Genomic DNA, 144,179 nt, shown 5'->3' on the forward strand with positions numbered 1-144,179 from the left:
TTTGTTTGCTTGCCTCTCTGTCTGCATAGCTGGCGTCGGTCTCAAGGAGATCCTCCTTCTCTTTCCTGGTCGCTTTTTGTGGGCAGAGCTGGCAGACACCAGCAGATTTTCCTCCCTGAATAGCTGTTTTTTATCTCTTTCTACCTCCTTCTGTCACACAGCCCCGTCCTCCCTCTATCTCTCTGACTGAATGGCTGTCTGGACTGAGTAAAAGCAATTTTTGGGGCTACAGAGACCAGATGTTGAGATATTTTGGTATGAACCAGAGTAAAAAAATCTCCCTGCCTGCATTGGTGTTCATTTCGAGGCTACTGCGCGCTGCAACTAACAACTATGGTTGCAATATCAAAGTTTATGGACGTTGGTTTGTTCTTGCAGATACGGGCCTCGAGCCCAGCAGGGTGGGGGATGCTAAAGGGTCTCTCGGCTCGCGTATGCAACCGCGACAGGCAGACAGACGGGGGCAGGGAGGGCTTTGTGCACCAGCCCTTTCCCACACTCCCTTTCACCTTTTGTTGTATGGCAGCACCAGGACTCTGTGACATGACGAATCGCTCTGCCTGCTTAGCTGAGATGGTGACGGCAGGAAAGTAAGAGCGAAGAGGAGTGAAGAGGATATGTGTGTATGCACATTTATGTGTGTCCTTTAATCTCGGTACCTGAAGCTGCCTCTGCTTTCCACACAACCCCCCGCCCCCCTACCCCCCCATCCTGCAATTCTCTGCTAGTTTGTCACCGGTCTGGAGCAGAAAACTCGCTCAAGTGCTTCGAGCGCTAGATGAGCAGATTCCTCAGCGGATGAGCCAGACCCGGCCACACACCCTAGTGCACATGCTCATATGAACACACATGCCTCTGCCTGAAAGCCAGCACCAAGCTGTTGCCCATAAAGCGTTCAGGATGTCACAATGGAGACATTACCACATGAGTGAGCGGCTTTCAATGGGGCTAAGGGTGTGTGTGTGTGTATATAGAGTGTGGTGACTGAGGGGGGAGTTCCTGGCAAGGCAGACGACCCTGTCATCACCTCTGCCCCTTGTCAAACAGGCGATCGCCATCAATGGCACATGCATGCAAGACACACTTGCGCACACTCCCGCTGGGTTGCCTGGTGTGCTCATCCAAGTTTGTAACTGTGCTCCATTTTTTTTTTTCAAGAGAAGTTCTGACGGTGAAAATGCGCAAATTTGTTTGTAAGTGGACAACAACGAGGAATAAGTTGGCCGGTCAGCAGACCACTACAAAGAATGGGTGACCCAGCCAGGCCAAAGCAGGGTGAGGGGTGAGAATCTCGAGGTCAGAGGAGGAGGAAAAATGGATGAAAGAAGGCATCCCTTCAAAATAAATTAGAAAAAACACTGGGGCTAAAATAGGCTGCTGATAAATCAGCACTTCCGTGTGGAAATACGTGTGGAAGCGCAGTCAGGAAAGCGTACAATGTGCCAGAAGACAGTGACAGATGCAGATAGAGGTCATAAGGAAACACATTTCAGACGTCTGTTAGGCTACTGTCGCTCAGCTGTGGGCTGCATGTGTTTGTGTTTGTGTGTATGTAGCCTTGAAATGTCATTATGCAAAACTAGACTCTTCCACGAGGCGTGCAGGATGTGTGTGTGTGTCAGCGTGCATGCATGTGTGTGGTGGAGGGATTGACAAGGGTTTAAGGGGCCGTGTCACTCCGCCGCTGCCGGAATGCTGCAGAAATGTTTTGTCAGTGCATGGATGAATGCAGCGTCATGGCAGCAGAAGAACGAGGAGGAGAAGAAGAAGAATGTGGAAGGAGTGAGCGGAAGGAGGGGAAGAAAAAAAGGAGTAGTATTTTTTTTTTCTTTTCCGCACACTCAATGAGGAAATTAGGTCATCCAAGTAAAGCCATTGCAGGGAACAAATCATCATCATAATTGGACCCTTAACAAATGTGTGGAGGTAGCTGCTTCACGCACACACACTCACGCACAAAGAAACACAAAAGCCGAAACACAGTTCTGTGGCCGGGAGGGGGGTTAAGCAGAATTTCAACATAAATCAGGGCATGTTTGACAGTTTTATAGTCTTTCAGGAGCCTCATTTGAGACAGGAGCGTGATAGACGAACGTTACTCGTGGCAAATATAATTGTGGTCGTGCTCCTTCCATAAATCACGGCGCGGTTACATCACATTTCCCCGGTGGCTGCAGGAGGAATAACTCTCAGCGCTCCAGGTGACCTATAGGATCCCTTTACACATTTAGTTGTTCTCAGTGGGCATTCACACCAAATTAGATGTTAAATGGGTTTCAATTTCAGCCAAGTTTCACAAAGCCAAAAAAAAAAAAAAAAGAAAAAAGAAAAAGCACTGAATTATCTTCTCAAATATTTTAATGAAGTGAACAGTTTGACATTCTGGGAAACACTTTGTTAAAGGTTAGATAAGATTTATACTGTTCACAATCCACCGACTAGAACCTATAAAGTGTTTTTCATTTGTCCAAAAAGTGACAGAGCCAGGGTATCCAATTTCTTTCTGGTCTTTACCCAGAGCTAAGCTAACCAGTTAGCTCACTTTGCCCAAAACATATTTAGCGGTGGTAGTTATGCCATACCCTGGTGAACTGCTTCTGGTTTTCAGAGAAACCTCGTATATTATATATATTCTTATTTATTCTCTGTCAATGGCCCTCCATTCGCACGTTCCCTAGAGGTGAAAAGTCGCTGTAAAACTGTGGCTTTTCCTGTCAGGGGGCAGAGGTTTCGCTACACAAGCTCTGTCAGTGTTAAAGAAGTGGAAGACTGAAACGTTGACCTCGCACACCCTCTTCCTCACACATTTCACATGACAAGCAGCACACATTATTTATTCATGTTTAAAGCCAGAGCCCGCTGTAGACATACCGACACTCGCTCAACCAGGCCACACATACATGCAATATAGGCTGAATAAATCTCCATAAAGAGTCGGACTGAAACCTGCCGTGCACATCAGCGTCGTCTGCCGTTGTTAGCATCCGGAGATGCCGTGTCAACAACTGGGCAAAGACGGGGAGAGACAGCCCGGCTAGCCTGAGCTAATACAGTAATTGCCATGTGCCCCTGTCACTTATCAAAATAACTGACAGTGTTTTCTACAGCGAGATGGAAGTGTTTATCTTGGAACTACGCACTGTGGATTCCAACAGCTGGATCAGTAATGAGATGGCTGGCTTTGTTGTGGTTTGTTGTGCCACGGAGTGTGGCTTAGGGTTCATGGCATTTTCCACCCTGAAATGACTGTATTAGTTGAATGTTCTAACATTATTTTATATTGGCATAAAATAAATAAAAAATTCACATTCATATCCATGACATGCAAATTTCGTGGTTTTGGCTAGAGTCATTGTTAAACTGCTTAAATTTTTTAGAGATATAACTAAGGCAAACTTATAGACTGTTTATGCTTCTGTGTCAATTTGACGGCTATGGTGACAGCCCAGACACAACCCAGAGCCTAACACCATAGTGAGTAGAGACGTCCTCAGAAATGTAACTACACGCCATGGTGAAGCACACTGCAAGGGCTGGGATTGGTCTGCTTGACAGTAACGTGGACAGCCGCAATTTTTAAATCGATTGTTTGGATCATACAGATGGAACACATCCAGGAAAGGTTAAGTGAGGGGGGTTCGGAGATACAAACATTTGTATGACGAGTCATAATTTCAACAAAATTTCAGCGAAGGTTTCTGTCGCCATTGTTGAAAGTGAAGCAGCGAGTGGAAAGAGAAGCAAGAAGTGGAAACAGAAGTTAAGAAGAAGATGATTTTACAGAGCGACTATAAATAAATGGTGCAGCGTCTTTTTGTCATTTTTTAATAAAATGGTCTACATAGTTAGAATTACAGAATGAGAAACAAATAATTCCGTAACATGTTTGGTTTTGGTGTGACATCCTGTTATATTTGTGGCTCCACTGTGCGCTACTTTTGGTGACACCGTTTTAGAGGAATTTGTGAGGCCCAAAGTAAGTTCCGTGACGTGATGTATTTAAAAGTCAACAAAGGGCTAAATCAGTGGATCAGTTCATCTTGTCCATATTTTCTCCTCAACAGGACTCCACATCACCGCCAAAGCCAAGCGGCTGATTGACAGGACTTGGCTTAGTGAGGACCCTCCTTCCCAGCGTCTCCTCCTCTCTCCCTCTCTCTCTCTCCTCTCCTCTCCTCCGCTCCGCTCCCTCTCTCTCTCCCTCTCCTCAATCGCAAGGCTGCGCTCACCGACTCGACACCGCCGACAGGGATGCAGCGAGGGCGCAGCGCAGCCTGAAAATGGCACCACCACCACGCGTCCTGTGGATCTATCCATCCCTTATCCTCCTGTCCGCCCTGCTTCTTTTTCACGCGTTACCGCCGTGCCGAGCCTTACGGAATTACCCGGAGAATGAAGGTGGGTGCCCTGGCGGGTTGCGTGAACGCTGAGTGGAGTGAGTTGGATGACTTGATTGCGCGCTGTGTCGGCGGCGGATAGGGGCGCCCCGTCACGCGGTTCCACTTGCCGGGGAAAGGAGCGGGGAGCGCAGCGGCGGAGCTTCCCGTTAAGTGCTCGGCTCGGTTATGAATCATGCATAAAGAAAAGCGGAGGGAAAGGGGGGGAAAGAAAAAAAGGGAAAAAATAAATAATAAAAAAAAAAACACAGAGTTCGTCACGTTTTTCTCCCAGCATACTGACATTAAATTTGTATGACATATATACAGAGAGGCAACCCTGTCATGCTTTAGACGGAGAGGGCTGATGTCGACATTTCACTTTCTGACATCGAGAAAGCCATCTCACTGTTTTATCAACCGGTTTGCCATTTTTCTTGCGTGGAAGTAGTCTAACTTATAATGATTATGGCAAAACAACATTGACATATCTGTCATAATCCCTCTTAATTATAGATATCCTAATAATTACACCCTGATAAATGCTGCTTTTTTTTCTCCTGCTGTGGACTACAGCCTATTGCCTCAGTCTGCAAATGAGGAGCAGCAATTACATTAAATTTGTCACACGCTGCTGCTGAGCCTCTCTCAGTTATTGTATTAACATCGATGCTCAGCCTGAAATTAGCCAATGCATTCACTCACTAACTACTCTTGACTGCTGAAACATGGGAGCCGGCCTGTTTAATGGAAAGTTGAACTTGCACTAAGTGGAGAGCAGAAAAGTTATATTGGAAATAATTGGTTTACGAAGCATGTTGAGGGGCGTATGAACAAAACTGGAGGAGGATGTGGGGTTTGTTTTTGCTCTTGTCCGTCAGACTCTCTGACTGGAAGTGATGCAGCCGTGATTTAATTGTTATTCTGAGAATAATTTCACTCTGCGCCACCCCCCCAAAACCTGCAGTCACCTCAACAAAGCTTGTCTTTCATTGATGTTTCTGTTTCTCGGTCACTATGGCAGACGTGCATGCACATGACTTCAACTCCAGGCTTACACGGGATAGATTAAACAGTCAAATGACTCATAAGGCACACACTCGGGCAATGACAGGCCGCACCGATGTTCAATGTGACCTCCCGTCTCTGCGAGACTTAACGGTGTAAGCTGTGTGTACATACATCGTGTTTGAATGTATGTCAGCCCGGTGGAGTTCGCACAGAACAAAGGCGCAGGAGAAACGACAGGGAGCGAGACTGAGGAGAGTTGAGGAGAGGAGAGGAGAGTGGAGGAAGAGGAGTGTTTTAACAGCGAGAGACAATGCAGGGAGACACTAACACTGAATGCTGAAATATTCATTGAAATGAATGATGAAGCCGCTTGGAAGCCAAAGGAGAAACTCCTGTTGATTTAGTTGAACTCACAGTTTGCGCGTGGAGCATATTCAAAGTGAGAAGTATTTTCAGGTGGCTGACGGGTCAGAGGGTTTTTCATTACCACAACGGGCTTTTTGATTGTTCCAGGCAGCGCCTTCATCTGTGTGCGACTCATTTGGTCTTTCATCCTCCGGTCAGTTCCTACTGTTTCAGTCTATTGGCCTAATTGGCACCTCTAAGCTCATTCCCTATCTTGTGTGTGTGGAGAGTGTTCATGGAGTGTGTGTGTGTGTGCACGTGCCCCAATGGGAGAGTAATCCAATGAAGCCATTTTTGTCAGCCACTCTACGCTGTGCTCTTACCTTTTGGCCTGCCAGTTTCCCTGCTGCGACCCGCATGCTTAGCTGAGGGATTGCGCTTCTTTGTGCCAGTGAGTGTGTGTGTGTGTATGTGTGCGCGTGTGCCTATAAGTGTGCATGTTCTCCACCCACGCATCTCGGTAGTCGTGTTATTCCAGGAAATCCTCCCTCTGAGTCTGTCTAGTCGCGGGGCTGTCATAAAAGAGAGAGACACAGCTCTCAAGGCTCAATTAAGAACACAGACCCTTCGATAGAGATGACGGTGTTCACAGGAAATAGTGTTAAGCTGTCAACAAGTTTTAGTTTACTACCCGGGGTATCGATCTGCCCCGAAATTGTTTGGCATGCGTTTTGAGAACGGAACATTTTGGCAGAATTGCTCCAAATTGTTGCTGCAGTTGCACCTGTGTGGAGGACGACAAAGTGGAAATTGGCTCATTCATGAGTTGCGAGGGAACGAGTGAGACGATTCTCACTCGAGGTCTTTGTTATCAGGAGTAAAGGCAGGAGGAGGACTGGAGGAGTTTTAATGTGCCACCAGAGGGAGCCCAACACACTCTCTGTCTGGACCCTGAGGGCACACTGATGTAACAGCAGGGTGGATGCTCTCAGGTCTCCCCGCTCGCTGGCCTCATCCCTGCTCCACTGTCTATCTCTATGCTTTCTAACACAGTGGAACAATGTGTTTCTTTTTTTAAGTTGTTTCCATGCACCTAGTTATTCCTCTGCCTTTTTAAAACCGCATCCCCCGTGTGCAGAGCCATGCTGGGGGAATGGAGCAGACTTTCTATTTTTGTGCCTTCTTCCCCACATCTCTAAATTTGCCTCCTCAATCCTGGAAAATAAGGACCGGTCCCGCGCTTCCTTCCACCGCAGCCGCGCGTTGATTAGAGTACGACGATAGAAGCAAATGAATGATTTGATTCCGAATCCCGGCTTTCGGAAATTGATATCCAGCAGAATTAATGCGCAGAAAGGGGTGAGGAACGACATCACAACGTGGCGGGAAAAAAAAAAAGCGACTCTAACTGTGGTTTGTGGCACAGTCTCGAGGTTTATGGTAATGCAGCGCACTTGAAGCTTTTCATTGAATTGGCCTCGGGGCGCTGGCGGAAATTGCCGGATCGCTTCTTAAGGTTAACATGAGGGCGAGCAGTTAGTGCAGAGGCAAGCATATGTAAAGCGTGCCCTCTACTCCGCACACACACACACACACACATTATGATTCACACAAGATCCTGACTGTGGTATAATGTTGGGTCAAAGGTCTCATCTGGTTTAATTGCTTTAATCTATAATGGCTGCTTGTAGTTATCGGCAAAGCCATACCTCAAGTTGTGTGCGTGTGTGCGTGTGAGTCCAAGAGATTGCTTTGCTCCCATGTAACAACCGTGACCTTGGCGGAAGAGGATATAGATCTCCGCTCTCATCACAGAGTAGCAGAAAGACGCAGCGAGCGCGAACACCCTCCTGTTTTCCTTTTCTACCTGCACTCTGATCTCCCTTTAATCCCCTTCTTTTATATCTGCCCTTCTGTGTTTTCTATCCGCTTCCCTCGTCGCCTCCGCCTCTTTCACCTTCGCTATTTTTTTACATTTCTCGCCCTCTTCCCTTCCCTCTCGCTTGCACTGACCTCCATTGTAATATTAAGACAAGCGCCGAGGGCCTCTGTATGCTCTTTGTAATGAGGTGGAGCTCCTACATTACTTAACGCGGCCCCACGTGCGAGCACAAATTGACGCGTGTGGACAAATGCACGCCCACATACAGTTATTCTATCTGAATGTATGGCTGGGGGGCAGTTTGGTGGTCTCGGTCCAGAGAATAGTGTCACATATTGCAGGGGCAGGCTGATGGATGGGGTTATAAATACAACTCAGTGACAGAGAATGATTCTGCTGTGAAGGCTTCACCTCACGGATTCACTGTGTGCGAGAGAGAGAGCGAGGGAAAGCAAGGGGAGGGGAAGAGACTGAAATTATAAATAAAAGATAAATCCACAAGAGAAAATCTGAGGGACAAAATAGAAGTGATGAGGGGGGGGGTGAAAAAAAAGAAGAACAAAGACACCTAATTCTATATAAACTGAATAGCTCTCTGTGCTCCGTTGAGCAGAGTCTCCGTCACAGCGCCCACAGAGCCTTTGTGTTGTGTTTAATGGTAGTCAGCGGTTGCTAAATGTGGTTTCAGCGTTCAGCGTCACCAATTTAAATGATTTTCTTTCTCCACTTTTTCCTTTTCGGTGCATTGTAGGTGGAGGGGTTAAAATTTGTATTTGGTTTCCTGCTGAGATTTAGATTAGAAGACTGATAACGGTGATGTGCGCCAAATATAAAGCCGGAAAACAGTCTGCGTAACACAAAACCTCGTCGAATTCGACGTGTTATTTCTGGTTTACTTGACGTGTGTGTGCAAGCTTAAGTTTGTGTTTGTCGTTTTAAGAGGGCTGCCACCGTAAGGTCAGCACATATTAAACAAGATATAGCATGTTCATTAGTGACCTAACGAGGTGCAGTGCTTTCCGTTTAACCCTGCTACCAGCATGTACGGGATGCAGAGGCATTATGGCATTTACTATGCAAACATGAGTGCGGTTAGATGCGCTTAAACAGCCTCCAAATGTCAACCTGTTCCTTTAAAGTCTCAAAAAAAAAAAAAATCAAAAGTAACTAATAATGCTCCACTCACATTTCAACTGACTTCAGCAAAAATCAAAGCTAATGTGTCAGTCAAGCTGATCCTGCAGACTGTGCTGTTCTAAAAGGGGGTAAGGAAAGCATCTGGACGCACGTGTGGATGTACTTGCACGTGTGCAACGCGTACCTTTACAATGTCAGGTTGTAATGCGAACACATGGACTTTCCACACACGACAGGATGAACAGGGGTGTGTGTTGACCAACTACAAGTGAACTTGAACCGGTTTTTTAGGCTTGAATGATTCCTGGCGGATGTCTGGTTCATTAATGTCAAAGGAAGCCTTCCCTGGGTGTGTGTGATGTCTGGTGGCTAAGTAGTACCTCCCTCCTTCCCCACCACCACCACTGCAACCATTCTGTCGGCCCCCTCCCCCCCTTCCGAACAACCTCTTAACCGCTGGTCAAATCACTGGTCACTGGGCCTTGACCACTGCTCTCTTCTTCCTCTTCTGTTCCTCTCCTCCCCACTCGCACGCATCACCCGCCCTCGTGCTCTCTGCCCTGACCTTCGTTAGCTAAATAGATTTTGGCTGTTTCCTTTCCTCCGCTCCTCCCTCCCTCTGTTTCTGTTTACGTTGTTGTTTATCTCGGTGAAAGGCTGCATTATCCAGCTTGAATTTGGGTCGGCTAATAGGAATAGTATCTCTCACTGACCAGTGCCTTTTCTCTGCTGATGAGCAGCCGTGGCGTTGTTACGCGAGTTTCAGAAAACGTCTAGCTTTGGATTTGATTGGTCTTCAGCAGGGGGTTTGTGACCCCTAGGGATTCTGCAGAAGTACTGCATGGGGATCGCAAAATCTTTGGTTGATTAAATATTTTTCTATAGATATATTTTTTAATTTGCCCCCCAAATTTAAATTGTTGGAGCAGTAACAGCAGTAAAGGGATAAATGGAGGCAGAAGACGTTATCTTTCAGTCAGCATTCGTTCAGCGATACAGGAGCTGTCTCAACAGCGCACTGTTTCACACACAGCGCCAGACTAGACATGTCAACCTAAGCCTCCTGTACACAATAGGCCCCGTCCCTGTCGCTGCTGAACCAATCACGAGGCTACATATTGCACGTGAACTCTGTCAGGTTCCGAGGGCCTGTTCAGTCCCCAGATGAAATCCCAGCACGCTGCAATTTTAGCAGAAGAGAAGCTAACAGTGCAGCTCGCTCCCATCAGCCAACTACTGAACTCGTCACTTGAACAAAAAATAGAAATTAAAAAAAATAATATTTGAACCTGTGTATTGTTTGAATAGCTTAATAATGAATGCAGAATGATAATAATAATGTGTATTTATAATTTACTCTAGGCCCGAGTTTAATACCGAACACATACAGTAGGTAGGGCGTCCTTACTTAATCTCTCCATCAGTTTGGGGTCCTTGGCCTAAAAAACATTGAAGACCTTTGCTTTAAACTGTACTGAATGCAGCTACCATTCACCCAAGAGGACTTTGTTCAAGAGAAACAACGTCCTCTTGAAATAAAATAGTAGTCGGAGCAGCACAGTTGTGAGTAGCGTGTCACTGTAGCGTCGCAGAAGTTGTGCAAAGCGTCCAACTGTCCACACACTATATATGGTGTTATTTAATATATTTTGCAGCTTCTCGGATGCATTGCAGGAGACAAATGGTGATTAAATTAAATACGTTGTATACGTTTATGGATTTTGCAGTTATTTCTAGCTAAGAAACAGTTTTGTTTAACAAAAAAAAGTGCTTTACTTCTTCATTATACATGCTACTATACGACACAATTACATGGACAGATGATGGACACAGATATGATTTAACACAGGCGCCAAGTGCAGAGCGCATCAACGGTAACATTGTCTGCACACACTTTTACCCGCTGTGTGATTTCCCCCGTCTCTGCCGCTGAGATCCCAGCCCAATTTACCCTCCTGTGACCAACCGCTGTGTGACAGCCGCGCATGTGTGTGTCTGTGTGTGCATGTGTGTGTGTGTTTCTGCTCCATCAGGAGGGATACCTTAAAAACTAACAAAGCACAAAAAAGGTCAAGAAGGAGCTAATAAAGATAAATATGTGTTTGAAAAGGGACCATTTGAAGACACTCCACAGAATGAATCGTCCTATTAGGAACATATTATTAGGAAAAACTCTGCTATTACTTCTCCTTCTTTTATTCAGCTACCACTGGCTGTGACACTACACTTTTTTCAAAATGAACGATGAGATGCGGGTTGCAGCGTGTGCGATTTGTGCCGTTAGTTGTTTCTGAATTCTCAAGGCCGCAGGTTTGTGTGCGCGCGCGTCATCATGGTTGTGTGTTTGCCGCTCCCTGCCCTTGATGAGTTGTTGGCACACTGGTGGAAGAAGCTTATTAAAAAACAAGCGTCTGGATCTGACTGGGTGTCACAGTTCAACACCGTAAGCATTCAACCAGCCTGCGCCGACAAACCCAAACACACTCGCAGACACGCACTCCAGAGCCTCTTCAAGCGACAAACTAGGGCAGTGCTCCTGTCATAGTCTGTCAGAATATCATCTTTTCTGTCCTGCTAGTGTGCTACTGCCAGTGTATGAAATTGCAGAGTAGACTAATGTGACTTCTGCTACACTGGAGGTATAAAAGTGCAAGCTCGACGAGCCACACTTCGTCACACACATGAATATTTTCACAAATATTTTTAGTACCATTTGCCTTCGGGAGTGTTTTATTTTTTTTTTTTTTCATATGCATTCCTTTTAAAAAGCACTTTACTAAAGTGGCTGCATTGAAAAAGATCCTCTGAACAATCATTACACTTTCTCCCATTTGAGACCCTCTCATACAAGACATCTTATAGTCATTAACATTTAACTTGCTATTAGGATTGATTAGCATAGGACGTATTCTGGTAAATACAGCCTTTCTATCATTTCAGACACACTTGCAGTAGGAGGTTTAATGCTGTAGGTGTTTTTATTCTGTGTTTTGGCTTATTTTTCTGTAGTGTTGTGAGTGTAAATTGGCGTGGGCTTCCTCTTTCTATTAGTTTAACAGGTTAACTATAGCAACAAAAATAAATAATGAAGACAATCTGAAAAGGTTTTGAGCTTAAGCTTACTTATTTCAAAGAACCTGTCTTTTCGAAAATCAAACCAGCTGATTCTCATCCCAGTATTTTTTATTGCATGCATCTTCAGCAACATACAAAGATGCCTTGCACAGAGGCACTTCATCCTGGGTCTTCAGCGTTTTTTAGGCCAAGGACCCCAAACTGATGGAAAGATTAAGTAGGGACCCCCTGCCCACTAGCTGTTATTTTATATATATATTAAACCCGGCCTAGTGCTGTTTATAAATATAGATTATCATTAGCATTTTGCATTCAATATTAAGCAATCCCTTATCCCTTTACTAATACATGTTGGATTCATGTTAAATGTGTATTTAAAGAAATTTCAATTTGTGTGGGGGGATTTAAAAAATACTTAAAAAACGCCTAATCAACCAAAGATTTTGTAACCCCCCTGCAGTACCTCCCTGTACCCCTTGTTGAAGACCTGTGATGTAGATTATAACCAGTACCCTACATTTCCAAGTTCCCGTCTCTGATTTACTGTTTTACTACTTAACACTTAAATCCGCCACAACATTAAAACCACTGACAGGTGCAGTGAATAACATTGACCATCTTGTAATAATGCTATGTATGTTTTGCTGGGAAACCTTGGGACCTGGCATTTGTGTGGATGTTACTTAGACATGTACCACCCACCTAGACCAGACCAGGCACCCCCACCCTATAGTAATGACACTCCTTGAAGGCAGCAGCCATCCCCAGCAGGATGCAGCCTGACGCAGACACATGCACAAAAACGGTTTAGAAACAACTCAGCACAAGGTGTTGACCCGGCCTCCAAATTCTCTAGATCCCAAACTGATCAAGTATCTGTGGGATGATCCACAGAGCCCCCACTAACAACATTGTATTTCTAGACCCCACAGGACCCCCTCAGAAGACCCATGTCCATACTTCGATGAGTCATAACTGAGACACAAAGGAGACATACACAATATTAAAAAAGTGGTCATAATGTTATGCCTGATCAGTGTATATGTGAATGCTGTTAGAAGCACACATCATATTCCTGATTCCAGATGCATTCAATGTTTTTATGTAAGAAATGACTGAATAGTTGTGGGGTTTTGATTTTGATTGTGTTTACTGTTTACTGCAGGCAGCAATCAATTATAACTTTACACTTCTGGCAGCTTTTTGGTTTCACGTTGTGTAGTGTGTTTAAAATGCACAGATAAAAAGGGAGCTGAAGGATCAATATGGGTTTTACGCAGCTGAAGCGTTTATCAAATCAGACTTGCTTATCTAAGATAATTTGTGTCAAAACAAGAGCAAATCACTTTTAATTTGCAAGTTAAGGACAAATTGAAGTAATTATTTTTTCATTGCTCTTTAATACCTTGTTTTCATCACTTAATTTGTGTACTGTACGCCAGACAACTGATGATTCCAGCCACCATTTAACCATGCATGTTAAAAGCTAATTGAATTCCATTTGTTTCGCGGAATCAGCTTTCACCTTCAGCAATTCGCTCCCGTCTATCACTCATCTGAATAGTTATAGGCTCCCGTGTAATTATCTGGGATGATGGTTAATATAACTGATTTTAATCAACATAATTCAGTCCAGCCCAAAGTGGAATTTAATTTTGTGCCTGCCGAAGTGTTGTGGATCAACACAGCATATCTGAATGGAAATGGGAAGTGAGAAAGACGGGGCAATCGAAGGGAGTCAACGAAGAATTAGGATTAGAATTTAATTTAAATCCGCTGAATTATTCATGGATACATTCAGTTTGCAGACGGCTATCGCGCTAAGAATAATAACGCTTTTCTCTGAAATTTTGCTAAATTGGACCTCCTTGAAGAAAATATCTTGCATAAAAAGTGAACTTGATGGTGGATGCAGCTGTTTCAAACAACACACAATCTAAGAAATATAAAGTATACATTAAATGATGGTTAAAACAGACATTCAGAGCAAATAACAAATCATTTGTGGTGAATGTTGAATGATTGAGGGAAACCTCTTCAGTGTGAAAGCCTGCTACCAGATTTACTTAACTTGCAAGGTACTTTGCACGAACAAAAATACGGACCCCTAACCCGACTGATTCATGTATCCTCTCAGTATTTCCTCCACGAACATTTATTTAGTGAAAAAAACCTAAACAATAGAGCCGGTAAGGGGAAAATGTTACCTGTGTACCAAAATAACAGAAAGCAAAAGTCTCTAGAGAGGAGCAATGCGAGGGATATACAGTAACGCGCGGCTTCAATAACGCGGCATGAACAAAGGATGAGCGTGGAGATGCAGAGAGAAAAGAGCAGACGAGCCCCTCGGTGCGTTGTGGATGAGTGGAGAGAGGGCTGATGAAAAGAAGGCAAGTGCGGGAGCCTCTCTACGATGCTAGTTTATTCCTAAAGTTCAGAGCTCGAGTCTTCCCTCTCCTTCATCCTGCTCTCCATCAGCTCATTTGTTGCCCTGACAACGCTCTCACTCGTTGAACTGTGCTCTCGGTGGAGCTGAAGCAGGGGGTGTTTTGTGTGTGTTGGTGTATACGTGTGTTGGCGTGTATGTGTTCACCGGCTTTATTTGTCCTGGAAGAGAGCTGCTCTGTGTATTTCCTTATAACTTATACACACTTTGAACAAATCAACCTTATGAGGAATCCTTCAGCATTTTATTGTAGCTTCTAGTCTTTATGCTAACGTAACACCTCATGTTACATTAGCTTTGGAAGTGGAAGTGATTTTTTTTTTTCATTTCTGAGGGTATGCTCATTCTCACCGGAGACAGAAACACACAGCTCTAATAGAGGAATGACTTTGTTGTCATTGTACGTGTTCTACAAAGCTGAAAAATGCAATCCTTCACAGTGCAAACAGCAGAAACTGTTAAACCTATAAAGTAAATAACTGAGCCTCTAAAATCAAACCTTACATTCTACTAGCGCACGACCCTTCCCTCTTAAAGAGTTCAAGGATAATGAAACAACAGCACTGTAATTTATGTTGTTTTTCTGTCTTTGTTTTTGAGAAATTGTGTTTTCCTGTCATTTCGATTAAGGTCTAAACACAACAATACCCATGATCCTCAGGCTCCACTACATCCTTCATGGCTACAGTATGGATTCATACCGCACACTTGGCTCCTACAACCAAAACTACATTGTAAACAATAGTGCAACTTATCATTAATTTGATAATTTTGTGTTATTATACATTATACATTAAATTATATATTATTAAACTGCTTGCTTTTATATTTAAAGGTAGAGGCTGAACAAAAAATCAGTTTTGAAAGAAGAAACATAATCTAGGTAAAAATGAGATTTTAAAGTACTATTTACAGAACACCCACCGATTTTCTTAAAAGGAATAATCAACATTGCATTTGCATTTTTTTTTCTCTCAATACTTCCATCCCCAGAAGATTTTTCACTCGCGGACCTTGATTACTGTAAGACTGTGATCAGCGTTTTCCTGTAGCAAGTATTACACACAGTGTTTGGTGTGCGGGGACACTTTTTAATTCAGAACAAAAACCAGAAAGTTATTAGCATCAAAACTGAATGAAGGAGCCATGACTTAATATTTAAACTGCAAATGAAGACAATGGGGTACCCACATGTTGGATGTGCTGTCAGCGTCTGCTGAGTCAGTCCATTTCAGTTTAATATACTGCGCTCTGAGATGAAAAGAGCTCATGAACTCATTATGCAGTCACATATTGTACTCTGTATTGAGTCTGCGGTGGTCTCGTGCAGTCATTTTTTTTTCTTTGTGGCACAAATGTGGTGTCTCTCCATGTGTGTGTGTGTGTGTGGCTGAGTGTGTATAAGCATCCCGGTCTCTGTGTGCGCCAGTCTGGCTGTTGGCAAAGCTGTTTGATTCTTGGCAGGTGGATCACAGCTTCTTGCAGCCCAGCTGAAGCGGTGGATGGCGTCCAGCGAGAGAGAGTGGCAGAGAGACACAAGCAGACAGAGGAGGAGTGAGAAACAGAGAGGAAGACGGAGAGAGACAGACATCCCACAGGGAGGAAGCAGGAGTGAGAAGAAAAATAGGCAGACGCAGAAGGACGCGAGGAGACAAAGGGAATGAAAGACAGTTTTGTTGCGTTGCTTTGTACATGGCTCCGTAAGTAGCCGGCGTTCCAGCGTTTTGCTGCGTTCGTACAGGAATTCGTGATTCACAAATTTACACACTCCACCCCCACCTCCTCCTCATCTTTCACTCTTGAGGACTCGCAGTTTGGTGCTGAAAATCAATGGGACAGCTTGTATCCCTGTAAGCAAACAACCCTCGTCGTCAGGCCACACGTGCATGCCTATGGAGCCGTGTAACAAAAGCCGAAAGGAAATCTAAAAGTAACGTCTGTGGGTCCGCGAGTGAACGTACAACTTGGCTTCCACGTTGCCGCAAAGCCACCAGTGGAATGTGCTGCAGTGTGGCTGCGAGCTGTCATGTGTGGAGCTTGTGTGCTTGTGTGTGTGTCTAACTGTGAGAGTGACACTGATCATTAGCTCGAACATGAGCCCAGTCTGAGTGACTGAGTGATGAGCTTGGTGTTTTTATTCCGGGGCAAAGCAGGCCTGGCCTGGGCTTAGATTTCACACACACACACAATTAAGCCAAGTCCCCGGAGAAAGAGAAGAGGAAGATGGAAATGGGGTGAGAGCATTTAGAGATGAATGGACAGATAGATAGATAGATAGATAGATAGATGGATAGATAGATGGATGGAGGTGTGGCATAGATGTTTGTTTGGGGGAGAATGATATGCATTTGCATAATTCCTCTGTCCCCTCTCTTCGCCTTTGGATACACACATACTGCATGCATACCGGCTGTGTCAGCAGACAGGAAACTATAGGAAATACATAATTGATGAGTCCAGTCGTTGGTTACTAGTGATAAGTGGTATTGACTGGAGGTGTGAGGAGAGGTGAAAAAGTGTCAGTGTGTAGGTTTGCGTGCGCGCATGTCCTCCCAGAGGGACGCCGAATGGCTTAAGAATATGTAATGACCTCAGTAAGGCTTTAGCTTACTAGGCAGGGTCAAGATGTTTTTTCTGTAATGAGAGGAAATGCTGTGGCTGCACAAACGGCGAAAAAACACCCTTTCTCTCTCAACTTAACGTTTTTACTCGGATTCGGGGGAAATTGCTTTAATTTAACACAGAATTTCATTTGTGGCGTCAACAATTTAAAAAAAAAAAAGTTACAACTATCGCAGAATTCTGCAGAATTTCACTTTCTAACGAGATAAAAATATGAATGTTGTTCTCTTGTTTGCGAGTACAAGGCAATGCCGAAGCCTGAATTCCATTAGCTACTGTTTGCGTAGCCAAAAACATTTTATATACGGGTTAAACCAAGGAGATTAGGTGTCAGGAGTTAGAGAACGATGCTAGCTGCGAGTGAAGTTTAACTCTCCGTCAGTCTTTACATGTAGAAGTTGACTGTACTTCCTAATTTTGTTGCAGAAGTCATAAAAACCAAGATCTTTGAAGCCTGCTCGTTGTGAATACAGTGGGGTTTCTCTCATTAGCCAGTGTAACGCCATGCCAGCAACAAGATAGGAGTAGTCAGTACAGTGAATATGACTGCTTTAATAAGACAGATGTACCAATAAACAGAATATTACTGGTGCATTCAATTTGTTGACTCGGGGAGCAGCCATATTGGATTTTGAGGTTGATGAGGTTCTTCTGACTCTCCGACGTGGACGTCATGCGGCCATTACAGCTGAAATTTTCCCACTTCAAATGCAGGCCATCAGGAGGCAGACAGTGAGAGCTGCAAATGCCTGAGATTATACCAGTCTTCTCGGTGGGATTCTCCTTCATGCCGAGAATTCATACAGAGAAAAGAGGGAAAAATAGAGAGAGACTGGAGGAAAATAACAGGGAGAGCCGTAGCTCTTGGTGATTTTCGAGATAAGACCGGAATACACTGAGACACGCGGCCACGCTGTGCATAAATAACTAGCCAGAGAACAAGAAAAAACGGGCCGAATGAAAAGAGATAGTCCAGCAGCCAAATTCAATCACATACAGTGAAGTGAAAACTCATGTTATTAGAGTGAAACAAAACAGAACGCATTATCAACAGAGGCCGTTTCTTCGGTGGAAATTAAAATGATCAAAGCGGGGACCTGTGTGCCATCCGGAGATTAACCAGACCTTTATATCTGGAGAGACACACAGACACTGACGTTCAGCTTTTAAAACAGTCCATACATCTAATAAGTGTATGTTTTTTTTTTTTTTAACATGTGTGAAGTGACCCTTTAAAACTTTCGGGGCTGTTCCCAGTTACACTCTGCGCGAAACAAGTGAATCACAGAGATCGTTATAATTGAATCAGGCAATTTTGCTAAATTCCTTGTTAATGGGTACCTTTTATCTCCGTACCGACGGCGAGTGTGTGTGCGTGCCTTTCCGTTGGGTCCTGAAATCATATATTATTATGCTATTATGTCCCATTTCTGCACGCCACTCAAAAGCCCATGAACTGAGGAAAGCAGCCTAAACGGTCTCTAGTTTCTCTGTATGCACACATGGGCTGGAGGCTTCCTCTGACCTTTAGCTGCACAGCACCTCTCCTCCGCTGTCTCCGTCTCATCCCCCTCTTTTAATCTACCGCTCTCTCCCGGCTCGGCTCCACCGTGCAGCGCCTCTCTCTGCTTCATTATACCATGTGCACTGCTTCCTCGCTCTGACACTGCTTTGTGCGAGCGCGCGCGTTCAGATCCTCGCGCGCGGCGCACATGCGTAGGCACACACTAATACAGCATGACATGCCTCCCTGCTGTCACAGTGCGCTGAGCTGACGAGAGCGGCTGGGATTCAGTTAGGGCTGATGAACAGCGGGAGCGCTAGGAGAAGAGAAAGAGAGGGAAAGATAGGAAAAGAGGAGGTTGGACCAATTTTGCTCTTTTCTCATACCTACCGGCGCTATGGACGCACAGAGGGACTTGTAAACAGACACTCTCCAGTTGAGTGATTAGTCTCATTTGCATTCAGGAGCGCACACTTTACCCCACCAACAAATAGTGTTTCCAGGTCACCGCTGCTACCTTCTAAAAACTGGAGTGCATACATGACGGTGTGCTGCTTTAAAGTGATGCAGTCAGTTTTAAATGGTGTCAGGACGGCAGCTCACATCTGTGGACGGGAGGCTTAGGCTCAGAGGTTTCAGCAGAGGAAGGAAGGCTGGCCTGGGAGAGACACAATGTGTCTGAATGAGAGGGAGAAGAAAGAGAGCAGCAGCAGCCTCCACAGATGGACACTCATTAAATATTGATGGTCAGCAGCGTTGAAGGCTTGATTAGGACCTGAGCGAGCCAAGCCCGAACAAGCGCACCTAGACGCGCGCCCGCAGGTGACGCACAGCGAGCGGAGCGGCGCTCCCACGATCTGAGCGGGCTTTCATCACGCCTCCCGGCCGCTTCCTCTTCCTCACTTTTCATTCTCACCTTTCCCCGCAACCTCCACCCGCTTTCACGCTGTCACGCTGAGATAAGAAACAACGCGCGGGATTTGCATCGGGCTGCAAGGAGCATTCGCTCTTTTGTTGCAATCTGCAAGTGACACTCCAAGAAATTCTCCAAAGTGTTCAGAATCGATTTTAGATAGGATTCGCCTGACAATTTAAAACCATATGACATCGTAGTCTTCTAGCTTACAAGCCTGTGGTGTTCGGGGCTCACACTCAAAGGAGAGTTTCGGTGTGTAGTGTCACTTGAACATTAAATCTAACTGTAAAACATTGTCTCCTTCCTGTATCTTGCTGCTGTTTGTCTGACCGACTTTGTGTCTCCTTGAACCCTAACGACCGCCGCACAACCACAGTAATCTTCAAGGGGAAATTACACGTTTGCAACTGCTTGTGATTCCACTGCTGGCGCACTGAAACACAACAAAAGACACCGTCATATAAAACATGAAAACGTCTCGGGAGGTCCATTTATGCGGAGGGTTTATAATGCAGGGTTTATAATACAAGCTGCGATACACTCTAGACAGAAAGCGCCTCGCTGCACGTGGAAAACATCGCCCTATCTTTAAGGACATTTGTCATTCCACAAACGTTTTCAGTTTGTATTAAAATGTTTGTTCTTTCTCTCTGTTGTCGTTGCAGTCACGTTGCTGGACTCCATGTCCGCCTTGGCCGACCTGGGCTGGGAGGCTTACCCGAATGACGGGGTGAGTATCTGCACTACAATGCACAATACAGTTGTTAAAGTCGGACCTGGCGCTGAAAGCATAAATCTGATCACAACTACCAGATTGTGTTGACATGTTTTATTTTGGGAGGAACAAGCAGGGACTCGGAGTTAGCGGCAGCAGCAGCAGCAGCAGCAGCAGCGGTGGAGTGTGTGTTTTAGAGAGCACTGGGTTCTTAAAGCGCTGCTTGCTAAATCGGGAGTCTGCAGGGGGAATTTACAAATTATTTCTGCTGTGCTGAAAACGCCGTGGCACTGGAGACTCCATTTATCACGGGTTGCGATTTTTTTTTGTTGGGGTGGGGGGTTGGAGTGAAGGGACGTGTCGGTGGAGTAAACACTCTTATGTAAAAGGAGACGGCGTATACATGCGTGCACGCGTGTACATGTGTGTCGGGGGGGGTGTTGCGTAACTAGCCTTCTGCAGGTATGGGGACCAAGGGAGTCTGGAGAGCAGCCACCGTGAATAAGAAAATGACAACAGAGAAGTGTGGGTAGGACGAGGGTGAGAGCGAAGGGGGAGGATGAACCACAGCGTGCATTCTAACAGAGCGGGTTCTGTATGTCACTGTAGTGCAGGGGCCGTTGAATGGCACTGAATTAATTCTATTTCCTCCCTGTCCCCACTCCACTATTCAGCATCAGTGTGTTAAATCGCAGGATGCCACACACGGTTTCATGGTTGCGCGCAGCAAAGAGTCGGCTGAAGCGAGCACAGTGAAGCAAGGTTGTTTTCTCAAGCAATCAAGAGTATCGAGTTCACTTAATTGAAATGCACTGATTGTGTGGTCATATCGTGTATTTTGTTTAGTCTTTTTTTTTTTTTTTTTTTTTCCCACCGAGGTCCTCATGGATGAGTGAAATGTGTTCCGTCTGCTGTTCGATCTAATTTCAAGAACACAAGTTACTTTTCCTGAAAATGTGGTTCAGGTTGGGTGGAAAGAAAAGCACATGTGTTGTTGGTTTGCCCTCAAAGACATGTCTGCTGCAAAGTTCAATATATAAAATAAACTCCCACACTGAACATATTTTTCTACGAACTGTCAAGACAGAGGAGCTCCTTCCTGCATGTGCAGAGAAATTACGAAGAAACTTTTTTCCTCCACATTCTGCCCCTGTCAAAGTAAATCCTATAAATAGATCATTTCTAATGCCGACTCAGATCGGGACCGGAGTGTCTCAAACTAAAGGACGGCCGTGAGCTTTATCGGATTCTTATCAGACTGGGAAAATTCTTAAATTGGTCAAAGCTGTTAAAGTCTTTGCCTTCACTGATGTTTTCATTCGGTCCAGTGGCATGAAAGACCAACATTTTGCTCTTTTCAGCTGAGTAATCTGGAAAATTGTGTTTAGGACAACTAGCTATGACTTCAACACAAAATGCAAACCATGTTTCCCCTGAACAGACAGAAAGCATTTCAAGTGTTAATGAAAGTGACAGAAATAAATGGTCAAAGGCGGACAGAACAGAAGGACAGACTGCTGTGTGTGTGTGTGTTCAAGCATTGTGTATTCATTTGTAAAACCTAACATAATTACTATGACAACTGAAAGCACTTATTCTCCACCCCAGCCTCTGCGCTTTAAACATAAAAAGTTTACTAGCAAAATGAGCTTCGGGATAAATCTTAAAAGCAATATCAATCATGTACGTCCATGCCTTGTTTGTGAAGCCGTGCTGAGTCAACATCACGCTGGCTGTTTTTCTTTGCCGTAATGTGGGCACGATTTAATCCGCTTTAATCACGCGCATTTCCCGTGACCTGACGAACGGGCGCGTTTGCTTTTTATTGTGGAAGTGCAGGGGAACGCAGTATACTTGTCGCAGCTTTTGTTTTGTGATGCTTTTACCTCGTCCACCCTTCCAGCACGGCTTAAATCTTCACACTAGCCAAGTATCACATCCTGCATTTTGAAAAGAAAATGAGCATTAGAGGATTATTCTTACAGGATACAGTTTGGCTTTGGAAAGCTAAATCCCTCTTTTCAAATAGAAGGTAACTTATACCATCCTTGCGCAGGCAGTACATTCTGTATCACGATATAAACCTCATGTAAATGTATCTCCTATGTGCCCTCTAATAATCCAGGCAGTTCCTAGTGAAGGCAGTGTAGAGACGAGCCAGAGGCTGTGTAGAGGCTGCCAGTCCTGTTGGCACAAGCTCTATTTGTTTAACATGATTAAACATATGTCTCAGAATGAATATGGTAATGGATTATTAATGCATGGCGGATCCCATGTAAATGGACAGGAGAGTGATACACCGTCAGATGAAAGGTGCCGACGCTGGGATGAGATCTCATGTTTCATATCAAGGGGATTATCTAGTTGACCCTTGATCTTTAGACCTGGGGATTATTCTCAGTAAGAAGCAATTCCCACCAATATGAGCCCACTGTGTACCTGAATTAGTCCAAAACAACACTTAACCCTCACAGGTCACGCTTAATCCAAGCCATGCAGGGCCGGATGTGCCTGAGACTGAGCGGAGCGACCCACTTCTGTCACCATGCGGGGGAGTTCCTCGTGAGGGACACAAAACAGATACGTTTTAATGATGTTTGAAAATGGGAGGCCCCGCGGGCCCTCAACTGAAGGCTTCCCAGCCTTCGATGCGTCCATATTTTCTCATCTTCCATCTCGTTTTTTTTCCTCCCTTCTCGTTCTCTGCACCCACCCCCCCCTCTCTTCAGTAAGCCAGAACTTGTTCCAGAGTTTGCCAATTATGTCCTCGTAGGTGTACCCATCAGATGATTGCAGAAGGAGGGATATTATGTTAAGCTGGTGAATGGTTGAACTTAAACCCCAATCCGACGTCTCTGCTTCACTTCAAAGCAATCAAGCGGGCTCTGTGCTGATTGGCCGAGGTGATTGAGGGTTCGGGGAGGAGGGTTTCGTTCTGAATGTTAATTAGTGTTCAGGCTGAACCAACACAGCAACAGTTACTGCTCTGTGTGCGCGCGTGGCTGTTGAGAGAGGGCGCTTAAACTCTCCCGCCTATCCAAACATTTTCCCGAGTTGTATTTTTAGTAGATTTTCTCTCCAGCGGGCCGCCGTATCATTAGTAAACACGGCGGCAAACAGGTTGTTTTCCCATCCTTAAACACACCTGTGCTCCACAACACGACAAAGAACAGACTCGCCGGCGAGGGAAACAAGTCACTCACCAGGAAGTGGGAGTAATCCAGCCACTCCAAACTCTGCCTACAAAGAAATAAACAAAGACATCATAAAGCCCTCTTTATCCCTCAATGACTATTCCCATAAACGCTTTAATCACCACTCCCTGGGGATGCAGCTTTGTGTGTTTGCGTGAGTGGGTGTGTGTGACCGTCCTGTGATGTCCGACTGGTCTCGGCTCCGCACAGATGGGTCTATTTAGCTGCCAGGCGCGCCTGTAATTTACCAACATTCATTCCCCTCTCTCGTCTTTTCTCCCTCTCTCTTGCGTTTTTGTTCTTTTAATTGAATCAAGCGCAGCCGATCACAATGACCCATGGTCGCCCGGCGCGTGCATTGTTGAGCCAGACTCCGGCGCTTACGTCCTTTAAACTCTAAACTGTCTGTCAGGGACATTTGTGTCAGCTGACTGCGGCGGCTTAAACAATCGCCGGCCCTTCTCCTGCTCCTCCGCTTGTTTCTGCGTCACCCTCTCTGTTCCTCTGCTGGTGGAGCGTTGGGCCGGGATCAAGAAAGCTAGTTTTGTCCGAGCGCCAACTCATACACAGCGGAGATTAAAAGCATCTGAGTGTGCGAGGGAGCTGGCGAGCGTGCGCGAGCCTCTGTGAGAATGTGTGTTTTTATGCGGATCTGTTTTAGTGCTCAGGACTCAGAGGTGAAACGCATCGAGTTTTTGCCGGGTTGTTGGGCCGTCACATCAAATTAACCTCAAGAATTCAACCTTAGCTCGGAGTCCACTTGTCTGAGAGTTTCTCTTTGCATTTCTCGCCGTTTTCTTTGGCTTCTACCGGTCTGTTCTTTCTGTCTGTCTTTCATTCTTTCTTTCTGTCTTTCTTGTGTTCACACCATGCATATGTATCATCTGTTGTGTTTACATGATCGGGCGACTGTAAGGTGATATATGCTCATCACTGTGGAGCTTAAAGCTTCGGTCTTAAGATGATGACAGGGGCTCAGAACAAAGATGGTGGTCTTCTCATCCCTCACCACAAACTACAACTCATCCAGTTTGTGTGTGTGTGTGTGTGTGGGTTTGTGCGCGCGGGGGTTTTGATGTGTGTACGTCTAAGAAAATCCAGTTAGTTTCCCCGTGAATGGATCGGATATCTTGAGACATGGAAACCCACACTGCCTTATTATTATTTTACTTTTCTTTAAGGAATAGAAATGCTCTTTCTCTTTGTGAGCGTCTGCGTGTATGTGTGTGTGTGTGTGTTAGCGGTGCGCGCCTGCCTGTGTGTGCAGATAGAAATGTTTTCCTGCTCATGCGAGAAGTGTTCTCAATTACTGCCTTACTCAGAAGTGGAAACAGATGGTAGCAGATGACGGGAGACAAAGTAGCTCTGTCCTACCTTCTCCGTCTCTCGCTTTTTCTCCATCCCCCCCCCCCCCCCCCCCCCCCCCCATCTCTGTCTCTCTCATACGCACACTTCCACCTCTTAAGAACTAAATCACGCGTTCGCTCTAGAAAAACACGCTCACGCCGCGAACATGTGCGGCGCAGACAAAGACGGTCCTTCAGTCATCCTGACACAGATCATCACTCATATTCCCCCAGACATGAAGACAGAACATGCAGGCTTAGAGCAGGTTGGCAGTAAACCACAGCCCATTGAACTTGGGCCCAGTTTCCCCAGAAGCAAACTTTGAACTGAGAGCTTCTTTGTCCGCTGACGAGCGATGAAATAAGATGATCTTACGGCCGAGCGGTGCGGTGGTGGAGCCGGCCCTGTGCGGCTGAATGTCACTCTACCTTGGCTTCACGTTCACTTGCTCTTTGTGTGGAATGTGTGTTTTAGTCGAGAGGTTTCATCTGCTTCTCGGCAGGTGTCAACTCTTCTCTTTTCCTTTCTTTCTCCCCTCCTCAGTCGTCCACATAACTTCCCTTCCCACTACTTCCTTTGTCACACTTTCCAGTATATCTATCCATCCATCCATCCATACAGGTCAGCCTCACTAACTTCAGGTTTGAGACTAGAAAACCAAGATATCACAGTAAATTTGCTCTCTCCACCTCCTGTTTTTCACGCTCAGTGGGAGGAGATCAGTGTGATGGATGAGCGGAACACGCCGATGAGGACCTACCAGGTGTGCAACGTCATGGAGGCCAACCAAAACAACTGGCTGAGGACGCGCCACATCAGCCGGGAAGGAGCGCAGCGCGTCTACATCGAGATCAAGTTCACCCTGAGAGACTGCAACAGCCTGCCCGGGGTCCCCGGTACCTGCAAAGAGGTCTGCATCAGCCTGCACAGGACCCAGATGGTTACACACAAGCAGGGTTTTCCCACACACAAGCGACATGGTGCCTTAGTGGATGGAGAACAGATGTCTTTGCAACGGATGCGTGTTGACCCGTTGCATTTGTGAGCTCGGCTGTTCAGTCGTGGGGAGCAAATTCTGCCCAGCTCCTCGGTGGCTGCTCCGTTGCAGACATTCGGAGTAAAGCAATTTAAAAGCACATTTATTTTGGAGGGGGGGATCAATAACACAGGAGCAAGTTAGATTCTGAGTGTGAGTTTTACAACAGAGAAACTGCTCTTGTCCTTTTGGATAAAAGTGAGTTAAGTATAATGTAATCATAGCACTCCTCTAATGCGCGGTTTATTTGTAATAAAAGTGCTAAATTAATTGTAACATTAAGTAGGACGTTTACAGATGGATATTCATCCCACGGGGCACATAAGCAACTTTAGAGTATAAAGATAAGTTCATTTGTTGTGTTGTTAAGTGCACGAAGCCACTTTAAACATTAAATGTAGCATTTAATGTGATTGGAACAATTGTTGCCCCCGCAGTGTTTTGTCTGTCAAAACGTGGTAGGTGTTGTTTGTAATGTAATTACAGCTCGTATGAAATGCGTGCTTGTTTTGAACATTATATCACATTACCCTGCAGAGCAGGAAAAGGTCGTTTTCATTATCAGTTTTGTCATTTTATATGTCAATTACAGATACTCAACACGCAAACGAAAGCACACTTTGATAGATAAATTCCTGTTTCTGGTAACACTGCACCTCAGAACCCTTTCTGCTCTCATTCTATCTTCAGAATGATTGAGCAGTGGAGTTATTGTGACACAGTGTGGAGCGGCATTTTTGTTAAAACTGCAGACAGTGTTGCTGACTTGCCGTCCAGACAGACTGGCCGAGGTTTGAGGAGAGTGCTGCGGAGGCCTCGTTAAAATTGCACACTGGACAGACCCTCTCACTTTGATTTTTATCTGTGTCAGTTAAATGTGCATTGTTCTGTTTTGTCTGATAACGGATGGGCCCGCTTTGCCTCGCAGACATTCAACATGTACTACTACGAGTCCAACAATGCCAACGTGTGGTTCATCAAGGAAAGCCAGTACGTCAAGATCGACACTATCGCCGCAGACGAGAGCTTCACACAGGTATGGGTACGCACGACACACACATAGAAAGCATAAGCATGTATACATACGCAAAGAGTATTGATAAATTGATTAGCTTCACTGTCCCATTTTAAAGGAAAAATGGTAATGATTTCACACAGATTTTACCACTAAACGTTAAACAGAACATTTTTGTATTCTGTGACCTTATGACGAAGATGGGAAATGGGAGGGTGGCATTTCAAAATTATATATTCACCATTTCCCACCAGCTGAATTAAATCTGGATTGACTGGGGGTTGTAATTAAACGTAGCTATCTTCCCATTTCCTTCCCCCAAACGAGGTTATTTTTGTCTTGAAAGTGCAGTCGCTTTCTGGTCGCTCCGATTAAATTCTCACACTGCCAATACACTGCGTTTTCGCCACAGGTCGACGTCGGCGACCGCGTCATGAAGCTGAACACGGAGGTGAGGGACATCAGCAACCTGAGCAAAAAGGGCTTCTACCTGGCCTTCCAGGACCTGGGGGCCTGCATCGCTCTGGTCTCGGTCAGGGTCTTCTACAAGAAGTGCCCGCTCACTGTGCTCAACTTGGCCCAGTTCCCCGACACGATAACGGGCGGGGACACGGCGCTGGTTGAGGTCCACGGCGCGTGCGTGAATGCCTCTGTGGAGTTCGAGGCGCCCAAGATGTACTGCAGCGCGGACGGAGGCTGGCTGGTTCCCATCGGGAGGTGTGTGTGCAAACCGGGCTTCGAGGAGAACAAGGACATCTGCCAACGTGAGTGGGGCGGGGGGTTCCCGAGGCATGTGCGCGGAACGGAGAAGGACAAACGGAGACGGCAAAATAGAGAATTGCGCGTGGTGCTGTCTCGTTATTGTAGCTGAGCAAAGGATGCAACTTGCACCGTGTGTACAGGTTTCGTGGGAGCTGGTGCTCTGAAGTGAGAAGGATATCACTTGTCAAACCGCAAACACCTAACAAAGATGCTCGTGATGTACGTTGTAGAGTGAAAAATACACGTGTGTAGCATCTCAGTGAATATTACGAGGCTCCAGATAACATATTTAGGTTATGTATGCACTTTTTGTGTTTGTCTGTGTGTAAGTAGGTGTCATCACTCCCGACACTGCAAAGGGGGAGGGGTGGATATCTCACTTTCCTTACTGTGTAGAGGAGAGCCGTACGAGTGTGTGTGAGAAGGTGCTCATTGATGTGCGCTGTGTTGCAGGAGCAGAGGAATAGGTATGCCTTAGGAGGCAGATTATTGAGTTGTAAAACTCCCCAGATGGTGTGTGCAGTGCGTGTGTGTCTTACACGTGTGTGTGTGTGCGCATACTGTGCATGCATGTATTTGACTGAGCGGGCTGTGTTAGGCTCACGCTGTCACCTGCCCCTACAGGCTCACTTCTTCCGGAAAAGAAAATGGAATCATAGATATTCATCAGCGCAGACTTGAAATCGGCGCACATAATGCAATTTCAGTTGTTTTGGAGAAGCGGCAGCCGAGGCGCCCGGAAAACTTGGCAGCCGGGCCTTAGAGACAAGTGAATAAGAACAAGCTGTACTCCGCAGTTTTGCAGGCTGGTAATGTGCACAGATTGTGGCAGAACTCTGGCTGCATCTCAATCACGGAACACGGACAGCTGAGCTACATGTCTGTATTGTAAATTGACAAGCGGTGCTTATTTGACAGGTGATCGTTCGCCTGCCATCGCCGCGTCGGCCCACGTATTAAAACTTAATTTAATGTCGGCCTGACGTAGCAGAGCGGTCGACCTCGGTGATCTCCGTGACCTCATCAGTCTGCGGCCTTATCACTCCAGAGAGAATAAACGGAACGATGTAGGAGCGTTTTAACAAGCTAGCGTTAACTCAATTACAGAATGCGTGGGTGCACGCATGTGTGCTCCGGAGTCGTGTACAGAGGTAACGGTCTTATTGGCAGGCCGAGGTCAGAGGTCAGACGTTATATGCGCCCCTTGCCTGGCGAGTTACGACCACTACAGATGTAGCGCGGACATGAAAGCAAAAGAGGCGTTTCTTCAACGCAGGAGGGAAAGTTTTGAGTTTCAGCTTGTTTGAAGGCACATTTTCTGGTGGAGCAGTTATTCGGGAAACAATCAAACATTTTTTCAATAGATTCTAACTCCTTTCAGGTGAATTTAAGCTCCCTGCGCTGCAGGGATGTCTGTGCCACCTACTCAGCATTAGCAAAAATGGGATCTTGGGAAGGATTTGCATAGCAATGAAATTGAATTTGCTGTCCCACGTACATCAGCCAAACATCGCTGGTTTCCTTCCTTTGAAACAACGCCAAATTCAGACAGGCTTCCCTTTGTCTAACATAACTCTGGTGTCTGTTCCGTTTTGCCCACACGCGCCACCGTTCTGATATCGCTTGCGCCCATTGTCGAAATCCACTTAGCGAACTAATGCGCCAGCATCCGTAATCAGCCTCGTCCTGAACAAGCAGATTCATAACAGACACGCGAGGCCGCGGAGAAGTGCGGCGACCCAGTGCGCTGCGCTCTAATGTGTCCCTGCGAGAACAAGGGCCAGGCTTTTAAAGCGTCCTCTCAGTGCGCGGCATCAGCTCCAAACAAAAGGTTCCCGTCCCGACGCAGTGTGGAGGTCTTCCATAGGGAAAACATACTCCGCTAATGCATTTAAATCATTTTCGGTCACACAAAGAGATGAAGGGGCGACGTGGGGGTGGGGGTGGGCTACAGAAAAGACCTGAGGGGCATTTGTAATTATCTTCATCGTGCAGGTGAGCAAGCCTTTTAAATGGACGCCTGGAATTTTTTCAGAGTTTTCTTCTTTTAGCTGCTCCGATGCTCATTCTTGTCTTTTACTGTTCTGTGTGAGTCTCCCCATCGTCGCTTGGCCTCTTTAGCCTCCTCCTCTTTGTCTCCCTTTTCCCATTCTCTCTGTCTCTTTTTCTTTCTCTTCGTTTCCCCGTCTCTCTCTTTCTCGGTGTGAAGCGCTAATGGAATCATTACTAGCCTCTCTGTGTTAGACAAACACCAGACACCTCCAATTACAGCCTTTTTTTCCCACAATCTCTGCCTCTTTCCCCTCCCCTCTGCTATTTTCTAACCTTGCTCTGGTGCCTGCTTCTATAATGGGACTGCTCTCCACCTCCCGCACTTCACCAGCCACCCATTTTGCTCCTCACCTATCTCCTCTGGTATCTTCTCCCTTTTTCACCTCACCATCTTTCCCTCTGCCTCAAAGCAGCCCTTATTTCCTCCGTCTGAACTCATCAAACATTTATAGACCATCCTTCTCTTCTCCACCCCGCCGCCTCTCACCCTAAAGGCCGACGCAAAGTTTGTTTAAACGTGTTTGCCGCAATGTTGTTAATGGTGGACCATGCATTGCATTCAGCGCGGTGAATTACTTTATGACAAGAAGGGAAGGTGCTTACACGGACCGACTTTTCTCCCAGCATAAACAGAGCGCAAGTATTAGCAGACTGGCTGTGGAGCAGGATACGATGGGATTCAGGGGGAAATGTGGTCTTAATTATGAGTAACATAAACACAAACAAACCGCTCGGCTGAGACGGAAACTATCAGTCATCTTGACAATTATGTCATACCATAATCAATGTGAAAATGATACATTGCAAGGCGTCTTTTTTTTTTTTTGCATGGAAATCCTACTAAGAGGCCAAAGCTGATTAACTGCCACACTTTCTGGCCTCACTAGTCGGCAAATGGAGCCCAACCCAGTGTCATCCCCAGACAAAAATCTAAAAAACAAAACAAAACAACACCTGGAGCTTTTCCTGGAGGTCGACAGTGTGATGTGGTACCACACTCTGTCCTGACAGCAGACATCAGAGGTAGAAAGTATTTTATTTGTGTTTTGAAACAAAGAACCAATTTTTTTTATTTTTTATAAAATTTGCCTGGAAAGTTGAGTCCACTGATAAAAAACTAAATGTCTAATTGGATAGAAATAATTAGATGAATACCAAGGGAACACGAGGTAACTGATTAAAAAATAACTACAAAATTTGATTGCGTTTTTCATCGCTTCCACAAAGGACAATTAGTAAACGGTGGGAGCGGTACGGTACATGAGTCAAACAGGAGGCGGACTGAGAAACGCTTGGCTCGTATTTGTCGCAGCAGAACGGTGAATGTGAGGTTCAGTCAAAATAAACATCTACATTACAACACACAGGATCAGTCAGTGGTTTGGTATAATTAATGGCAACTGTCTGACTGCACTTGTTATTAAGAATAATACTGAAATTAATTGTTTAATATTACTACTACTGCTTATTTGTGCACCACACACGCTGTCGCCCTGCTGGCCATGACTTCTCTGCTCAGTCAGATGGAATCACACTCATCCCTTTTGCCACCTTTGGAGTTACATAATCTCTCTCTCTCACACACACACACACTTATTCAAACACACGCCCTCTCTCGTCCTGCCTTTGTCACATTTGCACACCCATGTCGCTCCTCGCCGTCTCTCTCCACCCCTGGCGGAGGCCGGTCGGTGTCTGTGCGGCCCCCGCCTCCCTCCCCCGCTCGCCCCTTTTATTCTCCGTCTTTTGTGCATTCCGTTGCCGTTTGCCCTCTCTGTTTCTGTCTGCCACCGTCCCCCCCCAACCTCCCCATCCCTCCGTTTCCACCTTGTGCTCCCTTGCCCTCTCCTGCTGTCTCTGTCTCTCACAGCTGGTAGGGGATGTAGTGAATACTCCTCTCAAACCTCTCCTGCTTTAAGCCCTAGGGGCATACGCTGAAGGGCAGGAGTGTGCGCGTGTGCGTGCGTGCGCGTGTAGCTGTGACTGGGCGTGTGTTTGTGTGTTCTGTCCTTCTGTGTGTGTCTGACAGCACCAATTACTGCCTCAGATGCCTGAGAGATGGAGGAGACGGAGTGAAGAAGGACAGACACCTGTCACCTCGACACAAGTTGCTTTGCTCTCATCTCCTGTCTCTCTCTTTCTGAGTGGGCAGAAGTAATATGGGTCAGGATGACACGTCCGTCTGTCTGTCTGTCTGTGTCTGTCTACCTGCTGGATATACCCGTCCGATGGTCCCCTCCTTCCTTTCTTATTAATTTCTCTGCAAGAACTCAGTATAACAAGAAGAACTCCTCAAAGCAAATACTGACACCTCTCGGCTCGCCCGCTGTTCTTTTCACTTCCCAAATTGGACGAAAAACCAAAGTGTGAATCACTGCATGCGCGAATTGTCTGATCAGCTGTGTGTTCATTTGGAACACTGTGATGCAGACACAGTAGGTTGCAACTTTTTTTTTTTTTTTTTTTTTTTCCAGGCTGCTACAGGTTTGCAGAAGGCATTTATTTGTTGTTATCTGTTGCTTCCCGAGACGAGACACAAAGATAAAAAAAAAAAATAATCAAATCCATGTCTGTTTCTTGAAGTGACAGATCAACATTTTCAAAATCGTGTTTTGTCGAATTTCTTCATGAGTTACGAAAGAATGGCTTCGTGTTGTGCCAGCAGTCTGCCCACAGATGGCTTTAAGCGTAAGGACGAGAAACTATTCAAAGCTAATGAAATCCACCTACACGCACCTCTAAAATAAACTCATAGTGTTACATCTTGTAAGGCGTTACTCTAATCTGACAACTTTTTCCCACTAACAAGTGATTTAATGTGTTACTACTTCCAAACCAGTAATCAAGCTGCTTATCCGAGTTACTGTGCGTTACAGATTATTATATTTTTCCTTTCTTCTTGCGTCTCTGGGATTTATGTCACGCATGCGACGACGGGGGGGTTGGCAGCTGCTGTAGTAATCCGATTACTTTTTCAAGGTAACTGTGGCAACACTGTCTGTGAGACAAACGTGCCACAGTGTTACAGGTGCTCATGAGGCTAACCTGTCTCATCTGATGCCAGGCTGCCTGGTCAGCTACTGTTGAGCTTATACGGAGAAAATCAAGTATTTGTTAGCCATCAAAGTGCTCAGATGTAAAAATGTGTCCCCCTAAGGCACAGGGATGTACAAAAAAGCTGGTCAAACAGCGCATCGTGAGCAGCAATCAAAGGCCTCCTGCTCAGCCGTTCAGTCAATCAGGTCTGGCTCTGACCGGCGCGCAGCGGGCTAGGAATTACAGTAAAAGCCTTTGTTCTCGGCAGGAAAACTTCTGTACAGAAAAATACATGTTACATGATACACGTGCTGCGAGGGCTACATAAAGAAACGCTCTGGGAAGCATTCAGGGAAGGAATGACTGGTCGCGCACGTGCACACCCGTACAAAAACTTACACACAATAGAATTTTACACTTTATGTCACATAAGAGGATTGCAGTCTCCTTTCATAATGAGAGGTCTGAGTGGGGAACAGACGAGGGAAAGGCTAATGTCCTCACCTGTGAAAGAGATTGAGCTTGTGTGCGGGGATGTGTGTGTGTGTGTGTGCATGCGCCGAACTCTCAGTAGGGAACCTGCCTTTCTTTATTGCCTCTCCTCAACAGCAGAAGTGTGCGACGTGGACAGTTGACGCGGGTAAACTGAGCATTTTTATGTTGATCAGATACAGACTTTTGAAGGTCAAGGGCTCCCTCATGGAGCATGTTCTCTCTCTTTTAGCCTCGCACACACACGCATGCACACGGTCCTCGCGTTTCTTCGGTCTTCTCTTGGTGGCAGCTCGGGGAGCTTGAGAGTACGAAGGTGTGAGTAGGAAGCTAGTGGGTGGCTAACAGAAGGATTTAGACAGCCAGGACAGAGATTTTTGTGTGTATACGGTGTATGTAAGTGCGTGTGTGTGTGTGTGTGTGTGTACACCGCTGCAGGCATTAGGGCATTAAGCCGTTGAAGTGTCAGGCAGCAGGCTGTTATTACAAGCCAGATGTTCTTAAAGGACAAACGGATATATGGGCCACGTAAAGGCCAGTCATCTGCTCTTCTACCTGCCTCTTCCAGTGCGTGTATTTCTACTGCTCTGCTTGTCTGGCTTCACTTTTCATTTATTTGGCTAACGACAGCCACCTTTTTCATCCCTTTCTCCCATGTTCCCCTTTATCTCACGTGTCTCGCCTAAACTCCATCCCTACCCCCCCACCCCCTCCCTCTTGCTCATCTTCTCTCTTTTGTGTTTGAATAAATGACGCGAAATCACAAAGGCTTAGGCTCTCGCTAGATCCTCCGCGCTCCCGTCTGCATACCCACACAGCACTGACCCAGATAATGTCGATTCACACAGAGTCTCTGAGCTCAGCTCCTCTCTCTCCGTGGCCGATCACTGTCCACACACGAGCCGAGTCGCCGAAAGCCCCCTTAGTACAGAGGTGGTGTTTGCGCCGCTAAAGTGTTAGCCACAACAAAACCCGAGGACTTAAAGGTGGCTTTGGAGGACCTTGTGTGGCTCAGCTGAGTCTGGTGCAGTGGGTTGAGCTGTGTGAGCAAACCCTGGGAGAAAACAGGGAAAAGCAGGCCAAGGACTGAGACTCTGTTAATGCATGTTTCAACTCCTCCTTATATAGCACTATTCCCCACGGACCGGAGCAGTGAGAGAGAATAGAGGGGAGAATGTGTCTCCTTTGGGTACAGTTCATGCTAATTGGCTGCGTTCCATATGCTGTTGAGTTCCAGTTAGGGATAAACATATGTGCACTCATGGGAAAGTTAATAATTTTCACATTTGTTGAATCAGCCTCGAGTTTTCGTCATTCAGAATCTTAAGAGTTTCCAGAAAGGTGCCTGTGTGCGAGCGGAGGAGACATGCAGACGGCCAGCGGGTCTGTAGAACAGGAAACACGGGAACAGGAAGGCAGCCATTGACCCCTTCCCCTTATGCCCGCCCTCACTCCCTTTCTAGTTTATGGATGGCTTCCAGATGTACGACCAGCGCGTCAGGTTGATTGGACCAGTGCTGCACGGGAGTCAATGCTCAGCCGCAACGCACAGATGTAGCCGTGGTCCAAGTCTATTGTTGCTGCTTTTGTACAAATTACAGCTGTGCTATTGTTCCACAGCCAAAAGAAACTGTTCACAGAGTTCAAACAGACTTTTCAGCGCCAGTATCGGCCACAACAAAGGACAGAGTTACTCAGAGCCGGATGCGAGATATGACAGATTTGATTTCAGTTTGAAATACTGTTGTTTAAATCAGCTGCTGTAGTATTAAAGGTGTAGACTGGCAATTTAAACAGTGCCTGTGAGTATAAAACCTATGAATAACACCTTACGTAGGTAGCTAAATGTGTTTGCCGGTGATGATTTGTTTTCTTTCTGTGCAGTGGACAGGTGCATGCTGCTGCTCTGAGAACAACAGGAACTTAGACTACATCCGCCCCCATACAAAAAAAATAAATAAATCACCACATGGACAATCATTTTAACAGTTTTCAGATTCCCTGTCCACACTAACACTACACATGGAGGTCCATTGAGGCTAACAAAGATGGTTGCAAATTGCTTTATTAACATCCTTCCTCCTGCACATGTACAGCTGGTAGCACGGACAACGCGGGGTTAGGTCTGTGATTGTTTTTCCTTGGGAAAGAGGACGTGGGCGTCAGTTTTTAATCTGAAATTTGTTCATTTCACGCATTGGAGCATGGAGTGGTGCGTGTGCTTCGCATAAACTTAGCAATGTTATGTGATTTCGAGCTAAAGCAGCTGGAGTTGAAGCTGCTGATGCTGCCTGGTTATCATCATGGACAGTGATTAGGACTCTGTTCATCATCTGCACATCTAATTGACACTAATTCATAAAGTCAAGTCTCCTAATTTGTTTAAATGTGACACGCAGACAAGAAGCACATTTCTTTTACATTCTGCGTGAGTGACACTTTCAGACGGCATCTGTACCTTTGATGGTCAACATTCATTAATCACAGAGTCATTGTTTTCTGAGCATGGTCAGGGCGTTAGAGCAGGGGGCTTCAACGTTCTTCAGGCCAAGGACCCCAAACTGATGGAGAGACTAAGTATGGACCCCCTACCCACTATATGTGTTCTATTTTAAACTTAGCTTAGTGCTACTTATAAATACACATTATTATTATCATTTTGCATTCAATGCAAATCCCTTATCCCTTAACTAAAATACCTTGGATTCATGTTAATGTGTATTTTAAAAAAAATACGTGAAAAATGTCAATCAACCATAGATTTTGTGACCATCCTTCAGTACCTCGGCGGACCCCCTGTTCAATACCTTTACATTAGAGGAAGACCATTCTACTCATGGACTGTTCTGCCCCATTATTGGTGAATAAGAGTGTAAGCGCCGTTTATCAGTGGAAGGCTGATTTGTTGAGACTGTATGATTTCTTGAGTTACAGTCAGATGTTACACTTTGAAATTTTGGCAAATACTGTTGAATTTGTTGCGATTTAATTGCTGGATTTGACATTCGTGTCTGCATGCTTGGCTTAAGAGAGCAACACTGCGCTTGTTGCAAATTAACAGGAGTTTTGTCTTGTATAGAAAGAAATAGTTGTTCTGTGTCGATAACCGAGGGGACAGAGGAGCAACGTGGAGGTTTTATCGTGACCGCTGGTGGCACCGTGCTGACTCTTTATCTGCTCTTATATTGCCTTTGAATTGTGGTTGTTGGTAAAATAAGTTAAAACACAGTTATGTGGACTAGGAGCGGCCACTACATGTTCCATGTAAATGGTAAAAGTTCTAGGAACATTATTCTTGTTAAACACAGTTCAAATATACAGCCAGAGTTTTAGTCATTTTAAGTAAAGCTGAAAAGAAACGAGGCCAGAAATAGCAGCGTAAATCATCGTCCCTCCCCTCTTCATGGTTGCCTGCCAGCCAGCTGCATTGCTGCGCTAAAAGTGCATCATTGAGGTCTATGAGTGTCACTTCCTTTCGAGTCTGTTTCGTAAGCAGGTCTGCCCGTAGATCTAATTGTTTTGTTGATAGTCATGTGAAAAGCTTCCGCAGGACCGAGTTTTGCAGGGTTTTATTTTAGAGAGCACCAAAAGGAACACGCAGGAGCAATTATCCCAAGTGGGTGCTCTTTTGTGTGTCATACCCTCGACTTCCTGCAGTCTGAATGGGTGCCTGGAGCTCAAGGAGGTGCGTCAAAGGAATTGTTATTGTTTATAGACTCATTCATATATGAAAACATAAAAATACAGCCCTGTACGTGTCATGTGGACGATTCCACTTGAAGTGCGCGGGAGCAAAAATATGGATTCATTCACAAAGCTGTGCACTGCGGAATGTGTACACACAAAGCCACTCATTGGATTCTTTGGCGTGACCTCGAGCGAGGCTGCAGTCTTAAGTGTCGTTCTTCTTAGCAGTTGCTGCTGCTTTACCTTTTTTTATTTATTTTTAATAAATGCAAATGACAAACGTCACCTCTGTCATCCTCTACCTTCGGTGAGAACAAAAAAAAACAAGGGCAGCCACTTGGGTTGGTTTTTTAACCGCGAGTTAGCCAAAAGTCAGCCACCCACAGATTAAGGACGGCAACAACACGGCCCCTCACTTGACAGGTACATCGGGCAAGACGGAGGAAGAACGAGCGTGTGACAAAGAGGGAAAGGCACGGGGCTCTCCTTTCCTTTCCTCCTCTGCCTGAGAGAATGAATTATTGAGAGTGATGAACTGAAAATAACGCGGGTGAAGAAAGGAGGTGCACTGCTCCTCCTACACACACACACACACACTCCGCTGGTCACGGGGCCGGCTGATGTGGGCACGTTTACTGCCGTGGTGTGTGTGTCTGAGAGGGCTGTGTGTGTTTATGATGGCGTTATGGGTCTGTGGTTTTGGAAGTACGTGTGCCGATGAGACAAAAATAAGCATGTGGTAATAGCAGAGGTTTAAATGTGTGTGTGCGTGTGCGTCGCTCTGCTTGGCTGTGTTCAAAAGGAGATCTTTTCATTCTTCTGGCCTTTTATATTGATGGCAAAACAGACTGAAGGATAAGTTATTCAGGTCTGTGAACCAAACTCCCAACAGACTTCTATGGGCCTGTCATGCTCTCTCCCTCTTCTTCTTCTTCTCTCCCTCTTTTTCTCCCTGTCCGTCCCTCGTCCATGACCTCTTTGAAGCAGAAACACACGCATGCACCTGGTGTCTATTTAATCTGTTTTTAGACTGCGAGATAATCACCCCGACTCAAAATTAGGGAGCCACCGGCTTGGGTTACCACTACCACAGAATGTGCGTCTGTAGATGTGTGTTTGCTTTAATTGCGCTGAAATTGAGTCCGCTCCCCCCTCTCCCCATGACTTCTTTTTTCTTTCTTTCTTTCTTTCTTTTTTTTTGAGTGGTTTGTGTATATGTGTGTGCCTGTCAGCGAGAGAGTAAATATTTGTGCAGGAGCTCTAGAGAAGGTCAGGGTCAAAGTATGACAGACAGCCCACTGGGAAATAAAGACACACACCAAGGCAGACAGACAGACACACACACACACACACACACACACACAAAGTAGAGATGGTGAGAAAAGCAGCAAAAGAAGAGGAAGCAAAAAAAAGACGCAGAGGACAGAGACAGAAAAACAGAGACGGACTGACAGGAGGGAAAACAGAGAGCGAGGGAAAACAGAAACAGAGGAAAGACAGATATGGAGAGAATTAGGAAGAGGGAAAGCTTCATCCCGTGGTTCCCCTTGGCCGCTCCCAGTAATTGGCTGGTGTCCAGAGGACGGAGAGTAGATCAGGAAGCAGTCAGAGTGTACTCATGTGCTTCATGTACCGGACATCACAACCTATTTCATATCTGGCCTGGTCCGTGTGTGGGGGTACGAGTCCAAGCAGTTCATAAAACGCGGTAAACAAAATAAGGATTTGTCCTGAGGTGTCAGGTATCGTGGGGGTCTGTGGCTTCTGAGCATTCACTTAAAAGTAATTATTGCTATACAAGATGTCCTCGATATAAGACATCCCAGTTTTAAGACACCACCTCCAAATCTGTGTCAATAAAGTAGACGTATTAGACAGTATTAACCTTATTAAAACACAGTCAGTGATTAAATATGAAGTGTTTTTCTTTCAGCCAAATCCCTCGAATGCCCACACACACACCACGGTATCTGACCCAGACCGGCATTCCAATAGGAATGTATTTACCGCTCTCACACCTGCTCTTGGGTGGATTTTTATCCTCGACGGCAGGCCAAGAAAACTCGGTCCAAATTTTTATCAGGTCGGAATTCTTTTTTTTTTGAAATTGAATTAAATTTCAGATTTTCTTCTTAAGTCAGAAGTTATGTCAAATTGGCTGCGCGTGGCCAAGCATGAAGTCTACAAATACTGGACTCGGTCATTAAAGTTGATTTGTTATTGCACCGAATATCGGCACGCTGGTAAACAAACATGCTCATTAGCATAACCGTCGATACAAGTCTGTGGTATGTCCATGGTTTATTTCTCTATACACGCTCCAACTTGACCAGAAGTCGCTCGCTCTAAATGATGCGCATTCCTTCTTTCTAATGATGTTTCTTATCTTGGAAGAAAGTAAGTAGGGAGGAAGAAAGAGCGAATGTAACATACTTGCTAAAAGGCTTGCTCGGGAATATTGCGCGTGTGTGTCTCAGTGTGGGCGTGTGTGCTTGTGTGTTTAGCAGGATTAGTAGTAATGGTGAATATTATGGTTTTAAAGGTTGTTATGAACTGCGATTAGGGATTAGAGGATCCCAGCTGGGGGCTGGACCCTGATGCTGACATCTTTATCCTACACACACACTTTGCTCTGGTCTCTGCTGGATTTAACAAAACCTCATATTGCACGCAATAAAATAAATAAATAAATAAAGAAATCCCACACATATTACTTCCACTTATCAACAAGGGAAATTGTTGGCGACACAAACGCACTTTGAGTTAATAAAGTCAAACGGGTTATCCTGCTGCTCTTCAGCTTTTAGAAGCTCCTCACTTTAATATTTCTCTTACATCTGCTCTCAAAGTTGGTTTGGTATCACAACACGCCAGTTCAACCAAAAGCCTGTTTCACGGGTATGTACACATGAGCACAAACACGCGTACAGATGCGACCCCGGTGGCCGTAAAGGACGTCAGCTTCGATCTTGTCAGATTTCTCCACTGACGCTTGATGTTTCAATTTTTAAGTAGCTGGCCTCGACTAACGCCTGTGTGTACACACACACACACACACACACACACACACACACAGACACGCACACACAGGCTGCTCTGTGCTCCGGGAGCTGTGGCACTCGAGGGGTACTCGAAGGGTTCCATCTTGAAAGCCTGTTGCCATGGTGACCATTATGGAGCTCATCTCCCGTGGGCCAGCAAGCTTTACACAACTCCCCTCCCAACCGAACACACTCCTGCTCGCACACTCGTACACACTCACTTTACCCCGCGCACGCACGCACGCACGCACGCACACACACACAGTCCTCTCCTCTTTCTGCCCTTTATGGTAAAGGCGGCAGGGAGCCAATGTTTGACTTGAACCAAGTGCGACAGAAAGCGAGAGAACAGAGCAATTAGCAGTTAAACTAGTAGGAGCGTTTGAAAGTGGAGCGGAGGAGAGGAGGGCGCTCACAGTCACAGAGAGTGTTTGTTTCGGAAACATGCAGCGGATGTGATTTTGCATACATACGGAGCCGCCTGGTTGAATGTAATTAGAGTGTAATGACTCCGGCTATGAGATATGGGTTTGTGTTTCTCTCTGCGCTTGTTTCCAAATATGTAGGTCCCGCTGAACGTTAGCTGAATACATTCCCCGAAGCATCGGCCTCTCTTATTCAGACGAGCATGAGGTATATTTTCACACGTAAATGTAGTGAAAATATATGGGACTGACTGGAGGGGTCAAATACAGACTTTCTTGTGCATGTTACTTTCTACCTCCTGTTACGCTTGTGCCATGAGTGTGTACAAGTGACCTCTGAACTATACGATCCAAATTAACTGTAATGTGTGTAAAGGTGAGCAATATATTCATCCAGGGCTGGGTACCTGTGTCATACCTAATACCGGTAGTTATTTTTCGTTATGCCATGAATTTTTTATATACCTGCATACTGGTGCATTTGATTACACAATGTTCCTAATGCTGCGTCACAAGATCCAGTTTCAGACCCGACCTTTTCAGTGTAGCGCATCTAAACACGCATGGTGCGACTGTGTCACTGCGCGGCGTGGTGAGGATGGAAAGGTCTGAAAAATGAAGCGGCAGAACGAGAGGACTGTGTTGCGGCTGTGTCGGTTGTTGTTTAGGGAGAACGGACGTCCCCAATTTCTGGGGAAAGTCCCCGTTTTGGATGACCTATCCATGAAAATGTCTCCATTTTATGAATGAGAAAAAAAACAAGTTGCACGCAACCAACGGTTACGGTAGGTGGTTGTATTGCTATTGACACTACAGAAATAGCAGTTTAAATCTGTTTGAATATGAATAAATATGTCGAAAGAAATGAAACTGTTAATTGTCCCTGTTTATTTATTTCATCTTGATAACATTTTATTCTATTTTTTTTTTTATTATTATTTTTCCGAGCTTTCCACATCAGCAGGCAGTGCTAACATGCCTGCTTTACTGCTAGTGTGGAATTGCATTAATTCCCCCTTCCATTAATTCAACCAGTAGAAAATGTTGTGAACACGTGAGTATGCATGGACAAAAAAATATCATAATATACCGTGATACCGTCAGATTTTTGAAAAATACTAAGATAAGTGGGTCACAGAAAGTAAGGGTCGTATGTATCATTCATGAGTGCTTTGCAAATGATTTCATCTTTGGTTATAGGATTTTCAGCTTTGTTTATTACTTGTTATTTATCACTTATTTGTTCTTTGGTATAAAATCTTAATATTAACTAGGGGCAGTGGAATTAACCATTCAAATCGAACCCCTTTTTTTATGTGTGGCTAGAGAAGCAGTTTTGCGACAGTAAGGTCACAGGTTTCCGTCCCGCTGTGTCCATGTGCCTTGAGTAAGCATGTAGCCCCCATAAGCTGCTCCCCAGGCACAGCACGTTGCAGCCCACTGCTGTGTGAGCAAATGGAAGGGGTAAATACAGAGAAATGACAGTGTCCCCACGAGGGATGACTAAGGGAAACAAATAAATTGAAAAAAAAAAGAAAAAAAACAATCCCTGAAGTCATTGCCTGGGTAATTGTATACTATACATTTGTTCCCCACCAATTCCTGATGCAATTATTTTCCACTTGAGACTGCGACATATACCGCTATAATGGAACCGTGGGTTTAGTATAGTTTAGTGTGTATATATATATATATATATGTGAACCTAAGTTGATAATCTAAACAGTCAGTAATAATTTGATCCATGGATTATATTGATCGATGCAGCATTTCCCTGTGGTTTGAGAAACTCGAATATATTCTGACATATTCCAAGAGGTTAATAACAATAAAGACATTTTGGAGCCTGGACAGAGTAAAAAAAAAAGAAAGAAAGAAATAAAAACAGAGTAGATCAGAACCCAGTCAGCTCATGTGCGCAGTGTTTCCCCAAAGGAAGGAGAGGGGCTGTTCCCGTCTCAATCAGTGCGTGGTGACTGAGGGTGTGTCTTGAGTAGCAGTACTATATCATATCTAAGAGCTATCGATTGGCATAAATACACTGACTCTCTCTGGTGACCAGATGAATTATTAATAAGACACTGGATCTGAGGCCACTATTTATCTTTAGGAGGAACACATACACATATCTCAGCACTGTCGGCCGCGAATGTAGCTCCTGGTTCTCGAACATAGTTTTTTTGTGTCTAAACTTTTGCTCTCGTGTGTGTCTGCCTCGTGTGCGAGTGAATGTTTATGCGGGTACCGTCTTGCTGCTTCAGCCTTCTTGTCCCTTTTTCATATCTATGGTAAATCATTAATCATAAGGGAACCAAGTCAAGTAACACATTTCCCATGGGGGCAGAGGCTGGGAGTAGCTTGAGAATAAAGAAAAAAAAAAAAAAAGAGGCAAGAAAAGTGGGGACGCAAGCGAGAGAGCGATGGAAAAGGGGAAGAGAGGATGAAAATGTGGAGCGGCGAGCAAGAGGTGGAAACGCAAAGTAGAAAACAGCAGATCAGGAGAAGGAAGCTCCACTCATAGTAGCCAAGCCGCCATTCTTGCTGAAACTTTTTGATCAGGCTGTTGTGCGGACGCCAGGCCTGGCATGGGGTGCCCTGTCTGTCCTCTAGCGACGGGGTCCTTTGTGCCTCTCTGGCTGGGCAGTGCCTGGAGCCAGGACTCTCCGGATGCAACGTCCCAGGAGAAAAGCTGCTTTTCCACCCTACTGCTACAGCCCAGCCAACAGGAACACACACACACACACACACACACACACACACACACACACACACACACACACAGACACGGGCCCCAGCACAGCACAGCACATAGGCACCCATTACCTTGGAAGCTGTCAGGAAGGAGAACCCTTTGAGAATTATCACTCCCTTTCCTTTTCTTTCTTTCTTTCTTCCTCTCTTCTTTCTCTCACTTTCAAATCTACACACATCGTTTTTTTTCTTCTCAGTGTTCTCTCGGGTCTTTTGGGGATTGTGCTAGTGGACTTTGCTCCCCTATGATGAATGATTTGCCTAAAAATACTGTCTGTATGCAAGCAAGCGAGCACAGCATCCAGGTGGAAGAACTTCGCTCCACAGTGAGAAATCACACAACTTTTAGGCCACTTTTCCCTTCCGCTATCCGTGGGTTGACCATGGCATTGAACATGCATCTGTGTGTGTGTGTGTGTGTGTGTGTGTGTGTGTGTGTGTGTGTGTGCGTTTGTGTGATAATATACAGCCTTTCCGGGACAAGTGACGTGTAGCTTGATTAAATCCGTGACCTTCACCAGCAGCACAAGCAATCAGCAGTCGAACACAGGCGCTCACACACACGCTGCATACTTAACACCTTCTCGCACACAAGCGCTTGGCACACAAACACGCAATCAGCACCTGGTGGAATGTGTCGCATCATTGATCCAACCTACACACACATATGGACACCAACACACACACACACACACACACACACACACACAGGGCATCAATCAAATTGCATTTGAGACGCCCTCATTTTCCTTACATAGGGTTTTGTGCACTGTAATACCATTTACCACCGAGGCAGAAAAGAAAGGCTTACGAGGACGGGAATACCAGGCCTATGAATGTATAAATAAATACACACGTAATCTATATTCAGATTACCAAAGGGAAAGTCAGGAATTCCATTTTACTGCCTAGGATGCAAAAGGGAAATCATTCAAGTCCCCAGTCTATTTCAGCCTGCTGCTCCCGTTGAGTGGTATCACACGTTTCCCTCCCCAGTTTTATGACTTCACATAATGACTAATATGCAGCCACTGTAACAGCCATAGCAATACTCATATTATGTTATTGAGGCTATTGCCGCGACTGCGGCTGTATATTTCTGTTCCCCTCGTTTGCCCGAAGATCTAATGCTTATATAACAGGGATGACAGTTGATCTGCTGTTGCACTGTGTTATTGTACCATACGACCCTGTGGTTACGCCGGCCTTCAGTCCCCCGTAACACAGTCGCACGTAGTCCTAATGTCACAATATATTAACTCAGTTTTCCCGTTCTTTGCCACGGGTGCCGCACGGCACTTCTTTTGACCTCAGTATCCGTAGTCCTCTGTTGGCATTGTGTTGTTTTGTACATTTTGAGTCTTTGTTCCCTCTTTTACTCTATTTTCATACTGGCTCAAAGGATAATCACGGTTTATCACTGTACAACCTTTGTTTTATTCCTGGTTTGGGCCATCCTCCTTAAATCAAAATCTGGCAACGTAACTACATATCAGACAGGTCTAGAAATGGACACATCTAAATTGGTCAAGTCACTTTATTTAGAAGCAAAATCCACCCAGAATGTCTATAATTATCACAAATTGCACAAAAAGTGTGCGCTTTCAAGCTAAATGTGGTGAATCAAAATTGAACAAATGAGTGTGGCCATTTGATTGCTTGTATTGTTTGTATTTTCGTAGTAGTTGACAGAAATGGAGGACCAAATCTACGAAATGTGGAATTATCTATTAAGAACTTTTGTATGGGTTAAAGGGTTTTTGAAACTATTTTGTATGAACAGCAATGATGTTGTAGTATGAAATATAAATGCTGAAATCATGGGTTTTGACCTTTCTGTGTACAACACTAATAAACGCTAAGGGCCTGATTTGCTAAGATCCCAAATTAGAGGTGCCAAATTGCGTGCGCAAGCTTGCAGATTGTGCGTGTTGTCGGTGTCTGTGCGAGAGAATATGGGAGAGCAGAGTGAACGAAAGCACAAAATGAAATTTGGAGCCATGGAATTGGAGGTGTTAGTGCAAGAGGCAAATAAACAAACATATTTTGGAGTTGCAGCAAAAAAGAAAATTAACATAACCAGGAGAAACGCAATATGGGAGGTCAGAGCTGTAGGGAAAACAAGAAGAACACCGGATGAAATTAAGAAAAGCTGGCAAGACATGAGAAGAAGAACAAAGGAAAAAGAAATCGCTCATAATAAATCCTCAACATATAAAACAGGTGGCATCAGAATGGAATTGCTGGACAGGCGACACGTCGCAATTATTTTTGCTTCTGTCATTCCAAAAATGTTGGCGCGAGCAGAAAAGACTGGTCGTCTCCGTTGCCTTTCGTCGTGCCTGCGCCTCCTCCTCTCAACAATAACCGCAGCCATTTATGCCGTTGCTGTGCCAGTTAAGACTTGGCTTTCAAGCGCGCTAAATATAGGCGCAAGCAACAGTCACCGCAATCAGTTTCAGCTTTGATAAATCACACTGCGTGCGCTAAATATTCTATTTGCATCTTCTCCTCCCAATATTGTGTGCGTTCTGTCAGAAACGCCCGTATCTCCACATTTATTGAGCCAAACGCGCTCTATACACGCGACCCTCAGTGGATCAGCTGTGTCACGTCTTTGCACGCGCAAACCTTTAGTAAATCAGGCCTTAAGTTTTCATCATGTGTTTTCAGTGCTGGCACATCCTCTCACTAAGTGTTTACCTTCTCCTCTTGCTCCAGCATGCAGACCGGGAACATACAAAGCCTTGGCCACAGATGCGTACTGCACCAAATGTCCTCCTCACAGCTCATCGCCGCAGGAACAAGCCGTCGAGTGCATTTGCGAGAAAGGTTTCCACCGCGCTGAGACCGACCCACGCTCTATGGCCTGCACACGTGAGTTACACGAACACGGGCAAAACATTCAAACGCACACATGTTATGATTATCAGCTGTAGTATTTGCTACAGAAAGTTTACATTTTACGGTTTAAAAATTATTGGATTACACTGCATTTAATGAGTTTTTACTCATGTAAGAATCTTTAAGAATTCTCACCGCTGCTTTCTAATTATTAATTTTTCTATATGCTTTGTACCTCCGTGCGTTTTCCTCTTCCTTGGCCGCTGGTGGTTTACACAACACAAGAGAAACATTCATTAAACGCACACACATGTACACATCCATGTTTATCAGTTGTGCAGCGACAACCCATGGACATCTCAGATGAAAACGCTGATATGGGTGATACACTGGTGGAAAGCTGATGATGTTTCTTATCCTTTGTCTGCCTCTCTTTCTTACACACACACACACACACACACACACACCGCCAGAGGGATTGGACTACATCCTCGTGTACAGAGACAGGGAGAGCAGAGAGGATGAGGAGGGAAGATTGAGCGTATGAGAGGGACAGAAAGAGATGGATTGAGATAGACGGAGAGATGTGGGGGTGGGAAAGGACACTGACATGGCGGAAGAGAGAGACCAAAGAAATATGCAGAAGCACACACTTGTGCGCACACACACGCACACACACACCGAAACCCATTATCAGGTTATGGTAGATTACACTCATTAATCGTTGTAGCAGGTGAGATGTGACAGGTGTTATCAGCTGGAAATGAGTAACGGTTTGTTCAAATATGTATGGGCGCCGCACACCCATGCTCTCCTGCATGGTGAGGAGCACTAGGAAGAGTGGGGCAGGGAAAAAATGGGAAATAAGAAGAAAAGGTGAAGGAATTAGTCATAGCGACATAGAGAATGACACTAAAGACACAGGACAAGAATAGAACAGCAGAGGAAATAGTGGATCAGAGGCTTATAATCTAAGTGCCATAAAAGGCTGATCAGTAGCAACGCCAATGATGGACAGTTAAGTGTGACCTAGGGAAGTGGGGGGGATGAAGAAAAAGAAAAAAGACAGAATTAGCTGGATCAGTCAGCACACCCTTTCAGCAGTTTTATGACCGACAGCCTCAATTATGCCCAGCATGGCCTCCATCCCCTACGCCCAGCTGTCCCTCCTTCCCAAGTGCACTTTAGAGAGGCTCGCCACTGGGAAGGCTAATCAGGAAAGTCCCAGGCTCTGCTGGCGGCCCCCCGGGGATAATTCCTCAGCCAGGACCTGATGAGATGTCATTCTGAATGGGCATCGACGGCCACATTTCCATATGGTTGAGATATGCGAGCCATGCTGTGCTGGGGCCAACTATAATCAGTGATTTCCATTCGAGTGGTTCCCCTGTGTCATGAATACCATGTGAAGGGCTTACCTGATGATGTGTTGGAAGTTTGCGCTTCTTGCAAGTGATGTGATAATACTTAAAACTGGTCTTCCAGCGGAAAAGAAACCATACGTAGATAGAATAGGTTGGGTGCAGTTCTCTTTGTTATCTTACGCCACCTTGATAAATGTTCACAGATCATACTTCATTCAGCGCATTATAACGTACAGCAATTTAGTCTAAACTCACAGATCTGCTTCTTAAATGGGACTTCTGGGATCATATTTCATCATTTCAGCGCCACAAAAAGCAGCACACCCTTAGCAGCACAGACCAGACCCCTGCTGATTTCAAACTCCAGTTAAACTCCCACGGAAAATATTCTACTGGTTTGATGGTGAAAAGTGTTAATGTGATGCAAAAGTAGTAAACAGTTTGCAGGGACAGTAGTTTAAAAGAACAACAGACTGCATTAAGAATTAAACAAAATGGGGAGGCAAAGCAAACTAAAAGTAATGAAGAATGAATTATACTATATATATATATATATATATATACAATATACAGTGGGCACAGAAAACATCCAAGCCCCCTTTAAATTTTCACTCTTTGTTATATTGCAGCCATTTGCTAAAATCATTTAAGTTCAGAAAAACACACAAATGTAGACATTTTTGCAAATTCATTAAAAGAAACAAACTGAAATATCACGTGGATGTAAGTGCTGTGACACTCGTATATTTAACTTAGGAGTTGTCGGTTTCTTCTGATCATCCTTGAGATGTTTCCACAGCTTCATTGGAGGTCAGCTGTGTTTAATTAAACTGGTTGGACTTGATAAGAAAAGGCACACACTCCTGTCTATGTAAGACCTTACAGCTCTGACACAGTGTATGTCAGAGCCAATGAGAATCAAGAGGTTGAAGGAACTGCCCGAAGAGCCCAGAGACAGAACTGCGGCAGGGCCAAGGTTACAAAAGAATTTCTGCTGCACTTAAGGGCTCAGTGGCGTCCATAATCTTTAAATGGAAGACATTTGGGACGACCAGAAGCCTTTTTTTAAGAAAGTTCTAGAAAGTCAACCGTCACTGCAGCCCTCCACCATTCGGGGTTTTATGGCAGAGTGGTCTGACGGAAGCCTCTCGTCAGTGTAAGACACATGAAAGCCTGCATAGTTTGCCAAAACACACAAAGGACTCCCAGACTATGAGAAATAAGATTCTCTCATCAGATTAGACCAACATTGAACTTTTTGGCCTTAATTCCAAGCAGTATGTGTAGAGAAAACCAGACACTGCTCATCACCTGCCCAATACACTCCCAATAGTGGAGCATGGTGGTGGCAGCATCATGCAGTCAAGTACAGAGATATCCTGTAGGATAATCTTTTCCAGAGTGCTCAGGATCTCAGACTGGGTGGAAGAATCACCTTCCAACGAGACAATGACCCTAAGCACACAGCTACAATAACGAGGAGTGACTTTGGAACAAGTCTGTGACTGCTCTTGAATGGCCCAACCAGAGCCCTGACTTAAACCCAATTTAAAACCCGAATTTTCGGAGAGACCTGAAAATGGCTGTCCATCAACGTTCACCATCCAACGTACCTGACATAACTGCAGAGCATCCCCAACCCAAGTGCGAAAAACTTGTTGCATCATTCACAACAAGACTCATGGCTGTATTAGCTCAAAAGGACGCTTCCATGCGAAAATCTGTGAGCATGAGAAATTTTGTTTTTTCTTCCTTCCATGAAGGTCTACAATTCTGTGTTTTTCTGTCAATATTGAGTCGTAAATTTGGAGGCCAGGTCAACACCTTACACTGTTTAGGTGACATATGTCTAAGTAACATTCACACAAATGCCAGGTCCAAACATTTGTGGTTTTAAAAGGAATTGCACTCAGTATAATAACAGCTTTGGTAAAGTTCTTAAAGTTAAAATGTTATACCATTAAGCTGCTGTTTTGCTTTATAATGTTTTGGTGAGTGTAAAACTATTGCACAATACAGTATATCAAAATAACACATGTGCTGTCATGCCTCCAAGGGGATGAGGATGTGAATATAAAAGATACAAAGCAAAATTTGACGTCTCAGGTTGGTCTGTCAACATGAACATATTCAGTCTAAAGGTGTAATAAAGTGTCACTGTTTCTCAGCGTCTTTGAGAGTGATGACTGACACACTTTCTGGGCTCTGACTCTGTGAAACACTAATCACTTCAGCTAAGCTCAGAGTCATATGAGCCACCCGAAATCATAAAATGTACCTGACTCATGAGACAATTACTCGGGGCACTTTCCATAGATCATTGTCCACTTACTATTTATTATCTGCAGTGCAGGTCCAAAGTGCCGGTAATTTCATATAAATGAAAGAAGAAAAAAATCTCTGCAGTCAAGCATAAACTATTTAACGTCATGTGAATTCTCTTTAAAGAAGGATTTGGACATGAGACCTAATTTATTACGCTCGCACTTAAAATCAGCCAGACTCTTTTCATCTCTGTCCATTCCAAAGTTGTTCATTAATAGCACGCTAAGTGTCCAAACTCTGGCCAGTTGGTTGTTTAATTTTAAATTTAATCGGTGTGAATTCAGGTCTTAATAGAAACCACAATTAATTTGAAATGAACAGCGTCACAGTACACGCTTTAAAAAAAAAAAAAAAAAGTACATTTAGAGAAATTTCCATTAGTCTGTAAAGAAAGAACTGGCACTGATAAGGAGTGATGCAAAGTCTCAGCAGAGGCCTTGTTCAGCTAATACGATGCTCCTTACCACATACATACATGCTGGGATGACTTTTAGCTGAGTGTTTCACCTCATTAAAACCTGTTGTACCCTGTGGGGTTTATGACCACGGGTAATGGTATGAAGCAACGTTTCACAGTATTCCACTGGCCAGCCGTTGGTAGCTGTGACATGCCAGTGAAGGAGAAGAAGAAGAACACTGCCAGCAAGTATCCAAATGCTATGGATGGTGGCGATGCAAAAAGAGATGCATTTAATGCCTCAGATTTCACACATCAGGATATGTTTAAAATATCTGAAAAGTACTACTTAATATGTAAGAAACCACAACAACAACTAAATTATTTTGTGGTTTCTGAGGGAGCTGAGGAGAGAGCTTGTTACCACTAGTTACCACTGTAGCCGGCTACACATCCTGCCTTAGGCGAGAGGCCCATGGCTACATTAAAAGCTCACAGTGTCACTTGCTGTTGAACCTGTTGGTGGTGGAGTTGCATTTAGGGTATTGCAGGTCCTTATTCTGGCATGAATGCATTTACCAAACACATCTCTGCATAGATTTGAATTCTTCTTTAAGTGACTGTCTAAATAGGATAAATAGTGACTGTGAATAAACTTTATTGGTCATGGATACACTGTGCGAACACATGCAACTCAATCCCATCATTTAATCAATCCATTTATATACACAAAGAGAGGTGGGCACACTTAGAGCAGCCATGAGAGGCATTCAGGAAGCTCCTTGCTGAAGGAACCTACACCATGGATGTAGAGGGTATTTGACCAATGACCCCACAGTCCCAGAGAAGGTTACAATACAGATACTACTTTGGTCATCTTCACTTTTAATCCAGTCATTCTCCAACAGACTGGATAAGACTTAACTCGACTGACCAAAAGGTGTCATAACCTTCCCTCAGGTCCTCCATCTGCTCCAGAGAATGCCATCTCAACGGTGAACGAGACCTGCGTCACCTTGGAGTGGTCTCCGCCCAGAGACTCGGGAGGCAGAGGAGACATCACCTACAGCCTCCACTGCAGGAAGTGCTCTGGGGACGGCAGGAAGTGCACACCGTGTGGCAGCAGCGTCCATTTTGTTCCCAGGCAGTTCGGTCTCTCGTCGGCCACCGTGCTGGTCACCGACTTGCAGCCGGACTCGAACTACAGCTTTACAGTGGAGAGCCAAAACGGAGTGTCTGATTTAAGTCCAACGCCCAGAGGGACAGTTGTCATAAATGTCACCACGTCGCAGACAGGTGAGAACGTGCGCGCAATGCCAGGGGTACAGAATTGGACTATGAACACAAAACAAAAAAGTTTGTGTTGTGTATTTTAGGATTTACACTACACTGCAATCAGGGTACAGTCTATTTTTTAAAAACTATCTCGATTTCAGTGTGTTCACAAATAGTATCAAGATTCTACAAGATAACTGTAAAATCACTTCTGCGAGGCCTCACTCTGATACTGTGACACCGAATTACACCTCCACACCTTAATCATATGTGCCTCTGTCACAGTGCATGAGAGATGTTGTGTGTGACAGGGTGGCGATGACTAATAGGGCTCATATTGCGGATGTATGTGCAAAAAACTGGATGGAGGAGAAGGTGAAAGGGGGCGTGGGATGTTGTTAACCTCATTAAGATCCACACACACACACGTGCGCGCTGCTCTCGACTATAGTCTGCCTTCACACACACATATTCTCACAGCTATTCACACATGGCGCAAACACACACTTTCAGCCCACACAAGCGCGTGCCACTATGCGCGAAGACCGGGTAGGAAGTCGCTGGGTTTTGGATGTTGCGCAGACACGCGTCACAGCTTCCCGTGATCACACGTGTACTGTATGTGACACCTTTTAAGCTGTCTCATTAGCAAAATTACATACACCACACGCAGTCTGCAATATGCGTCTTCTCATTAGAACACTTTGGATACCCATCTACAATCCCTGTCCTCGCCCACACGCTCGCTCTTTTTCATGTTTGTTACTCGTCTTGTTGTTGAACTTTACTCTTTGTTGCTCATTCTTACTCCTTTTGTTCTTTCTTTTTTTGCCGTTCACAGTGAGTGTAGTGTTGAAGGAAAGGCGGAGCAAGGACAGCGTGACTTTGGCCTGGCAGGGTCCAGAGAGACCCAATGGAGCGATAGTGGAGTATGAGGTCATCTACTACGAGAAGGTGAGACACACACACACACACGCGCGCACACACACACACACACACAGGTTTTTAAAGAGACACCACTCGTTTTATACATGAAGTCACATTTTAAACAAATCGTCCTGGTATTTTACCATGAACTACATATAAAAATGGATGCACTTTTTGTGACATCATTCATTCATTCATTCAAGAGTCATTTTTAAGATCACTGTGTTGCCTGGGGATCTTATCTCAGCAGTTCCTGACTTGGCCTAACTCCAAATTCTAGCCTGTAAGCTAGCCTGACTACCTGCTTAGGTTTGTTCTATTGGGAAATTATGCTATGAATTAGTTTACAACACATTGGCACTGATTGGTTGTAGGACTGTCCAGTTGCATGCAGAGTATAATAAAATCATAATGGTGCTTTAAAGGCTCATAGTCAGATAAGTGGTAGTGGGTGGGTGATAACGTGTGAGGGCAGACACCTGTCTCTCAGTGTGGACACACCTTAAACTATACATATCTTTAAACCATTTTAAACAGGTGAGTCAGGGAGATTAGTCAGAGGGATCAAATATTTTTTTCTACATCAGCCTGTTAGCATGTTCATTACTCCTGTAAAGTTGTGTATTTAAGCACAGAGGTCTATTGGAATTAACAGAGCCGTATATTAGAGAGAGTCTGGCCAACTAGGTAATGGACCATCTGAGCTATCCCGCTATGCTTATTCATTCTGAGCTGGTCACGTGTTTCATGGGCACCATGTTTGTTACATCTAACCAATATTCACCCATAGAGAAGTAGCCATAACAGAGAATAAAATTGGTAAGTTAAAGTATGCCACAGTGCTCCATTTTTTTCACTGTTTCCCCAGTGAACAAAAACGGAGAAATGGATGTTTGTCATGATTTTATATTGGAAAAATGAAGTCATTCCATCATTAATGTGTACCTTGATCTCAAAAACGAAGAGACAACGCTTTACAAATGAATGCAGTTAGAATTTTCCACTACTACTGTCATAAATACTGTGAAACCCATGTGTGCATGTAATTTATGCCCATGTAGATAGACAAATTTAATTGACAGACAACTTTGCTTCGGTTACTATTAAGTTATTATGGCTAGCACGCTAATGTTATAATGATAATACTAATGTAAATACTAAATAACAGTCAGACTTTATAATTTTTCCGAGTAATTTCAAACTTTTGACAGTGATGGATGAACAGGGGAGACTGAGGAGAAGGTAAACACAGCTCTGTGACTGATGAAGTGATTGGGCTACAAAACATTTTACAAGTTCATTTGGGTCATTTAAAGTAAGTAGACGCTGGGATATTTAAGTGAAGGCCTTTTACATATTGACAGACGTTGGCAATAACATTTATAGGCCCGTTAATGGTGAAAACAACTTCCCTCCGATGTATCTAACATGGCGCCCATGATTTCACTTGGCTAGACTCTCTCTAATATACGGCTCTGCAGATTAAGTCACTTTAGCAGCCAGATTCAAGTGGCCGTTGGAGGAATTGCAGCTTTTGGTATTCCCGCGCTTCATTTTGTTTAGACAAAAGAAGAGATTATAGGAACTGCAGCTGGACACAAACCAGGAGCGCAAAGTCTGGTTTTGCTGCTTTCATTTTTTTTTTTTTTTTTTTTAACATATCTTTTGTGACTGATCTTGACAAAACAGTCTTACATTTTGGTTGGTTTCTGCACAGATTAACAAACTCAGTAATTAATTAATTAATGGGTAACAGAAGCTGCGTGGCGAATTTGGTTTTAATTTGTCGTCAGTACCTTCTCTTCTCACACTGTCAACAGTAGGAGTGTTTCTACCAAAATGTCAAACCGTTCTTTTTCACTCCTTCAACAGTTGTTTCCTCCACCCTCGTCTTCTACGTGTTGTCTGTGATGGCAGGAGACGAGTTTAGCCCCAGGTCATGTCTGTAATGACTTGTTCATCACAAACAAGGCTCTCTCTTTCTTTTAATCTCTCTATCTCTCTGTTTCCACTGCCTTATCCGTCATGTTCCCTCTGCTGCTCACACCGAGCTAATTAACCACACATCTGTCGAACAGACCCCATAAAAACACGGCAGAGGTGATGAAATTAAGCTTCCGTGTGTGTGTGCGTGTTTGTGTGCGCATGTGCGTGTTTGTGTGTGCATGTGGGTGTGTGTGCTGGCAGGCATTAACAGTAAAAAAGTGTTAATCCGTGTTGTAGAGTGTCTTCCATTAGGTAGAGTATCAGCCTCTCTGCGGGGAATCAGCTTACTGACAGACACACTTATTCTTTATTCATCCTCCTACACTCACAGCTATAAAGTGCGCACACACCTACAAGGTAGTCGAGGAACGAAATGAAGCGGAACTAGTAACCACATATTACCCCAGAGTGTACAGAGGGACAAGATTTGGGACCTGACAGATGCTCATGTATAAATGCGACCAAATGGACCAGTGATGAACAAATGAAAACTTAGTGAGCTGTATTTGGCCCCTGGAGACATTTATATTCGACATTTTGAAGTTTCTATTACTTTCCTGCTTCCCTATTTTTATGTCTTTCTCAGTATACCAAACGGTTCGTTGCTTTACATAAAACTCCTCAGAGTTTTTTATATTTTCGAGGCTTTTTTTCTGATCCATAGTCTCTTTATTTCTCCGACACTCAATATTATCCTTTGAACTTGGCACTTAATTTCCTCCTCCTCTCGCTCTTTATGCCACTTCAGAACCAGCGGGAGCAGAACTACACCGTTTTGAAGACCCGCTCCAACATGATGACGGTGGACGGGCTGAAGCCGGGGACCACCTACGTGTTCAGGGTCAGGGCTCGGACCGACGGCGGCTATGGGAGCTACGGCGGAGAGATTGAACTGGAAACCAGCCACGAAGGTAAACTAATAAATATTAGTTTGTTCCGCCTGGTTTGTTGTGTTGTCATCTATTTTCCCTGTTTTAAATTTCCCTGTGGTCTTCATCCAGTAATTGGAATAGCTGCATTTAGAATATTTATATGGCAGGGGTTCTTTAACAGCCATCCAGCGTTAACACAAGAAATCCAGACTTAAAGTGCGGGTGAAGACGAAGGACAAAGATTAACTGCAGGGAACTGCGTACTGCTATAATACATCAAGTGTGGCAAGAATATGATTTATCCCTCTTACGGTTTAAAACAATTCACCGGATGGTTGTAAAATATATCAATTTCAGCCAAATGGCTTCTTCAGTGCTGCTGTCAGACGGGGAAACCTGGGCAGCATCACGGGTTGTCATCTACGTTTCTCGAATGCATCAGGTAAAAGACAGACAAGCCAATTTCCCTGGGAAGAGAAAGGAATGCGTCTAAAAAATTGGAGATCTTGTTTCACACAGACCACTGGAGCAAAATCTGAAGAGCGGAGGAAGCTTCACAAGAAGCACAAAACCAAAAGACAGGGATTGAACAGCTGGCATCCTCTGGTAAATCTGTAGCTGTTTGGTGCATTAACCCTTCAGAACTCAGAGTGGTTCGCGCTATTGACAGAATTCAGTGTGTGGCTGAACAGTGGGAAGTTGTGCTTTTGTCGGGAAGACCTTCATGACATCCCAAGGGTCTGAATAACTTCCTTTTTACCAACAAATTCCTCCAAACAACTCTCTCTTCCTGCAGCCAACAGCAGCTGTGTGTCATCATTACCGTAATGGCGGCTTTTATTTCCAGAAAGTGCAACTTCCCAATTTTCAGCCACACTTTGAATTTTTGTCCATTGGTGAGTTACGGTAATTCAAATACCGCAAGCTTTTTTTTTTTAAATCTGATGTTTGGGTCTTAACGGGTTAACTTTAACTTGACTGGACGGCTTACTGCCAGGATGATGCATATATCCACACTGGCTTTGTTCGTCTCTTTTAGCCGCTATAGTGAAACATCAGTGAAACGTGTAATTTTTACATTTTAGCTTCAAGGTGACTGTCCACTTAATTCTAGAGAGACACCAAAGACAAATCTGTGCCAGTGGGGCCGGGGCCTCACAAACAGCTGCGGGTGCTCTTTGCTGAACCTCAATACCGCAACGTTTTCGAACTCCCTGTCACTCGTCCATCCCTCCTGCGTGTGCTGTCATCCACTTTCATTATCGCTTCATTATGTGCTCCAGGATTTTCTGCTTTAGAGGCCCCGTAATGTGCTCTTCAAAGTGATCATTGATTCCTAGACAGGCAGGCAGAGGGGCATAAATCAGTAAATGTATAGCCCTGCGCCACAGACGGTCTGTGTAGCATACAAAGGGCACGCATTAGCCTGCAAATCATTCATTAATCAATAAAAGTAATTCAGTTTACATTTCTGTCCCGCAACACCTGGAATTGTTGCTTCGAGCACACAGCTAACAGAGTTCACACGCAGAGCTGTTACTGAGATGTCAAACGGCAGGTTCACAGTCAAGTTCAGCCTTGTAAAATGCAAAATCCGACAAATGCAGCTGACCCCGTAGCATTCATATCAAGGTTATTCAATCAGATCAATTCTATTGATAGTTAAAGAAATGTGTGTGTGTGTGTGTGTGTGTGTGTGTGTGTGTGTGTGTGTGTCTGTGCCACTAACTGTAATAGGAGATCAATGCGTTTCTGTGCCTGCCTTGAGGCATTAGTTTGCCTCTCCAACACACACACACTTAGATATATACAGTACATATACACACACTGACACACGTGTCCGCTCATGCTTAGCTAAGCTAGATAAATGGGGTATTTGTTTTGAGTAATGGCTCGATTGGTGTGGCGTAAAAATCGATGCATCTTTGCAGAAAGTTCTCGGCGGTAGCCTTGTTATGTGCACTGTTAACATATCCATTTGGACAGCGCAGCCGAACGGGAATGGTTTTTCACGTCCGCTCTCATACACTCTTAGGCGATGCGGAGAGGGAGAGCTCTTTTCATCAAGGACCTTACTTACCATTCTCTCCGCCTCTCTTGCGCTAGTTTGCCGCTCTCTCTTGTTCTCTCCGCTCCTGCCTCTGTCTTTTATCACCCTTTCTATTGCTACCGTATCTCATTTTCTCTCCATCTCTTCGCCCGCCGTCATTTACCTCCCAGCCTCCCTCAGCCTTTTCTCCTATTAGTTCCCTCCTCCTGTAGAAGGCAACCTTGAGTTCGTTTCATCTTTATTCATGCTTGTGTTAATACTTGTCCGTGCTGTCTTTTGGTTCCTGTCTTGTAGATGTCCTGGCCATTGGAGACCCCAACCAGTCCACCATTCTGGCCGTGTCCATCGCAGGGGGAATCGTTCTCCTCATCTTCCTGGTGACGTGCTTCGTTGTCAGCGGAAGGTAAGATCAGTTGTGCGAGATATGACGGACTTTGAAATTATTTTAAAATACAAGCCTGATAACGTTACACATCAATCAGCCACAACATTAAAACACCTTCCTAATATTGTGCAGGTCTCCCTTGTGCCTCCCTTGCACATGACTAAGTAACATCCACATGAATGCCAGGTCCAAAAGTTTCCCATCAGAACATTGTTTTGTCACAAGATGGTGAACGTTATTCACTTCTGCTTTCAGTAGTTTTAATGTTGTGGCTGACCGGTGTATGTTTCTCTACTCGACCCCCAAGTGAGCGCACAACTATAAGCTAACTGATGCTGCTAGTTTTCGTATAGCCACAGTGAATCCTTGCACATGTTCTTCTGCACCACAGACCTTCATCATTGTCAGAGAACTCCTACAAAAAAATAAAAAAAATAAGAACAGTTGCACCGAGTGACATGTTCGTTTGTGACGGTGAACGGGGTCACTCCACTTTAGCTGGAGTCAGTTTCACAGTCGGCTGCTCGCAGGCTCACTGAATCCACAGCTGAAAAGAATCTCCATTACATGTACAATGCTCTGTTTACTGCACTATCCACGCACTGTTTGCACGATTTACGATTTAGTTTGGGGTAACATTTTCTAACAAAACAGCTGTTTTAGGAAATTATTTTCAACCACATTTGCAGTGTTTGCATCTTCAGGGCTGTTTCCAGACACTCTGAGGGCCCCAGGCAAAGGGCACCTTGGGGGTCCCCCCTACCACCCCACCCCCAAGTCCGTAAGAACACATAAAGCATTCAGAACAAATATTGTCTTTTAAGAATTTAAATAACAAACACATGTAACAATAACAAAGTACAACATATTAAAATCAATATCTGGAATTGTTACACTTCTTATCTTCTTCTTATTTATACGTTTGCTTACAAAACTAGTTCTAGTGCATTTTTCTTTTGAAACTGCTGCTTGCGAGCATCGGCTTGGCCTTTTAAAAGCTTCAAGCTATCCACTGTCTAATTAGCATTAGCATTGAACAACTAACTTTTCTGATGCTTGGTGGAACTGGGACAAAGTGGCATGGGGTAATAATTATTTTTAAAAAAAATTAAACATATTTAGTTTTCATGTTTTTTCTTTTTGCGTGTCCTGAGAGGCAGGTTTGCTTCGTTTTGCTTGGTAGCCCAAAGCAAGTAGGGGGCCCCATAATGGAGACTCCCAACGTGTTGTCATTGCAGTATCTAAGGGAGTTACATCATTGTCATTGATATAGACCAACATCAGTATCACAGAGTATCACAATAATATAAATTATAACCAGTCCTATCTGTTGAATTGTTGTTAGCCAGTTTTGGGAAACACCATTTACAGCCACTTTTAGGACGAGCTGCTATTGACAGCTTTACTTTCCTTAGTTGCACGTTATATGAGAAAAAAGACTGAAGTCAAAATTGACTGAACTTTCACTCTAAGGATTGTAACCGCCACAAATCATATTCAAAGGGACTATCTGATGCTGTACCTGTGCATTCATGTGCACACAGGGGTTTACACACTCATCCGCACACATGCTGGTCTCCCTTCATATCTCTTTGTCTCTCTCTGAGGAATTACATGCGGAGGTGCCAAAGCAAGGCCTCCAACTTTGACATTTACACGACTACCAAAGCCCAACTAAAGGCTGCGTTATTCTGCATGTGAAGAGCATGGGTTCCCTATGATCCCTCTCTTTGAAGGTTAGACTGCTGTTAATGCCCCCTCTCAGAGGAGGCCAGAGAGGAGAGTCAGTCGAAAGGCAGAAAGGGAAATAAAAGAATGACGAATGTGAGAGGCGAGAAGATGAAAGCATCCGAATGAGGGAAAAAGGCCCTTTGGAGAAGAAGAAATGCACGACGAGAGAGGAGGAGAGGAGATGAAAAACAGGAAAGACATCTGTGACTTATTTCACCTGCGGCTAAATGTTTATTCTCAATGGCTTCCAACTAGATTAGCGGCATTTTAAGGGCCGCGCGCGCGCACGTACGCGCGCATGCTAACACGCACGCTAATGTACGCTCACTAAAAACATTAGTATTGATTCAGGTGATTGCTTATCAGGCTGAGTGCTCTATTCACTATTGACTTCGAGGGATGTAATCAGCAGAGACTGTCCTCTGTGGCGCGCACGCATAGACAAGCGCGCGCACACACGCAAACACGCAAACACGCGATACTCGCGACACACGAGCGGGAACGCATCAACATTTTTTAATCAGACCGTATTATGGGGTGGTCCATCTAGGAGGAAAAACAACCTGTTAAACATTTTGAGCTATGAACACATGCGATGTCACAAACACACACTAATCAGGTTTCACAGGCTGGGGAGGTGTTAACTAGGTTTTACAGAGGGGTCGATGCACCACCATCAATTTCAGGTCTGCCCCTCTTCCTCCCTCGCTTTCTCTGTTTCTCTTTCCATCTATCTGTCTTCCATTTAGAGGTGTGGATGCTTGGAAGGAAGCAGTGTTGATTACTGCTTTCTATTAAAGCACGTCTGTACATCTGTCAAGTGTGTGTGTGTGTGCGCGCGCGCACGTGTGCATAAGTGGAGCGTGTGACATGTAAGTGGGGAAGGAAGCGAGGATCAAAGCCACATCACTGGAGAGACAAGAGAGGGGGAGCTCGGGGGAGAAAGACGGACAGAAGCGAGGTAAAGGAGAACACGAGTGGAGAATAAACATATTCGATGGGCGGCGGGAATGAGAGGCTGTGGCAGAGAAGGGGGGGAGGAAGTACATCTGAAGTGTGTTTGCGCCACTAGAGAGCTACGTTCTCAGATGGTGAGGAAGATGGGGGGGAGAAGAAGACGCTCGAGAGAGATGCAGAGGAAAGTAGATTGATGTAGGGAAGGTGGGGGGGTGGGGGTGCAAGGAGCAAAAGACGAAAAGATAGATTACGAAGTGAGTTTAAAAGAAGAGGAGGAGGAAGGGTAGGAGAGAGGATGGGTGAGTGATTGCACTGTTGGGTGCAATAGGACTGTCATCCCGAAGGGTTTTGAAGAATTGGAGGAAAATCTGAAAACAATCTTTTTTCTGTTTTGTCCGTACCCCCCCTCCACACCCCACCGCAACCCTCTTTTCATCTGCTCCGTCTTATCTGTCAATCAGTCAAATTCTCTCCCACTCCCAGCTCTCATTTCATTCTCTCTGCCTCTGCTTTTCTCTTCATTTTCTCCATCTTTTGGCTCTCCGGCTTTCATTTCCTGTTCAGTTTTTGAACCCCCCCCCCGCCCCATCACACACACACACCACCCCCCAAGCGTAACGAGAATCTTACATATTTGCTGAGACCAGTCCAATGTGGACAATGATTAAACTGGAGACTGACAGTAAGGTTCAGGCCATATTTTAATTGATTCTCCAACTTACAATTATAAGGCCCCACATGCCAGTTTTTGAAATAATTTCCCCAATAATCACCAGACCGGATATAGATGCTGAGGAAACAATATGTGAGCCCATGCACTCGCTCCTCTCCTCACATACCCACACAGGCACATACACACTTCCTGCGGTGTTGGCTGGCAGCGCTCTGAACAGTTATGCCTCATAAACGGGCTGATTTGCAGGCTTTTCTGTTCTGTCCTGTTCTCGTTTAATAAAGTGCTGTTATGCTATTGTTACCGCAGGAGGGAAAACATGAAAAAACACGGAAAGCTCCTCAGACACAGCACGCCGCTGACAAATCACACCAGTTATGGCCGCGTGTGCGCGCCATTATTGCTCGGCGAGTGTGTGTGTGTGTGTGTGCGTGTTTGTGTGTGGGGCTGGTGCTTTTGTCCTCCTGAGGGTGCTTTGGCAGGCTGGCAGGTGCGAACGTTGGGAAGCTAGCAAGCGACTGGCAGAGCCGCGGACTAGCAGATGGCCTTTCACTCAAAAAGCGCTCTCCCCTTCGGTCCTCACTTTCTCTCGCTCCTTGTTAAACATGTTACAGCTCCTGCCTCCCAGCATCCACTGAGTTTGTGAGCACCTTTGTTTTGTCTGCAGCCTTAATGGTTACGTGCCGGTTTCCTGTGGGTTTTTTTTTTTTTAAGTTTGGGATTTTAACGTGGGAGCTTTTTGGTGCAAAGTTAATGTGAAACTCATCTGTGTCATTCCTGTTAAGTGTTCCTTGATGGAGTCGCTGCTGCAGATATTCGGTAGGGAGTTATGGGCCAAGAAAATGTCCTAAGGTCTGGACAAAAGTTACCAGTTAGATATGAAAAAAGTTAATATAAAACTTATTTCATACGCTGATGTAGGGCTGCACGATTCTGGAAAAAATGTGAATCGTGATGTTTTTGCTTAGAATTGAGATCATGATTCTTTGGCCCGATAACATTCAAATGTTATAGGGATTTCCTTAGAATGTAGAGCATACGTTTGAACAAGAGGCTTGTTAGCTTGTTAGCATCCATTTAACTCTCTTTACCGCTGACTTCTCAATGCTTCTCTCCCTCACTGTTTCCACACACTCAACTGTAGACCGGCTTCCTCTACTGACAGAATCACGTGTTGCTTGGTTCAGTCCAGACAAATTCTACTGTTGTTTTTTTATGAATATATAAGGAATCCATATTTCAGAGGGAGAAAAATAAGTTTGCAGAGCACAGTATTGAATAATACAAGACAGAGAGGGAAAGACACAGAGGAGGAAAAGTGAGCTGTCAAAATGTTGCTGATAGCAGCAGAAAGAGTTCTCAGTCGCACTAATAGAGAGCAGCAACAGCTCTACCTCCTTAACACCGTAGCATGTACCGGTGATGTGCACGCATGTTTGCGCGCGTAAGCTGTTTCACCTTCGCGGCATCTGTTGTGCAGCCCAGGGTTATTTTTAAAAGCTTAATGACACGAAAGAGGGAAGAGGAAGGACGGAGAAAGGAATGGGGGAATCGCGCGCTAATGAAAACACGCTGCCGGGAGAAGAGAGGCGGCGAGAGGAAGAGGCATGTGAGAAGAACGGGAACACAAAAGTGTATAAACCGCTCAAATAACGTGTGGGCGCGTGTCTGTTTGCGTGTCACAGACAATGTGGGAAATTGAAATGAAAAGGAGAAAAAAAATAAAAGGAAATAGACCTGATTGCCAAATGGTACTCATGGTGAATTCTTTGGAGGTAGAAATCAGCCAATGCGTTCCCTTCCCTGTGGGTGGTGTTGTTCTGTTCGCTTGATAATAGCACTAATAATGATTTGGCAGGCAAAAGATTCTGTGAATTCAAATCTAAAAACAGGCCAGCGCGCGGAGGTGGGTGCTCATATATGCTGATGATGTGTGTGTAGTGTCATTAGACAGATTTGTGTGTGCTGCCTGGATGCCGGCGCTTTCAATTAATGCAGCTAAGCTGTAGGGTGTAGCCAAATACAGCTTTGTCTGCAGAATGCCTAGAAAGTAGCTTACAAACAGTGCAATAATAGCAGCTAGTTTGCCGCAGGTGCGTAACTATTTCACCCAGGCTGTATGCAAATGAGCAGATGTTGCCGTGCGAATGATCAAATGTCCGAAAAAACCATCAGAGAAATTTGAAACGGTCCAGGGTTTTAAAGTTTATGGCGCATTTAAACACATTTGTCGGATACGTGCAGACACACACACACATATTACGATCGTGACCTAATCAAGTTGTGTCGGTGTAGTAACGTCATTAGGGAAATTAGTTTCACAGTCGTTCTGTTAGCAAATATAAAGATACACTTCACTTAATGATACAGATGACATGCTTCTCCCCCGTGTTCCATCCTCTGGCATTTGACCTTTCCCCAGGTTGTTAAAAAAATTCTGCTACATTACACCAATTACGGCAGCACAGATCCATGCAGAACCCAGCGCTTTTTCCTCACCCCCTACCTTCCCCATTCCATTCCTTCCTTCCCTTATCCTCGCCCTCCATTACCAATCTCCTTAATGAGAGTCACCGAAATGAAATGTTTCCAAACAGGGTGTTAATGAAACGGGGACAGATTTATTAGTCGTAACTCTTCAGCTAATCATTTCCCCTTCCTAATAATTAGCCCGAGCTGAGTAAATCTTTTTACACTGTGGTCAGAGAGTGCTGAGCCGGTGCCAGACGCAGGCAAGATGGAGAAAGAGAGGAGGCCAAGAGATGAAATCTCACTCACTTCTGTTCCTCAACGCTCAGTTAAGTCGCCAGGACTTTTTTTTTTTCTCCCCTGAGTTTGTTTTGTTCCATGCTGTTTTGACTCTTAATGAATTATCCACAATCAGCTTTTATAAACCTCAGTATTTATTAGCAGCCAAGCGGTGAATGGGCTTCGTTTTTCAGGTTGGTGAACAAGGCTTAATTTTGCGATATAATAAGAGTGAATTTAATCCATTGATTTCACTCCCAGTAATTATTTTTTATTTAATAGCTTGATATTAAATGGAATCACCATTATCATGAGTAATGATGGGGGTAGATACACCACAGCAGGGAGTGTGTCTGTGTTCATCTGTGTGTGAGGAGGGAGTGATGGAGAAAGAAGGATAGATGTGTCATTTCATTGTGTCATGCTGCAGGGGTGACTAATGATTTACTGATTTTCTTTTTTTTTTTTAGTCATTCTGATTAGCAGTTGGAAAATAATGTGCAGAGACAGGAAATGAAAGAGGAGAGGAGATGAAAGGTGAAAGGAAAGGAAAGGAAAGGAAAGGAAAGGAAAGGAAAGGAAAGGAAAGGAAAGGAAAGGAAAGGAATTAGAGTGGTGCCTTTTTCACCCTCCATCCACACACAAGTCTGTTTGTCTTTGGCCCATCTCTGAGAACTTGTTCAAAGACTAGTTTCTTTGTTCCAAGGTTATTCCGCTGTCCACATTTACTCTGTCCTTCAACCTTTTCTGACTTTAGTGCATAATCGAGCTTTTCATACCGTTATGCCAAAGTTACCCCTTGTTTGATCTCCTCTTTGCCTCTCCCTTTATTCTTTCACTACACATGGTCATTTTATTTTCTGCACTTTGCTTTGTTTTCCCCTCTTCACCCTTTCTTCTCGTCTCTTCTAGCTGTCTCCTCCCGCCTCATGCATATTTTCTTCTTCTCCCTTAAGAATAGCATTCTCTATGCTGCATGCGTGTACCACTTTAAGGTGTGTGGACACAGGCAGACTCGAGTAAGTAGTGATGATGGGTAAAAAGATTCTGAGAAGGTCAACTAACATAAACTGTGAGGAGGGAAAAAATAATAAAAAAAAAATATATATATATATATTGGAAAATGCCTAATCAACCAAAGATTTTGCAACCCCCCCTGCTGTACCTCCATGGAACCCCTAGGGGTCGCGGACCCCCTATTGAAGACCAAATTTTTACTTTACTTTAGGTCCTATCAACAAATTCACTGTGCTGATAGCGGGCTTGGAGCATTTGGTGAACCCAGATGGCAAGAACATCTAGTTCTTGGCAGTCCATAATGTCCGTTTATCATCTGCTTGTTTACTCAGAATCAACTGAGGTTGAAATCCTGGAACATCCATTAGCCACCAAGTGTCAGCCACAGAGTGATGGCTAAATCACTTTATACGTGGACAAGGTTTGAGAGGCAGTATACATATGTGCGATGGGATGACTCCATCTGTCTATCTATCGTTTTAATTCCACACTGCACCATTGAGCTTTAGCAGCCGCGGCACACGGAAACGACAGCAGATCCAGTGAGCACAGGTTTTATTATCAGAGGAAGTACAAATCAGCAGGACCCGCTGCTATAGATGTTGTTGTCTCCCTTTCAATAGCCTGGAGTCAGACTGAGGGGCGAAATGGAGGCAGCGATGAAGCCCGAGGCTAATAGACCAATAAATGAAGACTTGGCACAATGCTGACAATATCAGAAAAACAAGAAGGCCTGTTTCTTCACACTTGCTCAAATGCACTTGTACAGACGTTATATTTAGGTGAAAAGTATAATTTAAAAGTTTTTAGTTTGCTGCATATACGGTGATAACAGCAGACAGACACAATACGTACTCTATATAAATTCAAAATTGCAATTCACAGTCCTGATGTTGTGAGGAAAAATTCAAATAGTAATACAGGCGCCCGAATGAACGTTTACTGACCGTAATCTATGAAGCACATTTTTTGGCAGCTTACAGAGAGACAGTCCAATTTTCTGTATTGACCTTGTGTTTGTGTGGGTTCACCTCTGTGTGCTCTGGTTTCCTCCCAGTGTCAAGAGGGACGAACGCTCCGAATTGCCTGTTTGTTTATCTGCCTCGTGTTTGTCTTGAGATGAACTGGTGACCCGGCGGCCGTGTTTCTCTTGGTTTTCTGGGCGATGGGACGGGATCCAGCTTCCTGTTATCTCGAGCGGGATTAAGTCTGTGAAAACAATGGGTGGATGAGGCATTTAGCAGACGGAGCTAAGCGAAGGTATAATTTAAGATGCTTCTTCGCAGACTGGAATTAACTTCTCTAACTTAAGTTGCGGTTGAGTGGAGACCTATGGCTGCGGATGCTTTTTTTCTCTCCTTCTTGGGCTTTATCACGACATGTCCTGCAGCCGTGCTGTTTCCTGACACTCTTCGTTTTGTCATCTGCTCTTAATCTGTCTATCAAGTTTATCCCTTTTGTCCCTTCAGGGCTGAGCTATGGCGCTGATAGCGTTTAACTTGTCCAATCGCCTTGTTAATCCCTGATTCAGCCATCCTATATTTGACTTCACCCTTCTTTGTTTCACTCATCACGTCTTGGTAAGATTTTATTTTATCTGTTTTTTTTCTCTCGAGCTCTTCCCCCTATCGCGCCATCTCTTCTTTCTCTTCCACTTTGCCTTCGGCCCCCGTTGTTGCAGCTCGAACGTCGCCCCACCTCTCTTTCTGTCCACATCCCTTACGTTAACCTTCTCCTCCTGCGGCTGCCTCTCTAACTTGTTAGTTAGTATGCAGGCTTGGACCCCCCATTGTGCATTCTTGTCTGTCAGCACTCTTGTTTTCCATCTACCTCTATCTATCCTTATTCCGCTCTCCTGCTCGTACTGTCCACTCTTTCTATCAAAGAAAATAAAGGAACCACGTAGAGAACAGAGGGGAGGATAAATGGACTGCAACAAAAAAAAGCAAAGAAAAAGGGGAAAAAGTCGAGAGATGGGGGTTACTGGACGAAGGGATGTTTCCACTTAAAAGGGAGAATTAAGAAAGAATTTGACGCGAGGTAAAGAGCAGCAATGGAGAAGAAGAGAAAGGAAAATGGGGGAGGGGCTACAATAACAATAATATATGGATGGAGTTCTATGAAGGTGGAGGCTTGCTAGCAGAATGAAAAATGGGTCTCGAGTGACAGAGCATTATATTAAAAAGTAAATTGATATGCAAATGTGGAGTGTGTGGCTTTGGAGGACAGGGATAGCCTGTTGTCCTCAGTGGAGTGGAACGGAGAGGCAGGGAGGAAGGTGAGAGCTCGGCTGCGACGGTGATATCGCAGTCCATTAATGTGTGTGCTCTTGCGTGATTGGTGCACGTATGTGTACTTTAAATCAGCTTAACGCGCGGGGCGTGTACCGGGGAAGTATAGCGCATTTAGGTGGCAGCTAAGTGGCACAATGATTTCTACCTGGGTGAACGTCACACTGCGGTGCGGCGGGATAGAGAAGCAGCTGGTGGAAATGCGGGGTGGCTTTCTTTTTTTTCTTTTTTTTTTTCGTAATGAAAGATGTTCTAGCTCAGCAATCTCTGGATGTTCATTCTGTATAATAAAAACTTGTGGCACACAAATCAATAGCGGAGAGACACCCATTCAGCGGGGCTTTATGGTGTGCAGTTTCTTCCAAAACGTAACATTTATTAGAGTCAGAAATATGTGGCGTGAATGCAATAAACTACTCACTAGATTGGAACTTCCCGCTGGCTACGATATTTCTTCAGCCCGACTGAAATCATTCTGATTCAAGATCCCAACCTGACTGATACAGTGATCAGGCGTAACATTATGACCACCTTCCTAATTTCTCTCTCTCTCAGTTTGGATCTAGTGAATTTGTGGGTCAGGTCAGCACCTTGCTGTTCTTCATGTTTTTTGAGTTGCTCCTAAAGTGTTTTTGTGTGTGTGCCTGTATCAGGCCGCATCCTGCTCAATTAAATCATTATTACGTGGTGGGGGTGCCCGGTCTGGTCTAGGTGGGTGCTGCATATCTAAGTGACATCCACACTAATCGGTGTGTATAAAGATTTCAGATGAATGGATCTGCAAAAATATTTCTGAAGAAGGATTGTGGAATTCACTCAATAGAAGTAGTCAACGGATAAAATGGACCCGCACTGTCAATGGCACCGCTCTCCTCTGTCTTTTCATACAACGTTGTCTAACTCGAAACTCAAAACCCTCTGTATTTAATTCAGCCAGAGAGTAACGATCAGATCAAGTGCCCGCTGAACTGCTTAACCGTCTCTATCAATCTGACTGAAAATTCCTTCCAGTCCGACGGGACGAGACCAGTTTTGTTCAGACTGAGGCGGTTCCATGATTACTAGCAGAATACGAGTGTAAATGCCACTGTACGGTACTGAAAGATGATGGTTTTCTTTAAATGTTGACAGTCAGAGTTGCCTTCTTGAGTGTGCAATATTGTGATATTTCCCTAAAGTTAACCCAGGGCTTTGGGCTGCATAAACATAATAATTAAATTGTCAAATGTTGGATGCCTGGGTGAATACCCAAGAGATCATAAATATCTTTTTGCAGATGTGTGTAGTCCAAGCATTTTGTTCTGGCAAGATATTAAAGTTTCCATATGTGCCGTTAAAAACAATCCACTTTCCCCTCAAAACCACAAGGAATTAGAGTGGTGCCTTTTGCGGAGGAAGCAGCAGTTTATACACGGCATAACTGTAAAATAGGCCCGATTATCCTTTGACAATGATGTGTTTCTGCGTCCAGTTCTGTCATGCAGCTATGTTTCAGTTCAAAACGTGAAAACTCAGTCAAAATTAAAAAAATAATAATAATAATTAAATACCCGCGGCGTCACAAAATGGCCTCCACATTGTCCTCCTGAGTCCAATTCCAGCGTCTTTAATAGACGACTTACAGGTCAGACTGCATTTAGTTGAAGGTATTAAATATCTGTTTCAGACACACATAGACACAGCTGTCAGGGGAAAACAAAAGCCACAGCCATGTCAGGTTTTGTGCCATGTTTAAGACTGCAGCGCTAATGATTCATGACACTTCTAACTGGAGAGGAGAAATGAGTTGCTCTGTAATTACTATGGAAATGTGTTCATTTCCCATCAGGCACACACACACACACACACACACATACATATATGCAGTCATGCACCCACGGAGACACACACACACACACACACACGTGCAGAAACACATCCAGCAGTGATGGAGAAGTGTTTAAAACACACGGGTTTTGGTGTTTTGCAGAAAATGTGTGTGGCTGTGTGCGTCCCCACGGGATTATCACAGTTGGAGCAGAGGTGTGACCCATGTCCCCATTCCCCATATGTTTTAAACACATGCCCCAAAGCACCATGTGTGAGAGAGTGTGTGCTAAGGGGGTAATGATAGTCCCTCGGCGTTTCGACTGACTTGAGCCCAGCTGATAACCAGGTGGGGCCCGGCTCCCTCCTTTCATAAGAGCATTCTGCCCCCTCCCCTTTATCCCCAAATACCAGCAACCAGTCTCTACCCTTACGTGTGTGTGTGTGTTTGTGTGTGTGTGTATTCCCAAGACAGCCTATTGATGTCTGGGTTATACCATGCATTCAGCTGTGTAAAATCAACACAAGGATTAAACACCAAATGACTGAGATTTACTGAGCCTGCCGGAGCCCCACCTTCCTCCATTTCTGTTGTGCTGCTGCTGTTGTGTCTCATTCTTAGTCATAACGCATTACCCCGTTTCTTCTGCACTCAGTATAACTCCATTTTATTAGGTTTGTCTCTATCTCATTGCTCTTCTTTTTTCCCTCGGTCAAATCTTTGCTCCTCTATTTCTTTCGCTCTCCGCCGCTTTCTTAAATCACATACAGTCCGAGCCTCAGATTCCCAGTCACTCTTGGCCCTAAGCCCAAATCAATTTATCTTCATGATGGACAGACATACTGCCGGGTTGATGCTTTACCTGTAGTCAAGAAGAATGGGGAGGAGATCTCTGACCTCTATCCAGTCCTCTATCCATCCAAGTTTTAGTTAAAATAAATTACATTACATTAATTAAGTGAAGAATAATAAACCAAAGCAAAAGCCCATAGTAGCTCCTCTAGGCATTTACAGTCCCATTCCTTCCCTTTCGCATTATGAGTTACAGCCTTTTCTTTTCATAAAAAGAGATGGAAGGAGAGCGGAGGAGGAGACCGTGTAGTATTTATGTCGTGGTTAGTAAACCGTTATGTGATATTCCTTTTACATTTGATGTTTTTTTATTTTTTGTCCTAAAATGTTTGTGCTCGGTTTAAAGGCGCAGTAAATCCCTGAGACAGTGTTATGGGCGATTAGGGCTCTTAAACAGTGTTTGAGACAGAAGCCCGACAGAGTCAACATATGAGGCTCACACAAACTGGCACGGCACCCCCTCCCTGTGAGGTCTGTAAAACAGAAAAAGCTGAAGACTTCCTCACAGCTGCACTGCAGGATTGAGTTGATCAATTGGTCAATACTCAGTCTTGATCTTTGGATTGAACCACGCCACGGGGTGTGTAGCATGTGTGCACGGGGGGGTAGGGCAGGGGGCTGATAATGTTGGGCAGTGACCAGAAGGGTCCACAGACAGGTAAAGAGGGGATCTTTAATGCGTACGATCTGCAAGACAAACACACGCTGTGAGACACGCTGAACCCCAGGCTTGCATCTCAAAGTGAAGGGATGAATTTACTGGCAGAGGCAGAAAAAAATGGATGCTTTTTTTGTTTTTTTTGTTTTTTCCTCCCGAGACTTGTTTTAATGCGGAGAACTGGTGTGTGTGGAAACAAAGGAATATTTCTCATTGTTATTGGCTGCACACAGTGTGGGAGTTTCCTCGAAATACCACAGATTAAACACCGCAACCGCAGTGCAACGTGCACTCAGGGATTGAGATAATCTGAATTTCCGTCCACGGTTTATAACAGTATAAGATATATGGGCGGCTTTGTGTCAGAAGAACAGGCATGACTGTGTGTGTTTGCACCGTAGGTTTATATAACAGCATCATAACTCAGCCTTGCATTCCTTTTTCAGGCACTGTGGGTACATCAAGGCCAAGCAGGATCCTGATGAGGAGAAGATGCAGTTCCAACATGGCCGAGGTAAAGCCACAAACACAGAAACAAGCGCTAACAGAATGTGCGTGACATTTGTCTTCAATCCAAACTTCACACCCGCCCGCCATAAATCACATCGCCGCGTGTACCTACGACTGTAAACAACAAACAGAAGGAGGAATGTTTTGAACAAACCGAGCGACGCGACAAACACCCTGAAAATCACAGTTTGTTCCCTCGCACGCATCAGTCATAGTTTGTTTGCATACCTGGGGATGCATCGTAAGAAGCGAGCCGCAGAACACCAGCCTCCAAGTTTGTGGCGTTCTCCAGTCGAGTAAACCACATTGTTTCACAGTTTCTCGCAATAAAGCATTGGCTGGCACAGCAAAGCTCCTTGTGGGTTCCTGTTAAAACTGTGAGTCATTTTAACACCCGTGCTAACAAAGTAGTTATGTGTTTCATTATGCAATCGTTTGTAATGTCACTCAAGCAGAGTGCCCACGCTCAGGCTCCCACTTCGACACGGATTTACACAAATATTTGAGTAAGACACTCCAATCCATGACAACTTCTGAGGGAAAGTGCATCAATAGAGTAAAGTGTCCTCTTAGAAGTATGAACTTTCTCTCTTCTGATCCGTTCATGCGACGGAATGTAATTCCCTGCCTTTCTCTGCACTTTTCCACAGTGAAGCTTCCAGGCAGCCGGACCTACATCCATCCTCACACCTATGAAGACCCCAACCAGGCCGTCAGGGACTTTGCCAAAGAGATAGATGCTTCCAACATTCGCATAGAGAGAGTCATTGGAGCTGGTGAGTTGGCAGTAGAGTAGCGTGTTAGAGTAAAGTAGCGTGAAAGCATTTTCTTATTTTTAAGAAATCAGAAGCAATTGTACAACAAAATAATTGCAGATATGCAGCACATGACTGGATATCAGACTCAATGAATGATCTCACTTAATCCCTCAATTCACAGACTAGAGAATATAGATATTCATAATTAGTATGAGCTTCATTGTGTGTTTTTTGTGTGTGCGTAGGAGAGTTTGGGGAGGTGTGCAGTGGTCGGCTCCGGGTGCAGGGGAAGAGGGAGATCTACGTGGCCATCAAGAGTTTGAAGGCGGGCTACTCTGACAAACAGAGGAGGGACTTCCTGTCCGAGGCCTCCATAATGGGGCAGTTCGACCACCCCAACATCATCAGGCTGGAGGGTGTCGTCACCAAATGTGAGTGAGGACAATGCAGTTAACACAGCCTCGACTTCATCCAAATCACACACTCGCCCTGTCCTTTCTCTGGGTTTGTGTGGGCGTCTGTCCATCACGCACCTGCTTGAGAGACAGCAGAGCTGTCGCTGATGTAAATAAGAGCTGACCCTGGATCAGATAAAAGCTCCATTACCATGGTAACACACCGGTGACGCACGCGCCTGTCCACCTCTCAAACGGCCACTTGTTTACTTCACATGATTGTGTTTGGGCAATTAGAGTGAGAGTGTGTGTGTGTGTGTGTTCATGTAGGTGAGACAGACACAGGCCTGGTTCAACAAGATAGCTGATTCGTTATCACGGGGCCTCGCTCTCTCAATCACTCACTCCATCTCTCTCTCTCTCTCTCTGTCTCCATCTATCCTGCTCTTTTATCCCTATCTCCTGCTTTCTCTCTCGGTCAGTGTCCATCTAATCTTCTCATTCAGCCCCTTCCTGTTTCTCTCCTTCAGTCAATCCCAGTCTCCTCTTCTCACTCAGTAGTGCTCCGTCTCTCTGTCACTCCCACTCAACGTCTATCTACATAAACGCTAAGCCGACTGAATTTGAGCGTATTTCTTTCTTTCTGTTTTGGACCCAGGACCACTCCAAGGCTACATACAGTGCACAACGCCGCTGAGTGTGACTCAACAGGAGCTCTTAATTTGAAGGAGAGCCTGTTTTTTTTTCTGAGTCAAAGCACAAAATGACAAATGTCAAGTATTTGTGTGATTATGTGCAGCGCAGCCTCAAGATAGAGATAGATTTTACATTCTAATCACCATTAACATCTTACATAACAACATAATGTCTTCCCCATTATCCACCTCTTAGTTCTGGCTCTGTGCCGCTGTTATGGGGGAACTGGTTAGAGGCTGTTCAGCACTTACACGCTGGGATCAAATACAGATTTTCTGCTAGTCTAGAGGGAAATAATATAACATGACACAACATGTTAAAATGTGCGACTTCAAAGCAGAAATGAATACGTTCCCAGCCTCGTACACAGTTTTGGCCTCTATACTGAATTTCCCCATTCATGAGGACTGACCGTTTTTATATACAGTAACTCACCTGTTATTGGGATGTATCAAAGCTTGGCGTCATGCATAATTTAGGACGCGACTGCTTTGAGTGGCAGGTGGGTGCATCACGGGTTGCTGGCTGTGCGTCTCGGTATCACCCGTCCATTCCACCTCCTTTGACCGTTTATGAAATCAGCCTGACAAGACGGTTACAACCAGAGCCGCTGCACTGAGCTCCAGAATCACCACCCATTGGACGTCAATGGTTAAAACACAGGAAGATTATTAAGGAAGACGTAAAGCAGGGGCCGACAAAGTATTCAGGTTTTTATGGCAGAGATGCAAAAATAACCTGTGCTCTAGTGAGGACTCAGCCTTTTTATCTCTCGTGGACATAGTCCGACTCCTCTTCTCTCTGCTATTTCTCCTTCTGATCTGACACCGTCTAATTCAGATGTTTGTCAGAGATTTGCGGGAGAAAGAGGAGGGAGTCAGTACAAAGAAACTGACAAAAAACACACAAGTAGACACATAAACTCCTCACCTTACTCCCTCTCTCTTTGTCACCCACACACACACCCACACACACGCACACACAAAGATCGTCAGTCCATCACACAGCGGTGCTCAGTGGCACTTAGGCCAACAACAAAAGAGCAAATGCATATGCACAAGCTTTTATCATGAATATTAATAATTCATAAAGTTAATTGGATGTGTTTTTTAGCCTCATGAATATTCAGCAGCGTGCATTTTACTAATGAGACCCCACCGCATTTCTTATTCATCTCCTTTTATTCTGTCACTCTCTCCGTCTTTTTCTCTCTCAGGCGAGAGAGAGGCATGTAACATGTAGACATGTAATCATTAACGCTCGCCATGCTGCTGCAGAATGACGGAATAAACACAAGAATTACTGACAAAACCTCGAAACTTTGGGACAGAGGCGCAGTTGACAGGGGGAAAAAAAAGAATCAGCTGATCACTGACTTGACATATCATAGCCATCTGAAGGTGCTTGTCAAGGTCCTGTTTTCTTTGAATATAGTAAACCTATAGAAAATGGAGTGTGTATAATGAGCGCTCGCCTACTTCTGCATGCGTTTCTTTGTGTCTCCCTCCTCACCTGCCTTCACGCCACATTGAGGAGCTGATAGAGCCCCTCAGAAACAAATCTCACTAGCAGGGCAGTAATTTCACAGGTCACAGCCCAGGGTGCATGTGTGCGAGCAACGGGGTGAGAGTTGAGGTGGGTCAATAATTCCTTCAGGCCTTTTCCTCCGGCACCAGCTGGTCCCTTCACACCAGCCAGCGGTCTAATCAGACAGACTGACCCTGACTGCTCTTGAGTCAGGTGTGCGGGATTGGTTTGTGTCGGAGTAAGCATTACACTCAGCAGAGGTGGGAGCAGTAGGAGTGGTACTGCTCTGAGTAAAACTAGTACGAAGAGCACCAGCTGCAGTAGCTGTAGTGGAGTAAAAAAAACAACAACAGTAGCATCCCTAATGATTTTCTGAATAAAATCAATCTCCATTTGAAAGATCCGATCCGAATACACAGCATTCCCTACGTCCTCTTCTTAGAAATGTCACCGCGGTCTTGTGAGACCACCCGATGAGATTGTGAGGGAGACCTAAAACATGACAGGCGCTACAACTCTGAGAGCACGGTCAGCTTCAGCCTGGAAGCTGATCAGATTTTAAAAAATATATATATATATATATGTATGAACAATAGAGAAGAGCTGCCCAAAAGTAAAATAACATGCAGTTTTATGTGGACTACTTTAAAATCTGAAATACTTCTAAGTTAATTGATACTGAATTGACCTTGTGAACCAGGATCTAATCGATGAAGGGAATCAATGGCCACACTCAGCCCTGTCAACAATACTCACAACGAAAAAAAAAAACAGTATTATTATTGCATTATTTCAGAAAGCACCTTATTACCAGTAGCACTTGCATCCGTCCGTGTAAACGGGTTGATAAAAAAACACATTAAAAAAAGTGGAAAACTTAGGCATTTAGTAACATTAAAGAAAACACACAGTAGGACAACGTATTTGATTATCCAACTGGTTACATTTAGAGAAAGCTTAGAGGCGTGTTGTTGTGTCCCGTGTCCGGTGCACATTCTTCCAGGTCTGCGTCGCACTGACTGGCCTTAAGCACTTTTTATTTTTTTTCTGTATGACATTTTCCGATCCCCTCTGGTGTTGGCTCTGCTAAATGAGTTTTGATTTTGTTTAATGAACTCATTGAGCCGAGTAGTGGGGGGCAAATCATGATAAAATTTTAAAAATATCTGCAAATCCGATCTTGCCCTCCGCAAGTTTAACCAAATCTGCACGTTACTTTCCCAATTAAAAGATCACTTAGTGTCCTAAAATCTGTTTTTTTTCTCACCAAAAGTCTAAGTATAAATAGATCACTGAGATATAAAAAAAAGTAGAACATCTGCGAAGCTGTAATTAATTGCAATAATCAACTAAATGTTTCAACAGTACAGGACACAGTTACATTATCTTAGTATTTTAGTATCAGTGGTATAGTTGTTGTTACATAAGCAGAGTAGTACACGGGTAAGAGGACAGAAGTAGTAAATATCAATACAGTTAGCAGTGATTGTTGTGGTACTAAAGGTCCCAGTGTTATTAATAAAATTTTTGCACAGTTGTTTTCCGTGTATGCATGAGTGCCTATCTCGGCAGTTTATTAATTTCTGTGCGCGCATGTGTGCATGTAAGCATGTGTGAGCGAGAGCTTGTCTGTGTGTGTGTTCCCTGCTCAAAACCTCATAAGCCTCCAGCCCGTTGCCATGTGCCACTCTAATAACCTCCTCTGCTGTCTGTCACCTGATTGTCGCCATTGTCATGCTAATTACAGCGCCACATGCAGAAAAAAGAGGGGGTAAAAAATAGATCTCGCCCCCCCACCCCCCTTCCTATCTGTCTCTCGGCACATCAGAAAAGTGCGGCAACCCCCTCCAACAACCCCGTCCTCCCCTCCATCTCCTTATCTTGCCTTTATCTCCCTCGTCGCTCAATCTATCCATCCGTCCTTTATGTGTTTTACAATCGCAGCGACAATTGTCTCATTTGGAAAACCCTCAATTACCAAACTCCATCTCATCTGACACACACTCACGCACGCGCAACATGAAAAGGCTGTGCCGCAAAGGTGCTCCTGCTAAAACCCCGCAGAACCAGGTTTTTTTTCTCTCTCCCTCTCTCTCTCCCTCTCTCTCTCCCGTCTTCTATTTGAAGAACTAGTGATTAGTTTTAACCGCGCGCCTTTGTGCGCCGAACAATAAGTGTTTCAATATTTCCCGTCAGGGTGTTTGAAAGTGTTCAAGTGTTGAATATGCATGCAGATCTGAAGATTGGCCTGCGCGGGCAAAATGAGGAGGAAAGGAAATGGATGCGGGGGGGCAAAAGAGGCGCGGGATGTAAAGGAAGAAGGGGGCACGGGTGGGTGAGATAGGATACAAGAGCGAGGAAATGAGAGAAGATGAAATGGTGGTTGAGAATAAATGAGGACGACGGAGTTGGGGCGAAGGTGTGCTGAGAGTTGTGACGGAAAGAGGGGGGAGGGGTGGGGGGTGACGAGGAGACAAACTTGAGGAAATGAGAGGAGATGAGAAAGCGAAGAGGGAGGAGGAGAGGTGAAGAGAGGAGATAAGGTTATTGAGTTTCTGTCTGTCTGTTCCTCCGCACCCCCACAACCTCACATGGCGCTTCCCAGAACAGAGATCTGCCCTGCGTTAAAAGCATTGTATCATTTAGTTCAGACCCTTAACATTAATCAATACAGCAGTTATTTCATTTTCTCGTTTGTACCTTGGGCCGCCTCATTCAATAACGCCGTAATGTGGCCCACTGGCACACACACACACACACACACACACAGATAGCTACTCATAATGTAATTGTCCAGATGTATACGGAGTCTATCACGTTCGTTTACACTCGCGCCGACAACACTCAGAATCAGCCTCTCCTAATGTAATCCACCGCACAGGCAGTGTACGCGTCTCTCATCCGCACATTCACACACGCCCACAGCTTTATCCTGGAGAGAACACTTTCTCCTCTCCCTTAATAAAGTGGCGTAAAAAAGAAAAGCGCAAACTCCTTTCTGATCCATTCCACCAACACACTCCACCTGGCAGAACATCAATACTCAATCTACACACACACACACACAGACGTACACTTGCAGGCGCTTTTAGCTGCGCAACCGGCGGGGTTATTTCTGAAGGCGATGAAAGGCAATAAACCCGAATGAATATGAATGTGATTAGTTAATTATGCGCTTTCAGGGTGAAATCGAGGAGCGACTGTTTGTCGGGGAGGAGCTAGAGAGCCTCCGTCCTGTCTCTCCCTGTGTGTGTATGTGTGTGTGTGTGTGTGTGTGTGTGAATGGCTTGTGATGAAGTTGCCACGTGAAGTGAAAGGGGCTCACTGAGCGCGTGTGTTTGCACCTGACAAAAAGAGATGAAATGAGCTAATACGCGGCGCGAGGGTGCGTCGCGGTCGGTTTCATTGGTGGCTGCTGTTATCTCTTAGAGTTGTGGGGATAATTCTGTATGGCAGGTGTCCAGATGATGGCTAGCGATAGCAGAGTGTGTGTGTGTGTGTGTGTGTGTGTGTGTGTGTGTGTGTGTGTGTGTGTGTGTGTGCATGTGTGTGTGTGTGTGTGTGTGTACCAGGTTAACATGGTCCTCTAAGCTGATACAAGAGGATGAATGTGTTTTATTGTGCTTCTCTCCACATCTAACAGCACAAACCTGAAGGCAACATTCTCCTTTACTGGTTTTATACATGGTTCTTATACACACACACACACACACACACACACACACACACACACACACACACACCTGCACACACTCAAACACGTAATTGGTTTTCAAGGGCAGTTTTCCATTTCATGGCTGTTTACTTTGTAGAATATAGCATTTACATGCACAGAAGCCTGTCACAGAACACACACACGTGCATTCATAATCCCGGGGTCCAGCATCCAAAGTGCAATTAAGCGCGCAATCTCAGCGACACACAAACGCTCACAAAGACGGTGCGTTCTCCACCTGTGATCACCGTGCATCACCCCCTCCCCTCCCTGCCAGGCCCTGAAACCAGCTCTCTCCCTCTCTTTTTCTCCTCCTCCTCGCAAACACACACAGAGCAACACACCACACACAAGCCAGGCCCCGTGTGGAGATAAATGTGACCAGCAGTCCTCACCCCCAGCAGAAGAAAATCCAATTCTCTTTCACTTTTATCCCTGAGACTAATGTTACTGTCAAAGAAGACACCACCACCAGAGACCAGGCGACTCTGTTTGTGTGTGCGTTAGTGTGTGCTTGCCGCACCGAGATAGTGAATTCATTTAAGGTGATGTATTGGTGTCTTTACCTACAATCTTACTCTAGGCCTCGGTGGTGTTGTTCCTGCCTTTCCACGACAAGCTTTTGACCCCTCCTCCGTCAACCCCCTTCCCACCCCCTCTCTTTTTCCTTCTCCTTCTCTAGCTCTTCTCTCATCCTCCTTTCCTTAACTCTTCTTCCACGTGCCTCCAGTATTCTAAAAAAAATCGTTGTATTTTGTGTCATGAACCTCTTGTGAAGCTGAACTTTCCGCTAAGAAAGAAATTCTCTCTTTTCATTCTGTTTCTCTTTCAAGCACTCTCCATCTAGACATCTATTGTACCGTCTTTATCCCTCCCCCCAGGTTTTTTTTCTGTCCAAGGCATCTCCGAGGTCTGATTTAGGAAATGTGACCTATTCATCACCGACGACACAGCCTGTGTGTTTACAAGCCCCCCACAAACACACACACACACTTCAGTCGTATCTGCGCATTGCGTGTTCATCTGTGATTGGCAAAGCAGGACTGTAGGGGGTGGTGCCCAGAGAGCGCCCTGTAAAACTGCTGTTTTTTTTAGGGGAACATGTGAGTGCGTGTACATGTGATTGCAGGTACTTTGTTAATCGTTTGTAAGCCCCACCAGATGCCACGCAGGGGGCCACTGCGCGCGGGGGCCCCACGTCACTCAGCCGGCCCTTCATCGCGTGCACGCAAACACACACCCGTGCAGGTGCAGGTGCACAGCGATCCAACCGCAACCCCCTTCCCTTGAGGCTGATTAGTATTCATGAGATCTCAGGAGGCCCCCTCAAACACACATACATATTCCGGTGGATTGGTCCATTCTAATTATCTCCTGGCGTTTATGGAGAGGGCTGATTAGAAGCTGTCAGTGTGAATGATGACGACATGCCATGTTATCCCCCAGAGAGAGGCAGAGAGAAGGGCTGGTCACAGCTGTGGACCCTGCTCCTTCACCGGCCTCGTCTCTTTATAGTTTGTGTGTTTCTTTCCTCGTAACTCTGCCCCGCTAACAGCTGCCTTGTTATGTGCCTCCGCAGGTAAGCCGGTGATGATCATAACGGAGTTCATGGAAAATGGATCTCTAGACACTTTCCTCAAGGTGAGTCACGGCTCGGCTGGATGGGGCGCAGCTCTCGCATCCCACCCCCCTCCCCTCCAAGGACAAGGCCACGCGCCTCGACAAAGGCCACTCTGAAAATGATGTTCCAGCTGTAAAGAGTACGGCGGAGCGAAATTACTCAATTTGCTGTACTCATGAAAATATATAATGCGAAATATTGTATGAAAGACATCCAACTTAAACAGCCGGTCATTTTCCAACGCTGCAGACTTTAGTCTAAACGAGTTTTAGCGGGAGGCAGACGATCAAGGACACAAGTTTTTAAATAGCCTTGCACCACATATTTACGAGCAGCCACCACAATGCAAAAGACGCATTTGTCACGATGGAAAAAAAGAACTCGACAATTTCTTTATATATTGTGGCGCACAGCTAGAGAACATCCGGCATCTTGTGATAAATAATGACACATTTTCTCTTCATGGTAGGGCGAAGTGGCGACACAGTGGGAGTCTTTTCAGGGATGGCATGAAAAGCTGATATTCAGCTGAATCCACCATTGTCATGGGCACAAGAAACATGCCATCAATAGACAGTGAATGGGCGTGGTGATAGTCATGTCATGTTCGGCGCACACTGGCTGACAGTGAACTCTTTCTTTAGCGAATAAGGGCAGAGAAATGGATGGAGGCTCTTTCAGATGGATGTTTGGGCTCCCCACATGTTCATTAAATGACTTTTGATAGTCGATCTATGGCGTGCACTTAGCGTCCATATCCCAGAGCAGAAAGCCGTAGTGTCTTGCTGGCAAATAACTGGGCAATAAAACAAAGAAAGTGCATTGCTTTATGTGCAACATTAGCTTTGTCAGGACATTAACAAAAAGGAGCATTTCATTGCAAATGCACTACAACAGCACGCAGGCCTCGTGGCTGCTCACGTGGAAGCAACTGAGACGAACGAGTGAAGGGAAACAGCATTATCGGATATGTTTTTGGGGCGTCGTCAGTCTGCCGATCGAGCGTTTGAGGAATGTCCTTGTGAAATATATTGGATAATATGCTCAAACCCATGTGCAGCACTTAACAAAAAAAAAAAAAAAAAGCGAGGCCTTAAAAAACAGGTAACTGCAAACCCCCTTAGCAGTGAACTGATTTGAAAATCAAAGCCGGGGTCGCGGAGGCGTTGCTTTGTTACTGAAACCGGCATTATGAAGAGAGAAGAGCCGGTCACATAATACCCCATAATGATAGTAATTCATGTAATAGTAAGTCACTGCAGAGACTGATGTTTTTAAATAATTATTCTTTCTAGCGGCCCTTTCACAAAACTCCGGACATTATGAACGAACACTGTTCATAAGTGCAATGTTTCAAATGTGGCTTTCATACACAAGACCGTTTATTTAATGGCAAAGAAGGGAAGGAGGCACGGACACGGCGTTGAATACTGATGAGTGTTTTTGTCACGATTCCTTTTCCAAAATATGAGCATTAGCAGCAAAGAGGCGGTATGGATTTTGCTGAGGAGGAAACGGGGAAAGCGCCGCCGCAGCCCTGGCGTGCATCGTGTTCGACGTCCCCCTGATTCATATTCAGACTTGTTTGTCAGCCAGTGAAATCGCCGCAGTGCTCCAGACCCATTAAGGCTGTGATGATGGGCCCGTTGCTAAATAGACACATATCGCATCATCGACGTTGAGGCAAAACCAAGCGACGGATAAGGAGCGGCTGACACACGGCGTCCTGACACACATACATGCATGCGTGTTTCCTGTTACAGCGTGTCTTGTAATGAGGGTCATAAAGAGGGTCCGCGGCGGCTCCATATAATTATGGAATCAGTTTTATGGTTTTTACAGCTCATCCGTGCATCTGGCCTCCATATGTGTCTTTAATTACGCTGACCATTTATTAAGCAGGCCTCCCCCTGAAATAACAAAACCACCGTTCCCCCTTTTCCACTCTTAGTCTGTCAGTCTCCATCCCACTCTCCTCTTCGAGTTCTCTAGTAAATGCGAGCCAACAGTTAGCCAAAAATTTAAATTTGTCTTATCCTTTCCGCCTCATCTCCCCGTCTTACCCCTCTGCCCCGCGTTTGTCTCCTCTTGCTTTCCCTGCCCTGCCCACACTTCCTCCTCCTCCTCGTCCTCCTTTGTGGCAACGCAATGTGGTGGGCAGATTGATAGAGGAAGTCTGTAGGTTTGTTAGACAGTCCAATCAATCAGCATCTCACAAAACCACCGGCTAATTAACTTACTCCACAGCTGTCGAGGGAGGGAGAGACAGAAAAAAAAAAAAAACGACAGAGGAGAGGGGAGTACGGGGGGACGCAGATGCAGAAAGATGAAGGAAGGTGGAAAGATAGATGGAGACCGAATCAAAGTATCAGAGTTCTCAGAGAGACTGAGGAGAGACAGAGATGGATGGAGAGAACAAAGAGACTGAGGAAGGAGGGATGATATAAAGGAGAGAGGGTGACTGATAACGTGAATGGCTTTTTAAAGGGGACAGTTGGCCCAGGGCAGAAATAATTGGCAGAGGAAGGTGAGTTGGACTGTCATCGATCAACAGGCTCCACTCTCTGCCAGAGACGGCTCAAAACTGAAATCCAGCGAGCTCTGCATGGGCACGCGGTCAGGGTTAGAGAGGAAAGTTTTGTCTGCCCTGTCAGATCCAATCCTCTGCAAGCAGGATTTTTTTGTGATCCCCCATTGATCCCTGGAAAGAGGAATTCATCTTTTCGCGCGCCGCCCTCCGAGAGGAGGTCAAAGCGCCGGGTTAGCAGGAGCTCAGAGACGTTCAGAGTGTGGATTGCTGCCATCATGGATGATTGAATCTTTCACTTCCAGCTGAAGTTGTTAAACTTTAACTTTAACCTTTAACAGTTAAAGGAACCAACTCTAATCACTCTGGCGCCTTTGCAGCTCGATGTCGACTTTAACTCTTACTGTATGTTCGGTGTATTAATTCGCCTTTTATCCTTGCCCCTCGATCCAGAAACACGACGGCCAGTTCACAGTGATCCAGCTGGTCGGCATGCTGCGTGGCATCGCCTCCGGCATGAAGTACCTGTCAGACATGAGCTACGTTCACAGAGACCTGGCAGCTCGGAACATCCTGGTCAACAGCAACCTGGTGTGCAAGGTGTCCGACTTTGGCCTGAGCCGAGTTCTGGAGGACGACCCAGAGGCCGCCTACACTACAAGGGTAAGACACACTCTCACAGTCTGCAGCTGTCATAAATAAATGTCTTTAAATGCAGTTCATTCGCCAGATGACCTGTTTGTTATTGTACTTGAACCGAAACAGACTGGTGGAAAAACTGCTCGAACCATGAGCATAAATTAAGCTACAAAAAAGAGAACTGCTTCAAAGAGGAGCCAGAGCCTGGCAACAAAACATATCTGCAGATAATTAGACCGGGTCTAAAAAGTGACTGACCCGAACAGAGCTAACAGTGATGCCTCTGTGTTTGGTTGCGCATCAACTGGTAAATCAACAGACAAGTGAGACAGGATCAAGATCTTTTAGAAGAAAAAAAAAAGTTTTTGGGTTTCAGGGAGTCGGACAAAAGGCAGACAATAGTATTCAGCGGGGAGGAATCGAAGGGAAAGTCCAAAAAAACAAATGATCAAAGATACGAAATAGCAAGAGACTACACAAGGATGAAGGATGATTCATATAGGACAGGGTACAGAGATTAACCGTCACTGGCTACGTTTACATGGACTGAAATTATTCTGATTCCAACTTCACATGGACTCTGCTGAAACTATAACACGAGAAGTATTTTCCCCAACTTTCTTGGCAACACTAGTGAGTTTGAGATAGATAGAAGATGAAGATGAAGCCATGTTTTCAGCGACACCTCCCAGATATCTTCCGGCTTTGTTAAATTTTTCAAGCTCTCTTGAACAACTTGTTTTGCTACCAGAGCAGTCTCTGTACATCCAGAAATTGTAACCTAATATTTAAAGAGAAAGCATTCATTCCAACCAGAGAGAAACGAACAGATCCAGCATTCACATGTTTTTTTTTTGTAAATTCCGTCTGACAAGCCCAGTCTGGTCCAATCAGGTTGGCTGTATAAGGAATTTTTGTTCTGACTGCACTATAAGAAAGTATAAACTGTGAGAGGGGAATGCATAACTAAATACACTACAGTCGGAAGGCTAATGAGGAACAGGCGAGACTAATCGGGGCGGGGCAGGCAATCTCACAGACAGGAAACAAAACAAGGCAGAAACCAAAGTACTTGAAAGGAGAGGGGAGAATTTTAAAACAAAACAGGAAGCAAAGAATTACTGCAGAGGGGAATGTCACATACTGTAAAGCAGGGGTCTTCAACGTTTTTCAGGCCAAGGAGCCCAAAGTGATGGATAGATTAAGTAGGGACCTCCTACCTACTCATGTTGCTTTCAGTATTAAGCTATTCAAATAACACACAGGTTCAAATATTATTTATTTCAAACATGTGCAACAGAAAGGTGGCCGTGCAACTGCTGTAAACATACCTGACTGATATATAGACAGATAAAGAAAATAATTGTCAGATTCAAGTTTTACCTTTAAACATAGCTAAATATAGTAGGGACAGTGAAGCAAGTCATGTTGGCCGCAGTAGTTGGCTGATGGGACCGTGCTAAACTGTTAGCTTCTCTTCTGCTAATATTGCAGCGAATAAATTGAAATTGAATAGGCTCTCGGCCAATTATGGGAAACCTGACAGAGTTAGCGTGTAACATGCGACCTTGTGATCGGCTCAGCAGTGATAGGGGCGGGGCCTACTCTGTACAGTAGTACAGTAGGTAGGATTCATATTTATGTGTTTTTAAAGAAATTTAAATTTGTGATGGAAAAAAATATGGGGGAAAATAAAAAGATATATATATAAAATGTTTAATCAACCAAAGGTTTTGCGACCCCCCTGCAGTACCTCCGCCGACCCCCTAGGGGTCTTGGACCCCCCTCCCCCGTTGAAGACCTATGCTGTTAAGTACTTGAAGACAGCAGGCCTCTAATTTCCCAAAATTAAATTCATACACAGGAAGAACACGTACACTCATATGACTCCCCTTTTTAATATTTTTGTCAGTGTGCAGTCAAGTCAAAGAAGGCTTTGTTAACATCAGCATCCTCTCACGGAGCTCAGAGAGAATGAAGAAAGTCAAACGTCAGTGAGTTAAACCGCTGTGGAGTAACTCATCTAAAATGTCCACAAGGAGACGGCATTATTCATATTCATAGGAAGTGTTGGGGATGTTATTTTTAATATGGCATTAGCATTGCCCGGGGAGGAGTGTATCAGCCGCTGACTGCTCTATTGCAATCACACACAAACTCCCACTGATGTCAGGAGACCTAGATGGAGAGCTGCAGGCATTGGGGGGAGGAGAGGAGAGAGTAGTAGAGGCCGAGGCGGAGATGGGGAAGAGACAGAGAGAGGGGAGTGGATATCAAATAAGACGAAGATCCAGGGAGGCTCGAAGAAAGACAGAAAGAGAGAGAATGGGGAACGACAGGAGACAGATCCAGCGAGAGCAGTTAAGAGAAAAAAAAGAGGAGATGGGGTAGGGGTGGACAGGGGGTGGTGGAAACAAAAGTACAGTGTCGAGTGACTTGGCAGCTTTGTCTTTTATTTGACTTTGACCAAGTAGAGATGGGGAATGCTAGGTGGTGCAGAGGCAGCTGCCGCATGTTAAAGAGCTGAAGCGAGCCTATAGAGGTGTGATGTGTGTGTGTGTGCGTGTGTCAGTGTGAAAGAGAGAGGGCGGAGGTACCTTACCGTCTATTGTCTCTATACAGTGGGCCATATGGAATCCTTTTGATCCGTGCGTCAACAACAAAGGCAAGAAAAAAAAAAGAAAAGAAATAAAAACTGATGGCAAAGGAAAGACAAGTGCAAGAACAAACACGACAGCAGACTGTATTAGAAAGGAGCGCTTGTTTGTTAGGGTGCACAACCTCACCTGCTTTTTCTATTAAAGGTGGCAGTGCAGCAGGTTTATCCACATCCACTATTTCTTAATAGGTTTTGTCATTTCTGCTCCACTCTGATTTATTACAGCGCTTCGTCAGAAAACAACTAACACAACAGCATTTATGCTATTAAGAACACGGGGGCAAACGTTCAGGGCGCCAAATTCAGCGTACCACTAAATGTGTCTTGTGAACCATTTGCAGGGAGGGAAGATTCCCATCAGATGGACGGCTCCAGAGGCCATAGCCTACAGGAAGTTCACCTCAGCCAGTGATGTGTGGAGCTACGGTATTGTCATGTGGGAGGTGATTTCATACGGAGAGAGGCCCTACTGGGAGATGTCCAATCAGGATGTGAGTCACGAACACACCATGTCTCAGGCGTGAGCCACTGCAGATCACTTGTCCGCAACAAAATCTCGCGCATAGCTTCTTAAACATGAAACTGAATTTGCGCTGACATTTTCATTTGCCTTGTCTAGCGTTGATCGTGGAATCTCTTGTCTCTCTGGTAGGTGATCAAAGCAATAGACGAGGGCTACCGTCTTCCTGCCCCTATGGATTGTCCCGTGGTGTTGCACCAGCTCATGTTGGACTGCTGGGAGAAGGGGCGCAGCGACAGGCCAAAGTTTGGACAGATTGTCACGATCCTGGACAAGCTCATCAGAAACCCTGCCAGCCTCAGAGAGCTGGCCAACAGCTCAGTATGGTCAGTGGGAGAAAGTTACTAATTTAAACTGAACTTAACACATGTAGATTATAGGACGACACATCAATGCATCAATCCATTGGAACCTTTTCTAAACAAAGTAATATTTGCAAAGTGATCAAATGCAGTGTAGCCTCCTCGAATGCCCAGGTGTATTGTATGCATCTGCAGAATATCATTAGTTTTACATGACATGGATAGACGCACTATGTACAGACAGATGGACAGAGAAGGTGTATTCTACTGAGTCTGAGCATTAACAATCATAAACACACAGATAATTTAAACCAATATATAACAGGAAGCAAGCAAACAGGTCAAAGGGCTCCAAAAGTAAAACCCACTTGTGCCAAGGAGAAGGAGTAATATCATTAATCCTACTTAGCCACCATTGGCTAGGGTTAACGTTTAGTTTATGTTTTCCGTTATGCAAAATTAATATGATTCAGATCTAGCACCAAAAATTGTGTTAACTAATGAGTGTTGCACATTTTTTTGAATGTCAAGTCCAAGTAATACATGTGCCGAGGAGATAAAAATTCAGGACTAGTAAAATAAACGTATTTAGCCACTCTACTGGTCAAAACTTTATTGAGTTGTGAGTGTGCTTTACATCCCAGCAGGGAGGACCCGTCCACCCCAGAGTTCAGTGTGAGCACAGTGGATGAGTGGTTGCAGGCCATCAACATGGGCCAGTATAAGGAGAACTTTTCCAGTGCTGGATATGTCAGCTTGGACTCTATCCTCTACATCAGTGTCAGGTACAGACGGGTGGTGTCTCATCCATGTTAAATGAAACTCTCAAAAGGTCAAGATTGTCAGTAAGAGATGCATTACATTCCACTTTGGTGTCATTCCAAATTAAAGACAGGGATTTACACAAGTATCTCGGAGATGGAGATTAAGCGGATGCTTGACACTTCATCATCTTATCTAAAACGAGTTATCTTAACACTCGTGTTTATTTCTTTTTCCTGTGTAGTGAATTGGCGAAGATGGGAGTAAACCTGGCCGGCCACCAGAAGAAGATTTTGTCCAGCGCGCAGACCCTGCAGACCCAGGGCACGCACGTCCAAGTATAACAGTCTCCATACAAACACACAGTGAGCTAGACTCAAATGGGATACTCCTGTCCAAGAGTTTCCCCTCTCAAATGGAGTTGTAATGGATGATCTGTGTTTGGCCTCCATTGACTTTTGAGACACACTGAGATGGAGACAACACTGACGCTTGACTCCTTCACCTTCTCGCAGTTCACCCATTCTTCCCATCCTCGATGGGCACCACTGGCTTTAGCACTCAAGAGTCCCAAGCAACACAATCACCGTTAATGGAGCAACTGAGGCACATTCCCAACGATAAGGTCGCACCAGAGCTACCCAGACCATTTCACATCATATCCGCTCAACAAAAGAAGAAAAAAAAAGACTTTTAACAAAAGAAATGACAAAAAAATTTAGAATATAATTATCATCACTGTCTGTGAGGTGTACAGTCGGTTTCTACTGTCATTTTCGTTGGAGTTTTCACCTCGAAGAGTTTAAAAAGGGTCAGAAGATATGTATATGTGTAGATATGTGTTTATATGGGCCGTGTGTCCCACAACCGTAGAGCTGGACCTAACGTTTGTATCGGTGGTGAGGTTTATATTGCTCAACCTTAACAGGAGTTATTACCTAGTCCATGTCTGGCCCCTTCCATTTGCTCTCCGTATGCAGGAAGCCAATGAATGAGCCGAGATTTTGAATGACGTGAATGTGTGGGGAGAGGAGAAGAGAAAAACTGGACCTTTAGCGATAGAGAGGGATGTAGATTTTCCTAGCTTGTGTAGGATGAGCGTATGGTTTAAATAGCGCATTTGACCAGAGAAGGGCTTCCTCAGCGACTGCTCTCAGACACACTTCCATAGCAACTAGACCCAGTGCACGTTTGCTAGTCTATTTGCACGGTTCTTTGAAACTGAAAGCAAGGAAATGGCTAAAACTGCTTACAATGCAGTTAGCACAGACAAAATTTTACTCTTCCACTGTCTTTTTCAATCAGCTTTGTCCGTTATGGACATTTCATTGCAATGTCTTTGGGAACATCTCAGCCCAAAAGTTTGCCTTCCTGTGTTTCAGGTGTTTTAAGAAACTTAATGTGTTTTGTGTAGAGCAAAGGTGACGCAAAGGTCATGATAGAGTTGACACTGTTAAGAACGTATGACTTGTTTTTCCAGTGTTGTGTCATGTACAGTAACCTTGAAATGTTCATCTGGGCAACATACCACCATAACAACTGTAAGCTTTCCTTTCATCAAGTCCCATGCTTGGATGGTTACACAAGGCCAGTCATAATAATTACAGCGCTTTGTGTTTCCCAAATAGTCTGCTTGATGAAAAGGAGCATCAGAATGAACCCCCTTTTTCAGCAAGATGAAATATAAACAGTGTTGGTTTTCAGATGTGCCACCACAAGAGGGTAAATGTTACTTTAAAAAAAAAAAAAAGATACGTGTATTGTACTGCCTCACTTTCTTGTTTCTTGGTCATGCCAACCTATTTCGAGCATCCGTATTTTCAAACCAATATCCATAATGTAACTTTACCAAACGATGTTTACAGCAAGAAGCAAATAAATGTGTTGGTTTTTCCTTATCCGAGGAAAACTGCTGCTTATCACATGAAGTACACAAGCAGATTTGAAGGGACCCTCTAGTGTACACTGTATTAATGACACTGAACCTGCTCTAAGTGTATTCCCAAACCCAGTTTTAATATATGTGGTACTCTATAGGACCAACAGTGGCATAAAGTACAGTATATATGATTGTATCATAGTGTAAAATATGTACAGTGTTGATTTCCAATGTTAGAATGTTTGTAATGATAACGATGATGATGTACTTTTATTGTGATAAAGAGATTTCTGAAGTACTTGTTCAGGGGCGGTTCATACAGGAGGAAAGTGAAGGGAGGTGGTTCGTTGGTCTGAACAAAGGAATGTAGCATGGCGCAAGGCTTCAGCTTTGATTGACAGGTGACAGTGACTGCAGTTTCTAAAATAGCGTTAGAATGAGTAGAATGGACTTTCCTTATCGATGCACTGGCTTCATTTGCATATCCACCTTAGGCTGTAACAACATGCACTTTTTAACCCCGTTTCTGCAAACAACTTCTAAAAAAGCTTCTTCAGACGAAGGCGGTCGGAGGCACGGATTAAGAGAACTACTCAAGTGAGTTGCCAAAGGTCTCCAAGAGCAACAGAAAATGTCGCTAGATTTGTCACTATTTGCTTATTTGGAAAAAAAAGTCGCTAGAGGGGTCTAAATAAACGCTAAATACAGCGACAAAGTCATTAAATTGACTCAGTCACGAGCAAAGACTTGTCAGAATATACCATCATGTGAGGGATGAAAATGAGCTACTTTTATAAATATAATTAAAATATTATGTTTATAATTATATATACAATGATATTATATTATTGTATATATTAAAATGAAATTAGAATGCCAAGCTTTAAATAGGAATATATGATAGTAAAATGAAATTTAAACAAAATTGGTCAAGTTTAGAGGGATTGTCTGGGATCATTAAGTGGGCCACTCCAATTGATTTGGCGGGTCGGGTCTGGCCCAGGCTGTAGTCTGGGGACCCCTGCTCTAAAGCCTTCCCTTAGCTTGGTAATGGTATTTGTGCATGGCACACCAGTCAAGCTTTTCACGAGCTGCATGGACTACAAGGACTAGCATGAAAAGAGTTTGAAGGACACTGCTATGTCTTTTCCAAAACCAAAACCTGAGACAGTATGTGCCAATGCATTCTTAGGGGCTCTAATGTGAGCTGCAATAAGCTTTGTATGTGAGCATTATTCCCAAGGTCAACAATATGATTGCAATTACAATATAACTGTGTTAGTAGTTTCTGGCCTGGCAGGTTATGTTAAACCATCGATGGTATAGATGGACTATAGAAGCTAACATGAAGGTTTATTACCACAGGCCGTGGCTAGATGCTGACTCAGTCATTTTCTCCACAAGTCATTATCATGTCCTTAGCTAAATTCACTTCTTCTAACAGTGTGCTGTTGGTCTTTTTGAAAATTGCTCTATAATTAAATAGATAGGCCTCACAGAGCTCACTTCTGACTTCAGTGAGATGCACCCATCGCTCATCCCCAGCTCCTCCCTATTGTCCACATAAAGCCACTTCAGGCACAAACGAATTCCAAACTACAGGCTTCCAGTCACAGCAAACCACCAGGTGACGTCACATTTTTAGCTAATTAACACTTACAGTTATTGGACACGTCCCCCTGTTGCCATTGTAAACTGTATGTATTGCATAGCATATGCCATGCTATTAACTAGGGAGCTGTGCTCAGACTGCCAGCTGGGGCCGAGCCAAAGAGGGCAGCCGAGCATTTATAAGGCTTTTAATTTGTGTTTTTCTGCCCCATTTCTTCAGAATTGGTAAATAAATGGCAGGGTTAATATGCTGAGATGCTGAGAATTTACAGTCGAAGAATTGCGTTTCTTCTCGTCAAACCACTTAACTACTTTGTTACGTAAGCCACACATTAAAAAAAAAAATAATAATAATACAAATTTGTCAGAAATGGTTCATTCTACTCTTGCTAACTCTATGATTTCACTCTAGCGGACTACCCTTGACCGCTGGCCTTTTAGATGCCTTATTTACTGAGCTATTGTTCTTTTCTGTTGCCCTACAGAGGCGATATTAAGAGTAAAGTGTATATACAGGTAGTATTTATCTGTGTTCATCGGTGACCTCACATCAACACCCTGGTTTTGTAACAACCCAGAGGCCCCCTTCCAACAACAACGCCACTTTGATTCCTTTGAGCATAAGAAAGTCATTTCGTTATGAAAATATTATCATGAACCTTTAAGCTGATGGTCCGTAAAAGTTGATGAGGAAAATGACAGTTTAATTTATTTGCCAATTTGAATGGCTTGAAATTTGACATTTTTGGCCACACAATACTTGATGAGTGCAAAACGCCTCATTCAACTTCAAGGTTGGAACTACTTCACTTACTTCCTGGGAAATAATTGAAAATTGTGTAACACGATGTCCTAGCCAAACTTTTTGGTTTCAGCTCTCAAATCACGGGTTTCAGTCACTTTTCAGCCTGTTCAAGGTTAAGCTATGTGGCCAGGTTTGCTTGATCTCAATTACAATGTTTGTTTCCATTCGCCACCAGCTCCGTGTTGTAAATGTTCATGAGTGGTTCTCATTTGAGACTTTCAGCTCTCCGTCTCTCCCCGTCCTCCTCTTCTCTCTCTTTGTTTGGCCACCGTACCGATGCTTATTTGTCCCCATGCCAGTTTCCTCTGCGTGGCTTGTTGTAAAGGGTGTAGGCATTCTAATGTCTTTCATGTTGCTGTAATAAATATGCTAATATTTCTAATTTCTCACCTGAAGCCTGCGGTGTCTTTTTCTTTCACACATTTCTCCGCCTTTCTTTCTTATTTAAAAAGCAATTCAGCACAGGACGTCTTAGAGAAAACGTCTTCCCACGAAGGTGTCATGAAGCCCCCTCCAATTTTTTTTTTGCTGCGTAACCGTAAGCCTGAAGGTATCAAATTTTGTTTTGGCGAGCATCTAACCAGTCTTGCATAAAATCAGTGCATGGGTAGTCCCATTTGTCCCTTGCTCGGCTCTGATGGTGATAGCAGTGGTAGTAGCAGCAGAAACTACCGCCATAACATTCTTGAATGGCGAAATATAGCGGCCGTGCAACCACATCTTCATTATCATAGTGTGTGTGCGTGTGTCCCTTGCTGAGAGATAATTCAGTCTCAGGGGAGGGGGAAGGTCAGCGACTCCTGGCCTTGGTTAACCCCTTAATGCACTGGCCCAGTTGCTGTCACTCTATGTTACTGCCATTACACCTCATTTAGCCCATCATATTAGGCTCCATATTCCCCTATCGCTCACTCCCCGCGTCTCACCCACACACACACACACACACACACACACACACACACACACACACACACACACACACACACACACACACACACACACACACACAGAAGGCTTGACAAAAAAAAAAAAAAAATGCAAGGCCTGTTCTCCATTTCCCCAGTATCTATCTCCTCCCACTGCCCCCCTCTTAATCTCTCTCCTGGCCTCGTGCATCCCCATTTTTTTCCTCTCCTTTCCAATCCATCCTGTGCAGACAGACAGACGGACAGACAGAGCGGTCGGGGCTCGTTCTCTGACCTCGACTTGCCATTATCTCCCTCTCCTCATAGCTTTTTAATTTCCCACACCGCCATCCATCTTCCCATCCGCCCTTCCATCCAAAACTTTTCCCCGTGCATGCAAGTCCTCCCCTCGCCTCCGTCTGTCCCGCAGCTATCACCGCCGCGCTCGCTTCTCGCTTCTCACCGCCAAACACCGGTCCAGAACTTTGGGCTTTTGTCTCCGGGTGCCTCTACGGGCTGAATGTCATCTCGCGTATCTGCTCAGGCTAACAGAGGCTGCCGGGAGCCAAGGCGATTGATTCATCATGCAGCTGCTATTGATATCATGTGAAAAGGTCAGAAGTCTCCATGGAGAACACTTAAAAAGGCCATTGGTGACTGATGAGGCTGTCATGTTTGGATCACGGACATGCACAAGCACTCTCTCATTCTTCATCTAAGCCTTTCTTCCTGTTCCTCTGCTCTCTCCGTCTCTCTCTGTGACACACACACACACTCTTCTGGGAATGATAATTGGGCCCGTCTGTCATGCTGTCAGGTGTTGGCTTGAGTGTCCCCTCATGTGCAACAGCAGACATTAAAATAACACAGGAGACCAAACAACATAGATCCACCATGACCTCCGCGGGGTCGGCCATACGTGCTTCTACGTATATGAGTGTTTGAGACCAATACCAACGCTAATGCGTGGGCTAGCGATGTCGGTATCAAAGAGCTTCTCAGACAGATAAAAATCGGAACCAGAGGAGAGATTTCACCAGTCACTGGCTAAATTTGCTGGAGTTCCTGCTTTGTCGCTCTTGATTGCATTGCGTGTGTTCCCTCTAATCAAATATGGCCGAGTTCAGACGGGCTCAGTGTTTCCCAGTCCCGCACACACACGCGCACATATCAGCGCTCTTCTGTCTCATGAGGTTTTAGTTTGCTATCAAAGCGATTTCCTGTCTCAAATTTTCATCAGTAATCAAAGTTCCTGATTGAATTTGAAAAGTGAGCCCGGCTCTATAAATCACATTACATGCCTCACTCCCATCATGCCTGCTCTCATCAGCCACAGGAATGAGACGCCACCCTGGGTGTATGTCTGCGTCACGCTCCATGTGTGTGTGTGTGTGTGTGTGTGTGTGTGTGTGTGTGTGTATGAGTGTTTTCTAGGAGATGCAGTGGAACAGGAAAATGGGTGCTGACAGGGCGGTGATTTGATCCGTGCACTTTTTTGTTGGGCCAGATTACGGAGAAAGGAGAGAAGAATGGTGAAATGACAATAAAGATAACACACCTGGGTCTGATTGTATATGGAAGCAAGTCTTGGCATTTGTTTTGGCGTCATCTGGATACCAGATCAGGCGGGTTCATTTCATCAGTATGGCTCGAGCCAATGATACAGCCAAGTAAAGTGATTTCAGTGGAAAAAGTGAGAAGCTTTTGTTGTTAGTTTGCAAGGATTATTGAATGAGCACAGGGGCCTGCAAGGCTTCTGGAGGGCCCAACCAAATCCAATTTGTTTATTTTTCCTTCATGTTGCGGCCGCACAACAGACTAAGACTATATCTGATTAAAAGACAATAAACGAATCAATGAGTGAAGTCATTAAACAGCAGAATAGCTCTGATTCAAGGAAACCGAACCTCTGTATGGGAATCTTAATATGTTCTAGTAGTTAGTCTAATTTCATTTAAATATGGACACAGACGAGAGTCAGTGTGGAAGTGTTGCCACGAGACGCTTCGAATAACAGTTGCAAAGTGTTTCTTGATGTTTTGACGTAAAAAGTCAGACAAGAGCGTGCCTAGGAAGCCGCTGTCTCATGATCCGTCCATGATTGAAAGCTAAAAAACCTTTAGTTAGACGCAAGTCAAATAAGCAAGCAGAAATAAGAGAGTCAGCAGAACGTCTGCCATGTTGGACAGCTGTCACCACCCGAAATCAGTAACATATTTTGAGACGGAGCAGAGGCCGATAGAAGAACTGAGCAGAACGGGGGAAAAATGAGAAGAGGAGGATAAACAGCGAGTTGGAAAAAGAAAAACTTGGAGTGGTTTGAAGGGACTCAGATAATATTGACCACATAATCCCTCACAGATGTGGAAATCCCTGTTTCATGCGTGGCAGACGTGACATGCTGAGCCGCTATTGGTCGGCTGCAGTGGGACCAAAGACAAACTGTGCTCCCTATCGAGGGAGACGAGATGATGAAAATCTAAACTGGGAGCCAAACGTAGCAGGGCGACATCCTTTGCCCTGTAAATCAGACACACGTTCGCTCAAGCTGCACAGCTTTCCAGAGCTCTGTGACTCATCTGACAGCGTCTATAGAAGCCTTATTTATTTAAGTGTAAACATACTGCTAATGTCTTCCTACTAAAAAATGTACAGGCCCAGGTCTGTCCTTCTGTGAAATCTGTTCATGAACTGTGTGTGTGTGTGTGTGTATGACAGCTGATTGCAGTCTGTTGCATGATTTCCTGCGCCTGCTGCCTGTGTGTGTTCATGTGTATGTGCGGTGGAGAGACATTGGTGTTCTTTTGTAAGACACCACGAGTGTTTCCTCCCCTGTATAATCATGCGCTGCTCTTGTAGCGCCATCAATCAGGCTTTGATGTTACGGGGATGAGCTTAGAAGCTGCAGCAATTCCGTCTATGTGCCAGGGGAAGCTGTTTTTGTGTTGGTGGATTCAACAAACTGTTTTCTAAATTAAATGGAGGTGTAGAAGCTCAGGAGCTATAAATAACTAGATGACAAACAACAACGGTAGATGATCCGATATGTGTTTACCTCAAGGTAATGTCTCGGGAGGAGATGATACACGTCTCCAACGATTTCTATAACATCGAAGCAGCTAAACAGCTCTGTACTGTTGTACTTGACTACTGTGTCCATGTGCAGACTTGTTCACTCACCGCATCATCTCCTACAGTACTTTCATATATCTACTATCCTCTCATCTGAAGAGGATATGAAGCAACGATGTTGCAGTCTCAGTCTCATTGTGCAGTAGCAGTACTGAGGTATCACACTAGGAAAGAGGTTACAGAAATGTCAAAATCACTCCCTCAAACATGCAAAAAAAAAGTCACTCGATCGATGTGTTTTTAACCTTGTTTTTAGGAAACATCTAATTAACTTCAATCTAAATGCAGTGTAGGGTGTGATGAAACATAGATTTAACGCTCAGCTTCGAAGGACGAAGAGCGATAGCTGAGGTGACCATTCAGTGGGTAAATTAACAGCAAGCTTATTAGACACTGTCAAATTGCACTGAGATATTGATTTAAGCCACTTAAGTATTGATGGAAAAACAAATGGACTCGAGCCCATTTGTTTTTCCGCCAGTGATGTACTAATTCATCTGAATCACATTTCATTTTCCATGAAACAAATCCAGGAGTAAGAGCAGTGGTACTGAGTGCTGGGTGCTCGCCAGTGCATTCAGACGTTCCTGACCCTTTGTGTTTCCCAGCAATGGCATGACCGCTAACTAACTAGCTGCCCCACTGATTGAAAAAAAACAACAAAGAAACAGGTGACGTATAAAGGCGTCACTGCAAGCCCCCCTGGAACCCATTGAGTTTGCATTGCAGCATCTGCACTGAATAATACTAACTTGCATTCCTTTGTTCCCAGATGGCGTAAAATCCGGCTAATACTACCTGACAAGAGGGAAAAAAATAACTACAGCAGCCCAACGGAAATAAAATAAATAATTGTCTTTAGTCTGCAGCCTCTACTTCTTCTACTCTGTTAATTACAGCCATGTGTGACGGAGTCTGTACCACCAGCGTTAGATCACACTACACAGTCTAGATTATTCACTCCAACTCAGTTCATGTAAAAGCTGCCTAAATCTAATTTTCTACCTATTACATTTCAATTTTGACACAAATTTTCAACTATTTGCACCATAAGTACCCATGTCACAACATTTCTTAATCATGGTTAAGAACCAAAGTAAGGTGCCTGGGTGATCTAGACTGAAATTTTGGGTTTGCTCCTCAGTTTTAAATGGAAAACACACTTGACTTGACTTGAAACTAAAGGTGGAATTATTCTGGCTATGTCTGGAGCTTTGACTGATGAAAGTGGGGGAGATCTTAGTAACTACGAGTGCTGATTACTTGTGGAAGACAGACATGCCGTGGTTTTATATGTACGCACAAACTAAGGACCTTTACCACACTGCTATGGTACCTTTGCTGTTCCAGATCTCCTCCTCCACTCCACTCCTCCAGACTGTTTGTTATCTACATAATTGCCACTATTGACAGGTAGGCATGTCGGCTTGGCATTGATTGGCGGTGGCCTCTGGGGATTTGACTCGTGGAGTAAGAGAAAACAAAGCACAGGTAAGTGGTACCGTTGCTTGTGTATCCGTGCATGGGCGTTTGGAAAATTATAGGGTGTGAGTAAGGAAACTTCTCATTGTGCAAAGCCCTGGAAACACTTCAGAGTGCATCAAAATGATGCTGGACATGTGTAATAAAGTCTGTTCAAGCTGCAATGCCAACTTCTACTGTGAAAGCAAATGAGAGGAGGATAAAATTGACCCGCCAGTCAGTGACAGGCCAGTCAATGAGTTAAAGTTGACGAGCGGGATCTTTTTCTGGTCAAGGGTCAATAACCTATCCAAGACATCAGGTTTTTCATTTGCATTCCTGCTGGACCATCTGTGCCTCTTGCAAAAAATCATTTGGATTTCAGCAGTTATGTCCATTTGGTCTTTTCATTTAGAGTTTAATAGTGAAATCCCCTTTTTTGCATACTGGACTTTTGGAATTATGCACATGAAATGATTACAATCTGCTCTCATTTAAATGTTGGATGAAGAAGAGAAACACTGTGACACATGCCAGCCAGGGATCACTGCTGTTTCTCGTTTAGGGTTTTAAAAGGTTTTCATGTTTGAAGAGCAGCAGAACTTAAATATTCTCCGACTTCCCCTCCAGGGCCTGCGGAGAATATTTTGTTCATTGATCATGTTCATTACAATATTAATCATTCACTTGGTATGCGTCTTACTAAATTTATTAAAGGGTCTATCTTATATTAATCACACTGAACAAATCAACTCTAATATTGAGAACTTAACAAGTAACTGTGCTCGTAGTCCTCATTTACTGTGAGGGTGTTCTTGTTTCAGTTGCTCCCAGGACCAGCTCAGTTTATTGCTGCTCGTTTGTTTTTGCATGATAAACTGATTTACATCAGACTCACCCATATTGATACATTATGTAGCCCATCAGATGTGTAGAGTACTCAGTAACGTCTTGGCTGCATAATACACATGTCTCTGTGTTTTACATCTCCAACACCTTCTATAACATCAAAGCATCAGTTGAGTTCGGTTGTGGATCGGCCCACATACCCGCGCTCCTTTCATCTTCCGGCTCCTTCACTACATAATCTGCTGCTGTTCTTTCACCTTGCTTTGTTTCTTGGGAGAAGTAATGCGGCTGCATGCACAACAGATTCTCCAGAAGGTGCACTGAAGTATTGCACCACAAAAACACCTATGGAAATGTCCTCAATTGCATAAAAATATGTTGTATATTTCCTTGAGGTATTATTTGGGTAATGGAGACGTTTGTAAAATTTGACTGGTCGGGTATTTCAACTGATATAAGAACAGATACAAGAATCACTCCATTTCTTTGTCTATGACTCCAGCTTGCCCAATTGAAAAAAAGCCACCAAGCCACATCAGTGTCCTCCTGAGACCCAAACATTTTTTTTGGAATGCATATTTCTAATTAGATTAAGATTAGATTGATTAGATTAAGATCTTAAGGTATTTGGGGTTAGTAGTAGGATCTATGTACAAAACAAATAAGCATCATCTTTAAACTGGAAATAAATGATGTGGACACAGATTATTTCACTGTATATTGCAATTTAAATCGCCAATGTGTAATCAAAATATGCTAACGATGAAATCCCAACATCCTCAAACGAGTACTTTGTTAAATTTTCATGTTATGTCAAACTAGAAAAGTTAATAAGCATAAATAAGCAAGTGCATTGACCCTTCGCTACCAGTACATGGCAGACAAAAGTGTCTCCTTATGAAGCAAAATAAGCTGCAACAAACCTAAAACATAATGTCCCCATATGAGGACACAGGGTGTCAGGAGGGTTTGTAACTGTGCATGTAATCATTTGCAGTCAGCCTGTTTTCAGTTATGTTGAAAGATGGTTATATAAAAGGATGATATATAAAAGGTCATCATTTAGCCTGGTGTAACTTTAGCTCAGGGTAATTAGCAAAGACTAAACTGTGACTTTAAATATTACACTTGCTAATAAAAAATGAGCCCATTCACATTGTAAGCACGTCTAAGTGTGTCTAATGAAACGGACGAGCTCCGTTAATCAAACTAGCGGCCTATTCGTGTGGTATACAGCGATCAGGCATAGCATTATGACCTAATTTTGTGTCGTTCTCCCTTGTGCCTCCAAAACAGCTGTGATTCATTAGAGAATGGACATGGGTCTTCTGAGGGTGTCCTGTGGTGGCTGGTAGTAGAATGTTGTTAGTTGGGGTATTTGGCTCCTATGGGTTGAGAGGAGGGGCCTAAGGTGATCCAGAGAAATTAGAGGAGTTGTTTCTCAACCGTTTTTGTGGGTGTGTCTGTGTCAGGCTGCATCCTGCTGGGGAGGTCTGCTGCCATCGAGGAGTGTCATTGCTGTGGGGTGGTCTGGTCTGGGTGGGTGGTACATGTCTAAGTAACATCCATATGAATGAATGCCAGGTCCAAAAGTTTCCCAGCAGAACACTGTATCAGTGGTTATAATGTTGTGCCTGTATGTTTTAACTTTTACTCCCAAACCAACATGTATCTTAACACAGTTATTGTGTATTGGGCTGCCAACACATATTTGACTGCAACTCAATACAACACCAGAATCCCTCCTATGTAAACACAGGCGCCTAGTTTCGCTACCATAGCTGAAAACTATGAAAATATCTACAGCAGATGAAAATTAACAAACTAATGAACTTTTCAATATTCAGCCGTTAAAAACCGGATTAAATCGACACGTTCATTTCGCAAATGAATATGCAAACACGGTACGTTAAACTTGCTTGATGACGAGTGACCGGAAAGAAATAATGGTGGTATAGAAGAAAAAACAGCAGGATAGTCAAATTACAAGTTTAAGAGAAAGAAAAAAACTGTTGGTGGGTTGTAGTGAAACGCCACAATCATATGGTTTGTAAGATGTCATGGAAAACCGACAGTAACCTTGGAGGCGAACCAACACACACGCGCACACTCCGTAACCACATGCAATGAGCTCACATGCTGTGATAGCTGATGTTTGACCACACAAGATGGGTTACCCAAAGAACGACCAAGAGCTGACTCAAACTCCCCTTGTGGTCTGGCCTCGGGAATCGAACGTTTAAGCCGATCTCTCTGTGTTTATCTTTACATTGTTCGTTGTGGGATGTGACTGTTCATACCATGGCAACGCCGCATTCGCCAGTGCCTGTGTGTGTCTGTGTGTGCCTGTGCGCGCACGCGTCTGAGCAAAGGGGAGGCAGCCGAGGCTCTAAATCAGCCACGTGCTTACTAACAGAGGTTTGACCCAAATAACAGAGTAATTTATGAAGGCTTTTAGGCTCCCAGGCAGCCATGGAAATAGAACAGAGAATAATGTGAGTGTGACCGTGGCTACATCACTTCAGTTTATGTCCTAGTCTTTTACTAGGACACATGTCTGTGGTTCTTAATGATACAGAGACAGTAAACGCTGTGTTAATGGACACTGGGTTTTACAAAGACGTGCTCAGTCGCAAATGTAAAGCCGGCGTGCGCGGTTACGGACGTGCCCACAAACAGGAATACTGAGCAGGTGCAGGTACTGACAGGTATGATTATAAATGCGATGCAATCAAAAGGTAAAGCAGCACAGCAAATGAGGAAGATACAGCAAGAGAGATGGACGGAGAAGGAGACGGAGTGAAGGAGGGAGATCATTAGTACTCCACTGCAAGGTGTTGCCCCCAAGCAGGGTTAGAGGCTGAAATGGCCTGTTAGCAGCTGCTGGAGGAGATGACATCGAAGGCGGACCCAAAGGACGAGTTAAGACATCCCGAGCCCTCACGTAGCATTGTGTGTGTGTGTGTGTGTGTGTGTGTGTGTGTGTGTGTGTGTGTGTGTGTGTGTGTGTGTGTGTGTGTGTGTGAGCGTGTGCTCGCATGCATATAATCCCGCGCGCTACCCTCCCGTGCTGTAGCGGGTCATTTGCCTCAGCGCTTGAAGTGGAGATGCGGCTCTGAGGATCAGGGTCTTGTCGCCGCTCCACAGATCAGAGCACAGAGCGACGGGACGCCATGAGAGAGGAGGAGAGGGCAAAGACGGACAAATGAGATGACAGAGACCTTTTCCCACGCGAGAGATTTTTTTCTTCTCCTCTTTCTTCGTGTTTACACTGCATCAGAAAACACTGTAGTCGGCTCGCCTAAGCAAAGGTTACCGTCCACAGTGGACACAGACAAAATACATCCACAGAGTGCATGGCAGTCAAAACATGTGTCAGTGCTGTCCAATTAAACATCCCTTCTGAAAATTCCTGCCAAGTTTAAACGGGGAAAATCTTTGCTCTCAAATTAACTGGGCTGCTACAACACATTGATGTTGTCAATAACATACACATAGATTTGTGCGGAATACACTGACGTCTCACAATGTTTATGTTCATCCCATATTACAACAAGCGAATTTGGACGCCAGGTCAACACCTTGTGGCGCTTTTCATGTGTTTTGAGTTGTGCTCCCATCAAGGAGTGTCATTGCTATGGGTTGGGGGTGTCCGGTCTGGTCTAGGTGGATGCTACATGTCTAAGTAACATCCACATGAATGAATGCCAGGTCCAGACGTTTTCCAACAGAACATATTGTCGCAAGACGGTCGATGCTATTTCAGGTCACTGGTTTTAATGTTATGGCTGATCGCTGTATCTGTTATGTCTATTTGTTTATACTAATGGAGTGTATGGTATCGCTATTTTCCACTGCATTTGGAAGTTGGAAACGGTTTTATTTTTGCATATTTAGACCTATAAAACTAAACAGCATACATTTCTATTAATGTGACACTCCACATGGGGTAAGCAACCTTTATCAGATAAATAATACAGCTGCATTTCCAAACCCAGCACAGTGTCCACGCTGAATAAATCTTTTTAATGAAAGATTTCATGTTAAAATATGGAGAAAATGGAATAACAGAATAGAAAGAATAATTTAGAAAATGTTACTGATTTAACAGCGAGGCAACCAAAGAATTAATAGACTACTCAGAAACTTAATCTCTGGGCTAATCAAAGAAATGACTCGCTAATTAAAGGAATAATCAATTAATGAATTAAAATAAATATAAAAAGTAATGGATTGATGACAACAGCGCAGCAACACAGACATTTAAAGTGACTGGTCAGAGGGAGGTTTACTGGTACGCAGACGGCAGAATGCTCCATCTCCCTCTCACTCAGGAAAATGCCAAACCTTATTTATTTATTTATTTTTTTCAGATTCGGGATGAATGCTCAAGAGGAGCAGACCAGAGCCAAACAGCCGATGCTTACACAGAGTCCATTGATAGAGAGCCGTGAGAATCGAGGAAGCCAGCAGCATGTCAGTAATAATATTACACAGCTCTTTCTTCATTTGATACACAGTCAGATGATTTACTTAATGCCAGCCACAGACTCATGACAGACGAACAGAGAGAGAGAGAGGAGGAAGGAAGGAGAGCTAAAGGGGAAAAGGGGGTGAGTTTAGACAGAGAGAGAGAGAGGAGAACCAATTTGTGCGTTCACGTATTTTTCTCAGACTTATCATGACGCAAATTAGGTCCTGCTTTCTGCTGATAAGGTCAGCTGTCAGTCCAGACTTATTTAAAGCAGAGGATATGCACAGACACATAAACTGCCGCACGCACGAACTGATGTTCGAGCTGATTTTGAATCATTAGGATACTAATACACACACACACACGGGCGCATAGAGATGCATCTTATGCATCTTACTCAGATATTTTATACCACAATGACAGAATACTCCCACTCAACTGAAAGACCTGCATTAAAGCTGCCGCTTTTTCCTTGTGCTTCTTTGGATTTATTACCTAGTCATGAATTCTATCTCCCCCCCCCCCATTTAATCTAAAAGTCAGATGCTCATGAGTCATAAACGGTATATTAAACTGCGTGTTGCGATCCACCACAGTGGAATCCCTCGTCTCAACCGTGCCGTGCAGCTTCGACACCGGCAGTGTTTTCGCGTGGAGAGATGTTCCCGTACGCAGGTGCCAGGCCCTGTCATTCTGACATATTCATTCTGACTACGGCAGAGAGGATGCATAAAAGGTATTGCCAAAAGCTGAACGTTTGTTAAATGAAGATGAATGGGACGGGTTAGATTGAAGGTGATATTTTATTTAGGATCACACGCTCTCTGTTTGGGAATGCAACAGCCACTTTCGCAACAACATGACAGCCTGGGGAAATGGTTATTGATTAGAAAAGGTTGATGCTTTTTCTTTTTTTTTTCTTTCTTTCCCATCTCTTTTTTTTTTCTTACACGCCACAAACACACTCATCCCCTAGCTGTCTTTTTAATGCTTCCCCTTGCTCCTTAACCGTTTCAGAATTTCCCTCCTCCTTCTGTTTGCTGTCAAGATGTAATGTGTGATGTGCTGCAAAGCTTGATGGATGGTAACGGGCTGATTTTAGGGCCACGCAGCTGAGGCTTGGGGAGGACGCCTGATCAAATTCCGGTGTGTGCACATGTGTGCGAGCTAACCAGAGCAGAAAGATTAGACAGAGAGGGAGAGATTACTGTTTGTATGACAGAGACACAATACAGCTTCGCAGCACCAAAACCAGAAGAAAAAAGGCTGATTTGATAAAGCACCAGGGCGGTATGAATATTAGCTGGGGGCCAATCTAAAAGCTAAACCTGCAAAAATAGCATCGATGGATTCTTTGACAAAGCAGGAAATGATATGTATTTGAAGCTCATAAGACATTTTTCATCTAATGGCAGCGAGAAATGGCTTTGCCCATTGTGTTGCATCAATCTATAACTAACAACAAATTGAAAAAAGAAATCAATGTGTGTGAGAGTATGTGTGTGTGTGCGTGTTTCCATCTCCATCTGAATGGCATGAACGGGACCAATACGCCCGCTTGCTGTTGACAAAGCCTCACACAGTCAACTCTCACGTTGTTCAGAGGATCAACAGTCTGCACCAATGCACAGTACAAGACACTGTTGTTTTTGATATTAAAAAAACGCTCATCTCGATTTGAATCTTGCAGTAGCGTGCCCACACAAGTTAACTACATTTGAAACACAATACAGACGCACAGTAAAATTGCACGACATATTCGACATCACACACATAGATAAGAAGTCGATTATATCATACAAGCTGAATGTAACTTACACGTCAGACCTCTCTCTTCGGTTTTATGCAGGAGCCCATTTGACATCAACTGTAGCCTTGAGTCTATTTCTGTGAGTTTCTACAAGGTCTGCACAAATTTTCTGAATGCGGTCCCAGTTTACAAGCAATGGAGAAAACCAAATAACTGACAGGAACATGTCTTCCTCCTCCACACCAGGTGGTGACATGTGTCTTTTTAGCGGGTTAATATGGCCCCCTATCCGTGTAACCTATTATGTCATATAATAAACATCCGGAGTCTAACGCAGCAGAACGCCACTTCAAACAACAACAAGATGGAGCTGTAATGTGCTATTTATGGTACAGATAAAATGCGCGCTATCCCTCAAGTGGTTCTTTTGCCAGCTCTGTTTATCTTCTTCTTCTGCGACCAGCTTTCTTCGATGTTTTTGTTCTGGGGCATAGACCAGTGCAGCGGCTGTGGAGCTGTGGTTTCCTTTCACTATGTGACATTTAACCCTTCCTCATTTCTAACAAGCGTCCCCCAAAAAGCACCCCCAAAGCAATCCTTTAAATGTGTTTTGGAGAACTTCAACCTGTCTCTTACTCAAAAGTGCCCATGTACACCTTCACTCATTAACCGATGGAGTTCTGCTGAGACGATCAATAGCGGTTCTGACCCCTCTTGCTTTGTTACCTTGGCTAGTCGGCCAACAAGTCCTAGTGATAAGAAGCTTCAATTTTACTATCAATGAGGTCACTTTGCTCCTGGGAACACTCAAAGCTTCAAAAATGGTTTTATACTCTTCCCGTGATCTATGCTTCACCACAATTTTATCGGCCATTGTAGAGTTCCCCTGACTTTACGACTTGGTTTTTCTCTAATCAAATCAGTCGGTCGCAGGTACACTCCAATCAAGTTCCTGACACACCTCTGGGATAATTCAACCAAACTAGATGCAGCTTAACACGCCATGGTCTCAGTAACATTTTGTCAATGTGATATTGCACATTCAGTTTTTAACATTATGGGTTACTGAGTACAGCATGATTAGCACAGAGACTGGTCCCATCATTCAAATTCAAAATAATATGGAAAAGTTACATTGAAAGCAGCTGCTTATTTACACACCTAGCAGTAACAGAACAATATTCATTAGGATTCAATCCCCTACTTGGTCAATGTCGACTTAATATTCACTTTCCTTTCAGATCTGCTTTAGTCTCCAGTAACTCCTGAAGGAAACACCTGGCGGCTCTTAAGCTGTTAAATGCTCCATTATATTGACCAGGTAATTTAATAACGGTTTAGTTTGGGCAGGTTGAGTCCGGTGGGTTCATTAATGCCAGACTCACTGAGAACAGCTGCTAATGCTGCCAATGCTGCTAATCAAAGCTTTACAAATGAACCACAACAATAAAGCAATAAAGTAGCAGGAGTCACTTGTGTGAGGTTTAATCAATACGAGCGATCCCACTCACATACCAGCCCTGATGTGATCCATTGTTAATATGACGATATTGATTATTGCAAAATCCCTGTGCAAGCCATAAAATGTTTTTTTTTTTCTTGTTTGTGGGGATGAGCTTTTCACCCCTCAAATGGGAGGTAATGATCTTTAATAAGACTGCGTGAAGAGATTTTTTTTGTCCCTGCAATGTGATTAATACAAAGAGTGGAAGGGAACACGTGAAGAGAATGTATTGTGCCCGTGAACAATGGCGCACTCCGCAGTAGGTGGTGTCGTCATTAAAATTCCAAACACACACACAATCTCCAGTGTACCTCCGCAGCACACACCCCCCCACACACACACCTAAAAATCAACACAGCAGTCTCTCTTGCTCACACTTACACACTACCCTGGTATTATCTCTTGTGCCCATACGCACTCATTACCATTCAGCTCTGATCCCTGGTGATAACCTCTCCTGGGCAGATGCAGCCAGACAGCAACCAAGATTATGGCTTTTGACTAGTCTAATTAATACAGAGCTAACAACAGCGGTCAATGGCATTGATTAACCATGGCAGGGAAATTCATAATTGCCTGGAGGTGAAAGGTTAAATGACTTATACAAAATCTTAATACGCCCTTAAACACTCCTAGTGGTCGCTCTTTTGTCGTTCTTTCTTTATGTTCTCTGTTCAATGGATAATTGACCCTGAACACACCACGTGCAATTAGTGCATTCTTTTCTGCATCCAGAAAAGTCATCAATAGCTACTTGTGATGCAATTTGTATTGTACTGTTACAGTACACGGTATTGACGACCGAGCCTGCTACAACAACGTAACACAAAGACAATAAAAAGCAGCACTACTGTTTTCTTCTGAATGGAATCAATGCATCCATAAGTGTTTTATGTTTGTGCCCATTCTAGTTTTTGTACTTACTCCACATCCAGCTCCTCCGCTGGCGTATGTCTTCATAAATAGACTCAGTTCAGGTGTGACTAATAACGATTTCATGTCTACAATAAAGTGCAAAGTCGGAGGTGGCAGTTACGCTGCGCAGGAAGGACAAAGTAAAGACATGCTGATTGTCCACGGCAGAAACATTCTCTAAAATTACATTCATTGTGTTTCTGACCATGACCCTTTTAGCTCTGGTTTGATGAGACTCCTGAGGGAAATATCTGTTTCTTTAACTGCTATATGCTCCACTACGTTCACCAAGAAAATGAAGAAGTCTGTCTCCTGATTGGTGCAGGTTGCCTTTACTATTCCACTAAAAACCACAATAACCGGTGAGAATAAAAATGTCTCATCTCAACCACCTAAATCGAAGCAGACTAGCCTGATCTGAATAAAAGTTTCAATCAGATCAAGAAGGGTGTGTAAACCTTTGGTAATACATTCAATATGAAAAAATATTGCAGTTAACAAGCTGGATCCCTTCTCCCTGGTTGGAATACATTCAACATTTATCTCCATGTTTGCACCATGTGGGTTAAATATTGGTTTCCAAGAAATATGGTGGTAACATGTCTAATAAAGTTGGAGTTGAGCTTTGAACAATGAAAGAAACAATGTGCCTTGTGTCTCCAGAACAGTTGTGACTCATCAGAGAATGGACATGGGTCTTCTGAGGATGTACTGTGATGTCTGGAAACAGAACGTATTTAGTGAGGGTCTCTGGGTCATATGGGTTGAGAGGGCCTCTGTGGATCAGGCTCGTTTTTTGAGTTGCTACTAAACTGTTTTTTTTTGTGTGTTACAGTTGGAAAATCTGATCAAAATGATTTCAGTTAGAAATATTTTCCATGTTAATGCAACCATGAGGAGACTAGATGAAAACACCCCATGTAGCTTTGTCATCATTTATGAGTGTTTTTCAAAAAGCGTTTTAAAAGCTTTATGGATATACCATGACCTGGAGGACTGAGAACCTTCATAGAATTCTGTTAATCATTCTTGAGATCACAAAACCACTGTGCCAGTACCTTTAAACTAGACTAGACTTTAAAAAAAATTATGTTTCAGAAACTCCAGTCGAATAAGTGTTCCAGCCATCAACCTACACTACGTACGAAGAAATCTTCAACAGCTGATATCTAAATCTTTTTAACAACTGAACTACACTCTCAAGGTTTCCCCCACAGCTCTCTTGTCTTCTGTACTTTGCTGCGAGTAGCAGCTTCACTGCTGAGATGAGCAAGATGGAAGGAAAGAACCAGACTACTGCAGGGGCATGCTGCCCAGCAGCCAGGCTTTGATCAGCTTTCTGAGCCAAACAACTCCCTTTAGCAACCAGTGGGGGTCGGCCCAAGTGTATAAGCCTCCTTCTCTCTGATTACTTTCAGCAGCAAGAAACTCCAGCCATAAGAAAAATGAGGAAAAAAAGGGAAAGCAGTATTGAGATAATAATAAAATTCTTGTTTTCACATGATTCAGGGCTATATCCTAACAAAGTTTCACAAGCTATTCGGCTGATTATGTGAAAACACAATTTCATGTTGGGGCAGCACAGTGGTATGGTGGTTAGTGCTGATGGCTCAAAGCGAAAAGGTTCTGGGTCTGAATCCATCGGTCGACTGGGACCTTTCTGTGTGGAGTTTGCATGTTCTCCCCGTGTCTCAATGGGTTATGAGAAATGAATGAATGAAAATTTCATGTAATGAAAAAGTTCATAGACAGAAAAGTTTCCTAGACAGAAACTCATTTTTACTACTTCTCAAAGCATTTTCAAGCTCCTCTATTAATATATGAAAGCGTAAAATGAAAACACAGCTTAGTCTTGCTTTCCCCCTCCACATAAAGATCAGAGCATATGATCTGTTATTTCCTACTGAGGTTGCCATGGGAGTTTTGTTTTTAAATTATTTTTTACTTGTAGTCATTGCTGGTCTAACATCAGTAGTGCCTTTTTCATTTACTGCTATCAGACTGTGGGCATTGGTGCAGTAGAGAAGAGGCAAATTGAACCTGCATTTTCCAACAGAAGCATATATTATTTATTGTTTTTATTAAACACTTCTCCTTATTGGACATTGCTACTATATTCAGCTTCTGTCACATTGTTCATCCTCAGATGTCTTTAGCTCATCAGGTATAGTGAGTTATCCATGAACCAGAGGGTTAGCGGTTCCATCACCGTCACATAGTGCTACTACAACATGTATATTCTACACAGTGTGTTACCAAGAGAGTCCATTTCCCAAGCCGTACTCATACAGTGCTGGTCCAGTATGATGTGAGCTGTGCATTGTTCAAAGCAAGGCCATCCCGGTGCCATTAAAAGCTAAATCACAGGGCATATCCATATGCTGTGAATAATGGAGGCAGTATAGCTGCTTCTCTGGCAACAATACCTTAACTGCATTTACTGTGTTACTGCATAACTGTGTATACTATACTGTACGAAGTGCTTTCTGATGTCATCACATTGTCCATGGTCCATGCTCTCACAGTATAATAGGGAGTGCATTTATGCATTGTTTAACAAGAGGCACAATATGCTATATCTTAAAATAGGTGTATCTATTATGGTAATGTGTGTGTGTCCATGTGGATGCATTTGTCAGTGTTTCAGTGTGTGTGTGTGTGTTTGGTTACTAGGGCTCCTTGTCAGAGAAAGGGCAGGGAGGGCTCCAGAGAGGACAGCAGGGAGCAGGAACAGGTGACACGGGGGCAGAGGATCCTGGTGACACCTGCGCAGCGGGAACCCAGCCGCCAAGGCATGATGATGAGCAAGGTCTGCTTTTAAAAACAATGAGGATGGTGACAGCAGAGAGATGTCCTGGCATCCGCACACTCGCTCTCAGCGGTGAAAGGAGCCCAGACTTGGGTACACGCTCCATATATGAAACAGTCTCGTCCTCTGTTACATTCAGATTTGACTAATAAAAAGAACGCTACCTGCACACACCTGCATTTGTGCATACGCACATACAGCAGACAAAATTCAAAAGTCCTCAGGTGGAGCAGCGGAGCACCGTCTCGGTTTAGACTAACGATTGGCACTGCATCTCAATAACAAATGTCCCAGGGCTGTCGATGACTCACACACGGTGGTCAGGAATTAATGGAGTGTGTGTGTGTGTGTGTGTGCAAAATCAGACGACATCTTTCTCATTTAGTTTTCTGTTTACAAAGTTGAAGGAATACCACAACGGGTAGATGAGAAGATTGATAACAATCTCGACATTGACATGTAGTCGCACATCCCATCCCTTCTTACCGAAACTGCCCCTCCCCCTACTGTCAGGGTGGTTGAAATGCTGGCATTTCCCAATCACACTACTGCTGTTGGCTAGGCTAGTTAGCTGGTGTCTTCTTGTTGGTTGCTAGTTGGTAGCACCCAGGAACAGCTAACCACGCACTTTAAAATCCTAAATATGCCAACTGACATCTTTTAATCTATTAAAATTTGTTTATTTAATGCATCATACAGCAACCAAAACCTCTACAGCCTAGCGACTGCAATGCCCACACACTGATATAAATGTCGACTTCCTACATCATATTTACCATATTTGCTGTTTAATTACTATGCTTGTGTCAGTTGATTAGCATTTAAGTACAGTTAAAGCTGAGGAGACTGGGTCAGTATGGACAGGTCAATTGTTTTTACTTGATAATGGCACCACATAAAAAGTCATCACAGATCATCCATGATCAGGGCTTCGACTACAGATGTTTGAAAATCAGATTTCATCGGAGTCTTAAACAGAAACTTCACAGGTGGTGTTCTCTCCAATCTGCACAGACTACATGACTGTAAAAGATTAGTGCCACACACACTACAGGATATTACTTAGGTTATTGTGCCCGATCGGGGAACACTCAACGCACCATGCAGAGGTGCAGTTTTATCAATGGGAGCCCCAGAGGGCAAGGAAACTTTAATCTACAGCAGCGGCTAAACTCTGAATGACAGTAGGAGGTCCTTGAAAGAGACCCCCGCCTTCACAACTCAGCACACTCAGTCCCATTATATGCTGTGTGGATGACTTAAAAGAGTTAAGTAAGTTCAATTCAGAACATAAAGAAGATATGCTTCTTAGAGGGAAACAAAAAAAGAGAGGAAGAAAATAACGAAAAACAATAAGTGAAGCAGAAAATGACAATTAATAATAACACTAAATTGTGACTGAATGCAGTAAGTCTAGTCATAATTATAGGGGAGGGAAGAGACTTTTGGGTAAAACAACTTCCACTAGCATCACATTATTTCCTTGACTGTTAACATTAATTTACTTAGCGAGCAGAGCAGTGTGTCGAGCCCTGTTGTGTGTGCTGCCAGTGGGACTCGAGACCCCGCTGCCATTCGTCTTGTTAGCTTAGCTAAGAGACTGAAAGAATGTGAACAAGCAAGCAGTATTAAGTATTAATACTTAAAGCAATATTACTTACTTACTTATAAGCAGTCGACTTAGGTACTGTTCGTGGAATACACGTGGCGTCTGCCATCTCTAGCATTTTATAGGACACTATAAGGAAAACAAGCTGATTTGGACAATTTCCACTGATCTCCAGTCCAGAAGGAGGCGGTGCTGTACTTGCAGGCTGGTTTGCCAAATGCCAATCATACCAAAGAAAGAAGGAGGCTAAATGATTGTGGATGAGAGAGGGTTTGAGCTAACACAGAGTGTCTATTCTTCTGAGAAAACTTTAATATCTTGCAACAATAGTGTCCTAGCTAACATTAGCCATGAGAACAAGAATGTCAAGTTGCTTGGCAACCCTGTCAACGGCTCTGTGTCTTTGTAGACTCGTTTCTCTCATTGATTATTATAAAGTAAAGTAACACAAACGTGTCCAACATTAACTGGAGTGAACCTGAAGGGTCTGTAGCAGTAGGTCGAAGACTGGTTTGGTTTGACCCCTCCAAATTTGGGGATAATTCCGCCCAAATCTCCTGTACTCTGGCATTAGGGTGATAAATGTGAATGTCAGATTTCATGGCAAGTCAACAACTGCAAAACATGTAAATCTGACCTAAGGTCTTCCGAGAAAAGCCCTACCCGATACCAGATGTCCAGAACAAAAACCAAACACGACAAAGGGTTCTTTCTTCGATTTGGTTAGGCCAATTCCAAATGTGTGTTGCCATTGTTATACCAATTGCCACAGACAACAGCAGCACTGGAATTAATTTAAATGTTAATGAAAACATGGCAGTGATTAGAGAAACGGATGCTTTGCTGGGAAAACGGACAAACAAGTAGTCACCGAGCAAAGGTGGCGCAGATGCGGAGGGAGCCAGGGAATGCGGAGATAAAGAGAGTGTTTGAGTGCCGAGAGAGACAAACAGGTACACAGACAGTGGCACAGAAGAGGAGCCACTGGCTGCAGGCTGTACAGGCCAGAGAGACGGGCTGGGTATTGATCTGAGGAGTTTGAGTTTCTTTGTGAAACAGGATCTGAGGACACAAGTGAGAGCCTTATTTAAAAGTCTCCCTATTCACATCCATATCTATTGATCCATGCACACTTTCATCCAGCTTTAAGTAAGTCTCTGGTTGCCTTTTTTCTTTTCCCTCCATCCCCTCTTCTCCTTCCTTATTTCTGCATCACTCTGTTTCGGCTGTGCCGGCCCAAAGTAGCCCTTATTTTCTTTCACTTGCTCTCGTGTTTCTGTGGTTTTCCATCTCACTTTTCCCCCTCTTTAGGACCTAGGTGAACTTTTAAGAGCATACTGTATTTCCTGATCATGTTTCCTCACAACTCATCACTGAGTGATTGAAACTGGTGCTGTCATGGGCGTTTTTTTTTTTTCCCTAATGTGTTTTCCATAGAAGTCTCCTCACCCTCTGAATCCTTTTTTTCCCTAAAAGCAATAAATTGAGCGAATCAGCTCGCTGCAGCACAATCACATTGGGCAGCGACAAGCCCCTTTGAACGCCCGAACACACACGTGTGCACACGCTCAGTGGAGATGACAACTTTGTTGTGTTGTTGATTTCATTGGCCGTGGATGCTGCTGTCAGACGGCAGGAGTAAAAATATGGCCGTCGTTATTATGTGCTGTCATAACTTGGCTTGTAAATCTCTCCCTGAGTGGAAGGAGGGAGGCGGGAGGAGAGAATTGATTCTCTTATTGTACTTCATCTCTGGCCTCTTTGCTCTTGGTACGGAGCCAACGGCCTTGGAAGCCGCCTTCGTCGTGTGTGTATCTACACGAAGGCGCAGCGTTAACGGCCCCACCATCTGATGGCATTTTAATTGCTCTGAACTCGTATCTAGCATGCAACAGCTTCCTTTCCTCACATTATTCCCTTGCTTTTCGTCTTCTTTTCTTCACCCACTTCCGCCAATTAACTCTATCACTTCCCCTCCGCACTCTCGTCCTGACTCCTACCCGGCAGCGCTTGTGAGCAGACCTCCGCCGTTAAGCACAGTACAACTGATAACGTCAACCACGCCGTCTGTGACTGACAGCTGGGTAAAATGGCTGTGGCAGCACACGGAGGCATGGAGAATCCTTTTTCAGGCCGCCCCACAGTCGGCCGGCGCGCCCATCTGTCAGCCGAAAACAGCAGCACAGACTATCAGTCACAGCTGACCCCGAGTCAGCCACGCGAGGGACTGGTTGGGAGTGGAGAGGGCTCAAAGCAACACAAATAAGCATGAAGATCAACAGATGGCTCTCTGTCAATCATCTGACTTTTTTTTCTTTTTTCTTTTTAATCTTACCACGCCTCCCTCTGTTCTCCGCACCTTCAATTACTCATTCTTATCTTATCCTGACAATCCAATATGGCCCTAATGTTATATTCTAGGATTTATCTCCTTCTAAATCATTCTCTTTCTTCTGAGTCTCCCTTTGTCCCCAGGTGGTGGAGCAGCAAATGTGACATGGGCAAAGTTAGGTGCTCCTCTCCTCTCCCCCACACAGCTTAGATTGCTGTCATTACACTCACTCCATACTATTTCACTCCCACTGTAATTGGAGGCGCTGTGAATGAAAGCAGGGTCCTTGATTTCATACTTTGAAGATACGGATAGCCAGCAGTGTGCACGCCAAGGAGAGGACTGTGTGTGTGTGTGTGTGTAGGTGGTTTGGAATCTTAAAAATGTTGCATTATATATTTAAAAAGAAAAAAGTCTGAAGAGAGGAGGACATGCAGATTAAGCAGATTGTTGGAGATGTTTGGCTAATTACGCCGGGAGATGTTCATTTACACTGACACTCCTGCCTAGTTTTAGCAAGCTATAGCGGGGCCGTAACACAGGTTCACTGCACAGCGTCTCTTTTCTCAGCTCCTTATTATAAGGTGCAGAGTATAATGTCTAACACCTTGTTAATGATCTGCCATCTGAACCCCAGAGATATTGGATATATACGACCTGCTGGACACAGAAAGACAATCCTCTCTTTTGAGCTCGAGGTTAAATTAAACTACGTGTAAAAACCATAACTCTGCTGAAAAAAAGGTCAAAAAATGTACTTTTAGCGAAGGGGGAGAAATCAATGTGGCAATTTAATTTAGTGTAGATTGAACACTTTTACATATTACTGTACAAGATGCAAATTAGATTTCTCCCCTTGAATAATCATCTGTCTAAAAGGCTGAACCTCACTGGGAGGTAATTACACCGCTCTGATCATTAAATAACCTCTGTTCTCTTCCTTTCACATACTTCCTCCCCTCTCTACGCCAACACCCCGCCACCCCCCTCCCGACGCTTTTCATTTATACACACTGAAAATGTACAAGGGAGGCACACGAGTATCTGTTTGCTTACACCAGACACAAATGCATGATGAAGAATGAGTCACTCACCTCCTAAAAAATATCTCGGTCACACGTCCTTCTGCGGTGTCTTTTTTCCTCAACGATCTCATCTGCATTACGATCCCTCCATCTTTAATAATGAGGCTGTCTGTGTCCGGTGATGAACTTCTTCGTCTCTATTCTTCTGCATTAGATTAAAGAATTATTTCATAGAGGTTGTTTTATTCTCATATAATGTAGTTTTAAAATACTGACCGCCTGAGCCAGTTTATAGGACAAATCTTTACCACATTAATGCGATTTTATAGCTGTAACTGCATGACCTGAAGAGTCAGTAATCAGCACCTTATACCAGTCAGGCATAACATTATGACCACTGTCCTAATACTGTGCTGGTCCCCCTTTGCGGTCAAGTAATACTGTGGACTTATTGTTCAGCCTGCAAACACAATCCTTGATACCAGCAGATCATTCCCAGCAGGATACAGCCTGAGGAAAAAGCACAAAAACAGTTCAGGAACAACTAAAAAAATATATAAAAAAAAAAAAAAACAAAAAAAAAACAGCACAAGGTGTTGACCTGAATTCACTAAATCCATCTGTGAGATGCACTGGAACAAAGCGGATCCACAGAGACCCCTCCCTTCAACCCATAGGACCCAAAGACCCCCACTAACAACATTCTGTTTCCAGACACCACAGGACACCCTCAGAAAGACAATGTCCATTCTCTGATGGGACAACCATTTTGGAGACACAAGGGAGACCTACACAATATTAGGAAGGTGGTCATAATGTTATGCCTGATCAGCGTACAGCTGAAAAAATGAGTAATAAGTAATACTGGAAGGTAGGAAAAAATGGAAATCTACAAATCTACTAAACTCATCTATAATTGACTGAAAATCTGAGAGGCAAGAGTACAACAACGGCTGACACAAAAACAGATATTCTACTAACATTTTCAGAGATATAATGTTGAAATTAGGGATGCACATAACTTTTTTTTGAAACCGATACTGATAACCAATAACTTTCTGCTTCCAAAGGCCAATACCAATAAACTATTAAAGACTAATGAACAAATAGTTTTGAGTCTTGAAATGAAGATATTTATTTTATCAGATGAAAAACTATTAGCAAGCAAACATTTGCTAAAGATCAGAGTCAAACTATTTGATATTTCATGTGAACATCACAAAATAAAGGCCTCTAGATTGAACTTTGCATCAGGTTAAAAGTAAATAAAGTGAAAAAGTGCATTTCACAAGTTCTAAAAAATAAGTAATGCGCTGACACAAGTCAGAATTAACCATTCCCATGCTAGTTCTATGCTATTTCTCCCTCCCTGTGATATTTTCTTTAAACATTTATTGCACTCAGCCAGCGAACTGTCTGCCGCGGAAACTGTGTGACAGAAATTCCCTTTCACAGTTTGCGAGTAGTTTCCTCGAACTTTTTATGTTTAAGTGACTCTCCAGGCCTACACATACACACACATATGGACAGATATGCCACTACCCCCCGTACGCCCACATCCAACGCCTTCTCCGCTTTTACCCCCAATATGACAAGCGGGTGCTGTGATGTGCCGTAGTGGCAGCAGACTTTGATCTCAGTCAGCTACTACCAAAATTATGACAGAGTTGTTCTCCGACATGAGGGAGTAATGCATTTTTTTCAGTCAGAAGGTTGTGTTTCCGATTTTACTGACGTCACTTGATCACAGCATTCAGTGAAGAACGTGCAGGTCTCATGTAGGAGAGGGAGCGCCTGATTAAATCGACGGCTCAATATATATTACATGTTATCGGGCCGATAACTCATGATATCGGACTTATCAGAATGATGTCATAATTTCCTGATATCGGGCCGATAATTATCCTGCACCCCTAGTTGTAATGATCTCTATAATACCAATGAGTAAGGATTAATTTACATGGGGCAAGTGATCAACATTCCACTTCTGCATGATCTCTTCTTTGTGAATCTCGTGATGGCTGCTGTTGAAACTGTTGAACGTTTGTACTTCAAGGTGCCTAATAACCTCTACTTATCCTTTTCGTTGGGCGTTCATATAAAAATCAGTGTTGTCATGTAAGTAACTCTGAGCTTCAGTAATATAATGCAGAAACGGAGGAATTTGTTTTTTCTCTTAAATCTATCCATAAATTTAGAAGCAAGAGTGAAGTGGTTGATAGAAATGCCAAACCTTTGGAGGCCAAATCAAAACAAGACACAGTAATGTACTACAACATTTTAAAGGGCGGTGGAAGTTTTAATTTAATTTGAGTATCTCTCTAGAATGGATGAGCACAGGATTAATTTATGAGGGCTGATTAATAGGATCCTGGCCTCAGGTAAAGTGTCAAGAACACCTAGCACATTATTCTTCCACAGTCCTCACCTAATTTTTAACTTAGTCCAGTGGCTGCAGAGCATATCTGTAACTTCTTTGCATATTTGGCTACAACTATATCAAGATTATAATAATAATTTTTGTTAAAAAAATCATCATTTAGTCAAAACATTTAAACTAAATGCAAATAACATGCATAATTTACACTATTTAACCCTTTAGAATGGAAAAGATCGCTGGAGATCCGTTAAAGCATGCGGTGTTTGGATTACCGTAACTCACAGTGGTTTGCGCTCCTTTGTGTTTTGTGTGGCTGAACACTGGGAAGTTGTGCTTTTGTCTGGAAGACCTACATGACATCTCAAGGGTATAATTAACTTTGTTTTTACCAACACAATCGTCCAAACAACTCTCTCTTGCTGGGTCTCTCCCCAGTCCAGCGGTGCGTCATCATTACCGTAATGGCAGCTTTTCTTCCGCGAAAGTGTAATTTCCCAGTGTTCAGCCACACTTTGGATTTTGTCCATCAGCGAGGTATGGTAATTCAAACACCGCATGCTTTATCTTTTTTATCTGCAGGTGGATGTTTAAGTTTTAAAGGGTTAACAAGTCAGAACATTTTAAAAGTAGCTTTAACTGACACCAATGTGTAACAGAGTAGGCAGAAGAAGTGGAATTTTGTGGCATTATTTCAACCGTCTCTGTCTGGCTTCACCTGTCTCCTGAGTTATTACACTACCACACACCTCATCCTGGCACATCTGACAGTTTGTTTCACTCAGATGAAAGAATCGCCAAACTGCAGGTATTTTGCTCCACTGGCAAAAGAAGTGTATTGCTTCAAAGCTATTTAGTTGGAGTACCGGTGGGGGCAGAATGAGTGACAGGAGAACTTGATTTGCTGCTCCCCTAACAGCTTGGCAGGTGGAGTGGTGCCGATTCTAATGCGATAAACAGATTAGAGGAAAGTGGGATGCATTAGTTTGTTCGTGTGGCTGCTGCTGCTTTAGATTATTGGCTAAACATGGTTTGATCTCTTTACTTCCACGTTCAGAAAACATGTCTGAAAGGAACCTTTGTGATCTTCTTGGATCCTGAACAACAGCGGCTGCACAACGTAAAGATTTCCTGGTGGGGAATCAAAAACTCAGATGTGAGGGCTTCAAAGTAAAAACGATAGAGCAACCTTGTTCATTCATGAAAGACATTGCTATTCCAAAACTCATTATGCCAGTTGTCAGGAGAAGGTCAGCACTATGACACAGAGCTCCAAGCTGCCTGAAGGAATTTAGTATGGATCACCTTCTGCAACACGCAGAGCTCAATTCCAGCTGTCATCAGGCTGGAGGAGGCAGAAATGCATTACCAGCCGGGATAATATGCTTTATTATATAGCTTATATGCCAGCTCACGGTGCCTCTGGGCAATGAGAGCAGCAATTACAAGGACGGAGGTGTGTAGTGCATGTGCGCCCGCATTTGTGTGTATCTGCACGCAAACACACCTGCCAGCATTTACCTCTCAAAGCCAATAAACTCCTAATGTGTTATTTTCAAAGTCGCATCAATGTTTAAAATGTTATCAGCCTTCAGACATGCACCGCTGCTTACTGATGATCTCCAGTACAAGGACATCATCTACAGCGTAATCCAACACACACACACAAACACACACACACACACACAGATATACATACAGAAATATATATATATGTACACTATACTGCCAAAAGTATTTGCTCACCCATCCAAAATTAACTGAATTCAGGTGTTCCCGTCACTTCCGTGGATACAGGTGTATAAAATCAAGTTCCTCTGCATGCTTCTACAAACATTGGTGAAAGAATGAGTCGCTCTCAGGAGTTCAGTGAATTCCAGTGTGGTACTGCGATAGGACGCCACCTGCGCAACAAGTCCAGTTGTGAAATTTACTCGCTACTAAATATTCCACAGTCAACGCTCAGTGGTATTATAACAAGGTGGAGGTCACTGGTAACAACGGCAACTCAGTCACCATGTGGCAGGCCATGTAAAATGACCCAGCAGGGTCAACGGATGCTGCACTGAGGTCACAAACTTTCTGCAGAGTCAATCGCTACAAACTTCATTCACATTAACTCAAGAACACTGCATAGAGAGCTTCATGGAGTGGGTTTCCATGGCCGAGCAGCTGCATCCAAACCATACGTCACCAAGTGCAATGCAAAGAGTCTGATACAGTGGTGTAAAGCACAACACCCCTGGAGCAGTGGAGCCGTTCTCTGGAGTAATGAATCACACTTCTCCATCTGGCTCTGGCTTTATTAGTTCAATTGCTTGTTAGCACAAATAGCTAATCAGCCAATCACATGGCTGCAATTCAATGCATTTATTCATGTAGAGGTGATCAAGACAACTTGCTGAAGTTCAAACTGAGCATCAGAATGAGGAAGAAAGGGGATGGTATGGTTGTTGGTGCCAGACGGGCTGGTCTGAGTATTTCAGAAACTAATGATCTACAGGGATTTTAAAACACAACCATCTCTAGTGTTTACAGAGAATGGTCCGAAAAAGAGGAAATATCCAGTGAGCGGCAGTTGTGCCACTGTACTCCAATGGCCTCCACAGTCACCAGATCTCAATCCAATAGATCATTAGGATGTGGTGGATGCTATCATGTCAATATGGACCAAAATCTCTGAGGAATGTTTCCAACACCCTGTTGAAAGTATAACACGAAGAATTAATGCAGTTCTGAAGGTAAAAGGGGGTCCGATCTTTTACTAGCAAGGTGTACCTAATAAAGTGGCCGTGAGTGTATATTCCTCCTAAGACTAGTTTTTATTGGTTTATCTTCTGAATGCCTGCCCATTTATTGCGTGAAGCTCCAGAAGATTCGTCAGTAAGTGACTCAAACACCCAAAAGGCTTTTCTTTTATTCAGAGGGGAACTAAAGCGCTAACTGAAATCTCTGTGAGATGAAATTTCACCATGATACCACCAGTAGAGTTGCTCCCGTGGCACAATATCGTCAAGAAATGCCACTTTTTATGTTCCGTCTAACTGTAATCTTCTGCGTCTGGGTTGAGCCCATGCCCTGCATGTTCTTAGCGCACCAATATAAAAGCATTATGTGTTTTCTGATAAGGAAACATCACAAAGGCTGAATCAAATATTCATCCTGTGTTGCCTGTTGATCAGTAATCTCCAGTTTTCATTTCGGCACTGACGCTCTCTCCACCCTTCTGTTCCCCTGCTCTCTTGCTCCCCTGTTCCATCTTGATGTAATCTTTTTGTGGATGTGGAATGAGAAAGAGAAACGATGATACCTTAACAACGGCAAAAAGCTGATGTTGTTCATCTCCCCCATGTTTGCAGGTGAATACGTTTGTGTTTGTGCACGCATGTGTGTGTGTGTGCACGAGTACATTTATATGTATACGCCTGAAATGAACATCATCCCTTTGCCAGACTCAATTCCACCCTTTATCTATTAGATTTCAATCAGCTCCGATTTGAATGTTGTGCTGCGAATGAAAAGGACACGTTCAAGCAGGGACAGAAAACACACAAAAATAACAATGACCATAAACGATTTTGTAAAGGCTGCGGGTCTGCTGGGAGCTCGCTGCAGCTTTGTACTTGTTAGCTCTGATAACTGAAGCGCGTGTGTTTGTGTCTGGCCTTTGCTCTCCAAGAGCATGTCTCCTGCTGATTGAATCACCACACACAGACACACACACCAGCTGCGCTGCTGTGCTGCTAACAGCTTAACAACTTATGGGAAAGTCTGCACATCTTTAAAGTGACTTATGCTCAAAACTCAAGGGCACAACGAGAATAATGGGCTGTTATAAGACATGTCTGCTTTACAACAGACACAAACACATACACACACACAGGGTGATGCAGCTGCACAATATTTGGGAGCATTTTTTATAACAAAATCAAAATCTATTCGTGTGTAATTTTGGGATGATTGAAATAACATATAGTGTAATGGTGTATCTATTATCTGTGACTTGTTACTTCAAGGTGCCTAATAACCTCTACTTGTCCCTTTCTTCCACATTTTCCATTTGATCGTCGAGCTTCTCTCAAACAAGAACTTAACAGTCGCAATCACTTTACTATTCAATAAAGAAAACAAGAAATGTATTCGATCTTGGCATTAAACCCATTTGGCCTTTTGAAAAACGGTGGAATTTCTCAGTGCTAATCAATGAGTCTTACACTTTGCTCACATATTTCTCCCACATCTCTGTCAGTATGTTTTTTTTATTATTATTTTCATCCAGTCCACCACTTTCCCCTTCTCTCTCTCTTTTTATTTTTTATTTTTCTCTCTCCCACCCTTCATCATTGCCTGTGCTCCCAAAGGTAATTACAAGGAGTTTCAGACAGCGGTTCTAGAGACCTGGGACCCTCCACCAATCATTATTCTCCAGATCAATTGCCGCGGACTAAAGTGAATGCACACTCTCCGAAGCGCAGGACAATTAAAAGTCATCATGGGGGAAAATTTCTACACGCACACACGTGCGCGCTCGGACGTATATAAGATTACAGATGGAACATGCTCGACAAACGCGGCTGCACGCATACAGGGGACGTTCAAGGAGAAACGCTGAGACAAATGAACACATTCCCACATGTGACCGCTAAAATCCATGTACATAAAAATGAGAGACGATTCAATAGAGTTTAAAGCCAATCTGGCGCTGAAGGAAAGTAGAAGATGAGAAATCTTATTTGATAGCGGCTTCAAAACAGCCGACTACTGGGAGGGCCCCATGGAGCCAAATCGAGCGACAGCACCAAACAAACCTTTGCTCCAAGCACAACAAACGTTTTCATGTTTTCCCTTCAAAGGATCACACAGTAATACACTCCACAGTCTACTTATCAAAGCTCTCAAACTGTGTGTATGTGCATGATAGCATGTTTGCCTGTGTGTGTGTGTGTGTGTGTGTGTGTGTGTGTGTGTGTGTGTGTGTGTGTGTGTGTGTGTGTGAGAGTGTATACAATGCGTGTGGGCATCTGTCCCCTGAGCCTCTCTTACGTACACACACACACACACACACACACACGGAATCCATGGGCGCTCGGGTGTAATTCCGCAAATGTTAATTGCGGTGAAGCGAAATCATTCCACGTTCACACAGCTCAACAACCTAAATGTTTCCTTCCCACAAAGTCAAGTGAAAGACATTCTGTGAACCCCACTTAACATCGATCTCGTCAGTAATTAAAAAGAAAACCGGAGGATCGACAGCGACAACAACAACAAAAAATTCGCTTTAAGAGACGTGTAGCCGCGTGCGCGTACGAGGCGGCGCTGCGTGAGGCGGCGACTGAATGCCTGAGAGGCCGACGTATTGCTGAGCCTTGTGTACGCACAGTTGGATTCTGGGAACAGTCTCCTATATGGAGCTAAATATAGGAACTTTCCTCTCCTCCGGGCGCCGACTCTCACTTAGCCCCTCTCTTTCTGTTTCACTAAGTTGAACACGCGCACACATCTCAATAAACACTCAAGGTTATCACAACTTTTGTCTCAGACACACACAACTTCTGCATCTATGCATGTGTGTCCACGAGGACTCTGGTGAAGTGAAGTAGGGCAGGCTGGAGAGAAAAGTGGGGCGACAGGGGGGCGGGAAGCGAGCCCAGGATATCAATAATGGATAAACATGTTGCCATCAAGGGGGGGGGATAGAAGGAGAGGGAGAAGTGGAGAGAGAGAGGGAGAGGGTGAGGACGTAGAGTGAAAGGGTAAAGAGTGAGGACAAAGGACAAGCAGAGACAGAGAAGATGGGGGGAGAAGAGAAAGAAGCACATGGGGAGATGGAAGAGTAAGAGGAGAACGGCTAAGACAAACACAGTTGAGATTCTTAGTTGTTGTTTTTTAATGTCATTTATCAATAGTGTGCATGCCACGAATGAATTTACTTTCACCTCCACTGCACTGAGGTAAAGTCATAAATCTCTGAGACGCAAGCTTTTTGCTATTTGTTCAGACTCTGAACAAATAAAACCAAAACAATCGGCACATCTGGAGCTCTACTTGTAGGGAAACTAATTTACTTTATAGGGCACTCGTTGGAATACTTGGGACACCCTGGAGTGTTATTGTAGGACATAAGAAGGCGTTTTTAGTTTTTTAAATTTTTCAAAAATTTTCATTTTCATGTAGAAAATCTATATCAATGAATTGACCATATATGGCTACTTGCCCTTAAATCATAGGCCTTCAACAGGGGGTTCGCAAATCCTAGAGTGTTTCCTGGAGGTACTGCAAAGGGCCACACTAGCTCAGACCTGTCAATCTAAGCCTCCTGAGCCAATCATGTTACACGCTGACCCTGTTCGAGAGCCCATTCAGTCTCCTGGTGAAATCCCAGAAGGTCGCCGCAATATTAGCAGATGAGAAGCAAACAGTGCATCAGCTCCCATCAGTTTTAGTCACTAGAACAAAAAAGTCCACAAACCCAGGAGCGATACCCTCCACCTCACAAACCACCGACGAAAATGCCGGGGACGAAGAACCACCCGATCTTGACATAGCGGCTGATGAGTCCAGTAAGCAAAAACGGGAGAAGACCTGAAAATACTATAATGATCAGAAGTTTGGATTCACTTTTAAGGAGACAGCTACAGTATATTTATGTCAGGTATATGTTTATGTTTACGACAGTTACTCGGCCGCACTACTGTCACATATTTTTTTCTATATATATATAATTTTTGGGCTTTTTAGCCTTTAACGAAAGTGATAGTGTAGAACGACAGGAAAGGGGGATGAAGAGAGAGGGGAACAATCCACAGGAAACATAAGTGCTGATTCAGGCACTTGTCAACAACATTAACACACTTCTTTGTGTTACTTAATGAATCAGCTATGTTCAGCGTTCATGCAGAGTTGGACCTTGAAGTCCTGAATCTTCTCTGATTGGCCGAGTAAAACCACATGCTTCTAAACCTCACTGAGAGGCTCAGGGACACAATTTAAAATGTGCTGAAGTTACCTAACACAAAGGGTTCGGCAAAAAGGTACGTTTGGTTTTGAATGTGGGCGAATAAGCACTTTAAGGAAAGTGCGAATGCAAATATAACAGTTTTCTTCCAGTTCACTGTAAAACAAGAGATGTCATCTTTCTTTGCCATTTGTGTCACTTGTAACAGCCATTGTTTCTGCCCCATTTGCAAGTGAAATGACTGCCCTCCCGCCACCTCCATCAGCTTCATCGCATACTATCGCAGCGATAACACCTCTGCCATTTTTATGGCGCACTATTTCTTTTCTTTTCTAAAAGAGTCCTTGAGTTGCCGGTAGTGAGTAGAGGAGCCCGGGCGATTGAGAGAATAAAGAAATAAATAAATAATAAAATAAAACTGAAAAAAAAAAAGTAAGGCCGAGTTTGGAGCTGCACCATTTTTCACATTTAAGTAGGCAAACCAGTGTGAGAGGTGAGCCATCCAACGGTGCTCCAAATCCATTTAGCCTAAGGTAAATGATGAAAATAGGATGCACAGGGCTCCACTCTGCACGCCACTGTCACCCCCGATTCATATTCATGCAGCCCCGAGCACATAATCAGGTGTGTGTGTTCGCCGTTCTGTTTCTTTATTTTTTTTGTTCCATGTCGGGCTATGTGAGAAACATAAGAGGGGAAAGAATGAGAGAGAGAGGGGGCTCTCAGAGGTCTCGTGCTACAGGGCATCCCGGCGCTTCCTTTCGTAGAAACGTTGCCCCTTGTAACCCCGACCAGTGTGAGTGAGCTTGCATGTATTTCTGGGTATTTTTTTTTGGAGGGGGGGGCGGGTGCATATTTCCCTCTGTGCGTGTTTAAGGCAAATACTGATTGGCTCCTTGGCTCCTGCATTCAACAGTCCACCCAAGGCATTTTTTGGGCAATTGAAAACCTCCAGGTTACCGTGAGGGCTTGTTGCTCATGGCAACTCAGCTGTGTCCACTTTTCTCTGCTCCAACTTGAAAAGGCACGATCTCAGACAATAGACTGGGGGGGTAAAAAAAAAACAGGAATATGTTGCCATGTGTTCAACAGTGAAATATTGATTTAACACTGTTAAAGCCCGCGGACAAATTGATACGCTATTTATTTTTAAGCACACAGATGAATGTAGCGTGTGTGTGTGTGTGTGTGTGTGTGTGTGGGTGGGTGGTGTGGTTATCTAAGCATGTCCACATGTGTATGTGTGTAAACACACTGACAGCTTGCTTCAGTTCTTATCCCTATGTACGACGCTCTCTGTTATTCCTTCCTTAATGACACTAATTAGACTGTTCCCTTCAATTAATCCATCCGTGATTGAGCGAGTGCTCGTCTGTGTGTGAGCGTATGGTGGCTTCGCGCGCACTTACGTGTGTTTTAGACGAGCCGCTCCCGCCGCAGCCCATTAATCCTGTTGCTCTTTGCAAGCGAGTGAGCGACGGGAACTAAAATGGCTGAGTTGGACGCAACGCGCGGAGCTCTTCTGAATTCTGCCGCTCTCGTCGGTGACCTCCGGAGCGGGCCATGACTACACACCTACAATTATCAAGGTGGAGAGAGTACAAGTGGAGTCCATTACTTTCTCCTAATTACTTGCAAGGGGTGCAATTAACGAGGGTAGCGCACGGGGCGTGCGCGAGGGAAACACAAGAGGGAAAAAGCGCATAAGGATTTGGAGTTTCTCACTCTAATAAACACCACCGCACCGGCCGCGTTCTCCCTCTTTGCTCTGTTTCTTCTCGGCTGTTTCTTATTTTGCTTTGCCCCGGGCCCCGCGCGAAGCCTGGTCCACCTCGGCAGAGAGAATGAGACAATGTTTCTGCCTATTGACTTTCTGTTTTCTTTCTGTAATTGTTGCCATAAAGCATAATTAAACTTCATTGTTCATTCCTTCATCCTCCCTCCGTCTCTCATTTTCGGCTCTTTGTGAAAGTAATTATATCTCGGTGTGCCTGCAAGACGGCACATTCCCGATCCACTGATGAGAGCAGGCTGGGAGGCTGGATATAATGAAATGGAATATATTACAGGATGCCAGCTCGCCAAAGGTCTGGCCTTCCAGAGACCCGCGGCTCAGACGCTACACACCAAGAACTTCACATAAAATCTGCCTCCACAACAGGAAAGAGCTGAGGTCTTTTGCTTCTTGCGTTAGGTCAGATGTAGCAGCTCGCATGTGCGCATGGGGTTGATGTCATGCTTGGCGTTCTCTTTGTTGTTCTACTCCCAGGAGCTCCAGCTGGGGTAATTTTCAACTTTTCCATGTTCACTTCAGCTATTGACAGCTCCATAATCCGATGCAGCACCCAGGACGATTAAAATCAACACCTCCAGCAATCAGAGCTTGAGGTGAAGTGACATTCTCTCCTAAATTTGCATTTACCTCCTCGCTTCCCTTTCATGTAAGGAAAGCAAATAAGGTGGGAGACGCACAACAACAATGACACGACCTCACCCACACTGCCGCATTTATTTTTTTGGAATCAAAAAATCTCCAGAGTGGATACGTCGCGAGTAGTTTACTTAAGTTTCGTTCGACGACTAACATGCGGCAATCCCCGCTGGTAGTTAGCAGTCACGGTGTTGAAAACAGAAATAGTTCACAGAGAGCCTGGCTCCGGCTGCAGCGTGCCACGTGAGGTTTGCAAGAACAAGATTTTCATGTGGTTTTAATTTTAAATTTAAAGTGTGCAGTGCCATATGAGAAAAGGTGAAACGACTCTTCGTACTGTGTCCGTCATTGTGGGAAAAACATACGTCCTCCCGTTCATTCAAACAGAGGTAGTGAGTTTCCGGTGTAACCAGAGAAGAAAAAAGTGGTGATAAATTGAGCAAGGGAGGTGAAGGAGAACAGGGACGAAAGTCGAACTTATTTATTTTCCAATTTTACGATGGCACAAATACACACAGGCCTCCATGTAGCGTTGCATATGTTCAGACTGAGTGTGATCATTCTCGAATAAAGCCGACGCTGAATAAAGTAAACCAATCAATAACTTTACTCAGTCAGAACCCAGTCAATACAAACTTAATCAAAGCTTAAAAGTCCCACAAGCAGCGCAGCACAATTAACCCAGAGGGTGTGAGCAACCATTTGCTCACAGGCTTCTACAAGAGTAAATGTAAGGAATAATGATACTAGAGATTAGCATTAATAGAGCAGCTGTACGACATAAAGGACAGGTGCAGCATTTGTCAAAGGTCAAACACAGAATTTGTATTTCCTCTCAAAGGTCTCCTCTTTTGTAAACCAGCTCTGTGAGATGCAGGGTGTGCCCGAGCATGCGAAGCCCACGAGAGGAGAGGCTTAAACGCCACCTGCCTTTGGTATCTGAGCATGGGCGAGATGATGATTGAGACTTAAACACACACACCCACAGATAAGAGAGAAATGTGTGTTGGGGGATGAAGTGTTAAAAATTTCCGGGAGTTAGATGGAGAAAAAGCTTTAAAGAGCAAATGAATGACAAAATATGCAATCGCTCAGGGAGGTGCAACCTCTGCAGCCACTTCTGTCACACAGTGAAGGGACCGGCATCACAGCATCAGCATACAAACACCCCGGTAATGAAGCGCCAGCAGTCCTGGGCTCTAACCACACAGACCTATCCGTCTCCCCCATGCATTATTCACCGCACACAGCCATTTTACCGCCCAGCGCACCCGGCAAAGATTGGTTCCACTTTTTATTTATCTGTTTTTCATCCCCTCCCTCCCTTCCCTCCTTCCTTTCCGCAGCTTTTCAATTAAATTAAGGCAAGCGCGACACTGAATCCATGCGGCGGAGGCTGCCCACATGACAATTAGACTGTCAGCTAGACAGAGAAAGAGGGGGAGACGAGATAGCGAAGACAGCCCAGGTAAGCTGGCAGCGCTGAAATGCTCATTTACGGAAGCGGACCAAAGCCCAGACAATATGCCCAAGTCAGGACAGTGTATTTCTTTCATATCGCATTCTTCTCGGGCTACCAGTGGATTCTCATTTAAGGTCAAATTTCAATTTTCACGGGTGACGAACTTATTAAGACCACAGACGTTAATTACATTTATTGAGCCGGGAGAGAGTCATTCCTTCTAATATAATACTGTTGATAATACCAAACCATATTTTTTGGCAGAGGCTCCATCCCATTAACGTCCGCAGTCTCAGATGAGCATCATAATAATCAACCAGCGTTTGTGGGTGTGTGCTACTGATTGAACGTTTGCATCTGTGCCAAGAGCTGGAGGCAGCATGCTACAGGTGGCCCTAATAAGGTTAATAAAGTGCAAGCAGATTCGTGACTGTCTCCCTCGTGGGCTAAGAGAGAGGTAGTGGTAGTTTTAGGCTCACTTTATTAGATGATGGGAATGTGGAAGCAGTTGCAGTTTGAAACCAGCAGGATAATGGAGAGGAGCAAGACGAGATAAGAATGGACAGGAGCCAAAAGGCATGAAATAATGGATGAAGGAGCAGATGAGAAAGAATTAAGAATGAAGCAATCTCGTTTCTTCTTTTTTACAGCTGATTGGACGGACCACATTACTTGCTCCCAATCAACTATCGGTCTGTCATTTTCACAATATCTCAGTTGTTCGCCGTGACCTCTCCCACCAGCCCGATAATTTGTTTTTAGTATAGTACACACATTCTTTCTAGTGGCATCAAAGCAGCTGAAGAGGAGATTACTACACGCTCCTCCAGGCGCCGTTTGGAAAACGTCTCCCTTAATTCCCCTCCACAAAAGGCAAGATTCAGCAGAACACCAACCCAAATGTTTCAAAAACTGAATAATGGAAAAACTGCATGCTGTTAATCACCTCCAGATAAACCCTGCATCTGCTCGGTCTACGTTGCCCATAAATTGTGCTCTTTTTTCATGCATCAATGTTAAATTAAACAAACTGTTTGCTAGATGAGATGGACTCTTTTAAACTTTGCGTTTAATGAATATAACAGCGAGCAATTATGCAACTAAACTCTGCCAGTTACTGTTGATTTATCATTAAACCTTCTGCGCCCTATCAGCGCTTGTATGTCAGCTGAAATTCAGAGCAACTTTCCGTACTGTCGGCCCTTGATTTCAGATACGAGTAGAGGAAATCTGGTCGCTTTTGTCCACTGAAAAGACAAATGTTAGCTTAATAACACTAAAAAAAAAAATGAGTGGCTGGGAAATTTGATTTTCAATACTTAGTACTAGTTCAATACTTACTTAATTTTAGAAAACATGCATTTATACTAAGCTTTGTAGGCAAAGTGTGAAGCTACAGCTGGCAGCCAACTAGCTCAGCGCAAGAGCTGGAAACCACTACTCTAGAGTAGTCCAACGATTTTTATTTTTTTATTTGTCCAGATCTGTTAAACCTCAAAGTTTTTTTTTTTTTTTTTTAAACGTGAAAAGACAATGTGGGGGTGGTGTTTAGTTCAGCGAGTAGAGCACCCGCCCCACGTGTTGAGGCTTCAGTCCTCACTGCAGGCGGCCCCGGTTCGAATCCCGCATCGGGCGCCCTTTCCTGCATGTCACTCCCCCCCCCTCCCTCTCTGCCTTCCCATTTCCTGTCTGTCTCCACCGCCCTGTCAAGTAAAGGCTAAAACGCCAAAAAAATATGGGACAATGTGGGCGTCACGGTGACCAGCACTGTCGCCTCACAACTAAAGGGTTCTCGGTCAGTTGGAGCTTTTCTCTGTTTGTATGTTCTACCCATAGACTGTATATAAAATTTATTTATACTCGCAAGGTCCTACCAGACCACTTTTCGGAGCGGCTGGCATGGCAACAGGTAAGGTCACATCCTGTTTCTATAGCATCAAATAATTAACTAAAATGAAGCTTATCAGAAAAAGGAACACTTGCATGTGCATTATATTGTATGAGCATCATATTAACTACCTAAAATAATTATTACAATGATAAAAGAAACGTATTTGACGTCTACTTTAGTGTTTTAGTTTGGCCCAAAGTCCCGTTAACTAACTCGGTAGAGGTGGAGCTTATGAACTATACTGCAGCCAGTCACCAGGGGGAGCTCTGCTCGCTTTAGCTTCACTTTTGCGGAGCTGTATCTCTGCTGTCATTCTTTATTTACAGTCTCCCTGTGCCTGCATAGGTTTTGTCTAGGTAATGAGGCCTCCTCCCACACATTGCATATACCTCCTTTTTAGATTAAAAGGTGTTTCTTACATGGCTGCAGGTGTGCGCCCTGTGATAGACTAGCGACTTGTGTGAGACCAACACAGACGGTTATTTGGTTTTGTATGGAAGAACAGGGATACAGCACAGCACTAGCGATGGCTGCTGTGTCATATTTAGTAGTGGTATCAATACTCCAATTCAACTTTTTGCACAAAAAAAAAAAGAAAAAAAGTATTTTTTCACCAAAATCCAGTCAAGATAGATATCTAGAAGTAACACCACTATGAGCTTCTCTGCATGGGAGAAATTAATTATTTTAACCTTTCATGCAACTTCCAAAGACCTAGCAGTTTGTGCGATTCATCGAGATACGGATACAGGGGAAGTGTTGATGAATGCAATGCCACACTGGGAATAACTATGACCACAAGGACACAGAGGCAAAATCAAACGGCGCAATCACACTGCTGCGTGGTGTGTGTACTTTCATACGACCTTGAGTGACATTGAAGAACAAATTGCTGTACTTTCTGGTTTCCCCGGTAACAACTGGCACGCGTGCACGCATGCTCGCGTGCGTGCGTCGGCGCACTTCTGGTTTCGACGCGCGCCTTCAAATGTGGGTCTGTGGGTTGTGTGCTGCGACAGGTAAAGTGAGGTTTTGCCAGAGACAATTGGGAGTCAGCAGTCATTTCATGGAGACTGCTGTTCCTGAAATGAGCAGAGACAGAGCCCAAACCAAGCAATTAAGGAAAAGGTCAGGCTGGATAGATAGTCTCCCATTTCATGACAGAGGAAGCACACACACGCACACACACCCTTGTAATAAGTAGTGTTAGCTTGCTCCCCATACAAATGGATAAAGAAACAGACACACACACACACATATATATGCAGATGCAGAGCAACAGACAACATGGTGGATTCAATGACACACATGAGGGCACGCTCACGTGCACAAAGACAGTCATCACTCCAGGTTTGAAAGCCAGCGTCCCATGTCGAAGGGTAGTTAAGACGGTGACATTTCACCCGAGGCTCTTTTAATGAGATGTGAACGGTATGGCTGAAGCCTGGAGGGGGCCGTGGCCGCATGCCGTGGCATTAGTTAACATAAGAGAAATGGACTGGGAGGGGGTGGGAGGCTGCGCGAGGTGATGGAGGAATTACATATGTGGAAAGCATAGGCAGGCAGCGGGGAGAAGAAAGTGGGTTAGTTGGGGATACAGTAAGGATAACAACATGAGAGTTTCTGAGAGGGAAAAAAAAAAAAGGAGGGCGGGAGGGAGCGAGACGCAGAGGGAAAATGGGAGAGACACTCAGCCGAGCAAGAACACAGAAAAGTCATAACCCAGATTCAATTAACGTCTGATTGCTGTTCTATCGCTGTAATATTGTGCAGCTGAGAGCGGTTTCATATTTCAAACAAAGGCCACGTGTCAGCCTCATTTATGATCTCCCTCACACATACACTTATTTTCAAGAAGAGACGTCTCCGACAAAAAGTAGATCGAGGCACGGATAGTACTCCGTCAGCGGGAGTTTTTGGAGGGCTGAGTGACAGCCTATTTGTTTGGGATGATGAAGATATTTCCATCCAGGCAGCCATTTGTAGTGTTAGTGCCGAGGACAGCCTGTCAAATCTGCTTTAGCTCCTCTCCGTCCTGTCTGCACAGTGCTGTCATCACATGCACACACACACACAATGCCTGTTTCCCCACAGACCACAACAGGTGCGCGACCGTTGTTACGTGCGATTTTCTGAAAAACAAAACAGATAGCTCGCCTTTTTTTGGTGCACCATTACTGGGACATCACCTCTAGGCTGAATTATTTAAGCCAAATACACACGCACGTGCACACAGAGTAAATGCATTACTCACACTTTTTTTTTTTCTTCTACTATGTCCCTCACGTCTGCCCGGTGGCAAAGCATGACAGGCGAAAGACGGCGGGCGATTTTTGTGTAGTAAGCAGGTCGAACGCTGCTGCAGAAATCTAGCAAAGGAGCTAATGTAGTTTGTCAAACAGCACACATCCTTCAACTGTGTAATAGCGGGAAATGGAGCTGAAGCCGTAATGTCACGCTGGGCTATAAAACAGATGCTCAGGGGCAACAACCTCGCAGAACCCTAAGTCACGAGGGAGCCGGACATCTGTCACAAATGCACACTTGGGCAACACCAAAACACACATGTGAACACAAGCACGCTGGCTAATTGTCTCTCTCCACACAGTTGTAACTTCGTGGGAACATGAGTGGCTTTTGGGGAGACTCGAGGCAGAGAACTGAAGGCGCACGCACACACACACACACTGCGCGGGTGTGTATGTCTTCCTCTCCCACAGCACACACATTAAGTGGCGTAGGGGAGACTGTGAACTCTGGCTGAACTCGGGGTTGACGGGAGGTGAGAGACGGTGCCACTCACATGCACGGTTGGGTGTACGCACACGCCGACTGTTGATGATGACAAACACTGTGTGTCTGAGTGCAGAGGTTTAACATGTGCACAGAAACGACATGCAGATGGGGTTTGACCAATAAAACCTTAAATGATCGGATTTTAACCTGAACGTGCGTCCGGTTCGCCCACAAAATAAACAAACAGGACGTCAGTGCTTACAGTCAGAATCTCATTAACCTTTTCAGACCTCCTTCCCTTAAATGCAGTTTGACTGATTAAATGTTGCTGAAATCCTAGTACTGAACAGGACAAGGTCTAAGAAAAGAAAAAAAATATATTGTAAATACAGTTAAATATTGGATTTTTCTTTTTTTTTTTCAATTTGTAGGTACGATCTGGTATTAAGACGTACGATGCCGGGAAGAAAGCAGGTGTGCGGTGAAATTGTGGCGCGCTGTGGTAATGGTGATGGTTGTGGCGGGGTTACCTCTAAAAGATTAATGTGTAACTTTGCGTGACCCTGGCTCACTGCCTCGCTAAGTCTCTTTTGCAACCTTGGCCTGAAATGTTCACCAAGGGCTGTTAGCCATGGCTCATCACACACGTGTGCACACACATCAAAAGAAGCAGACGTCCACCGAGCCACACACAAGCAGGAACGGACACACCATGGTGCACATGCGCGCACACACACACAGGGATGCATGTGTGTTCGCATAGGTACAGACACACAGTCACAGAGACGTATCCACATGCACAGACACACGCACCTATATATCAGCTAACTGGTGGTTGATCAAGCCAATCTAAATGCTAAACAAGAACCTGTCTCTGGAGTAAACTACTTGCTGGCTGCAGCCTGTCTATTCTCGAGAGGTACTCAACAAGGGGACATAAAATTGGTCTATGTGTGTATTTGTGCGTGCCGTCGGGTTCAGTCTGCCGTTATTTTCCGGAGCCTTCAGTCACACTGAGAAGATTCTGAGGGACTCAAAGAAATTATTTTCTTTTCTCCTCCAGCAATTGCGAGACAGAGAAGAGATAAAAAAAAAAAATGCAAACAAACACAACGGCTGGGAAAAATGCACCAAAACACGGTGCGAAGCACACACTCACACGTGTGTCAAGACATGTGGTTAAGTCAACATGTCAACAACATGTGTCTGATAAGGGAGCCTTTGAAATCATCTCCGTGATTCAACAATAAGCCTGTGTGATGATGCGTCTTCGCAAGCAGAGAAAAGAAATCAAGTGCAAACATGAATGTGCCCTTACTTGATATTCTTTGTAGCAGTTTCACCTTCCCACAGGCCCGCTGCAGATAAGCGAGGAGGCAACAACAACATAACAATGCACATCAAGAAAAGGCCGCAAGCTCCACATTAACACATTATTTATTTACTATTATTTACTATTATATACAGAGTGAAGCCGCACTGCTTATGGTAGTACAAACCAAAGTCATTTAATCTTTTATCTTACAGTGTTCGAATTGTAACCCCCCCGCCCCGGCTGTCGATGTATGCCTGTGCATGACTATGTGTGTTCGAAACCAATGAGACCACACACAGGACGCCATAATGAAGAGTGACTTGTGGAGTAATGAAAATCCACTGTAGCCCTCCTGCGAGGAAGATGGGGAAGAGGAACGAGAGAACAAAGTAGTGAAGTAACGAAGGAGCAAACAGCTCACGGTCTGGAGAAAGACGTCTCCAGGGCAGAAGGAGGTGAGGGCACAGACCTGGAGTTAAAGAGAGGAGAGAGTGTGAAATAAAAAGCATTTAGGGGGCAGATAGGAGACGTCGGAAAGGCTGGAGCCAAGGTACCTGGAGAATCACGGGAAAGTGATAAATTGTTTGCAAGCCAAGGCATGCGGTCATCTGAACAGTTTGTTGTAGAGCAGGTTGTCTCAAAGTTGTTTCTACTTGGTTCAAAATGGACGAGAGGGCTCAGGTGTGTGACTGGGAGACTCTTCAGCCTTTATCATAAATCCCATGGCGACCCTGATCTATAATTCATGCCGACAAATGGAGGCGAAACCAGAAGGAACACAGGTCCGCATCTACACACACACACACACGTACACACACATTTCCAAAGCCTCGAAATCCACCGTCACACACACACAATCTCATTCTTCCAGGCAATCTGTGGAATGACTATGTCTCTTGGGGTATAGGCTAAACACCCATTGCTATGGTGATGGAGCTTGGGCTCTATCCAAAGAGACAGAGATGATATATAGAGGGGTTCATCCTTCATGGATGGCCATGAGGGAGAAAAAGCAGCCAAATAACAGCACTGCCTAAGGGGCCTCGGGGCCTTTCAATTTAGGGGAAATTGTTGCTCGAAGCAGCTCACGAGGATATTTGTCACGTCACAGGACAAGCCAGAGCAACAGATCACTATCGATTGAACTGTTCAGGTTTTACGTGACAAGGCTCATAGGAAGGTAGTGCTGTGTGAAATCGGTATGTCAGCTCAATTGGGCGCATTTGAGAGGAGAAACTGGAGCACATTCACCTCTATGCTGATGATACTTTCATTACTGTCAGTATCGTCTGATCCTATTCCCTGACACATGCTACAAGGTGCACTGATCCCGCTTGTATCCAACAGGTATGTATGCGAGCGTTGTGCCTGTTTACGCTTGAGAATGTCAAAGTGTGCAATTAGACACATATCTTGGATCAGAATAGCACAAGTGTCGGTAGGTATTAGTTTCTCTGAAGCGTTGGGATTACCATCCACAACCTCCCGCCCCGCCCCTCCCCATCCTTCGCTTCAGGTTGAGAGCGAAGCCAGGGAAGGAGGGAGGAAGGGTGAAGGAGGAGCAGAGGAATATGATTTATCCCTCACACTACTTGATGAATCTGCTCTGGGTGGCTAAACTATTTATGAGCCTCATAGCTAAATTCCTCCATGCGTCTCTTCCTTTTCTCGCCTCGGAACCCAAATCTAATTCGGCCTGGGCGAAGCACACACATACACGTGCGTAACCGCTCGCATACGCGCACTTAACACAGAAAGTCACCCAGAATTTTAACACACACACACACACACACACACACAGGCAACTGCAAAAAAGACACTCACACTTGCACAATGATTAGCATTTGTGCCCGCCTGTACACAAATCCATTTTTCATGAGGGAAGAAGGCAGAAGTGTTTAGTGCGGCAGGTTTGGCTCTTGTGAAGACCAAAAATCAACACAGAGACAGATGCAGATACTCTATTATCTTAGCATGCCAAGGCCTCTCCTCCGGCTGATTTCCATCTCTCTTTAACAGACAGTAAAGGACTGGCTTTGTTGACTGAAGAAAGCATGTCTGCAAAACATTAGAAACGTGCGTCTTCATGTGTGTGCAAAAATGGCTCTCTGTGAAATTAAAATCAACGACAGCGTGGAATATTTATGAGCCTACTGCTTCAAGATTTGAGTGTACTCATTGCTGTAAAGTTTTCTTTTTGGGCAAGGTGGCTGAACAAAAATTGTGGCAAGGAAAAGACTGATTTACTTGGGATTAACGGCAGTTAAAATAGCGCAGTGTTCAGCGTACTATAAATCATTCTTTGAGGATGTTAGGATGTAAGAAGATGCCTCAAGGAGAAATTGCCGTCACTTTTAAATTCAGGTTATTGTGATTGTTAACATATTACTGAACCGTAGTCCACTCCGAACTGCACTCGCACTGTGAGACCATTACAACTGTAAGTCAGCTGGAGGTTGACTTAGTAGATTTTTCCCACGCCCTTGGCTTTGTAGATAAGCAGCGGCTCTAATGCAGCATGCAGCCAGCACTGCAGATCAATGTGTAGTCATAATAAATACCAAAGAGCTTCAACATCCATTTCATAATCTCCTAATCAGCTCTAAATCAAAAGCATGCTGTGAAAATCTAGCGGGTGAATGGAATATGCTTGTGATCAAGATTATTTCGCTTATCTCGTGGAAAATAAATTTACAAAGCAGTTCTATTTCAAAAGCAGATCGGAGAGCTGAGAGCCAGTCATTGCTGCGCCTTAATCTTTTAAGACTGGTGGTAATTCAGTTGGTCAAAGGTGCACATTTGTTGCTTTGTCCTAGAATAATTATAAAGGAGTCAAAGCTATATATATATATTTATATAAAAAAACAAATGTATTTCTTTTGTTTTATGTGGGTCACTGATATAAAACACATCCATGAGCCTCTAGAACCTGAGTACTCCTGGTACAGGGGAGAAGGTAAGTGCATGCTAACAACCTAAACATGCAGCAGACCAGTTTAACAAGACAGCCAATTTGGAGAACCCGTATACACCAGCCTCCACTAAAGAACTCCTCTGCTTCACTTAATTAGCATCAGTCTTGGCACAGGTAATGGTTGGATGTTGAGCTAAGGTTTTAGACTGCCACCGCATCATCCCAAAGGGATATTAAAAGGAAAAGTGTTGTGTGTGATGAAATCTTAAATTTACGCCGTGTTCCAACTTCATTTACTCCAACCCAGTAACATATGCACTGATTCCTACTCACTTAACAGGAAACTTAAGAAGATTTTCCATTAATATGAAACAGAAATTGCAAAGCCTTGTATGTGCTAGTGGCTGCAGAGACTAGTGGGTTTGTCGACTTCTCTCCTGGGCCACCACGTTTCAAGCTTCATGTCGTCACTAGTCACTGATCACGTGACAATAACGACAGGGACGCCTCAGAGAAGACACAGTCAGACATTTGACTAACAGCGGTTCATCAAGTGTGTGGAAATACTTGACTAAATCTGAAGCTTGCTACGTACTACCGTGATATGTCGACCCTGAAATGCAACAAAAGCACTACTGCAATGCATGCACATCTGACGAGGCATCCAGTGTTAGCAGAGGAACGTCAAGCAGTCAATTGACAAGTTCACAAAATGCCCCACAGACAGAGGAGGCTGTAAATCACCAGTTTGCTGGTGAATTTCATTCATTTCAAAGCTTTTAGCTGCTATACACGTAGAAGGCTGCAGAGAACGCGCGCGCGCGTGTCTTTGAACACGGCTACACTATCTCTTACTACTTATCTTACAACACTCTGTAGAGTTCTATTAAAAGCTACTGATGCTGAGTTGTAGCCTGTTGTAGTATGCAGCGCATGAACCGTCTGGTTTCATCATATATGCTCATCGTACTCATGTCAAGAGTAAAGATTTCATTGTTGCAAAGCATTACTTTCTACTGGGTTGTTATGAGTGGCGCCATCAACAATTAGTCGGGGTTGACTTGACTTTCATCACGTAACAGATATGCTCAGTTTATTTGGGCATGTCATTTTTTAGCTGGAGTCTGAAGAGGAATATTTTGGGAAATACAGTACTAGTCAAAAGTTTTAGAACAGTCCAATATTTCTTTCTTTTTTTCTTGAAAAGTATGCAGTTTTACTCTGAAATGAAAGCACAGATCAAATAAACAACTGAAGTTAAAAAAATAAAAACAAAAATCATGGAATCAATATATGACCCAAAATATATTCTAAACTTTCAACTCATCACAGTCACCATCTTTAGCTGAGTTAACATGAGAGAGCATGTGACGTTCATTCCTTTCCAAAATGGGAATCAAACATTTTTCAGAGAGATCTTCCCTGTTTTGTTGCAGAAGTTCCCAGAAATGTGTGACACTTGTAGGGAGCTTTGCTTTCACTCTTCTGTCCAGTTCATCACAAACCAGCTCCACGGGGTTAAAGTCTTTTTCAGGCTTTCCATCTTGTTTTTTATCCTGAGGTAGTTCTGGTGCAGCTTGGACTAAAGTTTCGGGCCATTATCTTGTTGTACGATGAAGCCCGACCAACTGTACCAATGGATGCTGCATTGTGCAGTTGTCAGTGCATTGACAACTTATTCATTAAGAAAACAGATACAGACATACAGATTTTGTTACCTTTAGATATCTGTTTTCCCTTGCTTCGTCTGATTCTTTAAGCTGTCTCGGTTTCATATTTAACAGACAGATATGGGTCCATTACAGAAACAAGCGGAGATGGAAGAAAATTACAGTGATGCTGAGATGTAATGTGGCCTGCTGAGTAACAGAGGCACATGGAGCTCACTGAAGCACGGGACGGGAAATAATACACACCAATAGAAAGTCAGAGAGAGATGGAACGGCCACACAGTGTCAAGATAAACAGAAAGAAAGGAGCGATTCAGAGGAGGCAGACGGAGAGAAAATGACAGCGGCAAGAGAAGGTGAACAGCTGTCCTTTGAGGTTGCGCGGATCATGTGGAGAGGTTATTATGGCCAAAGGAGATAGAGAAACTGACAGACAGAGAGGTGAAGAGACGGGCAGACAAAGCGGCCGGCCTCCCTCCTTATTTTCTCCGTTTCCCTTATCGCCGTCTCTCTGTGTCTTCATCTGCACTCCACTCTGAACAAGGTTTTCAGGGACACTTGGTAGGTTGCATGGCGCCGTGCTGAATTTCAATCAGCACCGTCTTAGTTAACACACAAGCACCGAGGGTAAAGATTGAGTAAATCATTCAACCAGAATTCAATTTCTACTGCGCGCGCCTTGTTTTGTTCACAATCACAGCTTTGAAGGTAATAAAAAAAAGAAGAAGAAGGAGAAGAAGAAAAACTAAAAGCTCCTGAGCAATAGGTGAGAGAGCAGAGGCGTTCGCGGAGACGGAGAATGGATCGAGACGGGGAAGAGGAGGATAGAAAACGCGGGGAGAAAATAGAGTAATGATTTGTCAAAGTAGTGGGTTTGAGAAGATGAAAGAAGAGTAAAGAAGAAGAGGGAGAGTCACAGAAGAACGAGGAGGTGGTGAAGTGGAGAAAGAGCCAGAGACGGCATCAGCCTCCAAAACTGTTAAAATATTGTGGCTTTCTACTCTTTGCTCGCTGCCCTCCTACCGTCCTCATCATCAACATCGCACCCTTTTGATTGTTTGTTTCTCCCTCTTCTCTTCTCTGCACTGTTTTAACCCGTCTGTCTCATTTTCTCTTTCTCTCTCTCTCTATCTCCCTCCCTCCCTCCGGAGCATTTGTTTGTTTGCATCTCAAATATTCTAAATGAAAGGGCGTTGTTTTATTCGACAGGTCGAGATTGCTTGCAGGCACGCCGCGTGCCTGCGCGGTGCGTGCGCGCGTGCCCGTGAGATACAGCGGTGCATGGCGAAGGGGTAATGAATTCCTCAGCAGAGCAGCGACACACAACAGCTTGCAGATCAATTTTTAATAAGAACTCAGCAGTTCACAAGCAGCGCGAAAACTGCATGTGTGTGTGTGTGTTTGATGAGAGTACTGCAGTTGGCTTGCAGAGTAATAAACATATTGTAATCAGTGGCTTCTGACCGAAAGCCTAATCCCTGTGTCTGAATGTGAGCGTATGTGTATTTCACTGGATGCATGTCAACCTACTGGGAGAGGGGCTCGGGCCAGCGCTTCATCTCTTTGTGGCTTTTGAGTGTAATTTTGCACAGCAGAAATAGTTCGTTAACAAAAACCTCATCCAGACATCTGAGTGGAGCAGAGAGGGTTGATCAATTAATCAGTGAGTAGTCTGACACTAAGCTGATTACTTGTTTCAATCATTTTTCACGCAAAGATACCAGTCTCTGGTGCGAGCTAATTTTTAGTCATATGTAGTAGTTGAGTGAATCTCTTTAGAGTCATGGTTAAAATAATAATAAAAAAACATAAATAAAAAATGTCCACATGGGCTCGAACTCTACGATGAGCATTTTAGTTTTTAAGGAAAATAAGCAGCAGGTGAATCAATGAAGAGACTTATTTGACATCTGGTTTACTCACAAGACCACAGTTTGCTTTAAGCATTATGTAAAGAAAAGTCACATTTATTGAACTGGTTGGTTGGTTTAAGGTTAAGTCTCAGAAAAATAAATAAAAGTCCATATAATTAAATACTTATAATTAAATGTAATATTTCATTCCATGTTAAGGAAAAAAGAAATAGCAATAGAATTAATTTCTTTGCTTGCTATAATCTTATGAATGTGTGAAGGTTTCCAACTTAATTCCAGGTTCTTACGACTACAATCAGTAATGACACTGAGCTGACTAACGGTGTGTACACACCAAGTCATATTAACCGTATGTGTTTTTATCTTAATCCTTGGTCTGATTGAAAATGAGTGCGCACATAAACCTCTCACACAAACACTGGCAGGTTTTCTAATACAAGATGAGACAAAATGAAATCACAAGCAAATTAATCAGTCAAGAAACTAATTTGGCCAAACTTTATAGGCTAGAACATAGGTCTTCGACACGGGGGGTCCGCAGAGGTACTGCAGGTGGTTCGCAAAATCTTTGGTTGATTAGAGATTTTTATATATTTCTTTTTAGTTTCCCCACACAAATGTAAATTTCTTTAACATGAATCCAACATATTTTAGTAAAGGGATAGCTTAATATTAGTAATATATATTTATAAATGGAACTAGGCTTAGTTTAATACAGAACACATACAGTAGGTAGGAGGTACCTACTTAATCTCTCTATCACTTTGGGGTCCTTGGCCTGAAAAACGTTGAAGACCCCTGTCCAGTCCAAAGGTCAAAGGCAGTTTCATATGAAAAGAAATTCCATTATGCATTTAAGAATAAGAATAATGCCATATAATAATATAAGAGAGGTGACCAGAAGATATGAGAGATGAGATATGAAATACAGTCAGCCTGTGGGACACAAGTTAACCTTCACGTTCATGTCACAATGTTCCCAAAAAAAAAGTGACATTTCTCTTTGGTCATATATTTAAAAAGTGTGTGTGAAGAATCAGGCATGTTTGTTCTTTATTCCTCCACTTTCCCCTCAAATCCCAATCACCCTCCGAGCTGTTCTCACCAGCCTGCTCAGCGGAAAGTATAAACTGTTCTCTGGCAGCAGCTAGCAACTGAAAATCTTTTTGACATTTGGGAACAGAAACTCAAGGTGAAAATCAATTTCAGTCTTTTCAAAATATGCTTTCAACTAGAGACAGAAGTTTTATTTGTATAATTTGGAAACTTTGGATTTTTCTTTGACTACAATGTGCTGCATAAAACACACAGGCTTGGAAAATACTGAAGGGAAAATTAAACCACTGGTTTCCAACCTATTTGGCTTATGAACTTTTCTAACAAAGTTGCCCATGCGTCAATTATTTAACAGACTCTGAATTTTCTTTTTTTTTTATTATTCCCTTTTCCTAACCAATAAATCATTCTGCAACCACTCAGATTTATTTATTGACCCACTAAAAACTAACATAAAACAGTTAAAAAATGACCTGGTTTGGTTCAACAGTGGAGTGCTGCATATGCATTCCCTGATACATCAGTATCAACAACCTAATAGAGTCATATCACTCACAGGCGCCACAGCTAACAGCCAACGACTGATAACAAGTCCTCAGAACCAGAGCAAAGGCCTCCGACCAGAAAGAGAGTTAACATTCAGAGCATTCCTCTGAGGTGTAAGTACGAGCATTGATCAATCCAGGTGACTGCGGGGGAGGCCATTCATATTCAAACCTAACACGGCACCTCTGTTGCTATCCATTATTCATGAGAGTCTTCCTCTTCCTTGCCTCCTTTGCCCTGGCCTCCTGGTCCAGCCTCCCCCCGTCTCCTGCACTATATCACACCTGAACGGGGCGTACAAGCGGGTTATTCACTGAACATTACACCGTAGGGTTTCGATGTGGGCTAATGCGAGAGCTGAAGGGGGGGGGGTATTCATGGGTATTAAATATGGAGACCCGATTTCTGGCGTTGGACTCATGAATCACCCCGAACGAGGGGAGCAAAGGAGGGATGACCCTGATTCATTTGTCTTGTTTTCTTTGTATTCGCCTTCTTTCTTTCTCATTTTAGAAACAGCTGCAAAAAAAAAAACAATTCTCTCCGTCACATTTTTAAACACTCCTCAGCATAAAAAAGAAAGAAAAAAAAAGGGTTGAGCACTGCTGGCCTCTTATTACACTTGACTACTTCAACAGCAGGGTTACCGTGTTAAACCACCGTAAGACTTCGCCGGGAGCCCTTTGACCTTCTCATCTTCCGCTCCGTTATGAGAGCATGGCACGAGTGCAAACAGATACTTGTCCTTGAAAAACGATGGCGAGCGATGGAGGCATGTTCTGCTAGGTGTGCGACGCCTCACGAGAAGAAAAACTCCCGTATACGTCCACATCCGCACCCTCGCTGTTCTGATGACACAGCGGCCACAAACACCTCATCAAGCGAACGGAAAAACACAGCAACGCTCCCCCGTCAGGTCCCAGCGGAAGAAGAGGAACACTGATGCTCACTTTACGCAGACGCGGTTTGGTATTACGCTATCAGAAAAAAGACAGCGCTGCGTAAATAAATGCAGAGAGGGCCACTCAGATGCGCAGCTAATCACTTAGAGCGGCAAGAATAATTGGCCGACATTGATTGTGCTTATCCGGCCCGCCATAAACTCAGCTACAAAGTGTACTTTGGGTGTGTGCACTCGAGTGTATTGCTCATAGTGCGAGGAAATAAATTTGTTTGCGAAGACAGACTGTAAGAGCCTGTCTGCTTTTTACTTAATATCTCGGGATAATGTTGGTTTACAGTAAAGCAAAGTACAGCAAATCCACACCCATTTTCCAGTTTATTTTAATCTTAGCTTCCTGGAGGTTATCGTATGGAGCTGTTGAATTTATTATTATTATAATTGAATTATTATTGTGTTTAACTCAAACCAGTTCAACAGCTGCATAAAATGCATCCTCCACAATGACAATACAGTTGAATCACCACATTTCTGACGCCACTTCAGGATAAACTGAAGACTTTAACAGTAATTTAGGGGGATTAAGTCCAGGACTCTTGTATTAGTGATGTGACTGTATTTCCATAATGCAAACAATAGTTATTTGATTTGTTAGGGCTAAAGAACAACAGAAATACATTTTCTTTCGTTGCTGGCTATCCTTTTAATTAATGAAGGAATTCAAACTTCACACAGGATTCAAAAAGCTGTAATGACAAAAGTGAGCTTGCTAAAGGTGTTTGAACATCAAGTCCATATTTATTACGTGTTATTACGTTATTACTGTTGTGTGAAATCCAAATTACAAGATAAAATGCAGCCGTCAAGCGGTGAGGACGGTTACGTGGACTTCTCACCTCTTCAAAGTGTGAAAAAGACTGAGCAAAGACAGCTCCCCTGTTCATCAAAGAGCTGCAAAATCTTTTCAAGATCTTGTTTTATTTTTTTTTGTAGGTCCAGTCATAATTCTCTGAGAAACACTGGAACCACACATTAAGCCTTTCAATTTTCAGAGATTCAATTTACGCTGAACATCAGCTAGCGGGGTAAAGGAGGGCAACACAATTTGTTTATGCATTAGTCACATTGGACGAAGATGTTTGTGTGTACGTTGCCTCTCGAGTGGTCAGAAAGGTTTTTCATTGACGCAATCAGAGGTCCTCTTTGTTTTTAGACATGCCACGATTTCAGATAAGTAAGGACTTTGCAAAGTCCTGAAACAACAAACAGGCAGAATGAATTTGTAATAAATCAAGGACATGTTATTTCTTCTTAATCTACTCACGTGTACATTCATTGTTTACCTGTAGATATATCAGATTCCTGCGCTGGGTTCCCATTAACTTCACATACATAACATGATTCATAGGAAACACTGCATATTTCTTATACCACATTAGCACTGACATCAGCCTGTTTATTGATTTACTGTTTATTGTTATGATGTATGTTGTATCAGAGTTGCATTAAGTACTGTTTATTCAGACCAAGCGTTTCATACCACTGCTAACAGTAGTCAATAAAACACCAGAGGCTTGTATTCTGAACCAGTTGAGGACCTTGTTGTATACCTTCAGGGTATATAATAATTAAAAGTGTGTGCACCGCTTTGTCCTTTTGACATCAGCCAATTTTGACAAAATGATCTTAGGCTGAATTTCTTGAATATGTCTGCAACTTCACCCAGTATGTACCTGTCAAACTTTGCATAATCTGCAAAAGCCAATTTCATACTGAGCACACTGTATTTTCATTGCTCTGGATCGACTGAGAATTTAAGAGGGCTTAGGGAAGATTTCAGTACAAGCGTGTACACCATTTAGTATGAGCACAGAGAGCAAATAGCTACAACATGTCCAGTGTGGGTACTCACTCTGTGACTCGATATTACAGGAGAGCACATACAGTACAGTTGCCTGCAAAAGATTGGAGCAGGAAAATGACATATTTACACCCTGGATGCAGCATCTGTTTAATGCACCATTGCTTCTTAATATTTGGACATAAAAATACAAAAATAAAGAGTAACAACTTACCACTTACATGTGCAAAGGTTTGAGACCTGTACTAACTCAACATGGCTACCCTTAACTGCCATTACTTAACGACATTGTGTTTGAAGACTGCAAATTGGAAGTGCTTTGATATCGTTTTATAGCGTTCAATTACATCAATTACTTTCAGATCCTCAGAGGAGCCCGTGGTTGTTGAGTGTTAGCACAAGGTTTGAGGAGCCGGGAGAATTTATCGAGGGCTGTAAGTTTTCACCAGCTGGCTTATTCTTGACTTGCC

At 44.1% G+C, this 144,179-nt stretch overlaps 1 protein-coding gene across 3 annotated transcripts; it reads left to right on the top strand.

The window, feature by feature from the left end:
* The first annotated feature begins 4,196 nt into the window (after positions 1-4,196).
* On the top strand, positions 4,197-91,341 carry epha4b (eph receptor A4b). Of its 3 annotated transcripts, none has more exons than XM_047588620.1 (19): positions 4,197-4,398; positions 19,980-20,044; positions 25,280-25,480; positions 26,535-26,642; positions 27,034-27,385; positions 45,589-45,744; positions 50,758-51,093; positions 51,914-52,026; positions 54,734-54,896; positions 57,202-57,310; positions 70,473-70,540; positions 71,187-71,312; positions 71,540-71,725; positions 79,207-79,268; positions 82,229-82,438; positions 85,415-85,564; positions 85,726-85,919; positions 86,543-86,680; positions 86,902-91,341. In XM_047588620.1, exons 1-19 carry the CDS (start codon positions 4,281-4,283, stop codon positions 86,999-87,001), a joined length of 2,955 nt encoding a protein of 984 aa, XP_047444576.1. In that variant the 5' UTR covers positions 4,197-4,280; the 3' UTR covers positions 87,002-91,341. The 3 variants fall into 3 exon arrangements, with proteins under 3 accessions (XP_047444576.1, XP_047444577.1, XP_047444575.1); XM_047588619.1 differs by having other exon boundaries at positions 4,198-4,398; positions 86,540-86,680; XM_047588621.1 differs by lacking the exon at positions 86,543-86,680.
* Positions 91,342-144,179: the final 52,838 nt, after the last annotated feature.

The sequence above is a fragment of the Mugil cephalus genome, chromosome 7, assembly GCF_022458985.1.
Source record: "Mugil cephalus isolate CIBA_MC_2020 chromosome 7, CIBA_Mcephalus_1.1, whole genome shotgun sequence".
Lineage (NCBI taxonomy): Eukaryota > Metazoa > Chordata > Actinopteri > Mugiliformes > Mugilidae > Mugil > Mugil cephalus.

What these genes read in the sequence shown, in the direction of transcription:
- epha4b (XM_047588619.1), top strand. Translation starts at nt 4,281, where the DNA reads ATGGCACCACCACCACGCGTCCTGTGGATCTATCCATCCCTTATCCTC. An exon ending in TCCCCGGTACCTGCAAAGAG is followed by an intron (nt 25,481 to 26,534) that starts GTCTGCATCAGC and finishes TTTGCCTCGCAG; the next exon opens with ACATTCAACATGTACTACTA. An exon ending in CTGGCCAACAGCTCAGTATG is followed by an intron (nt 85,920 to 86,539) that starts GTCAGTGGGAGA and finishes TTTACATCCCAG; the next exon opens with CAGGGAGGACCCGTCCACCC.